The 144,179-nt window shown below is 41.4% G+C and overlaps 1 protein-coding gene across 1 annotated transcript; it reads right to left on the minus strand.

Moving 5' to 3' along the window:
* Positions 1 to 11,137: 11,137 nt before the first annotated feature.
* Positions 11,138 to 92,143, minus strand: syndig1l (synapse differentiation inducing 1-like). The gene is made up of 3 exons (XM_060915776.1): positions 91,646 to 92,143; positions 31,898 to 32,035; positions 11,138 to 11,296 (listed from the first exon to the last, which is right to left on the minus strand). Exons 1-3 carry the CDS (start codon positions 92,141 to 92,143, stop codon positions 11,138 to 11,140), a joined length of 795 nt encoding a protein of 264 aa, XP_060771759.1.
* Between the last annotated feature and the right edge of the window lie 52,036 nt (positions 92,144 to 144,179).

Raw genomic sequence — 144,179 nt, forward strand, 5'->3', positions numbered from 1 at the left:
ATATTTCTTTTTTTTGTTCAATGCTATCAACCGCTAAAAAACATTATTTAGTGCTAAATAATCAAATCAATAAACCACCCACACTCATTTGTAGATTGTAGTGCAAAAAAAAAAATGCAGTGCACAGATTACAGACAAGTTGCACAAGTTGATCAGATCAAGAACAGCTTGCACTTTATTTTAATAATAATAATAATAATAATAATAATAATAATAATAATAATAAAGTCTATTGTGTTTTTTGCATCGTTCTTAAACCCGTTGTTGAAATAACAGTGGGATAGATGGCAAAAATTTTCACTTCTCTAATCCTATTGTTTTCTTTTAATTGAGCACTTGGTGAACAGAAATGGATGTATAGACTATGATATCCACCGTAGTGTAGAAATGCATCTATTGCTGGGTTTCACGTGACGTCACATCCACTTCATTAGTTATTCAAAACTTTAGCTGGTGGTCTACCAAAGCTCAGTTGACAAAGCGTTTGTACAGAGAATGTTCATTGCTCGCATGGAAAATGCCGTACGCTTGCGTTGTTTTAGGTTGTTCGAATCGATCAGACCATGAAATTGATAAAAGTTCCTTCAGGGTTCGCCGTGAACTAATAAAACACAGGATTTCACAAAAAGACGTGGAGAAAGGCGGCTTTTCAGTGAACCTCTGACTGAAATCGAAGGGAGCCGAGTCGAAGCGTACTGGAGTTTGCAGCGATCACTTGGTGAAAGGTTTGTACAGTATTTCCCTCTCAGCTCTGTCCTTAGTGTTTTCCAAGTACTTTTCTTGCTATGTATCGTTATTTTACGGTACTTTTTTTAGTCACAAAGCGCTAAAGTCCCCAGCTGTTTCTTTGTTTACGCCTCACAAAGTCCATATGCATGAAGGTCGCGACAAAATTCTTCCCCAGCCGTACAGTTACAATGGGTCGTGATCACTTCTTCTCCATCTTGTTTAACTAAGATCCAGGTCTTTAAAGGGGTTTCTGATGATCTTTGTGAATGATTTAGCTGAGAGATAAGAGCCAAGACGAGTGAGAATCAAGCCAACTGTTGTTTGTTTGCGCTTCATTGTAAAGACACGAATGAAAAGCTTTAAAAAAACATACTTACATGGGCAAAAACAATACAGGATTCATTGGGCAGCGACTTGATAGCGAGGTCCTTTAAGCCTAGGTCACAAGCGGACGTACGATTTTTTGGCGTTTCCCAAATCGCTGCGTTTTTTTTGTTCATGGAGAAAGATGCATGTTGGCCATAAGTTTGTCTTACAACCTGAAAAAAACGTAAGCGCCCGTGGAGTTTGTTTGACATGACAAAGAACCTCTGCGGCCAGTCTACGGCTCGAAAATCAGCACGTCACACGCGCGCCCTCCGTGCGTTTCTTGAGTTTTTTGCACGTAGACCGGCCGTAAGAGCACGTACGGCCGGTTGTGACCGAGGCTTTACCCAGCCACATACAAAAAAGTCGTAAGCCTCCGTACTCTTCCACGCTTTCATCTGTTTTGCGGTGTAGAAGGACGTCTGTAACACCAGATAGTTCGAGATGTCGGGGAACTCGACTGAAGGGTAGTTTTCGAGATCGTATGACAAATCCTTCTTTCCCAGACTGTAGGGGTCGATTCCATTGCACACAGCAATCTTCTGAATATATCTACAGTGGTGCTTGAAAGTTTGTGAACCCTTTAGAATTTTCTATATTTCTGCATAAATATGACCTAAAACATCATCAGATTTTCACACAAGTCCTAAAAGTAGATAAAGAGAACCCAGTTTAACAAATGAGACAAAAATATTATACTTGGTCATTTATTTATTGAGGAAAATGATCCAATATTACACATCTGTGAGTGGCAAAAGTATGTGAACCTTTGCTTTCAGTATCTGGTGTGACCCCCTTGTGCAGCAATAACTGCAACTAAACGTTTGCGGTAACTGTTGATCAGTCCTGCACACCGGCTTGGAGGAATTTTAGCCCGTTCCTCCGTACAGAACAGCTTCAGCTCTGGGATGTTGGTGGGTTTCCTCACATGCACTGCTCGCTTCAGGTCCTTCCACAACATTTCCATTGGATTAAGGTCAGGACTTTGACTTGGCCATTCCAAAACATTAACTTTATTCTTCTTTAACCATTCTTTGGTAGAATGACTTGTGTGCTTAGGGTCGTTGTCTTGCTGCATGACCCACCTTCTCTTGAGATTCAGTTCATGGACAGATGTCCTGACATTTTCCTTTAGAATTCGCTGGTATAATTCAGAATTCATTGTTCCATCAATGATGGCAAGCCGTCCTGGCCCAGATGCAGCAAAACAGGCCCAAACCATGATACTACCACCACCATGTTTCACAGATGGGATAAGGTTCTTATGCTGGAATGCAGTGTTTTCCTTTCTCCAAACATAACCCTTCTCATTTAAACCAAAAAGTTCTATTTTGGTCTCATCTGTCCACAAAACATTTTTCCAATCGCCTTCTGGCTTGTCCACGTGATCTTTAGCAAACTGCAGATGAGCAGCAATGTTCTTTTTGGAGAGCAGTGGCTTTCTCCTTGCAACCCTGCCATGCACACCATTGTTGCTCAGTGTTCTCCTGATGGTGGACTCATGAACATTAACATTAGCCAATGTGAGAGAGGCCTTCAGTTGTTTAGAAGTTACCCTGGGGTCCTTTGTGACCTCGCCAACTATTCCACGCCTTGCTCTTGGACTGATCTTTGTTGGTCGACCACTCCTGGGGAGGGTAATGATGGTCTTGAATTTCCTCCATTTGTACACAATCTGTCTGACTGTGGATTGGTGGAGTCCAAACTCTTTAGAGATGGTTTTGTAACCTTTTCCAGCCTGATGAGCATCAACAACACTTTTTCTGAGGTCCTCAGAAATCTCCTTTGTTCATGCCATGATACACTTCCACAAACATGTGTTGTGAAGATCAGACTTTGATAGATCCCTGTTCTTTAAATAAAACAGGGTGCCCACTCACACCTGATTGTCATCCCATTGAATGAAAACACCTGACTCTAATTTCACCTTCAAATTAACTGCTAATCCTAGAGGTTCACATACTTTTGCCACTCACAGATATGTAATATTGGATCATTTTCCTCAATAAATAAATGACCAAGTATAATATTTTTGTCTCATTTGTTTAACTGGGTTCTCTTTATCTACTTTTAAGACTTGTTTGAAAATCTGATGATGTTTTAGCTCATATTTATGCAGAAATATAGAAAATTCTCAAGGGTTCACAAACTTTCAAGCACCACTGTAAAGCCAGCAGTGGCTTCTAGATTACGAGCGTATTCTGATAACTGATAATCACTAGTTGTTTGCACTACGGCAGCCGTTTAGACCACCAGCTATTTCACTGCCGGTAAAACTTTCCACTAAGAAAAGTCACGTGACTGAAACCCAGTAATAGCCATGGTCAATGCATGTGCAAGAAATGTGTTGCTGCGACGTCAAAACATCAGTTTCATGTGCCAAAGTTAACAGTTTTAATTACCTGTCGCGTCTATTACTTGTAATGCGACTTTTTTCTCATGATAAATTTCACCTTCACAAATGAAAATCAGTTTTCTCAACTTATGCAAATCTTGGAAAAGTTAATGTCTTTTTCTCTATCGTTGTTCTCTTTTCATCTTCATTATTTTCTTTCTTCCTATTTTTACACAATTTTCAGGACATTTACCGACTGGATTTTAGTGGTGTCCCCAAGCCAAATGATCTAAAACTGTTCTTGTAATAGCAATGGGATAGATGGTGAACATTTTCACTTCTGCAATCCTGTTGTTCCCTTTAAATTGAATACTCAGGTAAGTAAAAAAATCCATCAAACATCTTTAAACATGATCAGTAAGTATTCCTAATAATGATTAAGTGTTCTTGGATCTTGTGCGAAAGACCTTAGGGTTGAGCTAAAAGACTTTTGGGCTAAATTACCATAAAATGATCAATCAGACCTAACTGTTGTTGAAAAAAGTTCGATCCAGAGTTTAAACACACTTTTCAGACATGCTTCCAGGAACCGTTTCAAGAACCACTTATGCACCCTTTCTTTTGTAGTGTAATTCAAGACCCTGCTCACAAATGAACACAGTGTATGAGAAATCCATGTCTGTAACATCACCCCACTGCCTCCACCATTATGCTAATGTTCACGCTCCGTCACAGCTTTGCCTGGAGCCATGGCAGACATTATAAACTATCCAAAAACAAAACCTCATCTTTTTGTCCTGCACTACACTGAGAAATGCAATCACATTACTGTGTTTGTGCAGAAATCAGACACAAATGGGGGCTGGATATAAACAACGCCTTCGATTGCACTCCAGTGGACCTTGTCGTCGCCACACCTGAGTGTTTTTGTTTGCGCTTAGGTCTCATCCACACCTATATTTATTAAAGTGACGATTTTCTCTGTGGGGTTTTTCACAACATTTCTGGGTCATGGAAAATGACGCTTTTTGAAAATGTCCTCAAAGGTGCAAAAATTTTGGAACAATTTTTGGAAAAAATTCAGTAAAGAAAGTTCAAATTGCTTCCCGAATGCTCCCTAAAATGTTTCTACACAGCTAACATTTCCACGCTAAACTGTTTAAGAGCAAAATAGTTTTTAATTACAACCCCGATTCCAAAAAAGTTGGGACAAAGTACAAATTGTAAATAAAAACGAAATGCAATAATTTACAAATCTCAAAAACTGATATTGTATTCACAATAGAACATAGACAACATATCAAATGTCGAAAGTGAGACATTTTGAAATTTCATGCCAAATATTGGCTCATTTGAAATTTTATGACAGCAACACATCTCAAAAAAGTTGGGACAGGGGCAATAAGAGGCTGGAAAAGTTAAAGGTACAAAAAAGGAACAGCTGGAGGACCAAATTGCAGCTCATTAGGTCAATTGGCAATAGGTCATTAACATGACTGGGTATAAAAAGAGCATCTTGGAGTGGCAGCGGCTCTCAGAAGTAAAGATGGGAAGAGGATCACCAATCCCCCTAATTCTGCACCGACAAAGAGTGGAGCAACATCAGAAAGGAGTTCGACAGTGTAAAATTGCAAAGAGTTTGAACATATCATCATCTACAGTGCATAATATCATCAAAAGATTCAGAGAATCTGGAAGAATCTCTGTGCGTAAGGGTCAAGGCCGGAAAACCATACTGGGTGCCCGTGATCTTCGGGCCCTTAGACGGCACTGCATCACATACAGGCATGCTTCTGTATTGGAAATCACAAAATGGGCTTAGGAATATTTCCAGAGAACATTATCTGTGAACACAATTCACCGTGCCATCCGCCGTTGCCAGCTAAAACTCTATAGTTCAAAGAAGAAGCCGTATCTAAACACGATCCAGAAGCGCAGACGTCTTCTCTGGGCCAAGGCTCATTTAAAATGGACTGTGGCAAAGTGGAAAACTGTTCTGTGGTCAGACAAATCAAAATTTGAAGTTCTTTATGGAAATCAGGGACGCCGTGTCATTCGGACTAAAGAGGAGAAGGACGACCCAAGTTGTTATCGGCGCTCAGTTCAGATGCCTGCATCTCTGATGGTATGGGGTTACATTAGTGCGTGTGGCATGGGCAGCTTACACATCTGGAAATACACCATCAATGCTGAAAGGTATATCCAGGTTCTAGAGCAACATATGCTCCCATCCAGACGACGTCTCTTTCAGGGAAGACCTTGCATTTTCCAACATGACAATGCCAAACCACATACTGCATCAATTACAGCATCGTGGCTGTGTAGAAGAAGGGTCCGGGTACTGAACTGGCCAGCCTGCAGTCCAGATCTTTCACCCATAGAAAACATTTGGCGCATCATAAAACGGAAGATACGACAAAAAAGACCTAAGACAGTTGAGCAACTAGAATCCTACATTAGACAAGAATGGGTGAACATTCCTATCCCTAAACTTGAGCAACTTGTCTCCTCAGTCCCCAGACGTTTACAGACTGTTGTAAAGAGAAAAGGTGATGTCTCACAGTGGGAAACATGGCCTTGTCCCAACTTTTTTGAGATGTGTTGTTGTCATGAAATTTAAAATCACCTAATTTTTCTCTTTAAATGATACATTTTCTCAGTTTAAACATTTGATATGTCATCTATGTTCTATTCTGAATAAAATATGGAATTTTGAAACTTCCACATCATTGCATTCCGTTTTTATTTACAATTTGTACTTTGTCCCAACTTTTTTGGAATCGGGGTTGTATTATTAACATCCATATTATTTGTAAAATGTTTGACATGGTCACACTTTGTTGCAAGCTTAATTAATTATTTTTTTCTGAAAATCTTGATCCTTTTTTCTCTTTCAAATGAAAATGTTCAAAAAGTTTTCTTTCAGTTTCTCTTGTTATTCAGAGAAAAAAAACAAATCCTTCATTAAGAAATATATTTTCAACAACAACACGCATGTACCATGATTATTGGCACCAAAGAAATGATAGTGAACTCAATGTACCTGAAGCATATTTCCATTTAAATTGTCCATTTTTGAGTTGATTGGAGTGTGTAGGAACTTTCAAGCTGTAATCCATGACTTCCTGATTAACTGGGGGACAAATATGAGGTGACAGAGAGAACAAATTCCCTCAACATCAACATGGGAAAGATAAGAAACAAACAAACCAAATGAAGAAGTGTGTTGACCTTCATAAGTCAGGAGAGAATGGGTATAAAAAATAGCTCCTCGCCTGAAAATGTCCATTTCCCATGTCCTGTTAGGGCAATAATAAAAAAGTAGACACCAACTGGAACTAGTACAAACTCACCTGGAAGAGGAGCAAAGTTTATTTTACCCCCACGTACTGTACGGTGAGGAGGAGGGTAAGAGAGGCAAGACAAATGCCCAAGGATCACTGTTGGTGAATTACAAAAAAAAGTACATTCTTGGGGTTTCTGAGTCTCAAAATCCCCCACCAGACTCCACCTCCATGCCAACAGATTATTTAGAAAGTTCCAGAAAAAAGAAAAGAAAAAAAACCCCTTTCCTCTCAGTTAACTACAAATGTAAGCACCTGGAGTTTGCGAAATGCAACTACAACTTTGACTGGAACCATGTTCTCTGGTCTGATGGAACAAAAATGGAGCTTTTTTTTCCCCAATAAATACTCACAGTAGGTTTGGTGTAAAAAGAAAGATGGCTATAATGAAAAGAACCCGATCCCAAGTATGGTGGAGGTTCTGTGATGTTTTGGGGCTGTTTTTCCTCCAAAGGCCCTGAAAACCTTGTTAGGTTCCATGGCATCATGGACTCCATGAAACACCAGGACATCCATCAATCCATCCATTATCCATAACCGCTTATCTTCTGCAGGGTTGTGGGCAAGCTGGAGCCTAACCCAGCTGACTACGGGTGAGAGGCAGGGTACAACTTGGACAAGTCGCCAGATCATCGCAGGGCTGACACATAGAGACAAACAACCATTCACACTCACATTCACACCTACGGTCAATTTAGAGCCACCAATTAGCTGAACATGCATGTCTTTGGACTGTGGGGGAAACCGGAGGAAACCCACACAGACAATGGGGAGAACATGCAGACTCCACACAGAAAGGCCCCTGTCAGCCACTGGGCTCAAACCCAGAACCTTCTTTCTGTGAGGCAACAGTGCTAACCACTACACCACCATGCTGCCCACACCAGGACATTTTAAATCAAAATCTGGCTGCCTCTGAGAGGAAACTAAAACTTGGCCGTCATTGGATCTTCCAGCAGGACAATGATCCAGTGTCCAAATCAACACTAAAATGGTTCACTGAGCACAGAATCAAGCTTCTGCCCCAGCCATCTCAGTGCCCTGAGCTGAACCCCAGTGAAAACCTGAAGAGGAGAGAGCACAAGAGAGGGTTGAGGACCTTAGATGATCTGGAGAGATTGTGCAAAGACGAATGGGCTCAGATACCCTGCTCTGGATCTCCAATCTTATAAAATGTTACAGGAGAGACTCAGGGCTGTTTTACTCTTAAATGAGGTTGTCAAAGTCCCTCTCATGCCAGAATCTGGTCTTCCCACACAGTTTCCTGTCCCAGTACTAACCAACTCTTTAAGGTGGATGGATGCAGTGCCGATCTCCATTTTGATAGCCCTCAGCCTCTCGCCTATACAGCTAGGGTTACAGTGGGGGGTGGGTGCTCTGGTAACCATGAGAATTTGACTTCTCCACTCGTATCTGTATTGCAGTGTGCCTTACCAGACGGTAGTACGGTAGGTACTATCAGTGTGATTTGTTTGTTTGTGTGTCTGTCTGTTAACAATCTAGCGTCTAGACGGTTGCACCGATTGACTTCAAATTTTCAGGGTAGGTGGGCAATGGTCCATAGATTACCTGATTAAATTTTCAGGGTAATCGGATCAAGGTTACCAGAAAGGTCAACCTTTTGGTCAAAACAACATATTTTCCATTATAACTCAAAAAAGGTTGCCGATAGACAGATGTTTAGTATTATGAGCATATAGGAAGTCCTATATGGCCTTTCATTTAACACCATGATCTTTGACCTTGAGTGACCTTGAAAGGTCAAACTCAAGGTCACGGATTTTCAGAGGACTGTCACTTGAAAACGGTTGATGGTAGACAGATATTTACCGTTATCAACTTATAGGAAGTGCCATATGGGCTTTCATTTGGCACCATGATCTTTGACCTTGAGTGAGCTTGAAAGGTCAAACTGAAGGTCATGTGTTTTCAAAGGGCTATCACTTTAAAATGGTTCATGACAGCCAGATGTTTACCATTATCAACATATAGGAAGTCCCATATGGGCTTTCAGTTGCTGCCATGACCTTTGACCTTGAATGACTTTGAAATGTCAAACTCAAGATCATGGATTTTCACAGGACTATAACCTGACAGCTGATGATTGAGAAATATTACAATCATCAACATATAGGTATAAAATAAGTGCTGCTAGGCAAGGTTTGTTTTGCCTGGCAACACTTGTGATAATAGTCTTTGGTATGACCCGATCACAAGTAGAACTCACAACCTGTTAGTTGAGAGGCAGACACATTATCCACTAGGCCAACTTGCAGTCAAAGGAGATTGTACAAAGTATTAAATGCAGGGGTGCCAATAATAGTGTGTTTTTAATTGAAAACAGTTTTCTTGATGAAGGATTTTTTTTTTTTTATGGAAGCCACAAGAGGCCCTTCATACGGTATAATCTTTTTTATTCACCTTGCTATCCCGAGATAATGACATAATTAATTCATGATCTCGAGAAAACAACACAACTAATTTGAGATCTCGAGAAAACAAAACCATTATTTCGAGATCTCGAGAAAACAAAACAATTATTTCATGATCTCAGCTGGATCACTGTATCTCCGTCGGTAGAGACGAAGCCGGGCCAGTCTTCTGCGGAGGTGCCACAGACTAATTTTGAAATTATCCCTTATTAAAAGATTTAATGCAATCTCTCCCTGTGCCAACCCCTGATCAAAATATTGCCTTATTAGGTGATCGATTATTCCAGACATTCTAATGACCAAAGTTGCGTCTATACAGAATGAGAAATAGCCCCAAAGTCAGCATATCAAGTCTCTTGGTGCACCTGAATGAACCATTTCTCAGCTGTTTACTCGAGATCATGAAATAATTGTTTTGTTTTCTCGAGATCACGGAATAATGGTTTTGTTTTCTCGAGATCTCAAATTAGTTGTGTTGTTTTCTCGAGATCCTGAATTAATTATGTCGATATCTCAGAATAACAAGGTGAATAAAAAAAGGATTATACAGTATGAAGGGCCTCTCTCGGCTTCCGTAGTTTTTCTCTGAATAAATTTATTTCATTTAAAGGTTGGATTTTTCTCATTTTTTCAGTGTGAGATGAAGCCACTTCACCAAAAGGTGGATTTGTTCAAACCCTTGTTACTGAATCTTTACAAGGGAGACAATAATCGTGGAGGACACTAATATATATATAAACAGAGAATGGTTTAAGTTCATTAATATTTCATTATAATGAACTTAAACCATTCTCTGTTTAGTGTGACAGAAAGTGAAGACGCCTCGTCACCCCATCATTCAAGAGGACAAAAAATACTAATGTAAAGAAGACTCCTCTTTTTTATTTCTGAATGATCACTCATACCGTTGAACTCTGATGTTCGAAAGCGAAGCTCTTGTGAAACATTTGTGAAATGTGAAACATGTTGACAGGACTGGGATTGAAAACCACTCAAGTAAATTAAAAACATATATATTTTCTTAGAAACATCTGACAAATAAGAAAAGAAAAAGTTTAAACATAGACTTGTTTCTCATCACTTTTCTTCCATCCATATTTCAGCACTAACATCGAGCCGGGGCTTAAACCACACTGATACAATGTGAAGCAAATCTGAAATCAATACATTTTGTTTTTCAGACATGGGCTGTTGGAGGTGTTTTAGTTTTCTGCTTGCTAACCTCGGTCATCGAAGTGGAGAGAACATCAGAGCTTCATGTTTGGTGTTGAACAAACAACAAGAAACAAAGAACACGTAAGGCGAGCCAAGCCCTAACCAGGAATCCTGATGTGGGGTTTTAAACCTCGACATCACCCTAACCCACCCCAACCCCGTCCCTTTTTTTTTTTTTTAAATAAAGAATGTCAGTATTCATGCTGTTTGGTAAGTAAATATATCATAATAGGATTTGATTTTCTCAAATATCAGTCAGTTTTGTTCAGATGCCAAAATCCCTGTTAGCATATTAGCACACACACACAACAGTAGGAAAGGGTTTAGGGTACCAAGCAGGGATATCTTCAAACCCTGGACACCGGCGATGCATTTCACCGAGCCAATAGAAAGAAAGCCGTAGATTTAGATCTCTTCTTGTTGAAAATGGAGCTCAAGTTCAGAAAGAGGTTTTTGTGTTCCTTTAAAAAAAAAAAGGCTGCGGTTGCGGCACAATCCAAGATCACGTCCATGCAAGCCCTGCCTTCCCTCCCATCCACCTTTAATCAAGAATTCCCAAACGTCCACTTCTGAATTCATCTCTCTCGGAACAAAACGGAAATGACCAGGGGTGTGTGTTTGTGAGGAGGTCTGTGAAAATGTCAGAGGTGCTACTCCAGTTTCCAGTCCCTTATCATATTTATATATTTATTTCTTTATTTATTTATCTGTCAATGCTATATATGACCCGGTTTGGAGAGGTAGGCGATGAGAGCCACCACGACCCCCACGTACACCCCGGTGCCGATGGTGATGGAGAGAGCAGCCAGGAATAGAGCTCGTCTGGACGCGATGCTGGCCATCGGGAAGTCACCCTTTGTCACGGCTTTGCTGGTCTGGAAAAAAAAAGAGAGAGAGAGATGTGTAATGAAAGCAAGCCATGACTTTTTTAATAATTTATGTATTACTTCTCCGAAAAAGACGCCTGAGCGAGGATGGTTTTCACAGACAGTACATTCCTAAGTGATATGAAACAAAATAGCTCATGAATACCAAGCTTTGATATCTGGAAACACTGGAAAGAATCAAACCCACACATTTCTGAGAAGCAAGAAAGCTAACAGAACAGAAAATGAGAACATGAATTGATGCCCGTGTGTGAAGAAGATGAGCTTTTGAAAAGCAACATGCTGCAGTATGTCTGCATCACGGCACACTGTTCCATTGTCTTCAGATCATATTTTCAACCTTACGCTCATTGAGGAACTAAACACAGAGCACAGAAATCCATTACTTCCGTATTCGTCTTTAAAGGAAAAATCCATGCTGAAAAATGTTACTATAGGAACAGATCATTGACAGGGGCTTAGACAAGAAAACAGATTAAAACCATGTGATATCAAGTTCAAGTCAACTTTATTGTCAATAATGCCATATGTGCAGGGCATACAGAGAATTGAAATTGCGTTTCTCTCTTATCCGCAGTGAAAACAGTAATAAACATGAAATATAAAATATAGGTACAAGGTATAAACTAGAAAAAGGAAAAAAGGGGGGAGGGAAAGAAAAAAAACTGGGGGGCTTAGGGGTCATCCATAATTTCCATCATTATCATGAGTCTACAAAGAGTAGACTTTTGAGCAACCCCCCTCCCTCCCCCCAAAAGTGTACATTAGCGGACAAAAAAAATAATGATGGATCTACGTGGAATAGGAATTCAAAATAAAACCATGTCTTGTATTACTTTTTATTAAAATCGGATGACAGGACGATACAAAGATTCACAAGAGAAGAAAAGAAGACACAAGACGGGTCCAGAAGTTTTCATAGAAAGCAGGCGATTCTTTTTTCAGTCCCCCCAGGATTCCGCGGGCCTTTTTTGTGATTGTTGCGGGCTAAAATGTCTGATGTTGCGGGGGGTTTTCCAAAAAATTGTGATGAAGGTTGCGGTGTTTTTTAGGTTTTTGTTGCGATTACATTGTGGGAGGAAGTGAAAGTTGTGAGAAATTGTTGTGATTTTCTCTTTCTGTGATTAAAATTGAGTGATAAGTTATGACTGAAAAACTATTGATTAAAAAAACAAAGACACTGAGAAATGGTCCTATAAACAACTTTACCAATATAAAAGATTACCAGGACTACAAAAATGCAGAAAAATCGGCTTTACTTATCCAAATGCACCTGTTGGTTCAAAAGTTAAAGTGCAGAGAACCTCACAGCACAACATGAAGTTACCTTCAAATATAATATAAATGCCTCAGCTTTCATGTAAGAAAAAAAAACTATTAATACTAGTACTGTGTGCAGGCAGTCTCTCCTGAAGACTAAATTAAACAATAATTATAAACTAATAAAATAAATGGCTCAGGCTTCATAGAAGAAAAAAAAAACAATTTGAACAGAATCTCACAGTATGATGCTGATACGGCAGAGCAATACGGCCAGGGTTTTATATTTTATTTGGAAACTTCTGAGAAAAAAACTCAGAATTTTTTAGATTAAAGTCAAAATTTTCAAGGAAAAAAGTAAAAAGTTTCAAGAAAAAAGTCGAAATTTTCAAGAAAAAAAGTCAGAACTTTTGAGAAAAGTCAAAATTTTCGAGAAAAAAAGTCAAAATTTTCGAGAAATAAAGTTGAAATTTTCGAGAAAAAAACAAGTCAGAAATCTGTAGAAGGTGGGCTTCCATACGGAAGCGACACTCACTCGCGGCCGGTAGACATGAATGGCTGAGACCAGAGCCATGGAATTCAGAGTTGTGACAACCGGGGTACAGGAAGTCGGTTGGTGATGTGATTCACGTAAATTCGTGACTTTTTTCTCGAATGTCTGACTGATTTCGCCTCCTGAAAAGACCAAGTTCACGACACCGCCTCTTCAAAGTCCGGATAGAAATCACAATATTGTGATTCTGTGCCAAGACTGCAAGGATCTCTTTGTTATTAAACCCAATCCCGAAATAACATTTGATTAAGTCATCCATATCAGCAGCACTAAACACAGTAGTAGCAGACTAAGTCTCCGTCAGCTCTGAATGACCTGGTACTTCCTGGTAGCCTAAATTTGTGACTTTTTTCTCGAAATTTTCGAGTTTATTTTCTCAAAACTTTTGACGAAAATTGACTTTTTTCTTGAAAATTTCAATTTTTTCTCAATTTTCAACTTTTTTCCGTGAAAATTTCGACTTTTTTTCTCAAAAAATTCGACTTTTTTCTTGAAATTTTTGACTTTTTTTCTCAAAAGTTTTGAGATTGTTTCTCGAAATTTTTGACTTTTTCCTCGAAATTTCTGACTTTAATCTCGAAAATTCTGAGTTTTTTTTCTCAGAAATTTAAAAAATATATGTATTTCTTAGTGGAACTATCGCTCTTCCGTATGCTGAAGCTGCCTAAACAATGGAAAATAAAATATCATTTTGGCAAAAATGTTGGCATCCATTAATTTCTTGTATTAAGTAAAAAAATATATAAAGTGCACACAGTCCTTCACTGTAAACATAACACACTTTCAGTAACAGAATTTAAGCCTATATAAACACTGACTCGCACATGCTGCTTCTCTTGAACGTATACACGGAAGTAAGCAGTGTTGCCAGATACTGCTGACGTTTTCCAGCCCAAAATATGTTCAAAACCCGCCAAAATGCACTTGAACCCCCCCCAACTGGGTAGTAAACCACCCAATCTGGCAACACTGGAAGTAAGGCGGAAGGTAGTTTGCGACGTCACCTCAAGACGACGCCAACGATTGGTCAAATTTGCGGGAAAGTTGCGGTGATTGGATATAATTGCAACACCGCCCTGAATTCGCGGGGATTGGTTGAATTTGCATTGAAGTTGCAAATCGCAACATCGCAAAATCCTGGAGGGTCTGATTATTGAAAATTAGGAACTGTCTTTTTAAGGGGAGCTGTTGCGTTTTGGCTTTGAAACGTTCATTTTTTTATTCTTTCCAAGCAGCTTGTCCTGTCCTAACCGCCTCCTCTCAGATGAATGCAGGAAACAATAGGTGTTTAAAAACTGCTCGTACTCGTTTGAAGGAGTCCTGTGAATAGCGGTATTTCTGCTATTCACAAATTTGTAAATGCAGTCAAAATCTGGGTCAGCTATTGTTGTTGTATTGAAGAAAGAAAGCGTGTAGAGCTTGCTGGCAACACCGATGTGGAGCGAAATTTTTAACATGGCGGCCGCCGATTCGCACATTGATGGATCATCATTTTTTCATTTTTAAAAAGTGTACGCCTGGTCATTAACCCCCTCCCCCCCGCGTACGGTTTGTACAGGTACGCTCGTGATAATGATGAAAATTATGGATGACCCCTTAGCTATCTAAGAAAAGACAAGACAGTGGCAATCCAGAAAGTGCAAATGTGGCAGTGTGAACAGAATTAACGGTATAAATTTAAATGTGACGAATGACAATATAAACAGAATGAACAATGTAAACGGGAACAGCAGTCTGACAGTATAGTAATTATCAGTATAAGTATAAATATAAATAAATAAATGGCAGTATGAGCAGAATTTTCAGTGTGAGTATAAATATGGCAAATATGACAGTATAAACAGTGTAGCAGTGAAGTCTATCAAAGATTAAAGATGTATAAAGTGTAAACAGTGTTCTAAACAGTTTCTATATAGTGCAATTAACAACAACAACAAAAAAAAAACCCCGTGTAGACAGTATTGTAAACAGTTTTAACATAGTGCAATTGAATTCCGTTACAGTTCGTTAAAGTGGCTGGTGACATTTGGTTTGTGTATTAAGGGAAGGGGGTACTGGCCTCGGAGGGAGTTCAGCATCCTGATGGCTTGGTGGATGAAGCTGTCTCTCAGTCTGCTGGTTCTTGCCTGGAGGCTTCTCATTCTCCTCCCAGAAGGCAGGAGGCTGAAGAAGTGGTGGTTGGGATGGGTGGAGTCGCCCGCAATGCTGAGTGCTCTGCGGGCCAGGCGTGTGTTGTAAATATCCTGAAAGGAGGGTACCGTAGGGGGACACCGACGATCTTCTCAGCTGATCTCACTATGCGCTGCAGGGTCTTCCGGCAGGATGCAGTACAGCCGCCGTACCACACAGTGATGCAGCTGGTCAGGATGCTCTCGATGGTTCCGCAGTAGAAGGTCTGCATGATAGGGACTGGTGCTCTAGCTCTTTTCAGTCTGCGGAAGAAGTAGAGGCGCTGCTGAGCTTTCCTGGCCAGCGATGTGTTGCTGCTCCAGAAGAGATCCTTGGTGAGGTACACACCCAGGAACTTGTTGCTGCTCACTCTCTCCACAGCGGCACCATTGATGGTCAATGGAGGATGCTGGGTGGAGGCTCTCCGGAAGTCGACAACCATCTCCTTCGTCTTCTCCACATCAAGAGAGAGATTGATGTGGTGAATTTTTCAATGCTGATGTTCGTCCTTTGGGGTTGAAGATGACTATGACGTCAATTTGTTGGGTGGCGGTTGTGGGTCCAGAGGTGACTGATGAGGCCAATCTGGGCTTTGAAGGTACGCCCACAGGTTGGGCACGCGTGGGTAGGTGCTGTAGTGGAGGTAGCGATAGTTTGAACCTTCCATGCAGCTTGTTTCTTCTGGGCCTTGACTGGTGAGCTTTGCTTGCCATGCTGGACAATCCTGAGCAAGTGACTCCCAGGAGTTGAAATCGATTTCTAGGGATTTGAATTTGAAGTCATGATTTGCACGTGGGTGGCACACTGGTGTAGTGGTTAGCACTTTCACCTCACAGCAAGAAGGTTCTGGGTTTGAGCCCAGTGGCCGACGGGGGCCTTTCTGTGCGGAGTTTGCATGTTCTCCCCGTGTCCACGTGGGTTTCCTCCGGGTGCTCCGGTTTCCCCCACAGTCCAAAGACATGCAGGTTAGGTTAACTGGTGACTCTAAATTGACCATAGGTGTGAACGTGAGTGTGAATGGTTGTTTGCCTCTATGTTTCAGCTGTATGATGATGTGGTGATTTGTCCAGGGTGTACCCCGCCTCTCACCCATAGTCAGCTGCCAGCTTGTTCATGATCCTGCACAGGATAAGCGATTATGGATAATGGATGGATTTGTATGTAACTTGAATTAGAGTGAAGGAGAGCTGTGCAGCTGTCAGTCTCACTTTCTTGTCCCAACCTAACTGGGACAAGACAGAATCAAGACAGCTGGAGTGAGGTCAGGATGCAGTGGATGGCCAACAGTGGTCTGGGTGTTGCACTGTGCTTTCATCATGCTTTACAGATGCTTTGCTGGGTTCGCCTTCCTTCCTACCCATTGAACCACCAGGTGGTTGTCTCCTCCATGCAGTCTGCCAAGTCCAGTCTTTGGTCATAACCCTGACCAAGGCGAGTGAGGAGTTGCTAGTGCTTGTTCAAGGCAGCACCCCAGGCTAATGGAGGGAAGGAGACGCCTTAGTACTCCATTGCATGCTGATCAAGAATGGCACATGCTCACTGCCCTATATGAAGTTTTCAATAAGGACATATTTAGCTTATTTGGCATTTATGGAAGGAATCTCCAGTGTCAGAGGTTAAGCTGTAACCTTCTGACATCTTCTGATCAGATGAATTTATGCTTCTTTTTGCATTTTTTTCATATTAACTTCACAAGAACGAAAAAAGATGGACCAGTGAGGGAACAAGTTTATAGTTGTTAGAACATAAGTGAGAACAGGAACAGACTTGTTTCAAGGACATGCCACGATATTTAATGTAACTGTAAATGGATAAAAAGTACAGTGTCAGTATGGTTTCACTCATAAATGAAAAAAAAAGTATATGTCACAGTTGGGTGGCATGGTGGTGTAGTGGTTAGCGCTGTCGCCTCACAGCAAGAAGGTCCGGGTTCAAGCCCCATGGCCAGCGAGGGCCTTTCTGTGTGGAGTTTGCATGTTCTTCCCGTGTCCGCGTGGGTTTCCTCCGGGTGCTCCGGTTTCCCCCACAGTCCAAAGACATGCAGGTTAGGTTAACTGGTGACTCTAAATTGAGCGTAGGTGTGAATGTGAGTGTGAATGGTTGTCTGTGTCTATGTGTCAGCCCTGTGATGACCTGGCGACTTGTCCAGGGTGTACCCCGCCTTTTGCCCGTAGTCAGCTGGGATAGGCTCCAGCTCGCCTGCGACCCTGTAGAACAGGATAAAGCAGCTAGAGATAATGAGATGAGATGAGATGAGATGTCACAGTAGAGAAATCACTGTGGTACTGTATAAGAGGAATAAAACACTCAGGGAAGTGCTGTTATTGGAAAATAATCAACTTTAGGGCAGGAACTCAGGACTTCACTGAGGCTGGAGACTCCTTTCCTTTATTATATGCCTTTTAATCTGTTTATGTGTCACGTTCACTGTCCGAGTCTTTATGAGTGAACTGTTGCTATAGAAATGATAATATATCAAGGATCCACCACAGGTTTTTTGTTTGTTTGTTTGTTTTTTATTTGAGCTGGCACAAGTTCAGCATTGAAAATAGTCCAACTTTTGGAACATTGCCGAGCTCATTAACATCACTTTTCTTTCACTGACCAATCAAAAAACTGAACATGAACGCAACCTAATGGGATTGTAGACATGGCGGTTGTGTTGATGCAATTAATCATATGAACATAGGCAGATGCAGACGCAGAGGCAGAACGTTCATCAAGGCTGATGGTCTCCCTGCAATTGGTCTGCATTCAGGCGATGGATCTTCTCCAAAACAATCTCAAACTGGATCCTGTTCAGCCTGAAAGAAGCCTTCATTGCACTCAACTCTTCTTTTTGAAAGTACATCAATTCCCACGTCAAGAGCACAGCTATTATAGTTTTGAAAATTTTATTTGCTTTTATTGCTTCCGCCAGCTTTATTGGAGATGGTTTCGCCTCCATTTGTTCACTGCAAAAAAATTGGAAACTGAATTTTTAATACTAGCGAAATTATCTTGCTGCACTGACAGATATTTTTACTTGATAAAACATCCTAGAATAAATTGGTTGCAATCTAGAACTAGGTTTAATAATCTCAGAATTGGTGTCTTGTATTCTTCTAACTGTCAGCAAACCTGAGGAGAAAGAATGAACTACAAACATGGACACTCTGAACTACAGCTCCGAAAACATACAGCGCCCTCTGTCGCCAGCCTACTGAATCTCAGCTAGCTCTCATTTCCTTAATCACCTGTTCCTTTATTTAAGCTCCGCTAACAAACACACCATTGTGAAGTATTGTCCTGCTAGTTCAGTTCATACCAAGCCTTGTATCTTTCCTGACTGACTCTTGTATTTCTGACCCTTTGATATTTCTTCAACATTTTCGCTCTTTGTCTTCCCTACATTATGTTGTTCACCAATCACCTGACCCTTGCTAGTTTATCGACACCGATTCCAGTCCCGCAGCTTGGCTTTGCTGATGTTCAGCAATCTGTTCTCCTCTACGCATACATCTGTAAGTGCCTGCGTTCTAACACTAATAGGAAATTCTAGATTTTTTTAAACTATTTTCAAAATAGTTTCACTTGCTAAGATATCATTTTCTGCAGTGTTGGTTTCTTTGTTGTTGTTGTTGTTGTTGTTTTTTTTTTTCCATCATAACTCAAAAAGTAGTGAACAAATTTGGATGAAATTTGGAGAAAAGGTGAGCCATGGGCCAAGGAACAACTGATTAGATTTTGATGCAAATCCGGATCCAGGATTTTTTATCTTTTCCCAATGTAACTCAAAAAGTACTGAATGGATTTGGGTGAAATTTGGTGGACGGCTTTAGTATTATCCAAGGTACAAGTGATTTGATTTCGAGGTTGATAATATTGGTGGAGGTATGGACTCTACTCTACCGAGTGCCTTCTAGTTATTATTTTGTCTTTCAGTTTAGTTTTAGTTAGTTTTACAAGGGCATAAATAGTTTTACTTGTATTTTTATTTAGAGGAACTGACCAGTTTTAGTTTAGTTTTTATTAGGTTTTAGTTTTCCAGGTGTTCCACAGCAAGCATCTTCTTCTTTGGAGTTTTACAGTAGCCAGTATTAGATCAGGGCCCGGTCCCACAACACCAATAACTATACCTATAACTCCAACTCTGACTCTCCCTCTGCCTGAATTTAGTTCCAGTCTGGAGCAGAAACACCACAACTATAATCCCAACTATAATATCAGTTGGTTCTGACACTCAAGGAAATAAAGCATGCAGCTTAGGAATAGTCATGGAAGCTTTTTTCCAAGTAGTAGCACATTATTCCGGGTCATACTGTACATCTTGGACTTCAAAACAACCCATGTACATACCGTACTCCACTGGTTGATATACACTACCGTTCAAAAGTTTGGGGTCACCCAGACAATTTTGTGTTTTCCATGAAAAGTCACACTTTTATTTCCCACCATAAGTTGTAAAATGAATAGAAAATATAGTCAAGACATTTTTCTGGCCATTTTGAGCATTTAATCGACCCCACAAATGTGATGCTCCAGAAACTCAATCTGCTCAAAGGAAGGTCAGTTTTATAGCTTCTCTAAAGAGCTCAACTGTTTTCAGCTGTGCTAACATGATTGTACAAGGGTTTTCTAATCATCCATTAGCCTTCTGAGGCAATGAGCAAACACATTGTACCATTAGAACACTGGAGTGAGAGTTGCTGGAAATGGGCCTCTATACACCTATGGAGATATTGCACCAAAAACCAGACATTTGCAGCTAGAATAGTCATTTACCACATTAGCAATGTATAGAGTGGATTTCTGATTAGTTTAAAGTGATCTTCATTGAAAAGAACAGTGCTTTTCTTTCAAAAATAAGGACATTTCAAAGTGACCACAAACTTTTGAACGATAGTGTAATATGGATAGATCATGGACTGTCAAGTCAAAGTCCCTCTCACACCAGAATCTGGTCTTCCCAGGAAGTCTCCTGTCCCAGTACTAACCAACTCTTTATGGTGTATGGGTGCGGCGCCGATCTCCGTTTTGATAGCCCTCGGCCTCTCATCTATACAGCTAGGGTTACAGTGGGGAGTGAGTCCTCTGGTAACCGTGAGAGTTTGACTTCCATACTTGCATCTGTATTGCAGCGTGCCTTACCAGATGGTAGTAGGTACCATTTTTATGATGGTCTTTGGTATGACCCGACTGTGAGTAGAACTCACAGTCTCCTAGTTGAGAGGTGGGCACACTAACCACTAGGCCAACTTGCGGTAGGTCATGGACTACAAAAGTATGATAAAGGATACAAAATATGGAGTGGCTACAGATTTTAATATGGATGCGTCACGGATGCTAATAATTTACGGATTGGTCACAGACGTTTCAGTATATTACAGATCGGTTACAGATTTCATACAGATGATGCATGACAGATAAAAAATTAAGTCTCAAACAATAAGATATTTGGACTGCCGAAGTTCATAATTAAAATATCTTACCTGTATTTATATGTTTCATATAAATTAGTGCTGTCAAAAATGTCGCGTTATTAACGCGTTAACTTGACTCAATTTTAACGGCGATAATTTTTTTATCGCGAAATTAACGCTCTGTGACATGATGCCACGCCCCGCACAGCCAGAGTCCTCTGCCCTCCCCCGAAGAGCCACGGTGCTCGGCTTAGGTTTTGTTTTCCCATTGGCGGCTCCAGCCCCACTTTGCAGTGGCTGTGACAAGACGTGTTATGCTCTGCAATAAAAAAAATTTAAAAAAACATTGGTACAACCAGTGTTCGAACTATGCCGATATTTTCGGGGGGTCCCTTTTTTTTCCCTTGGGGGGGGTGCTTGCGCTTGTCTCAGAGCGCGGCTCTCCATCGCGCGCTCACTTCGGATATGCAAATGCTTCCTGTTACACACGATTGCTATGTCAATAAACATCATTTTGCCAATATTTTAGAGACCCCCCAACATTTCCCAAATCATGTTTTCAAGGGATCTCATGTCTGTTTCAGGGGATCTCGGATCCCCCGAGTACCCCCGTAGTTCGAACGGTGAGCAAGCCCATTCACTTTTTTATGCTGATAAGAGAATTACAATGGTTTTTCATGTGACAAAAATGTGCGATTAAATTGCGATTAATCGCGAGTTAACTATGACAGTTGCGACATTAATCGCGATTAAATATTTTAATCGCTTGACAGCACTAATATAAATACATTTTATACATACAGAGTTCATTTTCATTTTTATTAGTTATCTTTCTCTTTTTGAAAAGAGTTTTATTTTTACTCTAGTTGGTAATTACTTTTTCACTCTTAGTTTTTGTTAACTATATTAACTCTGGCTGAGAGCCAATGAATCCAAATATTTAATTTCATTCTTTTTGAAAGGCTCTGCACTTGACTTTAAGACTTTTTTGCATGAATTTCTTTCTCTGGACATATTTTTTTTCCATTTTGACCTACTTTGAGAGAACTGAAACTTTAGCAGCTGACAGATTGCATTAGTATCGGTGCACCACGGCTCTTCCTCTGCGAGATGTCTCTCGGTTCTCAGGGTTTAAGTGTAATTTTCTTTGTTCCGCTGTTCATTGGAAGCTGCTCTCCTCATGACCTGGGCTTTCTCACTGAAGCAGCTCTTTGTTTTGTATTAATGTTATGAATAACATAACAGGACAATACAACAAATTGGTGGATGAGATGTAGCGGTTAGTATCCATGGCAACATAAAGCATTGCAGGACGCCATTGTGTTCAAACTTAAGTGATGAACAAATGTGCATTATGTTTTTTTTTTTTTTTTCATTTGGATCATTTGTGTAGTCCTCATCGACATTGTGTGTGCGGGAGAGGGTGTGTGGGGGGCGGCGAGGGGGAGGAGGGCAGGCAATGAAGGCTGTGGCCCGAAGCTGCAGCCTCGTTCACGTTTCATTTCTTTTCAAGCGAAGTCTACGTTGTAATTGTTTAATCCATTTGAATCATGTCACAGGTTGACGTTCCCCAAGGACGAGGCTTTCAGGGTTGTGTGAATGGAGCTGGATGGATGGATGGAGGGAGGGATGGAGGGAAAATATGGACCATGTGCACCTGATTCATGCACATTCAAGGTCTTAAATTAGTATCGCAGAGACGCTGCGACAAAGACTGAACACATTTCAAAGTTTAACAAGAGTGTGCTGAGAGCACAATATCCCCCACTGGCAACTATGGTACGGTATGACTCTGGTAAAATGTGACTGAATTGAACAAAATAGCAATATGTACATACATGTCAACCTATACAGAATGTCCGTATTTTATACGGATTTGATTCAATAAACGTAGTATACGGGCGTATAAATAAAGTTATATGGATTCTTTAAAAAAACTTCAATATTTATTTAGAGCTATAATCAATTCCCACGATGATAAAAGAACGCATAACATTTACAAACGTACTGTACACCACAGACAGCCAGTAAAGAGTCTTATGAAATCGCGCATTATCTTGTGGTAGCGAGACTTCGTTCCACTTTTGATCATGCGCACACCACATTGCGAGAATCCCGCCAACCGGGAAGTCATAGACATATAAACATAGAATCATACGTCATCCTCGCCGCCATATTGGATGTGGCAAAGTGGAGATTCTTCAGCCGTCTCTGGTATAGCGTCTAGACAGTAGCCGAGAATAAAGATGCCTCATTCATGTGCTGCGTTTAACTGTACCAACAGGTTTACCGTCCAAACGAGATCACATGGGATTACCTTTCACAGGTGAGACTGGAAAAATACTTTTCATTGTATTTGGTCATTATAACGTAATTTTATGAACAGATTTTCCTGACTTTGTGGCTAATATGAAGTCTCGCGCATAATAGCCGCTCGGTGAAACCTGTCTCCAAACAACGAAGTATTTCCTTCGTAACTACGCTGATAACACTTTTTGTGTTTTTGTCAAACATTGCAGCTTTGTATTTATTCTGAAGGTTTATTGTTATTAATATTGAATAAAAAGTAACTGGGATATATCATTGTTAATTATCATTCAAATTTTAGGTAAATATTTTAATTTGCATCTTATACAGATTTTATAAGGGAAATACGGATTTTGGAGGTTGGTTATACAGGTTTGATTGACCAAAGGTTGACATGTATGTTTGTATGTACTACCAACATATAACAATGCATTTTACCAGGTTTCGTGAAATTCCTCCAACAATTGTGAGAGGAGTTGATTTCAGAAGGTGAGTACCCTTCCCGGGATGGATGGATGGATGGATGGATGGATAGACGGACATCGCCATGACATAATCCACCTTAAGGCCTTTCGGCCAGCAGGGGATAAAAATTGTGAGGGATGTTGATTTCAGAAAGCGAGCACACCTTGATGAAATTGCCAAAGTACAAGTTTGTTAACAATCAATTTCACAAAACTCTGGTAAAATATGCCCACATTAAATGAAATTTCAATATGCGTATAACTGTCATATACCAAAGCCTTTTACCAAGTTTGGTGAAATTCCTCCACAGATTGTGAGAGGAATTGCTTTCAGAAGGCAAGGACACCTTCATGAAATTGTCAAAGTAAAAGACTGTTAATCAAGGGTCAAAACTCTGGTAAAATGCGAATGATGAACAAAATTACAATATCCATATTGCCGACATATAACAAAGAATCCTGCCAAGTTTTGTGAAATTCCTCCACAAATTGTGTCAAAGTTGATTTCAGAAGGTGAGTACCCTTCGCAGGACACATGGATGGATGGACATTGCCATGACATAATCCCCCTTCGGGCCTTTTGGCCAGCGGGGGATAAAAATCGTGAGGGAAGTTGATTTCAGAAAGCAAGCACACCTTGATGAAATTACCAAAGTACACGTTTGTTAATAATCAAGGGCATAACTCTGGTAAAATTTGCCCGAATTGAACAAAATTTCAATATGCGTATAACTGTCATATACCAAAGCCTTTTGCCAAGTTTGGTGAAATTCCTCCAAAGATTGTCAGAGGAGTTGATTTCAGAAGAACGTACACCCTCATGAAATTGTCAAAGTGCAAGTTATTTAATCCAGGGTCAAAACTCTGGGAAAATTTTCACAAATTAAATCTCAATCTACAACCCCGATTCCAAAAAAGTTGGGACAAAATACAAATTGTAAATAAAAACGGAATGCAATGATGTGGAAGTTTCAAAATTCTATATTTTATTCAGAATAGAACATAGATGACATATCAAATGTTTAAACTGAGAAAATGTATCATTTAAAGAGAAAAATTAGGTGATTTTAAATTTCATGACAACAACACATCTCAAAAAAGTTGGGACAAGGCCATGTTTCCCACTGTGAGACATCCCCTTTTCTCTTTACAACAGTCTGTAAACGTCTGGGGACTGAGGAGACAAGTTGCTCAAGTTTAGGGATAGGAATGTTAACCCATTCTTGTCTAATGTAGGATTCTAGTTGCTCAACTGTATTAGGTCTTTTTTTGTCGTATCTTCCATTTTATGATGCGCCAAATGTTTTCTATGGGTGAAAGATCTGGACTGCAGGCTGGCCAGTTCAGTACCCGGACCCTTCTTCTACGCAGCCATGATGCTGTAATTGATGCAGTATGTGGTTTGGCATTGTCATGTTGGAAAATGCAAGGTCTTCCCTGAAAGAGACGTCGTCTGGATGGGAGCATATGTTGCTCTAGAACCTGGATATACCTTTCAGCATTGATGGTGTCTTTCCAGATGTGTAAGCTGCCCATGCCACACGCATTAATGCAACCCCATAGCATCAGAGATGCAGGCTTCTGAACTGAGCGCTGATAACAACTTGGGTCGTCCTTCTCCTCTTTAGTCCGAATGACACGGCGTCCCTGATTTCCATAAAGAACTTCAAATTTTGATTCGTCTGACCACAGAACAGTTTTCCACTTTGCCACAGTCCATTTTAAATGAGCCTTGGCCCAGAGAAGACGTCTGCGCTTCTGGATCGTGTTTAGATACGGCTTCTTCTTTGAACTATAGAGTTTTATCTGGCAACGGCGGATGGCACGGTGAATTGTGTTCACAGATAATGTTCTCTGGAAATATTCCTGAGCCCATTTTGTGATTTCCAATACAGAAGCATGCCTGTATGTGATGCAGTGCCGTCTAAGAGCCTGAAGATCACGGGCACCCAGTATGGTTTTCCGGCCTTGACCCTTACGCACAGAGATTCTTCCAGATTCTCTGAATCTTTTGATGATATTATGCACTGTAGATGATGATATGTTCAAACTCTTTGCAATTTTACACTGTCGAACTCCTTTCTGATATTGCTCCACTATTTGTCGGTGCAGAATTAGGGGGATTGGTGATCCTCTTCCCATCTTTACTTCTGAGAGCCGCTGCCACTCCAAGATGCTCTTTTTATACCCAGTCATGTTAATGACCTATTGCCAATTGACCTAATGAGTTGCAATTTGGGCCTCCAGCTGTTCCTTTTTTGTACCTTTAACTTTTCCAGCCTCTTATTGCCCCTGTCCCAACTTTTTTGAGATGTGTTGCTGTCATGAAATTTCAAATGAGCCAATATTTGGCATGAAATTTCAAAATGTCTCACTTTCGACATTTGATATGTTGTCTATGTTCTATTGTGAATACAATATCAGTTTTTGAGATTTGTAAATTATTGCATTCCGTTTTTATTTACAATTTGTACTTTGTCCCAACTTTTTTGGAATTGGGGTTGTACGTATTACCGTCATATAACAAGGCCATTTGCCAAGCTTCGAGAAATTTGTCCACAAATTGTGAGAGGAGTTGATGTCAGAAGGTGAGCACACCTTCATGAAATTGTGAAAGTACAAAGTTGTAAATCAAGGGCTGTACTGTAACTCTGGTAAAATGTGATTGAATTGAAGAAAATTACAATATGTGTATTATCAACATATAACAAAGAATCCTGCCAAGTTTTGTGAAATTCCTCCAAAAATTGTGAGAGGAGTTGATTTCAGAAGGTGAGCACCCTTCCCGGGACGGACGGACAGATGGACAGATGGATAGACATCGCCATGCCATAATCCCCCTTTGGGCCTTTCGGCCAACGGGGGGGTAAAAAGTGACATGCATGTGAAAATACTTTCTTAATACTTTCTTTACATTTGTGGAAGGAGTCTCCAGTGTCAGACATAAAGCTACTGTATAACTTTTTTTGTTTTTGTCATTAATTTCAAGAAACGCTGGTAAGCGAACTACTGTTTATACAGCAGTGACTGTTTTATATGTTGCACAACATGAAATGTAATGATGAAAAGATAAAAAAGTATGATGTGTCACTCTAATAAAAGGAACGAGACTGTCAACGACGGCGTAGCTCACTCTGGCCCCCTCCAGTCCAGAAGGAACGATCTAAAGTGGGCCAATAAATGTCGCAAGCTACACTACCGTTCAAAAGTTTGGGGTCACCCAGACAATTTTGTGTTTTCCATGAAAAGTCACACTTTTATTTCCCACCATAAGTTGTAAAATGAATAGAAAATATAGTCAAGACATTTTTCTGGCCATTTTGAGCATTTAATCGACCCCACAAATGTGATGCTCCAGAAACTCAATCTGCTCAAAGGAAGGTCAGTTTTATAGCTTCTCTAAAGAGCTCAACTGTTTTCAGCTGTGCTAACATGATTGTACAAGGGTTTTCTAATCATCCATTAGCCTTCTGAGGCAATGAGCAAACACATTGTACCATTAGAACACTGGAGTGAGAGTTGCTGGAAATGGGCCTCTATACACCTATGGAGATATTGCACCAAAAACCACACATTTGCAGCTAGAATAGTCATTTAGCACATTAGCAATGTATAGAGTGGATTTCTGATTAGTTTAAAGTGATCTTCATTGAAAAGAACAGTGCTTTTCTTTCAAAAATAAGGACATTTCAAAGTGACCCCAAACTTTTGAACGGTAGTGTATAGACAGTATATACTGTACAAGCTACATATAGAAGCGATATCCACCCTAGTAATACTGACATATTTGCCAGAAAGAATCCGAAACAGCAAGGAACTGACCTTTTTGTTGAACTGCTCATTAAGGCTTAACTAATCCATACCTTAATTAATAATTGTAATGAAGCAAATCTGATTAGGGCGGCACGGTGGTGTAGTGGTTAGCGCTGTCGCCTCACAGCAAGAAGGTCCGGGTTCGAGCCCCGTGGCCGGCGAGGGCCTTTCTGTGCGGAGTTTGCATGTTCTCCCCGTGTCCGCGTGGGTTTCCTCCGGGTGCTCCGGTTTCCCCCACAGTCCAAAGACATGCAGGTTAGGTTAACTGGTGACTCTAAATTGAGCGTAGGTGTGAATGTGAGTGTGAATGGTTGTCTGTGTCTATGTGTCAGCCCTGTGATGACCTGGCGACTTGTCCAGGGTGAACCCCGCCTTTCGCCCGTAGTCAGCTGGGATAGGCTCCAGCTCGCCTGCGACCCTGTAGAAGGATAAAGCGGCTAGAGATGATGAGATGAGATGAAATCTGATTAGAAGTTATATGCACCCTACCTTCATGCCAGAAAGAATCAAAATCGGTGAAGAACTGAGAGAGCAGAAGCGAGTTTCGTGAAATGTGGATGACGACGGATGGATGACAGACAACACACGATGACATAAACTCATCACCTGTTGGCTGGATGAGCTAATAAACACTTGCTGTTCGGAAAATAATCAATATTGTCGAGATATAGGTAACTCTGCTTCATCACATCAGCCTGTCATTGATTTATTTTCCTCTAACATCACGACACGGAGTGTTTTATTCCTTCCATGTGAAACCGTTTTATCCGCTGTGTTCGCATCCTTACTCTTTTTTGTGATTTGAATAAATGCAGATTCATATAACAGATGGCGAGAGTCAGGAAGAGCACATCAGCCTAAATGAAGCTCAAAACTCCGTCTGAGCGCCGCTGCGTGTTATTAACTCGCGGCTCACATGCTTTGTCTTCCTTCTGCAAACATATTGCAGTGAAAGTGAAGTTTATTTTGTGGCTGTGTGTTTATTTATCGTGGCCTTTCGCACTCTGATGTCTGTTTTAGCCGCCGTTTCACACACTGTGAGCTGCAAATCCTGTGTGACTGTAGTGTGTGAGAGAGAGAGAGAGAGAGAGAGAGACAGACCTCCTAATCCCAGGAAAACACTATTGATTTTTACTCCTTCTCTCTGTGACAGTCAATAACGCGATGCTCGGCCACTGGTGTGGCTCTGCTGAACTCTGAGTCCTGCAAACACATTTTTGATACTTTTTATTCATTGGACAAAATCTTTCTGTCAAAGTCACTCCTTTTCCTAATCTCTCTCTCTCTCTCTCTCTCTCTCTCTCTCATGGCTAATTGGATCAGTATTGCACTCTCGATAAAGAACAGTACCCAGATGTCCATAATGAACTCCTACATAAACACTGTCTTAATGAGTTGAAGGCGACACCCATTTTGGGTAAAAATAACCCCTTTCGGATTTAAGGCCTCCTCAGAGCGGGTTAGTTTGACATGAGCACACGTGATAATCGTTACCATGATCATCTCTGTCATTTCTGTGAAGGTGATAAAGATTACAGATTAGCCGTATTAATGGAACGAGTGACTCCTGCTCGTGACGTGTCCTGAAGGAAACTATGTGGCTCACAAAGAGCTGAACACGAGTGAGGAGGAAAAGAAGAATTAAAGACGTTAAACACATGCATTGTGTAAGGATTTCAAAACAATGCAGATACAAAGTTAAGAAAAGGGAAAAACAATGTGGAAGAGAAGAAAGAAAAAATAAACAAGCTGAGGGATGGAGGGAGGAAAAGTGGGAATGCTGAGGGAGGAGAGGGAGTGAGGGAGAAGGAGGAGTGAGGACAGTGAGGGAGAAGGAGTTGTAAGGACAATGAGGAAGAGGGGGTGAGGATGATGAGGGAGAAGGACGAGCGAGGAGGAGGAGCAAGGATGATGAGGGAGAAGGAGGATCAAGGACGATGAGGGAGAAGGCACGAGGACAATGAGGGAGTAGGAGGAGCGAGGATAATGAGGGAGGAATGAAGACAATGAAGGAGAAGGAGCTAGGACAATGAGGGAGAAGGAGGAGCGAGGACAATGGGGGAAAAGAGCAAGGGTGGAGGAGGAGCGAGGACGATGAGAGAAGGAGGAGTGAGGACGATGAGAGGGAGGAGCGAGGACAATGAGGGAGGAGCGAGGATGATGAGATAGAGGGAGGAGCAAGGATGATGAGATAGAGGGATGAGCAAGGACAATGAGGGAGGAGAGTGGACGATGAGGGAGGAGTGAGGACGATGAGGGAGAAGGAGGAGCAAGGATAATGAGGGAGGAATGAAGACAATGAAGGAGAAGGAGCAAGGACAATGAGGGAGAAGGAGGAGCAAGGACAATGGGGGAAAAGAGCAAGGATGGAGGAGGAGCGAGGACGATGAGAGAAGAAGTGAGGACAATGAGGGAGGAGCGAGGACAATGAGGGAGGAGCAAGGATGATGAGATAGAGGGAGGAGCAAGGATGATGAGATAGAGGGAGGAGCAAGGACAATGAGGGAGGAGAGTGGATGATGAGGGAGGAGTGAGGACGATGAGGGAGAAGGAGGAGCAAGGATAATGAGGGAGGAATGAAGACAATGAAGGAGAAGGAGCAAGGACAATGAGGGAGAAGGAGCGAGGACAATGAGGGAGAAAGAGCAAGGATGGAGGAGGAGTGAGGATGATGAGAGAGAAGGAGGAGCGAGGATGATGAGAGGGAGGGAGGAGTGAAGATGATGAGGGAGGAGCAAGGATGATGAGGGAGAAGGAGGAGTGAGGATTATGAGAGAGAAGGAGGAGTGAGGATGATGAGAGAGAGGGAGGAGCAAGGACAATGAGGGAGGAGTGAGGACGATGAGGGAGAAGGAGGAGCAAGGATAATGAGGGAGGAATGAAGACAATGAAGGAGAAGGAGCAAGGACAATGAGGGAGAAGGAGCGAGGACAATGAGGGAGAAAGAGCAAGGATGGAGGAGGAGTGAGGATGATGAGAGAGAAGGAGGAGCGAGGATGATGAGAGGGAGGGAGGAGTGAAGATGATGAGGGAGGAGCAAGGATGATGAGGGAGAAGGAGGAGTGAGGATTATGAGAGAGAAGGAGGAGTGAGGATGATGAGAGAGAGGGAGGAGCAAGGACAATGAGGGAGGAGTGAGGACGATGAGGGAGAAGGAGGAGCAAGGATAATGAGGGAGGAATGAAGACAATGAAGGAGAAGGAGCAAGGACAATGAGGGAGAAGGAGCGAGGACAATGAGGGAGAAAGAGCAAGGATGGAGGAGGAGTGAGGATGATGAGAGAGAAGGAGGAGCGAGGATGATGAGAGGGAGGGAGGAGTGAAGATGATGAGGGAGGAGCAAGGATGATGAGGGAGAAGGAGGAGTGAGGATTATGAGAGAGAAGGAGGAGTGAGGATGATGAGAGAGAGGGAGGAGCGAAGATGATGAGGGAGGAGCGAGGACAATGAGGGAGGAGCAAGGATGATGAGGGAGAAAGAGCAAGGATGATAAGGGTGAAGGAGGAGTGAGGATAATGAGGAAGGGGTGAGGACAATGAGGAAGGAGTGAGGACAAGGAGGGAGAAGGAGTGAGGATGACAAGGAAGCAGAAGGAACAAGGATGATGAGGGAGGAGGAGTAGGAATGCTGAGGAATGAGAGAGGGGAGGTGGGGATGCTGAAGGAGGAGAAGTCGAGATGCTGAGGGAGGAGAAGTGGGACGGAGTGGGCGTAGTGGGTGTTAACATTCTGCCGTGCTGGGACGTGGCGGTGAGACATGATTCAGTTTATTGAGTTCTCTGAGGAAGCAGCCACTAAACCCAGCTCCTGTTTCTCCACCTGCTCGCCTCCAACACTGCGCTCAGCTCCTCTATAAACACCACCGCCATCATCATCATCACTCCAGCAGAATGAAATTAGCTTCTGACAAGATCATTTAGCCCATGGCTCCGCCTACCGCGGGCTCGGCGCCACATACGGGTGAAAACGTTTAGCTCTTTGTAATTAAAAAGAACAGAGAAAAGGACAAGCTGTTAAAACTACAGCAAGCAAAATGAAAACTGAACTAAGAAGAGAAACGAGAGGAAAAGCAGGAATGCGTTAAGAAAAAAAATCGTTAAGAAAGAAGCAAAAAGGAAAACAGTGAAAAAATACTTGATAGGTGAATGGAAGAATGTAAAAGAAATAAAACCGAATAAAGGAAATGTTAAAGGAAGGAAGGAAGCTGAACTGTATGTGGACACAACTAGTAGAAGAAAGAAAAATAAGAACAAGAATAAATAAAGGAAGATAAGAAATTTAAGGATAAAGCGGCTAGAGATACTGAGATGAGATGAGATAAGAATTTGGAAACATTTTGTCCGTGTGTTTCAAAATCAAGAGAAGAAGAAGAAGGAGGAGGTTTTAATTCTTTATTTTTGACGAAGATGTTGAAGGTTGGACTGAAGGCTCCTTGAAATGAGAGATTCCCCGCAGGCATTAAAGGGAAACTGCTCTCATGCTGAAAGGAGACAGATGGAGAAATTCAGATGTTCCTCTACAGCGGCCTCGTTAATGATGGAGGCGGAGTTACACACTCCTCACCAGCTCCGCCCTCTGAGTGAGTGGAATGTGGGAGGTTAGTGAGACGTGCTCTGTACTCACCCCCTGAGAGAAGTAGAAGGCTGCGATGCCCAGAGGCCAGAAACAGCAGAGCATGGAGAAGATGGCCAGGCCCAGGTGATCACGAGGAGGAATGACGATGAAGTTGTCTTCGCTCTCGCTGTCGCTGGAGCAGTCCGTCTGTGGAGAGACACAGAACACACTGTTTCTACACCACACGGAACAACCAACCTGTTAGCGCACATTTTATCATCATCATTTCCACTGAGTCGTACAGGAGCTCAGTATTGAACAGGGACATGTGGGCGGAGCTAGAAATAAACCAGTGAGTATTAAACTTTTTCTCGGTTTTCTGTTGCTATAAAGTCAGAAAAAGGAATGATCTATCGTTCAGGAATCCCCTGCGTGTCCCAGTGTGGAGGTCGCTGCTCTGACGTTGTTTTCACATCTTTTATTTTGATGTGTAGTTTTGTTTATTTCCTGTTCCTGCTCCTGTCCCCGCCTCCATCCCACACTGGTTTCTGTCCCTCACACTCTCACCTGCTTCCTGTAAACTCAGAGGATTTACACAGGCTCAGGATCGACAGGACTGTTCGCAGTTTCAGTCGGGTTCTGAAAAGCTTTGCTTTTATTCTTCTGTCGTCACTTGCACTTGCATCCACCTGCCTCCTGCTCACGACGACGTCAAAGAAAGGAGGAATGAAAGAATGAAAAAGACAAGAGAAAAACAAACAATAAATAGACACTGGGAAAGAAATAATAAAAAGGGCATGCAAAATAAGAAGGACACAAATGAAAACAGGAAATAAATAAATACAAAATGAAAGAAAAGAGAGAGAGAGATGGTTATGAAAGGAGGAATAAAACAAAAGATTTCCAAAAGGGGAAGAATAAACACAAAGAAGGAAGGGTGAAAAAATAAAATGTGCATGAATAAGTACAATTGAAAGAAGGCACAAAGAAAGAAAGAAAGTTCAGAAAGGAGGAATAAAACAAAAGATTTAAACAAGGGAAGAAAGAAACAAAAAGAAGTAAAAAGAAAAGGTGTATAAAAAGTAAAATTGGAAAAAGGCAGAAAGAAAGAAAATATAAGAGAATAAAGAACCTAAAAGAAAAAAGAAAGGAAGAAATGCATGATAAAATAAAAAATAAATAAACAACAAAAGAAAGAAAGAAAACTAGTTCAGAAAGGAGGAATAAAACAATTTAAATAAGGGAAGAAGCAACCAAAAAGAAAAGGTGCATAAAAAAGTAAAATTAAGAAAGAAAGAAAGAAAGAAAGAAAGATGCTTATGAATATGAATAAAACAGAAATACATAAGGGGAAAGTAAAGAAAGAAAGAAGATAAATAAGAGAATAAAGAACCTAAAAGAAAGGAAGAAAGGCATAATGAAATGATATACATGGGAAGAAAGAACCAGAAAGTGAGGAAGGAAGAAAGAAAGATAGAAAGAGAGAAAACTAGTTCAGAAAGGAGGAATAAAATAAACAATTTAAATAACCAAAAAGAAAAGGTGCTTAAAAAGTAAAATTGAAAGAAAGATAAATAAGAGAATAAAGAACCTAAAAGAAAGGAAGAAAGGCAGGATAATATAGATAAAACACACACACACACACACACGCACACACGATTAGAAAGAACCCGGAAGGGAGGCTGAAAGAAAGATAGAAAGAAAGAAAACTAGTTCAGAGAGGAGGAATAAAACAATTTAAAATATAGGAAAAAAGAAGGAAAAAAGAAAGGTGCATGAAAAAGTAAAATTAAAAGAAGGCAGAAAGAAAGACTAAAATAAAGGATAAATAAGGGAAGAAAGAACCTAAAAGAAGAAAGAAAAGAAAGAAATTGATATAAAAAGGAAAACATTAAACTGGCAAAAGGAAAGAAGGAATTTAAGAAAAGGATGAATAAAAAAATGAAGGGAGAGGACATGAATTTAATGCAGATTTTATACGTCACTCAGTGAGCTGAAATCTGATGAGGAATTAAAGGAAAAGCGGAAACAAGAAAGAAAGGAAATGAAAGGAAATGTAATACAAGTAAATGAGAAGGCACGGAGGAAAAGAAAATAGGAAAGAAAGTATTTTTTCGAGTTGTATTTTATTAATCATGTCTGCCACTAATTCCACTCTGGTTCCGGCAACTAATCAGTAAAATTAATAAAAAATCAGAGTTAAAATAGTCAACAGTGTTTCAGCTCTCACTTTGGATTAAAAAGTTACAGAGAAAAACCACAGTGAAAAATCATGGATGTGCGATGTGTCTTTTATAATTATTCCTACTGACGTTCTTTAACCGGCTCCACTCGTATCACACATTTATGATCATATTATTGATCTTTCTTAACATTCAGGAAACACAGACATCCTACTTTGGCCAAAATTTAGTTTCTATGACAACTCGGTGTATCGACAATGACTGAATCCGGAATTAACACGAGACAGGTGAACACAGTCGGGTAACAAAACAACAGCGACAGGGCTAGAACGAAAACCCTGAACATCAGGACATGGGAACCTCGAGATGTAGGAGGAATCCATGGCAGTTGTTTAGATTCATACCACATCTGATTGGTCTGAAGGAGTCTCCAGTGTCAGCATTTTGTACCAGTCAGCAGTAAAGATGTCGCTTCTGACATGGAGATATGTGGAAGACACTCATGGGTGCGGAAGACAAAAAGAACCTTGAGTGTCAATTGGAACTTCATTTTCCAATGGAAAGAAATTACTGTATGATGATGATGGAGATAAGTTGACGCTAACTTGTTTCTCAGATGTTCCTCAACATTAATAATAATAATAATAATAATAATAATAATAATAATAATAATAGCTCTTCTTTTATTGTGGAAAGCAGCTAAGCTTTCAGAAAGCTGAATAACTCACTACTCCTGAAATATTTATATCCTCTTATGCAACAGCAGGAGTGTGGAAATGGGTGGAGAGAGCAGAGAAGAGCAGCAGCAGGTCAGGAAAGGAGGAGTGAACTCCCAGACATTTGTTTGACATTAATTATTGAGATGGTACTCCAGGAAAAAATAGTTGACACACGGATGCAAAAGAGGTCAGGGAGAAGAACTCGTCCATCACTGGAAGGAAAAATATCCACAAAAATTTCCACACTGTGACCTAAAATCCAGGATCATACGAGCACATTCACCCTCGCCAGCTCACCACATGACATCCAATCTACCATCCTGTCTCCGAGGGTGTTTTTTTTTTATGATGGGGATGAGTCGAGCTTATTGCTCTCTGAACACCATTTTCATCACTGCTCTTAAATCCTCACCTTCTCCTACATGACTTATTTTTATCCTGATCTCATCATCCTCTGTGAATGAATGGGAACAGAGTCTACACTTACTGATGCTGCTGTTGTTGTTTGTGTTTGTGGCTGAGAAATACGACTCCTTCATGTTCCTGTATAAATCATCCACTCCATTTCTCCCTGGAATGATACGAGGATGATATCCCAGGGATGTGTTTGAAACACCACAAACCACTCTGTATCATGATATTATTTCCGTGATGAAGCAGAGTCACTGTTCGCAGCCTGAAGTTGATGATTTTTCCCTAAATGCATGCCCTGATGTGTTTTATTCCCTTTACACATCAGCAATTTGCTCACGTTTTTAAACGTTTTCTTAATTTCACACTGTTTCATACTGTATATATTACATGAACTCTCAGTGGACGCCTCATAAGGACCACTATGAACCATCTCCGAGCATACGCCACAATCTGGTAGAAATACCCCTTTGAGGTTTGGGTACATTTCAACTCTCCTCTTCTTGGACTTCGAGTGCCTTCAATACCATCCAGCCCCTTATGCTTCAGGACAAACTGAACAGGATGCGAGTGGACCCCTGTCTGGTCACCTGGATTTCCAGCTATTTCACTGACAGGCCGCAGTACGTCAGGCTGAAGGACATCATGTCTGACACTGTGATTAGCAGCACTGGAGCACCCCAGGGCATGGTGCTGGCCCCTCTTCTCTTCACCCTGTACATCATGAACTTCTGCTACAACTCGGAGCTATGTCACATTTAGAAGTTCGCCGATGACACAGCCATAGTGGGGTGTATCAGGGATGATGGAGAGGAGGAGTATAGGAGCCTGGTGAGGGACTTTGCCATTTGGTACAATAGGAACTATCTGCAGCTCAACACCTCGAAGACCAAGGAGCTGGTCATTGACTTTGGGAGGTCCAGACCAAGGTCATGACCAGTTCTGATTGAGAGAGTGGATTCCTACAAGTACCTCGGGCTGTGGCTGGACAGCAAGCTGGACTGGACTTGTAACACCAACCACCTGTACAGGAAGGGACAGAGCAGGCTGTACTTCCTGAGGAGGCTGCAGTCTGTTAACATCTGCAGGAAACTCCTGTGGATGTTCTATCAGTCCGTGGTCGCCAGTGTCCTGTTTTACACCGTGGTGTGCTGGGGGGGCAGCACATCCAAGAAGGACACATCCAAGCTGGACAAACTGATCAGGCGGGCCGGCTCTGTGGTCGGCATGAAGCTGGACTCTCTGGTAACGGTGGCAGAGAAGAGGACTATGGACAAACTACTGAACATCATGGACGATGCCAGTCACCCTCTGCACACCGTCATCAGCAACCTGTTCAGTGACAGAATGCTCCTTCCCAAGTGCAGGACTAACAGACTTAAAAACTCCTTCGTCCCTCACGCCATCAGACTGTACAACTCCTCTCTGGGAGGGAAGAGGGGTAACAGGAGGACAGAGGATGGGAAGGAGTGGTAGCCTAGCCTGACAAGAAGCAATACTGGACAATGTACAATATAATTGTGCAATATAATGTGCAATATCTCTCCTGCTGGACTTTTTCCATATTTTTTTTTATATTTGTATATGTTAATACTTAACTTATCTAGAAGTTTTCTCTATTTATTTTCTCTGTTTATCCTGTAATGATGCTGCTGGAATTTCAATTTCCCTGAGGCAACCCTCCCAAAGGGATCAATAAAGATCTATCTATCTATCTATCTATCTATCTATCTATCTATCTATCTATCTATCTATCTATCTATCTATCTAGTTCTGAGGAGGCTTGGATCACTTATCTAAAAGAGGTTCTTTACCATTTCTGGTTCAGAGTACGCTGTGTGCATTTTGGTTGCTGCTTCTCACCAGAGCTTTGTATTTTTCTTTCTTTCTTCTTCCTTGTTTCCATTTTATGTTTGTATGGTTTGATGTTGGGCGGCACAGTGGTGTAGTGGTTAGCACTGTCGCCTCACAGCAAGAAGGTTCTGAGTTTGAGCCCAGCAGCCGACGGGGGCCTTTCTGTGTGGAGTTTGCATGTTCTCCCCGTGTCCGCGTGGGTTTCCTCCGGGTGCTCCGGTTTCCCCCACAGTCCAAAGACATGCAGGTTAGGTTAACTGGTGACTCTAAATTGAGCGTAGATGTGAGTGTGAGTGTGAATGGTTGTTTGTCTATGTGTCAGCCCTGTGATGACCTGGCGACTTGTCCAGGGTGTACCCCGCCTCTCGCCCATAGTCAGCTGGGATAGGCTCCAGCTTGTCTGCGGCCCTGTAGAACAGGATAAAGCGCCTACAGATAATGGATGGTTTGATGTTTGATCTTTGTTTGAATGTTTTGTCTGCCGCTTGTTGTGTAGCTCCAGACCCAGTTTTGGGTGTTGGTTTCCTTCCGGCCTTGGTTCGCCATGAGTGATGCCTGTGCTGCTCACTATGGACTGTAGTGAGCTCATTGATCTCTTTAAAGCTCTACTTACTTTCAGATTTTTCAAGTGTACACTACGGTTCAAAAGTTTGGGGTCACCCAGACAATTTTGTGTTTTCCATGAAAAGTCACACTTTTATTTACCACCATAAGTTGTAAAATGAATAGAAAATATAGTCAAGACATTTTTCTGGCCATTTTGAGCATTTAATCGACCCCACAAATGTGATGCTCCAGAAACTCAATCTGCTCAAAGGAAGGTCAGTTTTATAGCTTCTCTAAAGAGCTCAACTGTTTTCAGCTGTGCTAACATGATTGTACAAGGGTTTTCTAATCATCCATTAGCCTTCTGAGGCAATGAGCAAACACATTGTACCATTAGAACACTGGAGTGAGAGTTGCTGGAAATGGGCCTCTATACACCTATGGAGATATTGCACCAAAAACCAGACATTTGCAGCTAGAATAGTCATTTACCACATTAGCAATGTATAGAGTGTATTTCTGATTAGTTTAAAGTGATCTTCATTGAAAAGAACAGTGCTTTTCTTTCAAAAATAAGGACATTTCAAAGTGACCCCAAACTTTTGAACGGTAATGTAGGTCATAAAAAGAATTTTCCAACACCCAATTATTTTGCTTAGTGGACCAAAAGCTACTGAATTCAAATCACAGTCTTCCAATTGTATTACTTAAAAAAAAAAAAGAACAATTAATGAATTTATCTCCACATGGCCCTAAATTCTCCGCTATTTTTTCCTGCTTCACCATGACCCAATTCAAGATACTACATCATGCATCACATCACGTGGTGGGCTTTCCCCATTCATGCAAGGCATTGTGGGATATAAATTTGAAACAGAAGAGAAAAATGGAGGGCGTGAGTGTGCGAATGAAACGTGAAAGACCGACTACAGTAACGGAAAGTGAGAAGAAAAGACGTTATGTTATATACGAAGGAAAGGAAATGCAGGAAATATCAAACTAATAAATATCGGCGCTCAGTGAGCACCTCGGTGTGATCAGCTGTTCGTTTAGTGACAGAATGATGGAACTGTCAGTGCATGTTCAAAGGGAAACCTGTAGATGGCAGTAATGTGACACTGTGGATGCCAGCTGCTGTAAAACCCAAAAGAAGAAGGTAAACCTGCGCATGCGCACACGGACTTCCTCTGTCTGCTTGACTGCATGAAGTGAGCGACTTCATGCACATTATTTGCTTTAAACCTCTCAAATTAAATAACTTCCCAGCCACAGAATGGCCTGATATTTTGTGAGATCTTACAGAAATAAACGTATATCACAATCACCACATTTCAGAGGGAACTAAACTTCACTGATTTTATGAAATCAGAAGGCCGTCTAGCTTTAACATTAGGGTTGAGAGGCTGCTTGGCTGTCGCAAATTAGCTTCCTTCCTGTTTGGAACTTGGGTTCTGTCTAGACTTCTGGACTTCCTGTTGGCTAAGGCTGTTCACTTCCTGTTCAAGCTGCAGGTGGACATGCTGCCAGCTGGACTACTGGGTCCAGTCTTTGCCCTCTTTATGCCTTTCTTCTTCTTGGCCAAGGCTCTGTGTGGTGGTGCTTCTGTGCTCACTTTGTGGATCCATGGCGTGGTGTTCCGAGCAATGTTGCCTGGTGGTGTCATGGCTGTGCAGACGGTGTGGGACATACAGTACCTTCATGCAGCTTTTGATGGGATTGTGGGCAGCTATGCCACTGGAATTATATCCTGACCCTCTTTTGGTGGACTTTTTTGTAATTATAAAGCGACCTTGGGTATGAGGAAGGCGCTATAGAAGTTAAACTTGTTATGCAGCACCAGCAACCACCATTTTTTAAAAATCCATGTATAACATTAGCCATGTAGCTAATAGCTCCTAACATTAGCATTAAAGACAAATGGACCAACAGTGAAGTCCAGTGTAGGGATGGACTGCCATGCCGTACCCATAGTAACCATCTTCCCCCTTTCACTGTACAGCATTGAAGACACCAATCCCTGTACTCAATGCCATGTTCTACCGGTATCTCTGCCCATTCTTCTGACTGCCTGTAATGGTATTGGATACAGAGATGATACCAGATACCAAATACAGTGACGTCACGACTGTGCTTTAAACCCGCAGCAGAATCAAAATTCTTTCTCTCTGGCAGTGGATTCCACGCATGAAAGAAATACATTGTTGCATCTGTGCTACAGAAGAACAAAGGACAAAGAACGAGCTATTGATACCGGACCTTTAGCCAAAGTTCAATGTATTTGATCTTCACATAGTTGTAATAATAACTGAACTACAAACAAGATTCCTTCCAGATCATCGGACAACCAATGGGGCACTGAAGATCTTCAGCTGACAAGCTATAAAAGTGAAAGGAACAGAACTGTTTTCTCCCTGGACCTGCGCTCTGCACTGTCTTCGGATAACAGACGGCACACTTTCAGTCGCCAAGCAAGCGAGATCTGAAGTAAGGCTGGCATCTGGGCAATTGTTAGTCTTAGTTGTGGCTAGTTAATGTGAAGAGTGTTGTTAATTTAAATTAATTTATGGTTTAAATGTACGCATTTTGATTCACATGAAAGTCCGTCTTAGACCACGTGTTGATTGATTTACTTTGTTTACTATCTGTATTTAGTTAGATCGTGCATGCGTTCTCTCTCTCTTTTTAACTCCCTCTGTTGCACTACACCCCTCTACATTGGGATTTCAGGAGTAGCTAAGGGTTGAGTAGAAGTTTGGGGTTTAAGGCCTAGCTGGACTAGCTTAAGCTACAGATTCCTTTGTTACTCTCCCGTGTGCGCCACCTCGTTCCCTCACTCCCCCCCTCCTTGTCGTGCGCCTGCACACGCTCTCTCTCTCCCTAGCTCCTCCTCATCCCGTTAGTGCGCAGCCGTGCACACACACACATACTCGTACACACACTCTCACACAGACACACATAAACATGTGATTTCCCTCTCACATTTTAACATCCACTCGCCCCTACACTGTAAACTTGCATATAGCCCATTACTTCTGACCACCATTAGTGCCTTAGTTATCATCATATACACTACTGATTCTTATTTGTATACATTGTATCACCATTTATATTGAATTATTCATTGGCTGCTATTGTTGCTATATCTGATCAGTATTAGTTTTCTAATTCATGTCAGCTATTTCAATAAATGGTACCTTTGGAGTAAACTGTGTCCTGTCTATTGCTACAACATTCACTGAGTGCCAACCTCTGCCAAACAAGTATTCTAACTGCCTTCGCCCATTTGGTTGTTATATGAATGTTATAGATCTAGAGTAAACATATTACATTAGAGCTACAATACTTACTAAAACTATAGCAACATCACCACTAAGTTATTCCATTGATTTTAATAGTTTAGCTATAAACTATTAGACACTTGAATTAATGATTAATGAATTTATGAAACTGATCCCTTTTTACATGAGACTGATTTGATAAGCCTATTGCACCTACACCAGGCTTTATTGAGCATAGATGTCATGAAGGAACTACAGCACGATTTTTGACACATCTAAGCGAAATGTAAAAGCCTTCACTTGCATTTCCTGCCAACGTTACACTACCAAACTGTCTTACATCACTTCAATGTTCCTACTGGTGGTCCGAATGCAAGCAGAAAAAAAGCCCTGAAGGTCTGTAGTTCTTGATGGAGATCCCCAGGGAGTAGTTCCTCTCAAAAAGTTCCAGGAACTGTTTACTGTTTGGTCCAAAAGTACCTAAAGTTCTCCTTCGTTCCTAAGTGATGCAATGCAGTAAAGTTCCATACACCATCGACAACAAAAACAAACAAAGACTTGGAAAAAGGGATACCAGTAATAGAGTTCTGCTTTTGTTAGCTTGACACTGGATGGTGAGGAAAATTTAAAAACGAAAAGCTTGTTCAATTTGTTTCCAGGAGACACTACTTTTATGAACATCTCCAAGCCATTTCAGGCATCCCACCCCATAAGAATCTTACTGCTTTGATTGGTCAAAATGCCTGAAATGTTCCATAGATAAACTGTCACTAAAGTGGCATTTGTGAGCATTGTGATACATTCAGGAAGTTGAATCAAGTTCAACATGAGCTAATGCTCTGCTCCTACATCACTAGTGTAATGATGTAACCGTTCCTCTGCTGAACCACAGCAAACCATAAAAAATCTGCCTAAGTGTGCCAAGAAAACATTCCCCACAACATCACACCACCACCACCACCAGGCTGAAATGTTGACACAAGGCAGCTTGGGGTCATGGCTTCATGTTGTTGCCAAAATCTGACTCCACCATCCAAAATCAAGATTCATCACAGCAGGCTACATTTTTTCATACTCCATCATCAGTCCAGTTTGCTTGAGCCTGTACTCAGTGTAGCCTCCAATTCCTGTTCTTGGCTGACAGGACTGGAACCCAATGTGGACAAGTTCCTGTAGCTCATCCACCTTCAGGTTGTGTACTCGTGCCTGTCTATCAATTCTTCTCTCACATCACTCATCTCTCATCAACAAGACATTTCAGCTTGCAGAACTGCCACTCACTGGAGCTGTTTTTGCTTTTTAACATCATTCTGGTTCAGACTGGTGTGTGTGTTTGTGTGTGTGGAAAATCCCAGGAGAGTAGCACTTTCTGAAAATACTCAAACCAGCCTGTCTGGCGCCATCACCAAAGCCACAGTAAAAGTCACTGAGCTCTCATATTTCCTGGTTCTGATTTATGACATAAGCAGTAATTTGAGCTCTTGACCTCTATCTGTAGGAGTTTATGCATTGTGCTGCTGCCACATGATCCGCTGATTAGATGAAATGAAATGAGCAAGTGTACAGGTGTGCAAATTTGCAATACAAACTAACATTATTTACAGTTACCTACAGTGTTTACCATGAGCTGGCTTAGTAGTTAGCGTGTCCTCCTCTTGACCAGGAGATTGCGAGTTCTACTTGCGGTCGGGTCATACCAAAGACCATCAAAAAAAAAAAATGGTACCAACTGTCATCTGGCAAGACACGCTGCAATACAGATGCAAATGGAGAGTCAAACTCTTGCGGTTACCAGAGGAACAGCCCCCCACTGTAATGCTAGCTATATAGGAACGAGGCCGAGGGCTACGGAAACGGAGGTCGGTGCCACCCAATGCACCTTAATGGCCTGGTTAGTACTGCCTGGGAAGACCAGGGCATGGCGTAGGAAGAGGACTTTTAGACAGTGTTTTTACTGCGAGCTGGCCTAGTGGTTAGCATGTCTGCCTCTCAACTAGAAAATCTCAAGTTCTACTTTCAGTTGGATCATACTAAAGACCATCATAAAAACGGTACCTACTGCCATCTGGTGGGGCACAACACAATATAGATGTGAGTCGGGAGTCAAACTCTCATGGTTACCAGAGGAACAGCTCCCCACTGTAACCCTAGCTGTATAATAGGTGAGAGTCCGAGGGCTATAGAAACGGAAATCAGTGCCACCCAACACACCTTAAGGGCCTGGTTAGTACTGGGATGGGAGACTGCCTGGGAAGACCAGGTCCCATCACTGGAGGGACTTTTGGCAGTTTTTTTAGTGATATTTATTGAATTATCATGTTATGTTAGAAACATATTATATTAGAAACAGCTTCACTAAAGTCTATAACTGTTTTTATGCTGCATAAAAGTAATGGCACCCTTCTCTTTGCTTGGCCACTGTTAAACCAACCTCCCCGTGTCTTCACTGTGTACATTTAAACATTAATTCATATCCAAAACAATCTGTGAATCATATCCATCACAAATACCCAGCTCACAAACTTCTCCTACTTTCAGAGCCAATGGATTTATTTATTAAGGATTGTTACTGCCGCCATCTTTGTTGGAGGAGGTTATGTTTTCACCTCTGTTTGTTTGGTTGTTCCCAACGTAACTCAAAAAGTAGTGAACGGATTTTGATGGAATTCTGAGGAAAGGTGGGCTATGGATCAAGAAACAATCGATTAGATTTTGAATATGTGAAATCTGAATATGTGGCTTGATGGAGGTATGGACTCTACAGGGTGCCCTTCTGGTTTATTGAGTAAGGAACTGATCACTTGAAGATGTGCTGTTACAGAAAAACAACCAACGACAAGGTGATGGTGATGGACAACAAGCGGAGTTGGTGTTACTTCTCGAGCATGTCCTGAAGTGATTTGTCCCACTTATACAATGAATTAGTTTGACATGTCATATTTTTTTTATCCCTTTATAGTTACATTGAATGTTCTGAAAAGTTCAAGAAACAATCTCCTGTTCTCCCTTACGTTATAGCAGCTATAAACAGTCCATCACAAGCAGGGGCGCAGATACGTTTTTTGAACTGGGGGGGACAAAGCTGCCAGCAAACCAACCCCAACCCCGATATGGCTGTCAAACTTGTTGTGGGTTACCATAGCAACCAAGCTCGAGCTCGCAACCTGTGCAGTCTGTGCAGCTCAACCAACCGAATATCAGTCTTTGTTTTGTTTTATGTGAGTTGTTGCAACTATGTATACGCTGCTGTGCACCTCAATAAACTGAATGGTAATTAGTCTTTTGATTTTTCCGTGAGGTTTGCCTTATGCAAAGAAAGACAGCATAGACGTTTTTTCCTCCCTATAAGTGGGGGGGACCGAACGAAGTGAATTTAAATCTGGGTGGGACGAATCCCACCCGTCCCACCCTCTATCTGCGCCCGTGATCACAAGCCTTTCTATTTTCTCTCTTAACCTCAACAATAAGAGAGGTTTCGTTACCAAGAAACCATCAACAGATGAGACACTTCACCCTCCTCCTTTCAGCCTATTCCACTAACCTGCCCTGATCTCCTCACTTTCCATCCAGTCAAACTGGACAGTTGCAGAATTTTACATTATGGTTTCCAGTGACAATGCAGAGCCTTAGCATCATTGCTCTGCATCACCATGACAACCAACAGGTCATTAATGCGACCGTATACTGTATCCTTATTTTTTCTTTTTCTAGAAATTGCATTTTCACTCAAACCCCACAGCCTTGGTTCACAATCTTAGCCTAATTATATCTTAGGCTACACTCTGTTCACGTATCCTGTCTTTTTTTTTTCTGAGTGGCTTGTCACTTCCCCAGAGTCCATGACACATCTGAGCAGATTAATGAATGGTTTCGTCGGATCAGTGTGACCGGAGTCACGGGAGAGCAAGCGAGTAATTTTATGTTGCCAAATTGCCTCCCGAGTACTCGCAAATCCGTCTCTGTGCAATTCCTTCTTCTTCTTCTTCTTCTTCTTCTTCTTCTTCTTCTTTTGTCCTGGATTTCTAATTTCTTCTCTTTGGTACTTTATTTAATTTCAAGGTGATCGATTCTGGCTCTTTCACACCGATTACGTGTGTGTCATATAGAAAAGGTTTGGCCCGATTGTCATCTCATGCTGAGAAAATTGAATCTCTACGATGCTGGTAATTAGCCGCTTCATCAAAATCACTTCGGTCAGAAGTACATCCTGGACACTTTTTTGCAATTTTTTTTGTATTTTCCTTCAGCTTTGGGCAAACACAGCAAGGTGAATTTATTCAGACCCCACTCTCTGTAGAAGAGTCTCTGTCTCCACTGGGAGAAAATGAATGAAAATGAATGTTTTGGTCAGAAAGCGAATGAGGTGGTCTAAGAGGAGATTGACAGGGGGATCGAGGGGACAGGTGAGAGCCAATTATATTCCAAGAAAGGGGCAAGTGACCGCATCGGCAGCAGTGTTAGGAGCTGAGCGCCACACTGGGGATTGGTGGCTGCAGAAAACTGCTGCCATACATTTTTAATGTCTTCGATTCAGGGTTAGTGAGAGCTCACTTACGGGGGAAAAGGAAGGAGGTTGTGCTAAGTTATGCCACACTAGGCCCTTTGAAGCAAGCCATGGCTGTGTGATTCCTCAGAGGGTTGATTAATGCTCAGCGCACACCAAACGGATATAAAAACACCCACTCACTGAGCTTTAATAAGCCTGTCTGAGGTACACTCTCGATCTCCAGACCTGCGTTTAAGAGGCACGTTGGGAGTCTCAGTCACGGAGGGGATAATCAAGATGCCAGACGGGCATAGCGCCGATGCACTAACACCAGCGCCGGGGAAAGTCCAGATGAGACGTAGGCAAATGTATTTATATTTGTGACCCCTCACCGAATCCAGGGACACATGTCGGCCGAAACGAATCCGAGATAATCGCAAAAGAAGCTTTTTTTTTTTTAAATTTGTGATTTTTGTTTTTTTCCATCATGTGCAAGTTGAGATCTTGAAGAATGCAATCAGTATTTCAGATAATAGATTGTTTTGTTGGAAAAGCATACATTTTTTGTTGCAAATTGTCTCGTTTTTGTCAGGACTGTAGCCTGCTGGGGGGTGTGGGTAAATTACCATATGGGCCATTCACATGATGAGTTAAGTCTTTTGTTTGTTTTTTTCGTGAATCAGCTGTATGATACGAGCTGAGCTCGTGGCTACTTAACTGCATACAGGCATGTAATTTCACTATGGAATGAGTTACTAAACAGAGCGCAGAGGAGCTGAAACACCGCGAAGCAAACAGACACACGGTATTTACATCGGAGATCACCATTTCTAGCAAAAAAAAATGCAACCTCGTTTTCCAGATTGAATGGAATACTTGAATGATCGGATGATACACGGACCGTTCTAGGATTACATTCCATTGGAGGCATTGGTGTGTGCAAGGCGCCGTTTCTCTTTCTGATGGGGTGAGTTTATTAATCTAAGGCTGTGTGGTTATTTTTGCATGTAACGGAGAGTGTTGTGGTTTGGTTAAGCCTAGGTCACAACCGGACGTACGATTTTTTGGCCGTGTGATTTTTGGCGTTTCCCAAATCGCTGCGTTTTTTCACGGAGAAAGACGCGCGTTGGCCGCAAGTTTGTCTTGCAACCTGAAAAAAACGTAAGCGCCCGTAGAGTTTGTTTGACATGACAAAGAACCTCTGCGGCTCGAAAATCAGCACATCACGCGCGCTCTCGTGCTTTTCACACGCGCGCTTTCGTGAGTTTCATGTGCGCTCTCCGTGCGTTTCTTGCATGTAGACCGTCCGTAGGAGCACGTACTGTACGGCCGGTTGTGACCGAGGCTTTACATGAAACTAGTGTTGTGTTAGTTGTGTCATCATCGTGCTATCTTTCTTTCTTACGGTGTGAGTAATTTTTCAACCACAAAACGTTGAAGTATACTTTAGGACTTATTTTTGTACTTCATAATTGTGTTGGGCATACTTTGCATGGAAGGAAAATTGACGTGGTGATCTTTGTTTACATGAAATAAGTATCGTGCTAGCTCGTAGGGGGTAGGGCTTTCCTTAATGTCATGCAAATGAGCACCATTATGTGCCGCCCTACACCCAGAGTAGCTGAGATGGAAAACTTTGAGGGCGATTTTCTCCCTTTCCTGTTTTAAGAAGTATACACTTTCAAAAGGCCACACATTCTTCAAATATTGTCAGATCTCCACATGGAAGGCATCATTGGAAAGCTTAGAAACTGTACTTTCTGAATCTGTCAATAACTCAAAATGCCCCCATGCAGACATGTGTCCCTGGATTCTGTGATCTGCCACATTTATGGATTTCCTCATCTATTCATAGGGTCAGCACCTCGTACAGCTGAAGGATCTTTCAAGGTGTAACCTTAAAAGCTGACCTGAGCACAGCAAAACATTCAAAGGATATCAGCTTCCGATGACAGCATTCCGGTTACCATCCTGAAGATTATTTTAGATGTATGCTGTAACTCTAAAAAGACAAAAAAAAAGCTTATCATGTTACCAAGAAACAATGAAATGTAAAACCTTAAACCTATAACAAAGAACTGACACTGGAGACTCCTTCCAATATCTGTACTACTAAAGGAAGACTGTGTGTCTCTGTCTTTGTCTGTTCCCCTCTGCAAATCGACACAGCTGGACACACATACTCAATACTTTGTACATGGATTGGTGATACCCTCTAGGGGTCCAAGACAACATTTTCGATTTTTCAAAACATGGGATTAGTGCAAATTCAATGCACTATTCTTTTCCCACAGGCTACATGCTCATACTTGTCAGCTATTTATCACTAGCGATGATGATTGCTTCATTGGGATATGCAGAAACGCAGATGGGCCGCGAGCCCCACACCAGAGTGACAGAGTCGCCTGCAGTGGTGTGGTGGCACGAACGGCCCAGCCGAGCTGCCATGAAATGTCTGGCCTCCTCAGCTCTCGCATACTATTCTCCTCTCCTAACGAAGCACCTTGCACAGTAAGGTAAGACAAACAATTTCATGTCCCCATTGCGTTGTCTCTCTGGATGTTCAGACCTGATGCCAAGTGGTGCACAAAAGTGCCACAGACCTGATAGGTATTGAAGTTGCCCTGCAGTGACAACTGACTTGCTGAGTGACACCATCCATTGGCCATTTGAGTGGCCCTTCTGCATGCCATTTGGTGGTGCGCCATTGACCCAGTTGGGTTCATCTACCACACTACACCAAAAAGTGCCCTGCTGCCAGTGCCTTATTGATGATGGACTATTTAACCCATAGCTGGAACCCAAGCAGGTGCTACCACTCCAGGTCAGAGCAGACCTGGGAGCAGTGGTGATTAAGGGGTAACTCCATTTTCCCCAGTACTCAAGTCCTCCCAGACCTGAGACGCCCCACCAGTTGCAGTTTAAAGTCATACCCAGGATGCTCACACTAACACACTGCTCGCAGCTTCGGTGGGGAACCCCCTCCCTCACTCACCTGAGAGTTTCGATTGTACGGGATCTCACAATCAGTGGTCCTTTCCGGAGACTTCCACTAGGGCCGAGTCTACGTCACTGAGGAGACGCAGGGATCGATTTAACCCATATGAAGAGCACCATTCAGAGGAAATCAGGTTTGCAGGCAATATCTACTAGTCTTTTTAAAAAACATCACCGTATCCATGCTTTCTTTAATTTGTTTACAAGAAGCGTCTGCAGTACAGGTGAGCTGTTACTATAGAAACCATGACATATTAGAATATTAGAACGCATTAATATACATGAAGCCAGTAAGCCTTGACCACGTCTCCACCCTAAAAATGCCCCGCAACCTTATCCCAAAGCTACCTGGAACACCCACAACCCTCTCTCAGGTCACTTCGTTGAGGCCATTCGACCAGAAAAGCTCGTTATCTTCATCCAGATGAATTCACAGAATTGATTTTCTGATCTATGACGTGGTCATAAATTGAATTTGGCGAGAGATGAATTTGCTCCAGCAGTGTTTGTTGCTGCTAACATATCTATCACATTAGGGGAAATGAATTTCTAAATCCACAGTAGCCACCTTTCGTTTAGCGTTTGTGTGTGTGTGTGTGTGTGTGTGTGTGTGTGTGTGTGTAAGTAAACAGCGCTCGATCACCTGAGTGCTGCGCTTGCAATAAAGCAGTAATGAGATTAAGAGTGAGTTAGCTTTGCACTGATGGATTTCTACAGGCTGTAAATGTTTAGAAACTAATTGATCGCTTGGTGCTGGAGTTTATTTATTTATTTATTTATTTATTTATTTGAGCAGGGACATCAATCTTCATGTAGCTGATTTTAGATTATGACTGTTTGTATTGTTTCCTAGACAGAAAATCGGACTGTATGAGCTACTGATTTTTTTTTTCATTATTACTGACGCAGCTCTATTTTTTTATTCTCATCCGAGAATACGTTCATGTACAGTAGTATGTTCATGTACTGCTGTACATGAACATACTAAATGAGTGCTAAAGTAGACTCCGAGAGCTTTCTCATGGTAGGTTATGCTAATGTGGATATTTTATTTTATTATTTATTTTTATCCTTTATGGGCGGCACGGTGGTGTAGTGGTTAGCGCTGTCGCCTCACAGCAAGAAGGTCCGGGTTCGAGCCCAGTAGCCGGCGAGGGCCTTTCTGTGCGGAGTTTGCATGTTCTCCCCGTGTCCGCGTGGGTTTCCTCCGGGTGCTCCGGTTTCCCCCACAGTCCAAAGACATGCAGGTTAGGTTAACTGGTGACTCTAAATTGAGCGTAGGTGTGAATGTGAGTGTGAATGGTTGTCTGTGTCTATGTGTCAGCCCTGTGATGACCTGGCGACTTGTCCAGGGTGTACCCCGCCTTTCGCCCGTAGTCAGCTGGGATAGGCTCAACAGGACAAAGCGGCTAGAGATGATGAGATTTTTATCCTTTATTGTAATTATACCAACTGTACAGTTTCACAAAACAAAAGACAATAGACAAAGACGATAGTGCATCGATGGTGAATACAAGATATGTGTCATGAACAAAGAGAACAGGTAGATTTTTAAAGTGCAAACTATATTTAAGCAATAAATAATAAATCCTTCAGTGATTTATACAGCATTATTTGTAGTTTATTACAATACCAGTCAAAAGTTTGTACATCCTTACTATACTCATTCATAGTTTTGTCTGTGTTGTGACTCTTTTCGACATTGTAGAACTGAAGCTACTGAAGACATCAAAACTATTAAATAACATCTGAAATATCTGGGTCTGTCTCAGAAACTGGGTACTGTGGGGGTCCCCCACTAAATATACTCACAGTCAATAAACTATACGGTTTTGAATGGTGATGTTGGTTTTAATTTGAAATAAAATGATGAAAGAAATAATACAGATAAAACTAAATCTTTGATGTGAATACTCTATTCAGAATTTGGCAACAATTCTGCAAATGTGTGGAAAAATGGCGGCTTGATCTGGGACATGATAAACGGTCGACTACATCGCATTCCCTTAAAAAGGTTGCAGTCCACTGAAAAGTCTACAGTTATCACTGATTGTATTTTAAGTTGTAACTTTATCCACCTAAGGATTGGTGCGCTCACAGAATAATCATAACCGTAATAAAACATCATGCAGAATACTTGATCACCGTCGTAACGCCATTTTCCGCAAACCCAAAACCAATACAATCGTGTGTTTTGATCTAAACGGAAAGCCTCAGGGTCGAGGTCACGACTTCACCAAAAGTAGTAACTTAAAATCACTACGCCGTATAAACATTTAGTTATAAATCTGCAATTTTGTTTTTTAAACGAAAGCTGAAAGTTAGGTATAGAATATGTTTCTTACAGAATATGTTCCGATGGTAGCTGGTCTTGTATGAATTTCTGAGCTATAAAGTGAGTTGTGGTCTATTTTTTACCGTAGCATGTTATTTGTGTGCGGGGAAGGACACACATTAACAATTTGCATGTGTAGAATGGAATTTTCCACTCCAGCAGTTAGAAGTTGATCGTGCTTCCATTTGCGGTCTCTCTGTTACGCGAGTGATCTGTTCGGACGTTATCGCTGAAAAGGTGAGTTTTGACGGTTTTATTTTGTTTTAGTCTTGCAGTATAAGGCAACAGAATGTTTCTTTTTCATCTTACTTTCATATTTCGTCGTGTTTGCGTATTTTTGGCCAATATTTTGCAACCATGGTCAATTTAGATCAAACGTTTGATAGAATCTACGGCCAGTCATTTTGCCCCGCCCCGTCCGGTGTGGTAGTGATGTCCCGTTGCTCACGCGCCGCAGCAAAGACCCGCGCGACCTTCAGCCGGTACAGTCGCTGTTCTTTTACCACCGCCGTTATTCTCATCTTTCCGGTGTGTTCTTGATTTTTCCATTGTGTCCTATTTCGCCATATCAAACACCCAAACTGTATCATATTATTCATATTTAAGTGAATAATCAATTCAGTCATCATAACTTGGCATTTTTAACCCAAGCAATCAAAAAGAGGAAATGTATTCAATATTTTCACTCCCCTGTGAAGGAGGGGCTTTAATTCTTCATGATGGAGTTATTTTATATGGAAATCAATTTTACAAAAGCATTTGAATTGTAATAAAAAAAAATTCCCACAGTGGAGGCCAGATAAAGCAAGATGCTATCTTTATTCTTATTAAACATGACAAAAGAAACATTGAGTGTTGGGTAAATGCAAAAAAAACCCCCAGCAAAATTAGAAAATGTATTTTTTGACCATAATGCCCCAAATGAGAGACCAGTTTCTGAGACGGACCCATATACAGAATTATGTCATCTCATCTCATTATCTCTAGCCGCTTTATCCTTCTACAGGGTCGCAGGCAAGCTGGAGCCTATCCCAGCTGACTACGGGCGAAAGGCGGGGTTCACCCTGGACAAGTCGCCAGGTCATCACAGGGCTGACACATAGACACAGACAACCATTCACACTCACATTCACACCTACGCTCAATTTAGAGTCACCAGTTAACCTAACCTGCATGTCTTTGGACTGTGGGGGAAACCAGAGCACCTGGAGGAAACCCACGCGGACACGGGGAGAACATGCAAACTCCACACAGAAAGGCCCTCGCCGGCCACGGGGCTCGAACCCGGACCTTCTTGCTGTGAGGCGACAGCGCTAACCACTACACCACCGTGCCGCCCCTACAGAATTATGTGTTAAAAAAAAAAGAGTTAAACAAGTTTCATATATTGGATTCATTAAAGTAGCCACTGTTTACCCTATTTTTTCGTTTCCCTTTTACTTTTTCTCTTTCTGTTTTTTTTTTTTTTTCACTTATAGGCTACAGGAATGGAAGTCAAGACAAGAAAAAAAGGATATAAAAGTTTGAAGGACAACAGAGATTAGATTGATACTAGATCACAGTAATTTGCACTCGCTGTTACAAACCTGGATGTCTGGTCACCGTACCCTATAGATCTGAAACGGTAAGAGATAGAGAATGATGCTTCGTGAGGAAAAAAGCCCATGTTTTATGGATCATTCCAGTTTGGTGATCCAGATCAACACCAAAAGTCATAGCAACTTAATTCAGCCCAAAGATATTCTTCATGTGAAATTTGGTGATGGTTGGTTGAAAACTGAGGGAGAAATAGCGTCCGAAAAAATGTTAGGATAATAATAATAATAATAATAATAATAATAATAATAATAAAGATCCTGCCTGAGAGTAACAGTTTGTGCCAGTGCTGCTAGCACAAATTAATAATAGAAATCAAAAAGCAATGACAAAAAAGACAAAAAGCAGGAAAGATAAACCAAAAACAGACAAAAAAAGAAACCTGCAATACGGATACAATGATCATATACGGTAATGCAAAGAGAGAGCAAAGCCTCATCATACCCCAGCAAATGCAAATATTTTAATTCCTGATCAAAAATTTCACTTTGGTTTCAGAGCAGCTTGTTAAAAGAAAAAAAAACACGGGGAGAACATGCAAACTCCGCACAGAAAGGCCCTCGCCGGCCACGGGGCTCGAACCCGGACCTTCTTGCTGTGAGGCGACAGCGCTAACCACTACACCACCGTGCCGCCTAAGATATTTATATCTACATTAATTTTTATACTAATTTTGTGCAAGAGAATACACATTCACCTGTTCATACATCATGTTCAGAAACAAACTAACGTTAACGGCGCTAAAACGCCTGGAGCCACTAGGATTGTCTGCTTTGCTTATACAGACTTTTCGTGCAGTGGGAAAAAATGCACTGCTATGTGTTCCATATGTAGAAGAACTATCGAGGAGACGACGGGGACGACCTCGAACTTCAATCGTCATTTGGTAAGACTCCACCCAGAGAAAGAAGTGACATGCTATCTCCATTGCTCTGTTGATAGTAGGTGGGGTTTGCTTGCTGAGTGATGAACTAGCTAGTGTTAACCCTCTCTCATGTTATTTGCCCTGTTGATAGTGGGCGGGGCTTGCTGAGTGATGAGCAAGCTTTTTATCTGTAGCCTGTTAACTAAAATGGGGCAGTCGAGCAGGAACGTTAGTCCAACACAGTAGCAGAAATGCTTTCACATAAAGGCAGCGACAGCCACCATCACATGGTGCGGGTGGAGTCTTGTTCTCGGACTCAACTCAGATCAATAGTGGACTCTGACTCGACTTGAAATGTTCATTAATGACTTGGACTTGAACACTGGGGATTGGAGACTGGACTTAGACCTGAGGTTTAGTGACTCAACTACAACACTGGTGTGTGTGTGTGTATAGTGTACAACCCCGATTCCAAAAAAGTTGGGACAAAGTACAAATTGTAAATAAAAATGGAATGCAATAATTTACAAATCTCAAAAACTGATATTGTATTCACAATAGAACATAGACAACATATCAAATGTCGAAAGTGAGACATTTTGAAATTTCATGCCAAATATTGGCTCATTTGAAATTTCATGACAGCAACACATCTCAAAAAAGTTGGGACAGGGGCAATAAGAGGCTGGAAAAGTTAAAGGTCCAAAAAAGGAACAGCTGGAGGACCAAATTGCAACTCATTAGGTCAATTGGCAATAGGTCATTAACATGACTGGGTATAAAAAGAGCATCTTGGAGTGGCAGCGGCTCTCAGAAGTAAAGAAGGGAAGAGGATCACCAATCCCCCTAATTCTGCGCCGACAAATAGTGGAGCAATATCAGAAAGGAGTTCGACAGTGTAAAATTGCAAAGAGTTTGAACATATCATCATCTACAGTGCATAATATCATCAAAAGATTCAGAGAATCTGGAAGAATCTCTGTGCGTAAGGGTCAAGGCCGGAAAACCATACTGGGTGCCCGTGATCTTCGGGCCCTTAGACGGCACTGCATCACATACAGGCATGCTTCTGTATTGGAAATCACAAAATGGGCTCAGGAATATTTCCAGAGAACATTATCTGTGAACACAATTCACCGTGCCATCCGCCATTGCCAGCTAAAACTCTATAGTTCAAAGAAGAAGCCATACCTAAACATGATCCAGAAGCGCAGACGTCTTCTCTGGGCCAAGGCTCATTTAAAATGGACTGTGGCAAAGTGGAAAACTGTTCTGTGGTCAGACGAATCAAAATTTGAAGTTCTTTATGGAAATCAGGGACGCCGTGTCATTCGGACTAAAGAGGAGAAGGACGACCCAAGTTGTTATCAGCGCTCAGTTCAGAAGCCTGCATCTCTGATGGTATGGGGTTGCATTAGTGCATGTGGCATGGGCAGCTTACACATCTGGAAAGACACCATCAATGCTGAAAGGTATATCCAGGTTCTAGAGCAACATGTGCTCCCATCCAGATGACGTCTCTTTCAGGGAAGACCTTGCATTTTCCAACATGACAATGCCAAACCACATACTGTACTGCATCAATGACAGCATCATGGCTGCGTAGAAGAAGGGTCCGGGTACTGAACTGGCCAGCCTGCAGTCCAGATCTTTCACCCATAGAAAACATTTGGCGCATCATAAAACGGAAGATACGACAAAAAAGACCTAAGACAGTTGAGCAACTAGAATCCTACATTAGACAAGAATGGGTTAACATTCCTATCCCTAAACTTGAGCAACTTGTCTCCTCAGTCCCCAGACGTTTACAGACTGTTGTAAAGAGAAAAGGGGATGTCTCACAGTGGGAAACATGGCCTTGTCCCAACTTTTTTGAGCTGTGTTGTTGTCATGAAATTTAAAATCACCTAATTTTTCTTTTTAAATGATACATTTTCTCAGTTTAAATGTTTATGTCATCTATGTTCTATTCTGAATAAAATATGGAATTTTGAAACTTCCACATCATTGCATTCCATTTTAATTTACAATTTGCACTTTGTCCCAACTTTTTTGGAATCTGGGTTGTATATTTTACCTCGTCATTTGTATGATCGGTTACCGAATGTAGACTAACGCTGGTCCAACAACCAATAGTGTTTCACTTCTTTCCAATCACTTTATTATTTCCAGGTTATTTTCATCATAATCGTTTTCATTTTCCTTTTCTTTGACTCAGCACCAGAACTCAAATCAGATTTACACTTTGGAGGCGTGGCTACAAGAGTAAAAAAGAGAAAAATTTAAACAGTTACACACTCAACACAATGTTAACTTTAATGTGATACGACTTCGAATGGCCAACGATGTTCTCCTTCCTCGAGTCGACGAACTGCTGAAGCCTTGCGATGTTTTCATGAACGTCACAAAGTCATGTAGTGTGTGTGCGCGTTCATTATTATGAATCTTTGTATTTCAATCAAACGTTTAATATAATAGGATTTATGCCAATCTTCATCTTAAGCTAACCTGGCAACTTGTCCAAGGTGTACCCTGCATCTCGCCCATAGTCAGCTGGGATAGGCTCCAGCTTGCCTTCGACCCTGTGGAACAGGATAAGTGGCTACAAATAATGGATGGATGGATGGATTCATCTTAAGCATGAGTTGACGGTTAAGTCGGGGCATTCCAAAAGTCATTCTACATCATGTGATTTTCTTTTATCATCAAAAAAAGTTGTGTGGTTTCAAAATTATTGGCACTCTCTCTTCCTTTCTATAATGTCTAGTGAGACTGAAGACACATCTACACTTAAGGAGGTTCTTCAACTCTCCCTCCTTCAGGACCCTAAAGGGCTTGACCATCAGGGTTTTTTGTTTTTTTTTTGCAAGCTAAGAATCCAGTGAAACCTTAAACAAATGCTTTGTTGAAAAGTTTACAAAAAACCTTGAACTTTACTCCATGCATGACATTTGAATATATTTTATATTTGGGGGAAGCCATGGCCAAATGGTTAGAGAGGCAGCTTTGGGACCAAAAGGTCGCTGATTCGATTCCATGAACCAGCAGGACTGGGCACCTAACCCCCAACTGCTCTGGCAAGTGTGGTGGCGTACCTTGTGTCTGATTAGCAAAAGAAAAGCTGATGATGCAATTATCAGTTTGGGCAAGAACCCGGCCATAATAAATAGAATTATATTCCATGTGCGCTTTTAGGTACGTAGACAATCTCTTGATTTCAGATCGCAGACTTTCATCAAGGTTCAAATCTGGCAACCGAGCTGTTCATCACAACATGAATTTTTCGTGTTTATTTTTTTGCATTTGATTGAAGGATGCTAATAATTTTGCAGTGTATTAAAAACGCATGTTTTGCATCTTGACATGACACGGACAAAGAAAAAAATATCAGCCTGTATTATTTTCGCAAAAAGGCAAATCTTTCAATGATGATCAGAGCAGTCAATAAAATTGCATTGTTTGTGACTTGCATTTCGCAGGTTCAGCATTTCCACACTGTAAAAAATGTAACTTGCAAAATTGTTGAGTGAAAAAAGGATTCGAAGTTGAATGAACAAATTTCCCTTCTAATTGTTCAAGTAACTAAAAAAAAATAGTTGAGACGCCTTTCCTTCGCCACAAGTTCATAGGAATTAAGTTAAGTGAACTTATATATTCAAGTGCTGATTGATGCCCCTTCACCGATGCCACTGCGCACACGCACTTCACAAGTTCGAAAGTTTCAACAGTCGGGTGGAGTGAGAAGTCCGTGGAAACTGACATGAGACGTTGTATAGGAGTCTAGACTAAGCTTTCCTCAACAGACGCCAGGGAATTCCCTCCTTGTATGTCGGTATTTGTTTCTGTTTGTGTAATAATAGGCAAAGTGAAATAGAACTTAAGCGTTGAGAGGTTTGTGCTAACTAAAAAATGTAATGCACACTAAATCATTGTAAAAAAAAAAAAAATAGTCAAGCCAACTTAAAAATGTAACGCAACCAGCTGCCAAAGGATTTTGAGTAAACTCAACTTAGAACCATGATGTGCCAACTTGCTCTTCTAAGTTAATTGGCATTATTATTTCAATTTATTTCAACTAAACAATTTGTTGGACGGGCAGCACGGTAGTGTAGTGGTTAGCGCTGTCGCCTCACAGCAAGAAGGTCCGGGTTCGAGCCCCGGGGCCGGCGAGGGCCTTTCTGTGCGGAGTTTGCATGTTCTCCCCGTGTCCGCGTGGGTTTCCTCTGGGTGCTCTGGTTTCCCCCACAGTCCAAAGACATGCAGGTTAGGTTAACTGGTGACTCTAAATTGACCGTAGGTGTGAATGTGAAGGTGTGTGAATGGTTGTCTGTGTCTATGTGCCAGCCCTGTGATGACCTGGCGACTTGTCCAGGGTGTACCCCGCCTTTCGCCCGTAGTCAGCTGGGATAGGCTCCAGCTTGCCTGCGACCCTGTAGAACAGGATAAAGCGGCTACAGATAATGAGATGAATTTGTTGGACTGAAATTCTAAAGGCAAGTCAACTCAACATAAAATACTCTTCTATGTGAACTTAAAAGAGCATTTTGGGGTGTCATGGTTCAGGTGGATAAGGTGCCATACCATAAATCCAGGGACCTGGGTTCGATTCTGACCTAAGGTCATTTCCCAATCCCTCCCTGTCTCTCTCTCCTGCTCATTTCCTGTCCTATCTGGAAAAGGCCCCCCCCAAAAAAAGAATAATTTAGGCTAACTTAATGTTTTTTGTGCCAACTTGCTTTTCCAAGTTAATTGGAATGATCATTTCAATTTATTTCAACATTACAATTTGAATGCACTGAACTTGCTAAATAAAGTAAGGTCAATATGAAATACTCATCTGTGTCGACTTAAAAGAGAAAGTCAGCACAACTATTTGGCCCGGAGTTGAGTTTACTCAAAATCCTTTGGCAGCAGGTTGCGGTACATTTTTAAGTTGGCTTGACTAATTTTTTTTTTTTTACAGTGCACAGCCAGCACTGAGATGATTGAGGACACATGATGCATTGCGTGAGCATCACTCAGACACAGATGCAGAGTGTCACTCATTCACTCACTCGTCCGCAGTCTGATTTCAGAAATCCAGTTTCTTTCAGACTCGACTCAGGGTCAGAAATGTAATGTGTTTTTTTTTTTTTTTTTCCCACCCCCCCCAACTTTGGTTCAATACTCTATTTCTCAGGAACATTCTGTTACACTAACACCACTTCCAGATCTGATCATTGGTGCCTTTCTGTTCTCTGTGGAGAACTGGTGCTAATATGGATGAATGGCTCTGAAATTAATGTAATGATTACACGCTTGTGGGCAATAAATCTTGCACTGACGGTCTGTTGGATGGAGTGGCAAAAGAAATGGTTTAGTCATGTACTATTTAGAGGTATCAATTACAGGGCTTTGATTAAATGTGTTTTTTTTTTGCCTTCATGCCCCTGTGTGAATCAATGAGCCTTCGACACTCAGGACCATGTCGCCGGTTCACCGGTTGTTCTTTTGATCCTTGGACCATTTTTGTTTGGTACTAACCACTGCATACCAGGAACACCCCACAAGGTGTGCCATTGTGGAGATGCTCAGACCCAGTCATCTCGCCATCACGATTTCTCCAAGTCACTCCAATCCTTACGCTTGCCCATTTTTCTTGCTTCCAACACATCAACTTCAAGAACTGACTGTTCTCTTTGTTGTTGCCATCCATGAGAAAGATAATTTAAAAAAATACAGTGAAATTAAAAAAAGACAAAAAGTTGATGTTTTATTTACAAAAAAAAACACTTCAAACATTATGTACGTACGGTATGTCTACACGTGCCCAATTCATGATCACATGTCAATGTGGTGACTGGTTCTTTGAAAGATTGTAACGATCACAATTGAGTCGAATTGCTTTTAGTTTAATCAAATAATAGTTTCTTTTACTCCTGGTTTTGCAGCTTCCACTGCCAAAGGCAGCCATTTGGAGTATGTTTTGCCCATCAGTCTGACTGAGGCGGGGGTGTTCTGACTACCAACCTTCCAATATAACCATGTTGCTTCCAGAGAGACGCAGAAAAAACTCAGCCAGCCATCTGGAAAATGCGCAAAAATGTAGCCTGCATAGAAAGTGTGTATTTTTACAACCCCAATTCCAAAAAAGTTGGGACAGAAGCACCAAAAGACTGAAAAAGTTGTGTAATGCTAAAAAAAAAAAACCCTAATTTGGTTAATTGGCAACAGGTCAGTAAGATGATTGGGTGTAAAAAGAGCATTCCAGAGAGGCGGAGTCTCTCAGAAGTAAAGATGGGGCGGGGTTCACCGCTCTGTGAAAGACTGCATGGGCAAACAGTGCAACAATTAAAAAATAATGTTCCTCAATGTAAAACTGCAAAGAATTTGTGGATCACATCATCTATGGTGGGGCGGCACGATGGTGTAGTGGTTAGCGCTGTTGCCTCACAGCAAGAAGGTCCTGGGTTCGAGCCCTGGGGCCAGCAAGGGCCTTTCTGTGCGGAGTTTGCATGTTCTCCCCGTGTCCGCGTGGGTTTCCTCCGGGTGCTCCGGTTTCCCCCACAGTCCAAAGACATGCAGGTTAGGTTAACTGGTGACTCTAAATTGAGCGTAGGTGTGAGTGTGAATGGTTGTCTGTGTCTATGTGTCAGCCCTGTGATGACCTGGCGACTTGTCCAGGGTGTACCCCGCCTTTCGCCCGTAGTCAGCTGGGATAGGCTCCAGCTTGCCTGCGACCCTGTAGAACAGGATAAAGCGGCTAGAGATAATGAGATGAGATGATATGAGATCATCTATGCTCCATAATATCATGAAAAGATTCAGAGAATCTGGAGAAATCTCTGTATGCAAGAGACAAGGCTGAATGCCTGTGATCTTCAGGCCCTCAGGAGACACTGCATTAAAAGCAGACATGATTCTGGAGTGGAAATCACTGTATGGGCTCAGGAACACTTCAGAAAACCATCGTCTGTGAAAACGCTTCATTACTGCATCCACAAAAGCACGTTAAAACCAGATATAAACAATATCCAGAAACATCACCACCTTCTCTGAGCCCGAGCTCTTTTACGATGGACAGGCGAAGTGGAAAACTGTCCCGAGGTCTGATGAATCAAAAGTAGAAATTCCTTTGAGAAATCATAGACGCTACGTCCTCCAGGCTAAAGAGGAGAGGGACCATCCGGCTTATTATCAGTGCACAGCTCAAAAGCATTCAGCATCTGTGATGGTATCAGGGGGTCTTAGTGCACATGACATGGGTAGCTTGTACATCTGGGATGGCATGAATGATATATACACTTTTCAGAGCAACATGCTGCCATCCAGACAAAATATTTTTCATGGAAGGCCTTCCTTCTTTCAGCAAGACAATGCCAAACCGCTTTCTGCACATATTAAAACTGCATGGCTCCATGGTTAAAGAGTCTGGGTGCTAAACTGACCTGCTGTAATCCAGACCTGTCTCCCATTTAAAACATTTGGTGCATTATGAAGCGCAAAATAAGACAAAGATGTGAGACCGTCAACTGTTGAGCAACTGAAATTGCATATCAGGTAAGAACAGATAACGACATTTCTCTTTCAAAACGACAACAATTGGTCTCCTCAGTTCCCAAACGTTTACAGTGTTCTTAAAAGTAGAGGTGATGCAACACAGCGGTAAACACGCCCCTGTCCCAACTTTTTTGAAATGTGTTGCTGGTATCAAATTCAAAATGAGCATATATTTTTCAAAAAACAATAAAATTTCTCTGTTTCAACATTTGATTTGTTGTCTTTGCACTGCTTATAATGAAATATAGGGGTTCCATGATTTGCAAATTATTGCTTCTGTCTACACAGCATCCCAACTTTTTTTTTCAATTGGAGTTGTATTATCTGAATTGTGTATTTTGTTAATGATTCAATGTGTGTGGGATTTTTTTTTAAGCTAACGGTAGTCAGTAGGCACTTCGTTCAAGCTAGCTTGACTACCAATTAACATGCACTAGCTAGCTAAAGCACAGAGTGTAGAGGATGTAGAGCAAAATCTTTACGTGTGTGTGTTTTTTTTTGTTTTTGTTTTTTATAATCTGATCTGTGTATATTGTTGTCCAATATGATTTGTGTTCAGACTTTTTTTTTTTAGCCATAAATAAGCTGGTTAACAGAATGTCTCATCTCATCTCATTATCTCTAGCCGCTTTATCCTTCTACAGGGTCGCAGGCAAGCTGGATCCTATCCCAGCTGACTACGGGCGAAAGGCGGGGTACACCCTGGACAAGTCGCCAGGTCATCACAGGGCTGACACATAGACACAGACAACCATTCACACTCACATTCACACCTACGCTCAATTTAGAGTCACCAGTTAACCTAACCTGCATGTCTTTGGACTGTGGGGGAAACCGGAGCACCCGGAGGAAACCCACACGGACACGGGGAGAACATGCAAACTCCACACAGAAAGGCCCTCGCCGGCCCCGGGGCTCGAACCCAGGACCTTCTTGCTGTGAGGCGACAGCGCTAACCACTACACCACCGTGCCGCCCGTTAACAGAATGTGCGAAAGCTAATTAACTCAGGTGAGCCAGTTAGCTGAGTAGTAATAGCTGGAGCACAGAGTCGAGCACATTGTCAAGCAAAGTGCCTGCTTCTGTTTGTTTGTGTACATGTATTTGTGTTATCTCATGTATTTGCGTATCTTGTTTTGTAACCTGATTAATAAATTTGCATTGTGGCTGTTTCTCAGGGACTTGGCGAACGCTCGTGGCTTGCATTAACAGAGAGGGCTTTTAACATGCACAAATACGACTTCGCTGTTCTAGACATCAATACACATTACGTGATGTGTGAGATCAAAGCCTCTGAAACATCTGACAGAGAAAGCTTTCCAGTGATCGTGTGATCAAGGTTACTGTGTGATCATGATCGCACAAAATAACCTGGAAAAAAAAATTCTCCATCAGTGAAAAAGCTGAAATAACAGCCTTTTCCTCCTCAGGATGAGTGATGAATACGATAATCACCACCACCATCATCATCGTCGTCATCATCTTAGCATTAAAACAGCTTGGTGCAGGGTCTAAAAGGTGTCGTAGATCAATGAGGTTCTCAGAGCTGCACAATTTAGCTCAGGCTAATAAACTATTGGGGTTGAAAGAGCATTTTTTTCCCCTTTTCCATTTCCTTTCCTGGAGAATTCATTTTCAGCTCGCTTTCTGGGAAAAACGTGAGATTTTAGCAAAGGGTAGAAAGCTTTAAATTGGGTGAAAAGGGGCTTTGGAGACAGCGAAAAACCTCGCAAGAAGAGAACACAAGGCCCATTAGCATCTTCTTCCTGTTTGACTGAGCATGATATCAGGAAAAAAAAAGGAAGGAGAATGGCTCAAAGCTCTGACTCAGTCATGATCCATGGAGATACACGGAGGTGGGAATTACAGAATCGGAGCATCAGGAAGAGCTTCAGTGAGGATGATTTAAAGCTTGTTTTTATCACAGATACAGCAGGTGGACTGCAGTGCTTTTAAACCGAAAGCACACACACACACACTTAGGATTTGAAGATGGGAAATGTTTGCTTGAAGTTTTAGAACCTGGCAATGGTTGTGTTTACACGGTCCAAAATCTCAGGTGTCATAAACTAACTAATTACAAACTTAACTCTTATCAGATCTACATAATAAACCAGGAAGCAACGATCTATGAGTCATTCACTACTTAAAAAGATCGGATTTCTGTATTCGACAGGAGACTACAGACAGTACTGTTCACGTTTCTCCGCATGTGTGCGAGATGGAGCTACGATTTCAGCAACAAGCAAGATTTCAGTTCAGATTGTCTCAGTAAAGCAACAAATCCAGATGAACCGTTCTACCGAATGGGTGCCATTTGCTTGTTGCTACTCTTCTAGCCTGGGCCCGCCCATCCTAAGCGTGACGCAACACGAGGGCCTGTTGCGAGCTTAGTCTGGCCAGGCAAGCTATCTACAGCTCTTCCAAGCTCCCGAAAAATCGGGAACCAATCAACTTTGAGCATCTCCAACGGCCCTGGGTAGAGGCATGTTCAAGGCACTGACGTAGTAGAACTGTGACCGGAAGCCATAAATTGTTTACAGAATCTATTCCGGAAGCGCTTCATTCACGCTTCCGCATCTATTACGCATAGATGCTGTATTGAAAGCATTCAACGGGAAGTTCTCATTGAAAACAGAGCAAAGAGCAGCCCTGGAGGTATTTATTGAAAGGAAGGACGTTTTCACCTTGCTCCCGACCGGCTTCGGTAAGAGTTTAATCTACCAGTTAGCCCCATCGCGTCGCATACGTCAGAGAAAAGAGTGATGTGATTGGTTTAAGCTTCGTCACAGCCTTTTCTGGCTTCGACCAGTAGCAAACTGAGGCATTTCAGGGAGGCGGGTCAACCACGGGCTCTGGGAAATGGTTGGGCTTAATATCTTGGCCAGACCAATAGCTCGTAGAGCTTTGAAGTCGCTACTCTTCAACTTTAACACTGAATATAATAACACATATTTAACTATTCAAGATGTGTACTGGTCAATCTTAGAGTATTTTATTTAATTTTTTTACAAGAGTTCTAAAAGCAAGATGATTGCTTTGTCCTCAGTCCTGTTACCAAAATTCATCCCTGTGTCCAAAATCGCTCACTCGTTCACTACTCCCTATATAGGGAATTACTATATAGATACTTTGAGTGCACTATATAGGGTGTAAATAATCCTCACTAAGGTTTCGGATAGCACTACAAAATGGCGTCCTCAATATGTTATGATACAAACATCTTTTGCGCCGGGGACAATGTACAGCAGCTTATGGAAACAATCACAACCGACATGAATAAATTAAAAAGGTGGTTTAACGTAAACAAATTGTCATTGAATTTGAGTAAAACAAATTGTTATTTGGAAAATATAAGTCGAACCCTCAAGTTGAATTGAAAATTGACAACATAACCATAGAAAGAGTTTATGAAATAAAATTTCTGGGTGTGATTGTTGATCATAAAATCTGCTGGAAACCACATATTAATCATGTTAAAGCAAAAAATAGCAAAGATTACTGCAATTTTGGGGAAATCAAGACACATTCTGGACTATAAATCACTACATACTCTGTATAATGCACTCATACTTCCATATCTGAGCTACTGTGTGGAGATATGGGGTAATACCTACAAATCTAACCTGCAGCCGTTATGCACATTACAAAAAAGAGCAATAAGAATTGTCAATAATACGGGATATCTTGAGCATACAAACACATTATTCGTAAAAGCACACACTCTGAAATTCACTGATCTGGTTAAACACAAGACTGCACAAATTATGTATAAAGCAAGACATAACCTTCTTCCGGGTGAGGTACAAAATACGTTTATGGAAAGGCAGGGTGGGTATAACCTGAGAGGGGAAATGAATTTTAAGAGAGTAAATGTTAGAACAACTCTGAAAAGTATGTGCACAACAGTCTGTGGGGTGAAACTGTGGAATGGTCTGGATAATGAACTCAAAAATAGCACCAACATAAAACTGTTTAAAAAATTATATAAAAATATGTTAATAACTAGACATGGACACTCTAACGAGTGCAAACCCCGCCTTTTCCCTATTAAAATACATTGAGCGAAAATTTCGAAGTTCTGCCATGACCTTGACCTTTGACCTTTGACCTCCAAAATTTAATGGTTTCCTTCCTGGGTGATTGGCAACACATGTACAAAATTTGGTCCAAATCGATCCATTGGTTCTTGAGATATCTTGCAGACACACAGACAGACAGACAGACAGACAGATACACACAGACTGACGCAGGTGAAAATAATAACCCCTCCGACTACTGTCGGCGGGGTTAAAAATATATGAGAATGAGGACAGGCAGACTATATAGGTGATGATGAAATTGAGAGTAAGTCTGTGACTGGTCTTGTATTTAGTGTATAGCTATAGGTATGTGTATATGTATGTACTGTATAGATGTATTGTATGTGTGTATACAGTGGTGCTTGAAAGTTTGTGAACCCTTTAGAATTTTCTATATTTCTGCATCAATATGACCTAAAACATCATCAGATTTTCACACAAGTCCGAAAAGTAGATAAAGAGAACTCAGTTAAACAAATGAGACAAAAATATTATACTTGGTCATTTATTTATTGAGGAAAATGATCCAATATTACATATCTGTGAGTGGCAAAAGTATGTGAACCTCTGGGATTAGCAGTTAATTTGAAGGTGAAATTAGAGTCAGGTGTTTTCAATCAATGGGATGACAATCAGGTGTGAGCGGGCACCCTGTTTTATTTAAAGAACAGGGATCTATCAAAGTCTGATCTTCACAACACATGTTTGTGGAAGTGTATCATGGCATGAACAAAGGAGATTTCTGAGGACCTCAGAAAAAGCGTTGTTGATGCTCATCAGGCTGGAAAAGGTTACAAAACCATCTCTAAAGAGTTTGGACTCCACCAATCCACAGTCAGACAGATTGTGTACAAATTGAGGAGATTCAAGACCATAGTTACCCTCCCCAGGAGTGGTCGACCAACAAAGATCACTCCAAGAGCAAGGCGTGTAATAGTCGGCGAGGTCACAAAGGACCCCAGGGTAACTTCTAAGCAACTGAAGGCCTCTCTCACATTGGCTAATGTTAATGTTCATGAGTCCACCATTAGGAGAACACTGAACAACAATGGTGTGCATGGCAGGGTTGCAAGGAGAAAGCCACTGCTCTCCAAAAAGAACATTGCTGCTCATCTGCAGTTTGCTAAAGATCATGTGGACAAGCCAGAAGCCTATTGGAAAAATTTTGTGGACGGATGAGACCAAAATAGAACTTTTTGGTTTAAATGAGAAGCGTTATGTTTGGAGAAAGGAAAACACTACATTCCAGCATAAGAACCTTATCCCATCTGTGAAACATGGTGGTGGTAGTATCATGGTTTGGGCCTGTTTTGCTGCATCTGGGCCAGGACGGCTTGCCATCATTGATGGAACAATGAATTCTGAATTATACCAGTGAATTCTAAAGGAAAATGTCAGGACGTCTGTCCATGAACTGAATCTCAAGAGAAGGTGGGTCATGCAGCAAGACAACGACCCTAAGCACATAAGTCATTCTACCAAAGAATGGTTAAAGAAGAATAAAGTTAATGTTTTGGAATGGCCAAGTCAAAGTCCTGACCTTAATCCAATGGAAATGTTGTGGAAGGACCTGAAGCAAGTAGTTCATGTGAGGAAACCCACCAACATCCCAGAGTTGAAGCTGTTCTGTACGGAGGAACGGGCTAAAATTCCTCCAAGCCGGTGTGCAGGACTGATCAACAGTTACCGCAAACGTTTAGTTGCAGTTATTGCTGCACAAGGGGGTCACACCAGATACTGAAAGCAAAGGTTCACATACTTTTGCCACTCACAGATATGTAATATTGGATCATTTTCCTCAATAAATAAATGAGCAAGTATAATATTTTTGTCTCATTTGTTTAACTGGGTTCTCTTTATCTACTTTTAGGACTTGTGTGAAAATCTGATGATGTTTTAGGTCATATTTATGCAGAAATATAGAAAATTCTAAAGGGTTCACAAACTTTCAAGCACCACTGTATATGCAGGGTGCGATTTGTCAAAAAACCAGAAGGGGGGATGTTTTTTTTTTTTTTTTTAATCATGAAACGTCACAAAATTAAGGTAACAATAGGCTAACAGCTCAATAACATCCGATGATATCAAATGAATAACACTAAATGAAAATGAACACTAAACCATAAATTCATCTTCCTATCTCTCTGACTAAATACACGAACACTAACACACAACAAAGTTCGCATTGCTTGTCGCGTTGCTGTGATGTTTCTCTCCCTCCGGATTAAATGGACAGTGACTCGAAAATCACTAAAATACATGAATACTAAATGAACAGTTTGCTCTGATGGCGCAGTTCACATTGTGCGCAGCTTTCCGATTTAAACTGTTTTTTTTTCTCATCCTTATACTTCCTGTTTCATGGACTGTAACGGATTTGCTTATTTAGTAATTTTAATACAGAATTTACTTTGAAATTATAATCAGACATTCCAACGCCCCCCCTAAAAAAAAAAAATCGGCCGTGAAAAAGGCGGCATCCGCCAAAAGGCGCGCTGTTTGCATCCCTGCATAGAACGCAAAGATATTGTTATTATCTACAATGTATCGATTTGCTGGGGACGTTCGTGAACATCAAAGCTGCCACTTCGGGTCATTTTGAAAGTGAGTGCAATGTAGACCATAGAAAACTGTGTCACAACATGCCTGTCATGTCAACTTTTTTTTTGGTTTGTTTGTTTTATTGACGGGGTTGTCCCTGAGGATTTTTTTTCAGCAGAGATAAAAACCAGAGGGGGGGATGATCCCCACCATCCCCCCAGCAAATCGCACCCAGTATATATGCATAACATAAGTATCTGTATATATGATTTGATTTGGTCGATATTATACCATGTCGGTATGTCTTGGTATGTTGGTATGTTTTCTTTTTGTTTGTTGCTTTTGTTTTCTTTTGTGTATATATAGTTTATTATGGCGGAAAGTGACGTTTGATTAGCGGTGGTATAGAGGGTTAGGATTGGATAAGTTATTACTTCTTCCTAATCCTTTCTGAACATTATTATGTTACTGCCTTGTGGCTACGCTATTCTGTTTGTTTATGACGATGTTTTGATTATTGCATTTTTTATTTAAATTTTTTTATTTTTATATCTTTCTTCTTTATTGTTCAGAATAAAGTAATCAATCAATCACTCAATCAATCAATCAATCAATCAATCTCTAGTGCCCTATATAGTGAGTAGGGAGCGATTTCGGACACAGGGCATGTGTCATTTTGAAAGCATGTTTAAAATTTTGTTAACTATTTCCCTTGTTTTCCCATCAAGAAAAATGTTTATTTTAAAGAAATGGTTGGTGACTTGTTTAAATAACTAATATCTCATCTCATCTCATTATCTCTAGCCGCTTTATCCTTCTACAGGGTCGCAGGCAAGCTGGAGCCTATCCCAGCTGACTACGGGCGAAAGGCGGGGTACACCCTGGACAAGTCGCCAGGTCATCACAGGGCTGACACACAGACACAGACAACCATTCACACTCACATTCACACCTACGGTCAATTTAGAGTCACCAGTTAACCTGACCTGCATGTCTTTGGACTGTGGGGGAAACCGGAGCACCCGGAGGAAACCCACGCGGACACGGGGAGAACATGCAAACTCCACACAGAAAGGCCCTCGCCGGCCCCGGGGCTCGAACCCAGGACCTTCTTGCTGTGAGGCGACAGCGCTAACCACTACACCACCGTGCCGCCCTAAATAACTAATATTTGTGACAAAAACATCACTTTATATGCACGCGAGTTGTACTTTTCTAAAACTGCAAAGCCCCTTTTCTCTTTTAAAGGAGACTTTTTTTAATCATGTGATTTTTTTTTTTTAAACGATTAGATAAATGATGGACCAGACATGATTGAAGAAAAAAAAAGTGATTTTTCTTTATTTTTGACCCCCAAAAAAAAGATCCGGTAAAAGGAATTAGCACTGGGTAACAGGGATGCGTTTGCACGCGCATGTGCACAGCTGTGCATGTGTATGTGAGATGGCCAAGAGAAAAGGATATGCGCTATGTGTTTGTACTTCATAATGGTCAAGAAGGTGGAAAGAGAGAGAGGGAGAGATGGAGAGGAGATGGAGATGGTGACAGGTGTGCCTTGCTTCTCCTAAAGCATGCCATGGGTGGGTGTTTCTGGCCCCCATGCAGTACGAGTTCTGTCCATCCTCTTCGACAAAGGGTAAGAAATACAAAGACAAAAGATATTTCATAAGACCTTAGAGCTCTGCGTGGACTACCAGTGCAGAGAATGTACTGTACTTCACAATATTCTTGCTTATCTACAAAAAAAAACAAAATGGTTCAGTTGCAAAACCTACATCCAGTAGTATTCAAGATAGACTTGCAGATGAAAACTTGCCTGACCTTTTGACCTATAAGGCCTTCTCTAGTTTGGCCCACACTTCTTTCTCAATTTCAATTCTCAACGTAGTCATGCGGGCGGCACGGTGGTGTAGTGGTTAGCGCTGTCGCTTCACAGCAAGAAGGTCCGGGTTCGAGCCCCGTGGCCGGCGAGGGCCTTTCTGTGTGGAGTTTGCATGTTCTCCCCGTGTCCGCGTGGGTTTCCTCCGGGTGCTCCGGTTTCCCCCACAGTCCAAAGACATGCAGGTTAGGTTAACTGGTGACTCTAAATTGAGCGTAGGTGTGAATGTGAGTGTGAATGGTTGTCTGTGTCTATGTGTCAGCCCTGTGATGACCTGGCGACTTGTCCAGGGTGTACCCCGCCTTTCGCCCATAGTCAGCTGGGATAGGCTCCAGCTCGCCTGCGACCCTGTAGAACAGGATAAAGTGGCTAGAGATAATGAGGTGAGATGAGACTTCATAAGTACACTGGAACATGTGATTATTACATAGCACTATGTTATTATATTTTAACAAAACACACATATGCCCTATTCCCCCCCCCACACACACACTTTCTGCGACGTCTGTGCTTCTCTGTCTCACTGAGATCATTTCTGGTTTTCTTCCTGCCTAATACTAGGTCCTTCCTGTATTTCTCTTGTTCCTGCTCTAAATATTTCGCTCTCCTCGCTGGCTCAGCATCACGCCGCTGAGTACGATAGCGCCGCTGCTTTTCTGTAGCACTGCGTGGTGGATTGGCTCCATGTAAGTATGGAATTTGCATTGAAAAACTGATCTTAAATATCGACAACTTCAGTAATTTCAAATGTAAAACTTGAAAATCAGCTAAATAGTATTGTATTGACTGATATCCATACTAATAAATCAATAAACCAGAGGAGTCTCCTCATTCCTGTTACTATTACTCACTCTTCATTTAAGTAACATGGTAGGTTTTAGCATAGAATTAGCAAAAACCTGTGGCTATATTTCATGGCATCCATGCTAATAGCATAAGGATATTCTAGTGATTTACCAAAATTAACATTTTTAAAATAAACAAACATAATTTAGGTTACTGGACAATATGTTAGATTGTCCATCCCAGTTATGGTTACAATACTATTGACTATATCAAAAAATTAATCCGAGAACTGACTTTTGGTCTTCCCATGAGCTTCAGATGACCCCAAAGATGTAACTTCCTGTTGGATATGTGACTTGAGGAATGTTCCAAAATTTTCAGAGGGAGGAATGCATTACAGTAACAGGACTGAGGGAAAACTTCAGGACAACTAAAATGTATATTTGAAGGGTTTGGTTCCAAAACGCGATAAATGCCAAATTTGAAAAATTGAAACTCCTGCCACCAAACCATTAGCAATTATCATATCTTACTCGTACCATATTCAGTTTTCGCCAAAACACGATATCTGCCATTGATTTACACACTGCATTACGGCCTTTCATTCCAAAACGCAACAAGCACCATCACTGATTTTTCTCAAAACCAGACATATCCATTTGGCCAATCAGAGGCCACGACTGGCGTGAAGTCTTCTAAGATGGCTGTGCTCATGAAGTAGGAAATCGCTTCGTCACTTCTCAAATTTATTGGACAATTTCACGCTGAATGATGAATAATTTCAATAGAATAATCTAAAAAAATAAAATAATCTGTCATGAAAGAACACAGTTGAATGCACTTTAAATAGAAAGGGATTTGTAGCATTTTGGGGGAAAATGCCGTGACGTGGATATGTAGCAACTTGACAAAAAAAATTATTACTTGGTTCAGTTAAAAGCTGTTAATTAGTTTTGGATTTCATTTTTGAAGTTGATTATCATTAAGGAGTTAGTCAATAAATTTTAAAACAGGTTTTCCTTTTATCACTTCCCGTAATCAGAAAAAGTGATTTTTCTCTAAGCAGTGGAATTGGATATATAGCGTTTTGGAACCAAGCTCTTCATTTTAACTTCAATATTGTGCATTTCTTATTTTAAAAATATCTTTAAAGAATAGATGGGATATGGAGTTATACAAATATATGCAAAAAAATTCCTTAAAGTGCCATTCCACCATTGGATGTATTCTTTGGCATAAAATACAATATATTTTGACAATATATATAAATGGTATCACTAGATAGAGAAATCTTTTAGCTTCAAAATGATATATCAAACATAATTTTTTGACAACGACAAGTATATTAATTTTGCGACCAAAGTCACCTACCCTTTTAATTTCCGCGCGTGATGTCATCGGCAGGTTCCCCTTCTTGTGTACCACGTGACGTGTGACGTAGCACAGATTATCAGCAATGGCGGATAGAACGCGATAAAAATAATACCAATAAATCTAGCTAATACCAATAAATCTAGCTAACTGAAAGATTAACTCAACATTTTTTGCAATTTTTTTGGCCCCCATATACGAGGAGAAATGACTCTCTCACTTTGGGGGTTTCCTGGTCTAAAAATAGACCGACACGTGGTACACAAGAAGGGGAACCTGCCGATGACATCACGTTTCACTACCGCGCGGAAATTAAAAGGGTAGGTGACTTTGGTCGCAAAATTAATATACTTGTCGTTGTCAAAAAATTATGTTTGATATATCATTTTGAAGCTAAAATTTCTCTGTCTAGTCATGTTGTCATAAAATATATTGTATTTTATTCCAAAGAATACATCCAATGGTGGAATGGCACTTTAAGGATTTAATTCATTGTATTTAAAGGTCATAGGCAATGGTTGGAGGTGAAATGTAGAATATCAACTTTGTCTAGAAGAACAACCCAAAAAGTGAATTAAATTTTCCTAGTGTCTAATTTGCAGCCTAAAATTGAATAAAATGGTTAAAATATACTGTTTTGCCCAATTTCTGATGGTTTGTTTACATCTCACTTATGCGCACTTTCACCGCCAGGGGACCGTCGTTGTGACGTCATTTAAGCCAAACAGACCGAGAGCAGCTCTGTGTTTACCTGCGAACTGAGCACACGTGTACGGACTTTGGTTGTGAGAGGTTGTGTAAAATGTCTGAAAGCGATAGCGATTTTGAAGTAGGAACTCTCCAAATTGAATATCGAGAGGTGAAACCATATATGTATGACCCTATGGCCGTTACGAAGCAATCGGTGAACGTGGCTCACTGGTTTGACCGTGCGGCCTCAGAATCGGACAGCGACTCGGCCGACTCTGATCGCGGTGACCCCGGACCTCAACAAGACTCGCGCCCAAACGATTTATCCTGCTAGTTATGATAAATTCCTACTTTCGTCGTAATACTAAATAAAAGCCCTTTTGAAGAATAATTAAACCGCCCTCCCTAGTGGATACAGGGAACGATTACCGGACAGCGCGCCGGTAGGCCACATTAGCCTGCCATCCGCGGCATTATACTATTTATAGCCGACTCTAAGCGAGGAAATATCCCTTTGTCTCATTTCCACAATGATTGTACAGGATCCCTCAGGATTCTTGACTTGTCAATTGCAAGCAAAAGTAAAAATGTTTACCTCCAATCTTCTCCTTTTTGCTTGAGCGTTGCTGCTCCGTTTCTTCTTTGACTGCTTGATTTTGTTTCACGCGCACAATCCACTCTCTCCGCCTCATCTCCTTTTTTGGTGAAAGCCAATCCACTCTCTCTGCCTCTTCTCCTCTATCAGAAAAAGGTAAAAACTTCTTCCTGAACCGGCCCCGTTGTTACAGTTCACTGCACAGCAATAAGGCATGTTTTTTCTTTGGAAATTCCTGAACGCACGTCTGCACTCGAGCCGAACGGCAATGTAAGTAAACGGGAGTGGACTCAACTCAAGCGGTTTGTTTGTCTTAAATGACGTCACATGCCGAGTGGTCACGAAAATAACCGAACAGAAATTCGCCGCGATCCGCGCTAACTTATTTTAATTATTACTTATTAACAATACTTCTTGGGACCAGAAGAAAATTACAGGGGGTTTAATATATAAAGTTTCAAATGTGTATAAAATTAAAACCATTGCCTATGAGCTTTAATGGTAAAGTAAGGTGTTTGAAAGCAGGGACAGGTAACAAATGCAATGTTTCAGTGTTCTGGGCAGCTTTCATCAATGTTTTTAATTATATATCATAAATTTTCAATTAGATCAATATGTAGGACACTTTAATAATAAAATTAATTTCATGGCTATTTTTATGCATATTTATAGATATAATGTCCTGGGGACGGAAATGGCACCCATTCGGTCCAATGATGCCTCAGACCAATCTTATGGCACAAATGGTCTGATGTTTCTTCTCAGGTCCCCTATCATGGGTATAAATGGGTATAAAAGCATTAGGAAGAAAAATAGAAGGAGCAGCAGTGGGCAGCTATGCTACAGCACCTGGGGAGCAGTTGGGGGTTTGGTGCCTTGCTCAAGGGCACTTCAGCCATGATACAGAGGGAGGTGAAAGGGCTGTGCATTCACTCAACTCCCCTCATGTTTTTCCTGCCGGTCCCAGAAATCAAACCAGTGACCCTTTGGGCCCAAGGCTGCTTCTCTAACCTTCAGGCTATGGCTGCCCCCGAACAGAGATTGTTTGTGTTCCTTTTCATACTTCCATACTATTAATATGGGGAAAAAAAAGTATGTAGGGTGTCTGAATAATCAGTAGATATTTAATAGTAGTCGAACGCTACCTGAATGATCTAGTATGCAAATGTACCACACTACACGATACCAAGCTATCCCATAATTCAGCTGGAGCCTCCGAATAACCAAAGAACTACCATCTTGAGATATGGTTTGCAGCTATCCTACAAGAAGATGGAGACGATGGTGTTCAGAAGAGCTTACTGTTAATGAAATTGCAGTCAAAAAAGGTAAGGCAGAAGTGATACCTTAGGCATCTGATATCTAATTCTAACAAACCATCAGCATTCCTCTATTAAAGGATATCCTTGGCTTTGGAAAAATGGAATTGAGTAAAACACATCCTTACAGATCGTGAAATCTACTTGAGATGTCACATCAAGATTTTGAACACGTGTCCGCTCCCGTCTGTTGTACAGCATCCAAGCATGGGAATTATCAAGTACAGAGTGACAGAAGATGGATCCATCTATCCATCCATTATCCATAACCACTTATCCTGTGCAGGGTCACAGGCAAGCTGGAGCCTACCCCAGCTGACTATGGGTGAGAGGCAGGGTACACCCTGGACAAGTCACCAGGTCATCACAGAGTTGACACACAGAGACAAGCAACCATTCACACACACACACACACACACACACGGTCAATTTAGAGCCACCAATTACAACCCCGATTCCAAAAAAGTTGGGACAAAGTACAAATTGTAAATAAAAACGGAATGCAATGATGTGGAAGTTTCAAAATTCCATGTTTTATTCAAAATAGAACATAGATGACATATCAAATGTTTAAACTGAGAAAATGTATCATTTAAAGAGAAAAATTAGGTGATTTTAAATTTCGTGACAACAAAACATCTCAAAATAGTTGGGACAAGGCCATGCTTCCCACTGTGAGACATCCCCTTTTCTCTTTACAACAGTCTATAAACGTCTGGGGACTGAGGAGACAAGTTGCTCAAGTTTAGGGATAGGAATGTTAACCCATTCTTGTCTAATGTAGGATTCTAGTCGCTCAACTGTCTTAGGTCTTTTTTGTCGTATCTTCCGTTTTATGATGCGCCAAATGTTTTCTATGGGTGAAAGATCTGGACTGCAGGCTGGCCAGTTCAGTACCCGGACCCTTCTTCTACGCAGCCATGATGCTGTAATTGATGCAGTATGTGGTTTGGCATTGTCATGTTGGAAAATGCAAGGTCTTCCCTGAAAGAGACGTCGTCTGGATGGGAGCATATGTTGCTCTAGAACCTGGATATACCTTTCAGCATTGATGGTGTCTTCCCAGATGTGTAAGCTGTCCATGCCACACGCACTAATGCAACCCCATACCATCAGAGATGCAGGCTTCTGAACTGAGCGCTGATAACAACTTGGGTCGTCCTTCTCCTCTTTAGTCCGAATGACACGGCGTCCCTGATTTCCATAAAGAACTTCAAATTTTGATTCGTCTGACCACAGAACAGTTTTCCACTTTGCCACAGTCCATTTTAAATGAGCCTTGGCCCAGAGAAGACGTCTGCGCTTCTGGATCGTGTTTAGATACGGCTTCTTCTTTGAACTATAGAGTTTTAGCTGGCAACGGCGGATGGCACGGTGAATTGTGTTCACAGATAATGTTCTCTGGAAATATTCCTGAGCCCATTTTGTGATTTCCAATACAGAAGCATGCCTGTATGTGATGCAGTGCCGTCTAAGGGCCCGAAGATCACGGGCACCCAGTATGGTTTTCCGGCCTTGACCCTTACGCACAGATTCTTCCAGATTCTCTCAATCTTTTGATGATATTATGCACTGCAGATGATGATATGTTCAAACTCTTTGCAATTTTACACTGTCGAACTCCTTTCTGATATTGCTCCACTATTTGTCAGCGCAGAATTAGGGGGATTGGTGATCCTCTTCCCATCTTTACTTCTGAGAGCCGCTGCCACTCCAAGATGCTCTTTTTATACCCAGTCATGTTAATGACCTATTGCCAATTGCCCTAATGAGCTGCAATTTGGTCCTCCAGCTGTTCCTTTTTTGTACCTTTAACTTTTCCAGCCTCTTATTGCCCCTGTCCCAACTTTTTTGAGATGTGTTGCTGTCATAAAATTTCAAATGAGCCAATATTTTGCATGAAATTTCAAAATGTCTCACTTTCGACATTTGATATGTTGTCTATGTTCTATTGTGAATACAATATCAGTTTTTGTGATTGGTAAATTATTGCATTCCATTTTTATTTACAATTTTTACTTTGTCCCAACTTTTTTGGAATCGGGGTTGTAACCTAACCTGCACGTCTTTGGACTGTGGGGGAAACCAGAGCACCCGGAGGAAACCCACACAGAGAACATGCAAACTCCACAAAGAAAGGCCCTGGCCAGCCACTGAGCTCAAACCCAGAACCTTCTTGCTATGAAGCAACAGTGCTAACCACTACACCAATGTGCCACCCGAGAAGATGGATGTGGTATGGATTTTTTTAAGGAAAATGATTGCCAGGGATATGCATGGAAAATTGTTCCAAATTTTTCTTGTGTTCGCCAGAAGGGTGTCAACCTAACACCTCAAATGGAAAGAGAGCTTGATTAGGCCTTTGAAATTTCAAATACAAAACTGTATCAAATAACCAAATCTGATTCGATTCAAGAATTTTGCCATATTCAATATTTGAAATACACTGTGCATGTATGCAGGATGGAAAAGCATGCTGTACAAAAGCAAATTATGTTCAATAAAAGACATAACTGGAAGATGATGGAAGACCTCCTTGGAGTGGACAGGCAGCAGGTCCTCAAAACCATGCTAATCAAAAAGGACTTCCTACACTTGTTGTATATATGATTTCTATCAGCCAAGGAAGCGCACCCCAAGGCCGAGTGCATGTCATGTGGGGAAATTCGATGATGATGATGATGATGATGATGATGAACCAAAGAAGAATTCCCCTAGGGAAAAATAGAAAGAAGACAGCTTTCTGAAGTGAAGCAGTGTTGTACAAATCTATCAGAATTTATTTAAACATTTTTTTTTTATTTCTCAGCATGCATAGGTTTACATCATCTATGGAACATCTGGGTCAGAGGATGGGTAAATTAGCGGTGGTAAATTGTACATCCAAAATGTGTCCTTATACTGTAACTCGCACACATACTCATAGAAGGTACTACAGTAACAGTCAGGTAGTAAGTTGTTAATAACCGTCATTAGTACATACAGTACTGAGTATTCCAATGCAGCCTGTGTGGCTAATACACAGATTAGCTTGCTTTGCGAATCTAATCTGAGAAGAAACAGAGCACGTAAATAGCATATAAATCAAACGACCAATTTTCACGCTGATAATGCGATAAATAACTTGAGTTCTATTAGCTAGCTTTAGTTGATATATGGCTTCTAGCATTTGTCACCAGAACAACAACAAGTAGCACAAATCACATCATATGTCAACAAATGTCTCGGTTTTTCTGCAGCGTGGGATTTTTTTCAGTAGGTCTGGATTATTTATTTTTCAGCTTGCTCTCTCGAGGAGAAAGATGAGATCCTGGCTGGGAGTAGAAAGCTATAAACTGAGGTTTAAAAAGATGAAGCAGCAGCTTCATCTTATATAAATATGTGCGCTCTGTTAGCTAAGCATGACTCAGGTTCAGGTTAATAATGTATCTAGATTGCATGCAGTTAACTAACGTCTGTAATGTTTGACGCTTATGTTATCTGATGTTCCCTGCAATATTAACTTGCAACTCATTAGACTAAAGGCCTCTGCATGCTCTTGCGACAAGGCTTTCGCAGACAGCTTTTCGCAGACAGTTGTAATTTATCGTTGAGCGGGGAGTAATAGGCATGCGCGATGTTATTCACCGCTACAACGCAAGGGGGCGCGAAGTCATGAAATCGCTAGGAGTAGTTGGTGGGTGTGGTTAGTGGAGTGTTTATCCTCTGGTTACTTATAATGACTAGAACTGGAGTCGTATAGATGTCCGTACTTCCTCACTTTCTCGATCAACCGCTCTTCGTGCTGCTCCATCTTCGCTCGTGTTTTTAAAAATGGCGGTCGTGAAAACAAACCAAACCAGGAAAGTAGGGAAGTGGAAGTGCGTGTACAGCGGATGTAGAGTGGACCAATCAGAGCCCTCTTGTCTGCGACGCTGTCTGCGAGGCTTCTGCGGTGGTCACAATTTTTGGGAGGTGCGCGCAGAGCGTCTGCGAAGGTGGGGGGGCTACGCAGACGCTATCTGCGACACCGTCTGCGAGGACTGCGTTGTCAGCATAAATTGGCCTTAAGGTGTTGAGTCCTGTCTTTTCAGCCAGAATGGAAATAATACATCCATCTATCCATAACTGATTATCCTGTGCAGGGTCACAAGCAACCTGGTGCCTATCCCAGCTGACTATGGGCGAGAGGCAGGGTACACCCTGGACAAGTCACCAGATCATCACAGAAAATGGAAATAATCCATCTATCCAGTGCAGGGTCATGGGCAAAGCTGAAGCCTATCTCAGCTGACTATGGGTGAGAGGCAGAGTACACCTTGGAGAAGTCACCAGATGATCACAGGGCTGACACAGAGACAACCATTTACACTCACGCCTACAGTGAATTTAGAGCCACCAATTAACCTAACCTGCATGTCTTGGGACTGTGGGGGAAACCGGAGCACCCGGAAGAAACCCACACAGACACAGGGAGAACATGCAAACTCCACACAGAAAGGCCCCTGTCAGCCACTGGGCTCAAACCCAGAACCTTCTTGCTGTGAGGCAACAGTGCTCACCACTACATCACCATGCCACCAGAATGGAAATAATGGTACATGGAGTTCGAACAGCCACAACTGCGTTGTCAGGACTACATTACCCATCAGCCTCTGCACCTCACGAGAGCTCAGATATTTGAGTTCTGTCTCAAACCCTGTTCAGATACAAAGCCTGTTAATGCATGAGGTAAAAACAACACTGGATCGATCACAAATTTTCATTCTCACTCAAGTATTTCAAACATACCAAACCAGATATGACGTATAAATCACGAGGCAGCAAGTCATTATTGTTGGTCCAAGCTGAGATATTAGAGACTTAGAAACACCACAGCATCGTGAGCAATACCAGATCTCTGATGAGCAATTTGGTCTTCATCATAGGCAGCATGGAGAAGCCATGGCCAAATGGTTAGAGAAACAGCTTTGGGACCAAAAAGTTGCTGGTTTGATTCCCTGAACCAGCAGGGTTGGCTCAAATACCCTTGAGCAAGGTACCTAACCCCCAACTGCTCTGGCAAGTGTAGTGGCATACCTTGTGCCTGATTGGCCAAAGAAAAGCTGATGATGCAATTATCAGTTCAGGCAAGAACCTGGCCATAATAATAATAATAAGCGAGCGGCACGGTGGTGTAGTGATTAGCGCTGTCACTTCACAGCAAGAAGGTCTGGGTTTGAGCCCCGTGGCCGGTGAGGGCCTTTTCTGTGTGGAGTTTGCATGTTCTCCCCGTGTCCGCGTGGGTTTCCTTCGGGTGCTCCGGTTTCCCCCACAGTCCAAAGACATGCAGGTTAGGTTAACTGGTGACTCTAAATTGAGCGTAGGTGTGAATGTGAGTGTGAATGGTTGTCTGTGTCTATGTGTCAGCCCTGTGATGACCTGGCGACTTGTCCAGGGTGAACCCCGCCTTTCGCCCGTAGTCAGCTGGGATAGGCTCCAGCTTGCCTGCGACCCTGTAGAACAGGATAAAGCGGCTAGAGATAATGAGATGAGATGAGATAATAATAAGCAGCGAGCAGTTCTTAGATTTCCATATCGTTCCAATCTCCAGCCATGTCTGCCGATGTTGTTTTGAGTTTACAACTAGTTGCTTTACATTGAGGCAATATGAATAGTTCAAATGTAATATCACAACATCATCGTTTACATCACCTCCAGCAACATCATGACTGCCCCAACATGGAAATCTGATACTTCCGATTCCCACCAGAGCCATAAGAACAGTTTTCCATAAATGTTACCAAGTCACCAGAGGAGATATTAATATTTTGACGTCACCATTTTGCTCCCTTTCCCACATGACCCCATTACAGCATGATAGTAGAAAATATAAAGTTTTCAGCATAAGATGGAATGGAGGATCAGATAGAACTTTGTGTGTTTTTATGTTCCTCCATTGACTGAGTTCTTGTACCTAGCATGTTTTGTATTGCACTGGTTAATTAAACGTTATCTGCACTTGAATCTGGGCAGCATGGTGGTGTAGTGGTTAGCACTGTCGCCTTAAGCCTCGGTCACAACCGGCCGTACGTGCTCCTACGGCCGGTCTACGTGCAGAAAACGCAAGAAATGCACGGAGGGCGCACGTGTGACGTGCTGATTTTCGAACCGCAAACCGGCTGCAGAGGTTCTTTGTCATGTCAAACAAACTCTACGGGCGCTTACGTTTTTTCAGGTTGCAAGACAAACTTACGGCCAACGTGCGTCTTTCTCCATGAACAAAAAAAATGCAGCGATTTGGGAAACGCCAAAAATTGCATGGCCAAAAAATCGTACATCTGGTTGTGACCTAGGCTTTACAGCAAGAGGGTTCTGGGTTCGAGCCCCGTGGCCGGCGAGGGCCTTTCTGTGTGGAGTTTGCATGTTCTCCCCGTGTCCGCGTGGGTTTCCTCCGGGTGCTCCGGTTTCCCCCACAGTCCAAAGACATGCAGGTTAGGTTAACTGGTGACTCTAAATTGACCGTAGGTGTGAATGTGAGTGTGAATGGTTGTTTGTCTCTATGGGTCAGCCCTGTGATGATCTGGTGACTTGTTCAGGGTGTACCCCACCTCTCGCCCATAGTCAGCTGGGATAGGCTCCAGCTTGCCCGCCACCCTGCACAGGATAAGCGTTTACAGATAATGGATGCACTTGAATCCACCCTGGAGTCCAATCTTTGGCATGTGTGTGTTACATACTGTGTTTAGGTCATGTATCCATAGAACCTTATACCATACGATTTTATCTGTGAACGTGGAGAGAGCACTTTTCTAAACAAACAAGCAAACAAAAAACACATTTCTGTGGTTGAGTAATTTTTCCAATATACTACTATAACCATCATGATTTGCAGCAGTGATTAGCCCATCAGACCAGATACCAAGCTAGAGCCGACAGCATTTATACCCTGGTTGAAGTGTATATCACGAAGTGAAGTCACGAAGCTTGTGCATGGAGCCTGACTTTCCTAAGACAAATGTTGCTGCTCAGGCTGGAGTGATAAATCTATGACTCTTCGGTGTCCTGATATTCCAAGACACAACATGAAATAATGTCTCATGCACCTTCTGAGAGACACGCAGGGACACATCGTTCTCATTAGATGCTGCATTTAATCACCTGGTCATCGTACAGTGGAGGAGACTGAAGCTGAAGCATCTTGTTAATGAGGAAATCTCACACTCGGGTAAGCATCAGCTTAGATAGCAAGGTTTAGCGGTACCGTAAATCCTTTAATGTTTGAATCTTTTCATGTGTGACCTCAATGTTGGGTCTGGAGTTTTAGTCGAAAATTAGTCAGAAACATAACGTTCATCAGTGGGAACATTTTATTCTCCTATGGTCTTGTGATTTATTTTGCAAACATTTTAATGTCATATTTTAAATAAATAAATAAATAAAATTAATTTTCAAGCTCACACAAAAACATTCTGGTGCATTAGAAAGTGTTCCGAAAGTGAATACTGTAGCTAATGTCATATAACATTAGCGTGAAATATTACAGACATTAGCTAGCTACATGCAGTGTGATTAATAAACTGAACCTTCCAGAAACATCTATTATAGTTTTATAGTAGGCTAATATATTTTTTACAGTGGAATGTTAAGAGAAAAATATATTGAGAAAGAAACCCTTGGTAAAATTTTCTATAGATTTCTATAGAAAAAAAATCTATAAAAATTCTATAAAATTTCTAAATTAAATTTTATAGAATTTTTATAGACTTTTTGTAGAAATTTTATAGAGTTTAAATAGAAATTTTATAGAGTTTTAATAGAAACTTTATAGAGTTTTAATAGAAATGTTATAGAGATTATACATAGAAATCTTATAGAATTCCTATAGAAAGTCAACAGAACGACTGGTTCTTGAGAATGGTTTATATTTCGTATCTGAACATTTAAAGCATAAGAAACAAGAAAGAAATAATTCCTGCTTTCACTTAAGAGATGGTCGGATCGGGACCCTGCAGTTAGTGGTTGCAGTGTGTAAAAATGAATCTCATCTCATTATCTGTAGCCGCTTTATCCTTCTACAGGGTCGCAGGCAAGCTGGAGCCTATCCCAGCTGACTACGGGCGAAAGGCGGGGTTCACCCTGGACAAGTCGCCAGGTCATCACAGGACTGACACATAGACACAGACAACCATTCACACTCACATTCACACCTACGCTCAATTTAGAGTCACCAGTTAACCTAACCTGCATGTCTTTGGACTGTGGGGGAAACCGGAGCACCCGGAGGAAACCCACGCGGACACGGGGAGAACATGCAAACTCCACACAGAAAGGCCCTCGCCGGCCACGGGGCTCGAACCCAGACCTTCTTGCTGTGAGGCAACAGCGCTAACAACTACACCACCGTGCCGCCCGTAAAAATGAATGTGAAGATGATATATGTAACTGTAAAAAAGAATTATACTGTCTATTTCGACGTTTAACATCTACTCGAATAATGTTTCAATTAAATACAGGTATATATAAAGTTAAGGGGCATCAAATTAGAGAGGTTGAAATCACTAATGAATTGATAGCATGTAATTTATCTGATATAGCAAATAAGTATATTTACATGAAAATACAAAGAAAGACGTTTGTTTCACTTCTTCCAAATGTCATTGAGCTTGACTGAAAATTAATGTATAGCGTATATCAGTGTTTATTTTGGAAGTATATTTATTAAATTATGTCTTAAACTGTAATTTACATTTGGATTAATTGAGTTGTTGATCAGAAGTGTTATTATGTGAGATAAAGTAAATGAAATAAAGAACATTTTTATTGGATATAAGTACTAAAGTTGTTCTTTGGATGCAAGGCCTTTTGTCTCAGACTGAAATTTCTGTAGGGTCTTTAAAATCCACCAAGTTGTGTTTTTATGGAAATAACCATTATGAAATTTATAAAATTATGTTGGCCCTAATAAAGTAGAGCTTCTATAGAACTCTGTATCAATTCTATAGAAATCATTTTCTATAGACTACTATTTATATAGAATTCTGTTGAGATTCTATAGAAGCTGTTTTCTATAGAGTACAACTTCTATAGAATTTATACTATTTCTATACAACTTCTATAGAAACTATTTTCTATAGAGTATTAGTTCTATAGCGTTCTATAGAGATTGTATAGAAAGAGGGGTTTCTATAGGATTTTCTATAGAGTTTCTATAGAATTCTAAAAAAAACATTTTGACAAGGGAAGAAAGAAAGAAAATCGCATTTTTAGACCTTAGAAAATAAATTCAAGAAAATTAAAACAAATACTTATATTATGGTAATGTGGCCTTGAACTAGTTCACCATGCTGTGTTGTACATTATATCTATTTATCTATTTAATGAGATTTTTAAAAAGAGTAATTAAAAAACAGCTCTGTAGAAACTTAAAAGCAATATTTTACCAAATACTGTACTAAGATCAGAGGTGGAAAGAGTACTAAAATATTATACTCAAGTACAAGTACTGTTACTCTGATGAAATTTTACTTAAGTACAAGTAAAGTTACCAGACAAAAAATCTACTCAAGTAAAAGTAAAAAGTAGATCATTTAAAATGTACTTTGAGTAAAAGTAAAACGTTACTTTTAACAATGGGTGTTTTCTGCCTCCATTGTGTTGTGCAAAAATGAAAAAGAAGAGGAAACAAGCATTGTACACGAAATATGAAAGTGAAATGTTGCGCCGAAATCTCGTAGCTTGCCTGTGTGCACTGTGTGTTATTGAACAAATGAAAAGGATTAATAAACCATGCTAGGGGTAACGAAAGGTTGGTTTCAGCACCAAAAACCATTGCAACCGTTTCAATTCAAACATTATTTGTTTTGCTTAGTATTCCTTTCTGGCCTGTTGGATGTAGAATGGTAGGAGGACTGATCACGTCAGGTTGGCGAGCTAACTTGCTTGCATGATTAGCCAACCGAATAACAGACTAGTTACCGTTATGTTACAGTACCAACAGGTTGCTACTTCAACATTAGCAATGCCATCCACTATTTTTGGAATATAACCAGCCTATTGTCGGTTTTACTATGGGAAGGAAACATTATGATGCCAATGACAATACTTACCTCAACATGCTTGCGCAGATTAGACGTCGAATTTTTGTATGCCGCAATGGTTGTCTTCTTGGGCACACATAATCTACATTGCATAATGAAACTGTCACCCCTTTTCTCTACGAAGCTGAAGTGATCACGTATGTAGGGCCAGGGGTGCACTTCATTACTGGAAGAAATTGCGTTTTCTGCAGGGTCGTCCACCACAGGTTCCTCGGTCTCCTCCATGTCCGCCATCGTCTGTGTGAGACTCGCGCGTGCGACAACTGTCCTTCCCGTGATTCATTTCCAGAACGCATTTCCCCTTCTCCGTTTTAGCCTTTTTTTTATTTATTTATTTTTTTACTCAGTAACGGTTGCGATGTAAAATGTACCGGAGTACACTACTTAAAAGAAAACATACTTAAGTAAAAGTAAAAGTGCACTTTTTAAAAATTACTTGAAAAAGTATAAGTACACAAAAAAGCTACTCAAGTACAGTAACGTAAGTAATGTAATTCGTTACTTTCCACCTCTGACTAAGATTCAATCTATTTGACAGAACCTTATAATGCCAAAGTTACAGTGTGCATCATATCACAAATATCCTTTAAAAACAAAGGCAACAGTTTTCATTCCAGCAAATTCGCATTACATTACATTACATTAACGGCATTTAGCAGATGCCAGGCTTGTAGTACTCGAGTCCGACTCATGCCCTAATTTTAAGGACTCGTGACTTGACTTGGACTTGAGCACTGATGACTCGGACCCATGCATTAACTACATTCAGACTCGTAAATTGGAGACAAGGATGCGGATTTTTTTCTTTATTTTTTTGTAACATGCCATAATTTGGCATATTTATATCTAAATTAATTTTTATACTAGTTTTGTGCAAGAGAAGCACATTCACCTGTTCATACATCATGTTCAGGAACAAACTAACATTAACGCTGCTAAAGTACCTGGAGAGACGCCCCAGGATTGTCCGCTTTGCTTATAGACCCTTTTCACATGATGTCACGACAAACGCGGCCGCCATTTTGGACATGAACTACCAGTAGTCTACCACAGCCAACAACGAGGAACAACGGCGAAGCATCAAAAGGAATATAGCCATCAAAGAAAGTTTTTACTTTCAGCAAGACTTCCATCATGCCATTATATTGTTGTGCACCTGGATGTAGTAACCATCAACACACAAGGCAAGATTTATCATTTTATCGGATACCGACAGATGCTGACCGACGGAGAAGATGGATGGTCTCTAAAATATTGGCAAAATGATGATTATTGACATAGCAATCGTGTGTAACGGGAAGCATTTGCATATCCAAAGTGTTGTGTTTACATCAAAGATAAAATAAACCAATATGACAATGACTGCTGCTGCCAGGTTGGGGACACAAACTAGTAGAAAGGAAGTGTGCCAACACACTTCCTTTGTGGTCGATTCTGCTTTAAGGTAAGATGCATTTAATTATTCGTCTGCTGTGGGTTTGGAATCGGTAGCCTGACCGATTCGTTCATGTTTGTGGTGCCATGTTTGTTGGCGCGTGTTGAAATGGAAGATTGGTTGTTGACATGATTTCCAGTGATGCTTTGGTGCTGCTGTGGATCAGATGTGTTGAGTAGCCTGACTGTTTTTTTTTTCTTGCGTGTGGTATCATTGTTGACGTGAGGTTGTTTTTTGAACATGCCAATGCGGACACGATTTCCCCTGATGAGTTATGACTTCAGACGCGATGCGTGTGTGGAGGTGTGGAGTCCGCGTGATATGTGCATAAGATAGGCTTCTCGTGTGTTTGGAGATCCGCACTCTGAGACAAGCGCAAGCACCCCCCCCAAAGGGAAAAAAAGGGACCCCCCGAAAATATCGGCATAGTTCGAACACTGGGTTGGAGAAAGTAATGGCAAATAGTGAGTGCACAAACCATAGAAGGTAAACTGTACACAGCGCCAGGGCAGTGTGATGGTATGTCTACTTTTAGATTGTGTTAGCTTATCAATGAACACACTCGTCACTCGACGAGTTTCACGTCTTTACGACGGATACTTAAATGTGTGTTAGGTATTATTGTTGCAGTCTAAGCAGTCATTGTAGCAGCTAGATAAGCGAGAACCAAAAGGGTCTGTGCCATAAACCGTTATTTCTTCTTGTCCAAAATGGCGGTCGTGTTTACGAAGGTTACGTGAGTGAAAAGGGTCTATACAGACTTTTCGTGCAGTGGGAAAAAATGCACTGCTAGGTGTTCCATATGTAGAAGAACTAATGAGGACACGACGGGGACAACCTCGAACTTCAATCGTCATTTGGCGAGACTCCACCCAGAGAAGGAAGTGACATGCTATGTTCATTGTTTTGTTGATAGTGGGTGGGGCTTGCTTGCTGAGCGATGAACTAGTTAGTGTTAACCCTCTCTCATGTTATTTGCCCTGCTGATAGTGGGCGGGGCTTGCTGAGCGATGAACAAGCTTTTTATCTGTAGCCTGTGAACTACAGTCGAGCAGTAACGTTAGTCCAACACAGTAGCAGAGATGCTTTCACATAAAGGTAGCAACAGACGCCGTCAAATGGTGTGGATGGAGTCTTGTTCTCAGACTCGACTCAAAATTTTCTTTAATGACTCGGACTTGAACACTGAGGACTTGAGGTTTAGTGACTCGACTACATCACTGGCAGACGCTCTTATCCAGAGTGACATACAACATACCCAGAGAAGCCTGGGAAGCAGTTGGGGCTTAGGCGCCTTGTTCAAGGGCCAGGGAATCAAACTAGCAACCTTTTAATCACAAAGCTGCTTCTCTAACCATGAGGCCATGACTTACCAGGCTGAAGTGAGTCAAATTTGATTTTTTGGCTTGATGTGACACAGAGCTGATGTTTTCAGGGCTGTATGGATACAGAAATCCAATCTTTTCAAATCAGATTTGAGCCACTTTTGTCAAAAGTCAAAGTCCTTCCCATGCCTTACAGTACCTGGTATTCCTAGGCAGTCTCCCACTCAAGTACTAACCAGGCCCAACCTGTATGTGGCGCATCAGGTGGCGCCGATCTCCATTTCCATAGCCCTCGGCCTCTCGCCTATTACATAGCTAGGGTTACAGTGGGGGGCTAGTCCTCTGGTAACCACAAGAGTTTAACTCCCATGCACATCTGTATTGCAGCGTGCCTTGCCAGAAGGTACCATTTTTATGATGGTCTTTTGGTATGACCCGACCGTGAATAGAACTCACGATCTCCTGATCGAGAGGCGGACACGCTACCACTAGGCCGTGAGCCACTTTTGTATGTGGTCCTAAACAGGGGTTAAATTGGGCCGGGGCTGTCCGGGGCTGAGCCCCGGCACATAAGCTCGGAGCGGATGGCATATGATCACGCACACATCAAAAGCAACAAACCCTTTTCACGATTTTCAGTTCTGAATAATTAAATATCGTTTTATTAATCAATAAACCCATGACTTTTATGAAATAGATCATAGTTTTCCTGATAACAAGACGACCTGTCAAAGCTATTTAGAACAGAACTTGCGATCAGAGATTCTGGTTTCTGGAACACTGCGTGGGTTGCCAATTCCGCTTTTTATAAGCGACTTTGGGGTTTCTTTTTTTGTGAGCTCACTTTAAAAAAAAATCAGAAGTCGTGGTTTGCGGGTTTTTGGGCTTGTGTTTCAGTGTTGTGACTTGTTTATAATTTTCTCCGTACACCGTCTCCCCTTTTACCTGCATACGATCCAATCATTATCACATTTTTTATTATTAAAAACAAAATATCAAATAATACTGAAGAGGGGAAAAAATAATACTGATCTAAATATGTTGTGTTTTTATTTTTAGACAGTATGTGTTTAGCAAAACACATACTGTCTAAAAATAAAAACACAACATATTTAGATCAGTATTATTTTTTCCCCTCTTCAGTATTATTTGATATTTTGTTTTTAATAATAAAAAATATGATAATGATTATGTTCACTGTATTGTTAATATTATTAGTGTTTTATTATTTATTGTTAATATTTAATTTAATGTTAATTTATTATTATGTATTGTTAATATTATTAGTGTATTATTAGTGTAATTATTATTGTTATTATTATGTATTCAATTATTTATTTGGCATGTGGTGCTTTTTGTATTGTCTAGAACATACATAAGATGAGCATATTATAGCAGCAAAATAGAAGCACAATCATTTGAATGCAGCCAAACTTTTGCTGCATTCAAATGATTGTGCTTCTATTTTGCTGCTATAATATGCTCATCTTATGTATGTTCTAGACAATACAAAAAGCACCACATGCCAAATAAATAATTGAATACATAATAATAACAATAATAATAAATGCTTCCAATGTTATAGTGTTGTTTGTATTTGGTTGCATTCACTGCATGAATATATTTGATTGACAATTTGACTGACAGTGTTTTGGCATATTTAACATTTATCCTCCAAAATAAATCAACTGTTTTGGTTTAAGATTGTGCAAGCCTTCAAATTTTCTCACTGAACATTTCTCCTTCACATATTTCACCTGTAGGCATGTGACAAGATTTAACATGATATTGCTCAACCTACCTCTGTAAAGTCAGCTAACAACTTATTAAAATGCACCAGAATTCAGCAAATAACATGTATGATAATAAAAAACTTCTGGGGGAGGACCCCCAGACCCCCCACTAATCATTTCCTTCAAACCAATGTACAACAACCTGTACAATCTGTTACATTGGCCAACCAATCTACATTCAAACTGACATAATGTGTAGGGGGGCACTACAAGACACACATAGGCCTACAACACACAGATAAGGTGTATATCTCTGTGCAATATGATATGGTTATCAAATTAGAGGGTTATTGTCCAAAAAGTATATTGGGGCAGGGCGGCGGGGGCAGGGGCGGGTACGAGGCAGAGCCCCCCCACATAACCAATCCCAATTTAACCCCTGGTCCTAAATATCTGATTCAGGGAATAAGAATGATCAGCGCTAGGTTTCCCAAAAGCCTCTTAACACTACGAACATCTTAACTAGGAGAGAGAACATTCATTGTGCTGCTCGGTCTACCATTTAACAATGACTTTTGTGCTGCAATGCTTTTGAGAAGCTTAGTGCAGATTGGTCGGAAGCCCTGCCCTCTCCTTCCCACCTCATATTCATTAGTAACGTTCAGGCAGGTGCTCTTGTCTCCATGAAGTTTTCCAACTTGAAAGATTCACTGGCCCAGAAGCCTTGCGATGGAGAATCTTTTTCAGGTTTAGTAACGTGAAATAAAGTCTATCAGTATGTTCACCATGACAAATATATACTTAACTTGAATTAACTAAATTTATTCTGGAGGCAAAAAGTTTGGAGCCGGAATGAGGAAAAAAATGCTTTTTGAATAAATTAAATTTGAATGATAATCATAAAGTGATTAAAATACTATGTCTCTTTATGTCTGTTTACTCTCATGCACCAAGTTAGCGAAGACACATTCAAAAATGTTTTCAACACTTCAGTTTCTATGAGCTACGTACTGTATATTACATAAGCATTTAGATCACGGAGAAGTTAGCAGATCTGCTGAATAAATTGCACTTCCTGCTCTCTCAGACCATGTAGTTGCTTCCAACCACATGGTTTTCAGGGCATAAAGTAACAGTGAACATATTTTCTTTTTTTCTGCTGTTATATTTCCAACAAACAAGCCTGAATCTGCAATCTGTTCATTTGAATGTTCTCACATTCTAATTAAAGCAGACAGTAAGTCAGAACGAATGCTACCCTTGAGAAATCAGCAGGAGGTATTTGAAATGCTGACAGGCTGCACTTCATTTTTATTATTCAACCCAATCCAGAAGCAGGAAGAACATACCGTATATGACAAAAATAGAGCATCATGCTGCCTAAAATAGCTTGTGTATGTAGGCTATTCTTGAGCACTTCCTCATTCCCAGTGCAGAATGAAGATGCTGCTGTGTGTGGAGGTATGCAAATGAAAATTAGCATAATTTTATTTCATTTATACTTTAAAGATTTACCACTAGAAACACAGCGACAGGTCATCCACATAGCAAGGATATGTAGATGAGGGGCAAACTACCTCTGATACATGGTTGTTCAACATGTAGCTAATTAGCAGTGGGTGTGTACCAATGTTATACATGGCCCTAACCTCAGACTACATCCACACCCTGGAGAACCCACGGGGTCAAATAGTTCATAATTTTCCAAAGAAGAAAAGGGTGCTTGGGTTCTACAGGGTTAATACATTTTAGTTTTAAAATTAAATCCATTTCCATCCAAACAAGCATTTTAGCTCTGAATCAGAAATCATCTCCATCCACACTAACATGCTTGGAAACGCATATCACATAACCAGTCATGTACACTGGACATATGCATGCTGGTATAAACAGCTGATGATGTTTGTATTTTTCTGGAAAAAGGTCACGTGATAGGAGTGTGACAAATCAGAGGAGGATACGTTGTGACTGATGAGACGGACATGAACGTGGCTGTCTGCGTCATAGTTTCCGAATGTCTCAGTTTCTGCACGTCCAGACTAAAACACAACCCCAGAGGTTTTAAACTAAAAGAGGCTTTCCAAAAGTCTCCATTTCAGGGACTAGAGAATTCTGGAGTAATGTGGACACCAGCTGTAAACTTAGCATTTTAAAACCAAAACCTGTTAATGTGGACATAGCAAGGGAGTAACTTTGATTTTGACATTGGTGGGGACACAAAAGTGATCCAAGGCAGTTACCAATATTCGTCTGTAGGTGGCAGTAAAGGACCATGGATTTGTTGTATCTAGCCTAGCCTAGTAGTAGTAGAAAGAGGTCTCTGTAAAATGGTGAACGCAGCAGACTCAGCGGCTGTCACGCTGTTGATTCTGAAATGCAAGTCGCACATCTGCATGGCCTTGCAGTAGCCTACATCTGACTACTTGCATTCTGTAAAACTATTAGGTCTATAAATTTAATATTCATTCATCGAGCAGGTTATCTAACACCAAGTTACATTGCTCCAGCATTCCTTTTCTCTGCAGCTATGCAGTAGCCTAGCTCTGATGCATCCTGTCACATTGCTAAACCTGCTCAAGGAGCCGCAGCAATACTTTTATGAAGGGTTTCCATACATCAAAAGGATTTTGTTGAGTTTTTAAAGCTCGACGGAAACCCTGCACTTACACTCTTGACTTTGAAGAAGAATGAACGAATGTCTTGTTTCTTGGGAGGGGGGCCGTCATCCATGATACTCAAGTCAGCATGCGAGTCGTAGGGCAAGCATGCATGGACATCGAAGTCCAGCTCAATTTGTAGGCTGACGGAGAGTGGGGGGTGCGTGGGGTAGGTCAGGTGTGTACGTGTGAGATACGGGGGGTTGATGGGTGGGTAGTCACGGCTGCTGTGGGAAGTGTGCTGCTTTTACAGCAGATGGAGTGACAGCTGGGATAGCCAACCATGTAAGTTAGCGAGAAACAGGTAGCTAATCAGAGAATGATATCTACATTAGGGGGGGATTATTAGCAGTGTCATACATTTAACCCTTTATGTGCTATATAATCATTGCTCAGGTTAGGACATTGGTTTTATTGATTGTGATTACACAGTAGCGGCTGAATATTGGTAGGGACACGTCCCTAGCGTCCCTACCCAAAATTATGCCCTAGGGACATAGCCTCCTTCTACACAACTTAAACGCTTTGCATTTTTACCTCATACTCGACATATTCCTCCTCCTCCACTTCATAGGACACTGTCTGGATCTTCGCCTCATTTTCATCCAGGAGTTTCGCCTGTGGATCTTCAGCACTGGGTGTCTCTATGCACACCTCCTTCTCTTTCTTTTCAGTGAAGGTGGTCTCACAGCATTCGTTTTTGTAGTCCTTGCCCTTGACGGTGACATCGTCCTTGTAGAGGATGAAGTTGGGCTTGTAAAAAGCCTCCACTGCCAGATGGAGCGAAGTGGCATCCAGGAGCTGAGCTTTAGCCTTTCCGTTTGTGGATGTGACCCCAACTTGACCTCCAACTCCTCCACCACCTCCTCCTCCGACTCCTCCACTTCTGCCTCCGCTGCTGGTCACGAAGTAGTTGATGATGTTTTCCTGGTACTGGCTGCTGGGGAAGTCACTCCTGTAGCCGTAGTCAGCTTTGACCACTTGCTTGCTGTTCTTGTCCAGCAGAGGGTTCTGAAGCTCGCTCAGGCTTTCCATGGTACACCTTTCCTCAAGGAAGTATGTAACTGCCTTAGGCTTTTAAGATTTATGGAGGTGATGGGGACCAGGGGGATTGGGAGAGTGAAGGAAATGATGACCTTGCCTGGACAGGTGTGACGAGGGCTAGTGGTGTTCAACAGGCCATGAGCTGAAGGAAGCAGAGAGCAGGAGGAAGAAATGGGTTATTGAACGTATGCAGTAGAGATTTTTAATAAGAGCAGGCTGCCAGGACAGCTGAGGGAGATAAAGTACGGTACACCCTGCTATAGTATCTACATAACAATGCAAAGAGAAAGTTCTAATCTAAAGGCAGATGAACACACCAGAGTCCATACTGACTTCCTGATGGGAAATTCAAATATTTTTACATGGGGATAATTAGACAACTTTGTGTAAATATCATTAGACCATAGTGTTGGATGGGTTATGATACCTCAAAGTGTTATCCAATACAGTACCTACCAATACCAAGCTTCTGTTCTGTCCAATGCACAAGGTGATGTGCTTTCAAGCAATTCTTGTTCTTTCATTATTATTTTTTTCTTGCTTTTTTATACCACAGCACTGTTGAGTTCTGGATTCTGATTGGTCAGAAGGTGTTGATTAATTCTCTCTGACAGTAGTGCAGCTGCAAATCACAGGTTAATATTAAATTAACACGCTTGTTCTAATACGTCATCGCTACTCTAGTAACAGACATTTATTTTGTGGACGCTTCACAGAAATGGATTTAAAAAGCGTGTTGAATTGTTAATCACATTTACTTAACATTTATGAAAGGGTCTCCAGTTTCAGCACGTTAATTCGGTTAAAGATGCTACTGTAGGTTTTCCAACATTTCTCAAGACAGAGGAGTTTGCATTTTTAAAAATGGCTACATTTATAGCTGCTATAACGGAAGTGAGAACAGGAACCAGGCTTGTTGTACTCGAGTCCAGGACTCAGACTTGAGTCCGAATCGTGCCCTAACTTAAAGGATTTGTGACTCGACTTGGACTTGAGCACTGATGACTCAGACTTGGACTCGTGCGTTAACTGCATTAGGACTCATAAATTGGAGACCAGGACTTGTATTTTCTCTTTATTTTTTTGTAGCAGGCCATAATAATTTGGCATAAGCTATTTATATTTCTCATCTCATCTCATTATCTCTAGCCGCTTTATCCTGTTCTACAGGGTCGCAGGCAAGCTGGAGCCTATCCCAGCTGACTACGGGCAAAAGGCGGGGTACACCCTGGACAAGTCGCCAGGTCATCACAGGGCTGACACATAGACACAGACAACCATTCACACTCAATTTAGAGTCATCAGTTAACCTAACCTGCATGTCTTTTGACTGTGGGGGAAACCAGAGCACCCGGACATGGGGAGAACATGCAAACTCCACACAGAAAGGCCCTCGCCGGCCCCGGGGCTCGAACCCAGGACCTTCTTGCTGTGAGGCGACAGCGCTAACCACTACAGCGCTAACCACTACACCACCGTGCCGCCCTATTTATATTTGTATCTACATTAATTTTTGTACTAATTCCATGCAAGAGAATGCACATTCACCTGTTCGTGTGTCATATTCAGGAACAAATTAACGTTAATGGTGCTAAAATGTATGTAGAAGAACTATCAAGGAGACGATGGGGACAACCTCGAACTTCAATCGTCATTTCGTAAGACTCCACCCAGAGAAGGAAGTGACATGCTATGTTCATTTCCCTGTTGATAGTGGGCAGGTCTTGCTTGCTAAGTGATGAACTAGCTAGTGTTAACCCTCTCTCGTGTTATTTACCCTGTTGATCGTGGGCGGGGCTTGTTGAGCAATGAACAAGCTTTTTATCTGTAGCCTGTTAACTAAAACGGGGCAGTCAAGCAGTAACGTTAGTCCGACACAGTAACAGAGACGCTTTCACATAAAGGCAGCAACAGCCACCGTCAAATGGTACGGGTAGAGTCTTGGACTTGACTTGAAATTTTCTTTAATGACTCGGACTTGAACACTGGGGACTTGAGACGGGACTCGGACTCGAGTTTTAGTGACTGGACTACAAAACTGACAGGAACTGCTAACTTGTTTCTCTGATGGGCCACAACATTAAATATATGGATAAAAAGCATGACATGCCGTTCTTTGTTCTTTAGTAAAGAAAAAAAAAAACTTGTTTGCAAATTGTAATATCTCATCTCATTATCTCTAGCCGCTTTATCCTGTTCTACAGGGTCGCAGGCAAGCTGGATCCTATCCCAGCTGACTACAGGCGAAAGGCGGGGTACACCCTGGACAAGTCGCCAGGTCATCACAGGGCTGACACATAGACACAGACAACCATTCACACTCACATTCACACCTACGGTAGCCTGGGCCCTCCCATCCTAAGCGTGACGCAACACGAGGGCCTGTTCTGAGCTTAGTCTGGCCAGGCAGGCTATCTACAGCATTTCCAAGCTCCCGAAAAATCGGGAACCAATCAGCTTTGAGCATCTCCAACGGCCCTGGGTAGAGGCATGTTCAAGGCAGTGACGTAGTAGAACTGCGACTGAAAGCCATAGATTGTTTACAGAATCTATGCCGGAAGCGCTTCATTCACATCACGAACATGGAGCAGCGGCAAGCCTGAAACACAGCGGTAGATGCTATATTGAAAGCATTCAACGGGAAGTTCTCATTGAAAACGGAGCAAAGAGCAGCCCTGGAGGTATTTATTGAAAGGAAGGATGTTTTCGCCTTGCTCCCGACCAGCTTCGGTAAGAATTAAATCTACCAGTTAGCCTCGTCGCGTCACATACGTCAGAGGAAAGAGTGATGTGATTGGTTTAAGCTTCGTCACAGCCTTTTCTGGCTTCGACCAGTAGCAAACTGAGGCATTTCAGGGAGGCGGGTCAACCACGGGCTCTGGGAAACGGTTGGGCTGAATATCTTGGCCAGACCAAATGCTCGGAGAGCTTTGAAGTCGCGTTAGCCAGGCTACACCTACGGTCAATTTAGAGTCACCAGTTAACCTAAGGCCCCGGTCACACCGCCTGAACTTTGCTGGAGCGTTCCTGGAGCGGTGAAAAAAATTCATCACCGCTCGTAACCGTTCACCACCGTTTAACAAAAGTTGGCTCCCGTTAAAGCAACGCCGTATACGCTCGGCCACCGCTGATGTTTCTCGAGGGGCTCTGCTACCGCTCCGAAAGTTTTGAGCTGCACAAAATATTGCGAGCGGTGAGGAGGGGGCAATTTTCCGCCCCGGCAAAGTTCACCCCCGCTCCACCAACGCCCAGTCAAAGTTTGGCACCGCTAGACGCAAGTTCGTGGACGCTTGGGTCCGCTAGGCCAACGCAGAAATCTTGAACGCTGGACCACCGCTGCTTCGCCAGCGTTGCCCGGGCGGCGATTAAACGTTGCACAAACTTCGGTGGAGCAGTTGTAAGCGTTTTACGAGCGGACACGGGGTTGCTAGAACGGTGTCGGGCGTTGAAGCAGCTATCCATGGTGGCGATGAACTTTGGTTTGGCGTTGGTATAGAGGTGTCGGAGCGGGACCAGAATTTGGCTATAAATACGGGGAGAAATGGACCAGGAGCTCATTTGGAATCGAGCTGCCGTTGAGTTCAGACCTCATCTATATCGAATTTGCTCAAAGTTACAGTAAAACTGTATCACCATGGATGCTGAGAGACTTGCTATGATTGGTGCACTAGTCCAGCAGCACAATCAGAACCTCCTCAGATTGCAACAAGCTGTTGACAGATTTTTTGATTTGATTTGATTTTATTCGATCATAATGTAAAATGAAGTACAAAATACATTAAAATCAGGATTACACAAGAAAGCGCAAGCACTTATTTCCATTGTGGTCCCATTAAAACACGTAAAACAGCAATGGCAACGTTATGATTTGACTTAATATTGACTCACTGTACTATGTAAATGGTGAAAATAATAATAATAATAATAATAATAACCACAATAATAATAATAATAATAATAATAATAATAATAATAATAATAAATTGACTTAAATTGACTAGACTAGTAGACAATGAAAATGCATTGTATAGACTAGACTGGAATTTGATTATAAAATTTGATTTCAAAAAGTATGACTAGTACCTATGGATAACAATTATAAAGTAAAATGTTGTATATATTAATAGTAAATATTAAATGATTAAATAATGATAAAGATAATATAATAGCAAATAATAATAACATTAAGGAAAAGACAGCAAAAACAATGAAAATAGAAATAATCTGACTGACAGCAAACAATAAACAAAAAATAAAGTAATATGAATGATAATAAAAAAGTATAAAGTAATATAAATAATAATATTAATAACAAACGTTTTTATAGATAAAAATATGATAAGATCAACTAAACAACAGTGAAAAAAGGGGAAAAGCTATACAGACAACAGAACAGTAATAAGAATTTTAACTAGAAAAAAAAAGGAGAAGAGAGAGAAGAAGGAGAGACAGAGTTGTGTGGGTCAGACAGTGGATACTGAGAAGGCCTGAACATGGACTGTATGACAAGCTGATGGTGGAGCTTCTATCAAAATTCTATCAGAACTTGTATCAAAACGATCCGTTCAGCTCCGTAGTCACAAGCGGTATGCCGCTATAGCGGCATATAAACCAACTTTATACCCCCGCCGAGCCAAAGCCCGCATGCGCAGAACGCCGCTATACCAACGCTCGCGTCACCGCTAAACCAACGCTAAAGCAACGCCGGCTTCAGCGGTGCACCGCTAAGCCAACGCCCGTGTTTTCGATTTTTTTCCCATTTTGTGCGCGGTGACGAGCGTTGTCGAAATTCGGCCCCCCCTCCCTACCGTTCAAGGAACGCTCCAGCAAAGTTCGGGCGGTGTGACCGGGGCCTAACCTGCATGTCTTTGGACTGTGGGGGAAACCAGAGCACCCGGAGGAAACCCACGTGGACACGGGGAGAACATGCAAACTCCGCACAGAAAGGCCCTCGCCGGCCATGGGGCTCGAACCCGGACCTTCTTGCTGTGAGGTGACAGCGCTAACCACTACACCACCGTGCCGCCTTGTTCTAATATAAGAGGAATACAACATACTGCAACATTACTGTATGTTATCAGATAATCATCGCATTTAGAGTGTTTTATTCTTTCCTTGGTGTCATCATGTTAGCGATCAGATAAGAGGCTCCTGTCACCGCCGTCTTATTACACAATACACATCAAGCCCTTTTATGTCAGTTATCAAGAATAATTAATCACCTTTCAAACCTCACTTCAGAACTAAAGCATATTTTATCATCTGTACAAACCCTAACAGCCTAAAAACTGTTTTCACATTACATAATCGCCACAGTTTCACTCCAGATGTCTCCACATGTCAGGAATACTGCGATAATCAGGCAGATTTCGATAAATCACTTCTTCCGCCCCGAACAAAAATCACTGATAACCTTCCCGTATATTAGGAGAAATGGTGAGGGAGGACATCTTAATTAAACACCAGAGCCAACTGTTAAATATTCATCTCGGCGCTTTTAACTGATCTTGAAAGTTTGTTCAGCGTTGCACAATTCAAACAAGAACAAAGTCAAATAAAAATGACAGATAATTACTGACTGCGCCGCCGTTCATCACTCATTCAGCAGGCTGCCACTGTTCTCACAGTGTTTATCTGTAACTTGATTTCTGTACACAGACTTTTTTATATTTAGCCCCAGATTCAATCCTCTACTCATCCTCCTTTATTAATCTTCACTAAATAAACAACCAAAAATGTTTTTCATTATTTATGTTTAAAATAAAGATGGCACCAGAATTATTGTCATCCTTTAAGAAAATGGGCAAAAATTATCCTATAAACTAACAATACCACCAATTATTGAGGTTTATTTTTTAAATAAAATTATTTTTTTAAATATTAATGCGTTTTCTTTAAAACATACAATATACAATACGTGGTACAAATGTATTCATAAAATGCAATACTTTTGCATGAAATTCAAAGCTTTAAAATATTTATTATTCATCCATTTTTCCCCTTTATTTATTGAAACATTATCATAGCAGCCATGCTTTTTTTTCATAACTGTTTAGCGTTAGCTTAGTTAGCTAGCTGCCTGTCTTAGCACGCAGCTGAAAATTTCCAGGTGCCATCATTGGGGCACCACCATTGGGGCATGTTAGGACTGGGACTGTTTTGGCCTCTAGAGGCCGCTGTTATTTCCTTTTCTTGTCATGTTTGTTTTGGCCTCTAGAGGCCGCCACTGTTTCTGTGTTTTATGTTTGTTGTTTTCCATGTGTCTTGTGCCCCGCCTAGTCCTCATTAGTGTCACCTGTGTCCTATTTTAGTTTGTGTATTTATACCCCTGAGTTCAGTCCTCTTGTCACGGAGTCTTTGTGCTGTTATGTTTAGCTCCAGTTACCTCTGTTCTGTGGTCCTTGCCTTTGTCTTTTTGGTTTTGCACTTTGCTTTTCTTTTTGGACTTTGTATTTACTGTTTTTTGGATCTTCTGAGTGTTGGTATTTTGCCTTTTCTTTTCTAGTTTTTTGGCTTTTGTATTTGACTTTGACCTTCTGGATATTTTATTTTTCCCTTCATCTTCTGAGCATTTTTTGGATTATATATTTTTTGGACTGTAAATATTGTAAATAAACTTTTTGATACTTTTCTACTTCCGCCTCACGCCTCTGCAATTGAGTCATCCCCCTGGTGGCCTAGTGGGGGTTTGCTGGATTATCACACCAGCGAGCCAGGTTTGAATCCCAGCAAAACCCTAACAGGGCACCACCATTGGGGCATTGGTTCCTGCCCTGGCTGCTCCTCCCCCAAGTGGCAGCTGCATATCATGTGAGTATTTTCTGTCTAATTAATGCAATGAAGCGAACAATCCAAACTGCTGGCTGTTTCAGTGGCACGTGAGAGCCGACCTCAAGCAAAGCAATGATGACAAATATGATTATTACAGCAAATGGAGCTGTTGAATTCAGTGTTATATGGATTATCTTATATCAACTATCCATCCATCATCAGTATTGCTTATCCATCAGGGTCATGGAGGAAGCTGGAGCCAAACTCCATTGATGTCACGTGAGAGGCAGGGTTTATCCTGTGCAGGTCACCAATCTATCACAGGGCAAGACCGAGATGAACATCCATCACTCTCACACATATGGGGGATCTAGAGTAGCCAATTGATCTTATCCACATCTCTTTGGACTGTATGAGGAAACTGGAGAACCCTGAGGAAACCCACACAGGCACGAGGAGAACGTGCAAACAAACTGCACACACAAAGGCCCCAGCAGACCATGAGGTTCAAATCCAGAACCTTCTTGCTGTGAGGTGACAGTGATCACCACTGCACCACCGTGTCCTAGCGAGAAATATCCAGAAATGATCTGAACTTGAAAAGTCCTGTGACGTACATGGCGTATGTGTGGCGTTACTGTGGCATACAGTATCTGGGGTTTGTACGGGGTTCAAGGGACGTAAAGTCATGGCATACTGAGGTGTATGATGCGTTGCCGTGGCATAACCATTTCGTTGGTGTGGCATTTCGTTCTTGCGTGTGACAATGTTGCTGCGTACCTGCAGCGTTCAAAGGTGGGTATAAAAGGAGGCCTCACGCTGTGTTCGTTGTCATTCATCACAGTCAAGAAAGCATCAGGCCAGCGAAGAAGTCAGGACCCAAAAAGGGCAAAGGAAGAGGGAAGACATCAGCCGCATCCACCCAGCCAGCCCCGGAGCCACCTTCATCAGACACGTCAACTAAAGCATTCGCACGGCGTAATAGGTATTCGAGCAACATTCCCGCTGCCTCACTGCTGCGTAGCTTTCGTTTTTATGGCGTACACATGACATATGTGTGAGGTATCAAAGCTGCTATGTATGTGCATGTATGTGCTACAGATTTTTAAGTGCGGACTTAAAAATATGCCGCACCCTGCCGTACAAGGAGATCATGTTACGTATCCTAGAATATTAGCTATGTAAGCTGGCAATGCTGTGATGTTCCTTTCTTACTGTCACGTATCCTGATACGCCGTACATACGCAAGGCTGAAATGCCAATATGTAACACAAGCATTAAAGGGGAACTGAAGTCATTTTTAAACTTGCTTTATTTCTTAATTAGCGTGTTATTCAATTACGTTTTCGGTTTTAGTAACCTTACTGGTATATCGTGACTCATATTGGCAACTAATTGCAATTAAATATTATACTTATCAGCCTATTCGGTTTTTAGCCATGTTGAATTTAGTTCGTTTGGTCCACGGCAGGCGTCGCTTATCCGCGCGATCTTCACGAGACTTGTGAGAGACTTCGAAACGTGAAGTGTCAGCCAGGTGTCCGTGCCGTCATTTTGAAAACCGTTTTCCAAATGAAGTATTGCACAAAAACGAGTTTAAATGACGATTACTGATGACTTTTTTTCAAATTTTCCTGATTGCTATCAAAACAAACAAAACTTCCAGCTTGATTACGTCAGCGTTTGAAAGAGGGCGCGTGCGTCTTTTGACAACGTTGGCAGATGTCGGTGACTTTGACTTCTGCTGTACGTTTTACTTCCATCCTACGATGTCTCGCACAGGTCTCAACGAATCTCGTTTACGGCCATTGCTTTGACATATGGACTGATATATATATATATATTACAGAGCATATTTCAAACACTCATAACTTGCTATAGCAGTGACAAAATAGCGATCAAAAATGCGTTCCGATATTTCATGAAATGAGAGAAATAGAATTTTGATTTAAAAAATTGCCTTCAGTTCTCATTTAACTGCTTCTTACTGAAGGTAGTTTACAGATATAGAAGTGAGATCTATTCATTATGTATCCTGTACAAAGCGTGTAACATGTATTTTGGACAATAAATTAGCTGCACAATAAAATAGTTTTATTTATACACACACACACACACACACACACACACACACACACAGAGTACCGTGCAAAACTCTTAGGCACCTTTTTCCAGCACAAATGTTACAGGAAAAAAATGTTGGCGATTATATCTGAGCAGCATATTCCATAAGAGAGCATGTTTCTGATGAAAAAAGAACATAATGAAGGCTACTTTTTTTGTGCAAAATGAAGAAGCGAGTACCGTATGACAGTGTCCAGAAGAACTGTGGCTGGTTCTGCAAGATGCCCAGTAAAACCTACAGCTCATTTCTGCATAAAACTGCACTCACTGGACCTGAGACTAAAGCAAAGGGAATTTTGTCTCGCACCAAATATTGACTTGGTTTCATTTATTATGGCTTACTGCTTCTTGTTTATAGTATTTAACGTTGAAACATTTCATTTCATTATTTTTACACCATTTTTGGTGAACAGCATTTCTTTACATGTGCCTAAGACTTTTGCACAGGACTATATACAGTGGGGCAAAAAAGTATTTAGTCAGCCACCAATTGTGCAAGTTCTCCCACTTAAAAAGATGAGAGGCCTGTAATTTTCATCATAGGTACACCTTAACTATGAGAGACAAAATGGGGGGAAAGAATCCAGGAAATCACATTGTAGGATTTTTAATGAATTAATTGGTAAATTCCTCGGTAAAATAAGTATTTGGTCACCTACAAACAAGCAAGATTTCTGGCTCTCACAGACCTGTAACTTCTTCTTTAAGAGGCTCCTCTGTCCTCCACTCGTTACCTGTATTAATGGCACCTGTTTGAACTCGTTATCAGTATAAAAGACACCTGTCCACAACCTCAAACAGTCACACTCCAAACTCCACTATGGCCAAGACCAAAGAGCTGTCAAAGGACACCAGAAACAAAATTGTAGACCTGCACCAGGCTGGGAAGACTGAATCTGCAATAGGTAAGCAGCTTGGTGTGAAGAAATCAACTGTGGGAGCAATTATTAGAAAATGGAAGACATACAAGACCACTGATAATCTCCCTCGATCTGGGGCTCCACGCAAGATCTCACCCCGTGGGGTCAAAATGATCACAAGAACAGTGAGCAAAAATCCCAGAACCACACGGGGGGGCCTAGTGAATGACCTGCAGAGAGCTGGGACCAAAGTAACAAAGGCTACCATGAGTAACACACTACGCTGCCAGGGACTCAAATCCTGCAGTGCCAGACGTGTCCCCCTGCTTAGGCCAGTACATGTCCAGGCCCGTCTGAAGTTTGCTAGAGAGCATTTGGATGATCCAGAAGAGGATTGGGAGAATGTCATAATCAGATGAAACCAAAATAGAACTTTTTGGTAAAAACTCAACTTGTCATGTTCGGAGGAGAAAGAATGCTGAGTTGCATCCAAAGAACACCATACCTACTGTGAAGCATGGGGGTGGAAACATCATGCTTTGGGGCTGTTTTTCTGCAAAGGGACCAGGACGACTGATCCGTGTAAAGGAAAGAATGAATAGGGCCATGTATCGTGAGATTTTGAGTGAAAACCTCCTTCCATCAGCAAGGGCATTGAAGATGAAACGTGGCTGGGTCTTTCAGCATGACAATGATCCCAAACACACCGCCCGGGCAATGAAGGAGTGGCTTCGTAAGAAGCATTTCAAGGTCCTGGAGTGGCCTAGCCAGTCTCCAGATCTCAACCCCATAGAAAATCTTTGGAGGGAGTTGAAAGTCCGTGTTGCCCAGCGACAGCCCCAAAACATCACTGCTCTAGAGGAGATCTGCATGGAGGAATGGGCCAAAATACCAGCAACAGTGTGTGAAAACCTTGTGAAGACTTACAGAAAACGTTTGACCTCTGTCATTGCCAACAAAGGGTATATAACAAAGTATTGAGATGAACTTTTGTTATTGACCAAATACTTATTTTCCACCATAATTTGCAAATAAATTCTTTAAAAATCAGACTGTGATTTTTCTGGATTTTTTTTTTTTTCTCATTTTGTCTCTCATAGTTGAGGTATACCTATGATGGAAATTACAGGCCTCTCATCTTTTTAAGAGCAAGAACTTGGACAATTGGTGACTGACTAAATACTTTTTTGCCCCACTGTATCAAGGGTAGGTATCTGCCACTTGGCTATTTTATTTCATGAGTAGTTTGTATCTTAAGTTAGAATTACAAAATCGCGTCCTCAAAACAAGCCTCTTCCACTGTCCCATCAATCTCACTCCTCAGAATCAATAATAGTGCGTTTCATTTGGTGCACCTAGCCTCTGCATTGTGAAGCAGAACGATGAGTTTGGATTGAACTCTCAGTGTGAGTCATAGCCCTTTGTAAAGAACTGAGTGCGTCCATGTTTTCCTCTGCTTCTTTTCATCATCTCATTTTTTTTTTCACCGCATTGAATCCTGTAGAGTATTGACCTGAATTCTGTATTTAGCATCTACTGCGGATCCATCATTTCCTCTCATTTGTTTCCTCTTGCTGCCAGTCCTGCTCTCCTCAGAAATAAAAAGTTAAACATTGTGAACATTTTGTTTGTGGCCTCCGGTGCATGTGAGACAAGAAAAAAAATCCTGCTGCAAAAAAAAAACAACAATGCATTTGCTCCTGATATTCATTATATCCTTGGACAAGAGCAGAATAAAGATTTAATCCCCATGCCTTGCTACTCCTGTTATGGTGATTTCAGAATGTTTAGCTTCTCCTAAGCTTGTTTGTATTCTGTACTGTCAGTTAAATAGTGCACATGTGTCTCGGAGGCAGAACTGAAGCCACCCCGGAAAAACACATCAACTCTGTGTGGCGCTGTGTATTATGCAGGTCGCAACAGAACTCATTTACTTTTTCAACACTTTCAGTCTCTTTTGGTGCTTTGTCCTTAATTAAAATGAGACCTGCCAAGTTTGAGCCCCAGAAATGAAGAAATCTGCTGTCTGTTTCTCCCGCTGTTGGTGGGTGTAAGAGTCATACGATTCATAGTAGAAATCTCACCCAAGTGTTTACTTTTAATACTCAGGCCTGCAGTTGTGCTGCAACTTCCTTTCACTTGAGTCATCTGCGAAAATCCTATTTTGTTAGAAAATGTAGAAAGGTGCATCAACACTATTCTGTTCGGACTGAGTGTAAGTACGTGTACACTCTGAATCTGAAACTGAAATGACCACTGTCGCCTTACAGGAAGAAAGTTCTGGGTTTGAAACTCTCTAAATTGCCCAGAGGTATGAATGTGAGTGTGAATGGTTGTTCATCTCTGTGTAGCCCTGCAACAGATTGGTGACCTGCTCAGGGTGAATCCCACCTTTCACCTGAAGTCAGCTGGGATTGGATTTAGCTTCCCTCAAAGCTTGACAGATAATTAGTATGGATGGGTGGAAGTATGGGTGGATGGTTGGATTAGATGGATAGGTGTGTGGATGAATAGATGGATGGATTGGTGGGTGGATGGATGTATGGGTGTATATACAGTGGGGCAAAAAAGTATTTAGTCAGTCACCAATTGTGCAAGTTCTCCCACTTAAAAAGATGAGAGAGGCCTGTAATTTCCATCATAGGTATACCTCAACTATGAGAGACAAAATGGGGGGAAAGAATCCAGGAAATCACATTGTCTGTCTGATTTTTAAAGAATTTATTTGCAAATTATGGTGGAAAATAAGTATTTGGTCAATAGCAAAAGTTCATCTCAATACTTTGTTATATACCATTTGTTGGCAATGACAGAGGTCAAACGTTTTCTGTAAGTCTTCACAAGGTTTTCACACACTGTTGCTGGTATTTTGGCCCATTCCTCCATGCAGATCTCCTCTAGAGCAGTGATGTTTTGGGGCTGTCGCTGGGCAACACGGACTTTCAACTCCCTCCAAAGATTTTCTATGGGGTTGAGATCTGGAGACTGGCTAGGCCACTCCAGGACCTTGAAATGCTTCTTACGAAGCCACTCCTTCATTGCCCGGGCGGTGTGTTTGGGATCATTGTCATGCTGAAAGACCCAGCCACGTTTCATCTTCAATGCCCTTGCTGATGGAAGGAGGTTTTCACTCAATCTCACGATACATGGCCCCATTCATTCTTTCCTTTACACGGATCAGTCGTCCTGGTCCCTTTGCAGAAAAACAGCCCCAAAGCATGATGTTTCCACCCCCATGCTTCACAGTAGGTATGGTGTTGTTTGGATGCAACTCAGCATTCTTTCTCCTCCGAACACAAGTTGAGTTTTTACCAAAAAGTTCTATTTTGGTTTCATCTGACCATATAACATTCTCCTAATCCTCTTCTGGATCATCCAAATGCTCTCTAGCAAACTTCAGACGGGCCTGGACATGTACTGGCTTAAGCAGGGGGACACGTCTGGCACTGCAGGATTTGAGTCCCTGGCGGCGTAGTGTGTTACTCATGGTAGCCTTTGTTACTTTGGTCCCAGCTCTCTGCAGGTCATTCACTAGGTCCCCCCATGTGGTTCTGGGATTTTTGCTCACCGTTCATGTGATCATTTTGACCCCACGGGGTGAGATCTTGCGTGGAGCCCCAGCTCGAGGGAGATTATCAGTGGTCTTGTATGTCTTCCATTTTCTAATAATTGCTCCCACAGTTGATTTCTTCACACCAAGCTGCTTACCTATTGCAGATTCAGTCTTCCCAGCCTGGTGCAGGTCTACAATTTTGTTTCTGGTGTCCTTTGACAGCTCTTTGGTCTTGGCCATAGTGGAGTTTGGAGTGTGACTGTTTGAGGTTGTGGACAGGTGTCTTTTATACTGATAATGAGTTCAAACAGGTGCCATTAATACAGGTAACGAGTGGAGGACAGAGGAGCCTCTTAAAGAAGTTGTTACAGGTCTGTGAGAGCCAGAAATCTTGCTTGTTTGTAGGTGACCAAATACTTATTTTACCGAGGAATTTACCAATTAATTAAAAATCCTACAGTGTGATTTCCTGGATTCTTTCCCCCCATTCTGTCTCATAGTTGAGGTATACCTATGATGAAAATTACAGGCCTCTCTCATCTTTTTAAGTGGGAGAACTTGCACAATTGGTGACTGACTAAATACTTTTTTGCCCCTCTGTATGGGGATGGATTGATGGGTGAGTGGATGGATGGATTGGTGGGTGGAATGATGTATGAGTGAGTGGATGGTCTGTTCGATGGATGGATGGATGTTTGCTCCTAGGTGCTGCTAGTACTGAACTCCTCGTGCTATGTCTTATGTTTAAGATGTACTCCATGTGATATGACACCATTTTGCACTGATTTTCATGTCCAGATAGCGGTCATTTCCTGCCGTCTGTTCATTAACCTGACATCTTGCATCATACAGTATCATGTTGGTATCACAGCATGGTTTACAAGTATGATATTAGCATGATACTGGACCTGTACTTATACCAGTATTGATACGTCCCTAATCATAACCACATATAATCCGCAGTCTAGGATCCAGTGATGGAAAAACATCCAAATGCACCATTTATTTTCCATTTCTTCATTTCTCAGATGCTTTTATTCCAAGCAAGCTACTAGCAAGGCAGTTTCAGATTAAGCATCTGTCTCCAGGTCCCAACTGTGCCTCAGTGCTGGGATTTGAACAAGTGCAAAACCTTAACAATACTGGGTTAATTATAAAATATATAAAAAACATTTCTTTCACTGCTTCTTATCATTAATTTAGTTCTGTGATGCTTCTGGGAACCAGATATTGACCACTGTGGTACCATTAGATGTGTTTTGCATATAAAGCCATTTCTTAACCTGTCTAAGAGAGCCATGTGTGCATTAATTAATAATGACCACTCTGTAACTGGGTGTGCTGAGAGCTTTTATACTACCACTGATGAAGATTTATATAGTGGTTAAAGCCCTTAATGCCAATCAGGACATTTGCGTCTTCACCCAGTGATCAATTTGTTATGTAATGGTTTTATTGCTCGTAGAACTGTCCAGAATACTAGGAGAATATGGAGTGTGTATAGAGATGTGTCTGGAGGATAAAGAATATAAATTGTGGACTTTTTTTTCCCTCATTCTCTTCTCAGTTTCATAACTTATAGAGAGAGTCTCGTCACGGCATGAACAGTGGGAAGATCGCTGATCAGAAGCAGTGATCATGACTTTGAATGCCAGTAAACATGAGCTGAATTTTCCATGCGTTTGGAAAACTCAGTTCTGAAAGTGTCTCCTTTCAACATGCTTCATTTTTGGGCGAATTAACAAAATCTGTATTTGAAGAGTTTGGGTCCAAAATGCGATAAGCGCCATATTAAAAAAAAAAATCAAGTTCCTGCTAAAAGGAGTTTGCCATTTGATTGCTATTCAAAGTTATAAAATCAATTTTACGCAAAAAGACGATATCTGCCATGTTTCTTTGCATGGTAACGTACATCCCCTTTCTTTCCAAATCGTGACAAACACCACTATTGATTTTCCACAAAATGTGTGATCTCCCAGTCGACCAATCACAGTGCATCATTCAAATACAGAAACAGTAATAGCCCCTCCAACTGACTGTCAACATCATGGAGAATCACCATCTTTCAGTGAGGGTGAGATTTTGACTGAAATAAATGAATAAGTTGATGTATGTGTGGACGGACACTTTCTTATCTTCATGTTTGAGATTATTATTCCAGTAGAGGATGTGGGCCAATGTTATTTTCCACTTTCCTCCTGAGATCTAAATATGACACAGGGTTCTAACTAGGCCTTTTCAACATATCAGGCCGATACGCAATGTTTCCTTACCACTACACCCACAATATTGCCGACACGCCTGTAAAGGTTGCCGCTACGCCAGTAAAAAGACTTGTCAGTCTTGAAAATGCGGTCTTTTTTTAACTTTTCTCCTATTATCCCCACACGGGGGCAGCGCAGTGGTGTAGTGGTTAGCACTGTCGCCTCACATCAAGAAGGTCCTGGGTTCGAGCCCAGTGGCCAACAGGGGCCTTTCTGTGCGGAGTTTGCATGTTCTCCCCGTGTCCGTGTGGGTTTCCTCCGGGTGCTCCAGTTTCCCCCACAGTCCAAAGACATGCAGGTTAGGTTAACTGGTGACTCTAAATTGACCATAGGTGTGAATGTGAGTGTGAATGGTTGTCTGTGTCAGCCCTGTGATGACCTGGCGACTTGTCCAGGGTGTACCCCGCCTCTCGCCCGTAGTCAGCTGGGATAGGCTCCAGCTTGCCTGCGAACCTGTAGAACAGGATAAAGCGGCTAGAGATAATGAGATGAGATGAGATCCCCACGTGGCAGCGATGGCGCACCACCATGCAAATGTTCTACATTTGGACATACTCCACTCCCAATCCACGTAAACGCCCAGGGAGTAGCTACCTGAGTAGTTCCGTGTGGAGACCGTCACTGATCATACTAGTCCACTTTACCTCCTTCCTTATGCTGTGTTCATGGTAAAATGCCATCCATGCTAAGAGGTGCTTATGCTCCATGCATGTCCAGTAATACGCGCTGGTCCCCGGCAATATTTTTCATGATGCAACAAGGTGCATTGAAACCATCAGAGTAGCAACAGATTGGTGACATGCTCAGGGTGAATCCTGCCTTTCACCTGAAGTCAGCTGGGATTGTATCTAGCTTCCCTCACAAGCTTGACAGATAAGCAGGATGGATGGGTGGAAGTATGGGTGGATAGTTGGATTGGATGGTGTGTGGATGGATAGATGGATGGATTGGTGGGTGGATGGATGGATGGGGGACGGATTGATGGGTGAGAGGATGGATAGTTGGATGGATGGATAGATGAATAGTTGGATGGGTGAGTGGATGGATAGTTGGATGGATAGGGGATGGATTGGTCATCACTGATCATGCTAGTCTGTTTTATCTCCTTCCTTATGCGGTGTTCATGGTAAAGTGCCATCCGTGTTAAGAGGCACTTGCGCTCCATGCACATAATACGTACTGGTCCCCGGCAATTTTTTTTAGGATGCAACATGGTGCATTGAAACTGTCAGAGTAGCGATCAGTAGGGGAAGGTATGATACGAGTTAGATCTGGATAGTCATGTGTTGTACAACCCAGATTCCAAAAAAGTTGGGACAAACTACAAATTGTAAATAAAAACGGAATGCAATGATGTGGAAGTTTCAAAATTCCATATTTTATTCAGAAAAGAACATAGATGACATATCAAATGTTTAAACTGAGAAAATGTATCATTTAAAGAGAAAAATTAGGTGATTTTAAATTTCATGACAACACATCTCAAAGTTGGGACAAGGCCATGTTTCCCACTGTGAGACATCCCCTTTTCTCTTTACAACAGTCTGTAAACGTCTGGGGACTGAGGAGACAAGTTGCTCAAGTTTAGGGATAGGAATGTTAACCCATTCTTGTCTAATGTAGGATTCTAGTTGCTCAACTGTCTTAGGTCTTTTTTGTCGTATCTTCCATTTTATGATGCGCCAAATGTTTTCTATGAGTGAAAGATCTGGACTGCAGCCTGGCCAGTTCAGTACCCGGACCCTTCTTCTACGCAGCCATGATGCTGTAATTGATGCAGTATGTGGTTTGGCATTGTCATGTTGGAAAATGCAAGGTCTTCCCTGAAAGAGACGTCGTCTGGATGGGAGCATATGTTGCTCTAGAACCTGGATATACCTTTCAGCATTGATGGTGTCTTTCCAGATGTGTAAGCTGCCCATGCCACACGCACTAATGCAACCCCATACCATCAGAGATGCAGGCTTCTGAACTGAGCGCTGATAACAACTTGGGTCGTCCTTCTCCTCTTTAGTCCGAATGACACGGCGTCCCTGATTTCCATAAAGAACTTCACATTTTGATTCGTCTGACCACAGAACAGTTTTCCACTTTGCCACAGTCCATTTTAAATGAGCCTTGGCCCAGAGAAGACATCTGCGCTTCTGGATCATGTTTAGATACGGCTTCTTCTTTGAACTATAGAGTTTTAGCTGGCAACGGCGGATGGCACGGTGAATTGTGTTCACAGATAATGTTCTCTGGAAATATTCCTGAGCCCATTTTGTGATTTCCAATACAGAAGCATGCCTGTATGTGATGCAGTGCCGTCTAAGGGCCCGAAGATCACGGGCACCCAGTATGGTTTTCCGGCCTTGACCCTTACGCACAGATTCTTCCAGATTATCTGAATCTTTTGATGATATTATGCACTGTAGATGATGATATGTTCAAACTCTTTGCAATTTTACACTGTCGAACTCCTTTCTGATATTGCTCCACTATTTGTCGGCGCAGAATTAGGGGGATTGGTGATCCTCTTCCCATCTTTACTTCTGAGAGCCGCTGCCACTCCAAGATGCTCTTTTTATACCCAGTCATGTTAATGACCTATTGCCAATTGACCTAATGAGTTGCAATTTGGTCCTCCAGCTGTTCCTTTTTCGTACCTTTAACTTTTCCAGCCTTTTATTGCCCCTGTCCCAACTTTTTTGAGATGTGTTGCTGTCATGAAATTTCAAATGAGCCAATATGTGGCATGAAATTTCAAAATGTCTTATTTTCGACATTTGATATGTTGTCTATGTTCTATTCTGAATACAATATCAGTTTTTGAGGTTTTTAAATTATTGCAGTCCGTTTTTATTTACAATTTGTACTTTGTCCCAACTTTTTTGGAATTGGGGTTGTAATAGCCCCCAAGCATAACTATGCCATCATTTGTTTATTGCAATGCATTATGGGGGATAGTCGGCGTCAGTAGACATGCAATATAGCGGGTGTTAGATTAATTTTACGTCAGAGGAAATGTGAGAGGAGCGATTTTGCCATGCTCCGTCATAGATGATGAAATTGGTGATTTAAAAGAGGTGGATAACATTTCAAAGGTTTACAGCAGGAAAATCAGAATCCAAATCAAGCTTGGTGAGAAGGTAAGAGTCTAGACCAAGTCTACCACATTGTACAACAACAACTCTCAGAATGTCTTATCAAAACATTTATAAATGAGTGATTTGTTAAATAAATCTTGATATCAGGAAACATGGGGCAGCACGGTGGTGTAGTGGTTAGCACTGTCACCTCACAGCAAGAAGGTTCTGGGTTCGAGCCCCGTGGCCGGCGAGGGCCTTTCTGTGTGGAGTTTGCATGTTCTCCCCGTGTCCGCATGGGTTTCCTCCAGGTGCTCCGGTTTCCCCCACAGTCCAAAGACATGCAGGTTAGGTTAACTGGTGACTCTAAATTGACCGTAGGTGTGAATGTGAGTGTGAATGGTTGTCTGTGTCTATGTGTCAGCCCTGTGATGACCTGGCGACTTGTCCAGGGTGTACCCCGCCTTTCGCCTGTAGTCAGCTGGGATAGGCTCCAGCTTGCCTGCGACCCTGTAGAAGGATAAAGCGGCTAGAGATAATGAGATGAGAAATGCCACTAGTGAGGTACACTGCACATTGTGCATTCCCGAAAGAGAGCCCTTGGTGGTTTGGGAGTTTTATCGGTCCAACAGGCTCATTCAGCTGCTGAGTGCTTTCGTACATCGAGATGCAAAGGCCAAAGAATGCTTCTTTGGAATATCGCTAGTTTCAGATGATGAACCGTGTCGATTGTTATAAATCATCTATAACCGAAGGTTGTTCCACAGACCATGGAAATATTGCTGGGTCACAGTTTAAGTGCGTCTTTTTCCCACCAGAGAAATGTAAGCTACAAACACTTGTCCATTTCAATTCAGTTCGAAGGTTTTCACTGTGGATTAAACTTATCCATTTCTTCTTGACTGGCAGCAGATAAAAGCTCAAATTCGGTGTTCTCTTTGTTGTGGAGACACAGTAAGGCACACAGCAATTCACCTTAGGCACAGTTAAAACTGGTTAGACACAACGCAGTGTTTCACAAAGGCGAAAGTAAACAATACAGCGGAGCTGACCCTGGGTATCGCCCATAATGCATTGCGGTAAACAAGCAATGACATAGTCAGGGGTTAGGGTCATTGAATGGCTGAAGCTGAAAATAAAGCAGACGCTTGGTGAACATCAACTGGTTGTTTTATTCTTATTCTATAAACATGTCATTAATATAGTTGAATATTAATTATTATAAGTCTTCAATCAAAAACAATCACGAACTTTTGGCAAAAAAAAAAATCTAATTAATATTACCAAAAATGAGTGACTTTCAGGGAGGCCTGCAAGTGCCAGGAACTGCACTAGAATACATTTCCGAGCCGAGCATTAGAACCTGTGAGCTTTCAGGGGCCTAAGGCAACCCCCAAACCCCCAGCCGTTCAAAATATCAGCCTGGTGCCACTAATATAAAGATATAAATTTCATTGTCTGGTGGTCGTGTTTATGACATTCGTTGCCTTGCGCTAATGATCTGGTTCTCTGTGGGTTGCAAAAGCCATCAAAAGTCAGGTACCATATATTCTCTTCAGTATGGAGCTGTGCTATGAACTAAACTGTACCTGCTGTACTCTGTGTCCAAACTTTGAAATTATTGTTCAGAATAAAAAGTTTGTCCTTTTCTTATAAAAAAAAAGTTTCCATGTAAACATCTGACTCAGTCTATGAACGTTCCTCAGAGCTTTGTGTGTAAGATAGATTGGACCTTTTAGACGACAAGATGAGTGTAATTTCAGAAAATCTGTGGTCTGGTATAAGAGATGGTCCAAGTTCAGAGGCTGTGATGTATAGATCAACTTTAATTCTTATTTCTAGTCATATTTCACACCAGGGCGGCACGGAGGTGTAGTGGTTGGCGCTGTCGCCTCACAGCAAGAAGGTCTGGGTTCGAGCCCCGTGGCCGGCGAGGGCCTTTCTGTGCGGAGTTTGCATGTTCTCCCCGTGTCCGCGTGGGTTTCCTCCGGGTGCTCCGGTTTCCCCCACAGTCCAAAGACATGCAGGTTAGGTTAACTGGTGACTCTAAATTGAGCGTAGGTGTGAATGTGAGTGTGAATGGTTGTCTGTGTCTATGTGTCAGCCCTGTGATGACCTGGCGACTTGTCCAGGGTGAACCCCGCCTTTCACCCGTAGTCAGCTGGGATAGGCTCCAGCTCGCCTGCGACCCTGTAGAACAGGATAAAGCGGCTACAGATAATGAGATGAGATATTTCACACTAAAAAAAAAGTGTTTACTGATGTAAAAATAGTTTTTTAAAATAAAATTTTAAAAATCAAACCCTATATTTGCATTTTTAATGTTATTATAACCTCAAAGTGTTAGATTACAGTTTCAAACAAACAAAAAATAGTGGTTTTCATGCTAGCAAATAAATAAGTAAAATTTAAAAAATTATAAATAAATAAAAAGAAAATATTTTTTTTTCTCAAGTTTTTCACAGTGGATTTATCATATTTTGGAACCAGATTCTTCTTTTTATATATATATATATATATATATATATATATATATTATATATATAATATTTTTTATTTTTTTTTTTATTGAGATTTGTATTATTGCACTCTTTAAATCTCAAAAAAGTAACCTATAACTTCGAATTATGTGTTTTCAAAGGCAGATATTATGCTTGTCAGGTCAGGATTGACAACCCTGCTACTGGTATCAGTGTAACCCAGTACAACCTGCCACACAGACTGGTAGTCAGTGTCTAAACCAACTCCCCCACCAGTGTACACTGTTAAGGAGGGTGGCATGTCACCCTGTCAGGACTAAAAACAAGACCTGCCAAAGGGCAGAAGAGCTTCTCACGAGCCAACAGTCAACATGTAAACCTGGTATCTGCTGGTAGCCATACCACCAAAGGGCTCTTTCCCATTATGGACTAAGAAGAACCAACCAGCTGCGCTCTTACTGGTGGTGCAGCACGTATTTACCACCCTGGGACCCGTTGACCAAGCTGGTAGGAGGAGGGCCAGCACAATCCACCCCTGCTTTTTTTTTTTTGGGGGGGGGGGGTAGGCTGTTCTGTAGCCAAAATTGTCTCAAGTCTTACGGCAACAGGGGCAGGCGAAGGATGTCACTGGAAGCGCCTAGTCAAGTAACTGCACATTAGGTGACTTCAGCATGATGGCCATTTGTTGTGGACCCTGGACAACCACACTTTTCATGTCCTGTTGAAGTGAAGGAGCAGCCATTTTTATAGGTAGCCTGCTCCCTCTTTTCCAGGGAAGGGTCTAAAGACCTGCTTAAGGGTTCACTTATTAAATGCAGCATATCAGACTTTGAGAATATAGAGAAGAGGAAGATCAGTCACCTTGTCCTACCTTGAACCCAGGTCCATAAGGTACCAAACCTGCACAAGCCAGGCTCATTGGTATGGCAGTCAGAGAACATACTCAACTGTACTGATGGGCACTATGTGCACTTCACACATACAGACATCCCTCATGCATTCACTAGCCATACTTCTGCCCATACCAGAGTGCCCTACACACTCATGCTTCACCCATCTCTGGGGTCCCTCACACAGGGGCCACCTACCCTGCAGGTCCCTCATATGGCTTACACACAGGCTACACCTCCAATGGCCTCCCAGCAAGCCATCCCACTTCCAACACCATCTGTAGTGAAGTGAGAGATCAGTCACCTTGTCCTGCCTTGAAACCAGGTTTACAGGGTGCCAAACCTGCACCCTGACCACAACACCAAAGAGCCAGGCTCATTGGTATGGCAGTCAGAGCACATACTCAACTGTAGTGATGAGCACTCCATCATAGAGAACCTTGCCAAAAACAGAGCTCAGTGTATGGCAGTTGTAAAGGATGGTGTGGCAAAGTTTGAGGAAAGGTGGATTACGGAACTTCAGGAGAAGCAACGTTGCCAGAAGGAAAGGATATCAGCACCTGGAAGTTATCCTTGTGATACGTGTACTAAAGTCTGTGGGTTGGCAATTGGATTGTTAAGCCATCAAAGAGCTCATGACCGCAAACAAGACAGTTGATACAGAACTTGGATCTGTCGTGCGCGACAGCCAAACCAAACAACAAATATTACACAGAGCAAGTTCAACACATAGATAAAACGTCCATCCATTATCTGTAGCTGCTTATCCTGTGTAGGGTCATAGGCAAGCTGGAGCCTATCTCATCTGACTATGGGTGAGAGACAGGGTACACCCTGGACAAGTCACCAGATTCTCACAGGGCTGACAGAGACAAACAACCATTCACACCTATGGTCAATTTGGAGCCACCAATTAGCCTAATCTGCATGTCTTTGGGGGAAACCGGAGCACCCGGAGGAAACCCACACAGACACGGGGAGAACATACAAACTCCACACAGAAAGGCCCCATCAGCCACTGGGCTCAAACCCAGAACCTTCTTGCTGTGAGGCAACAGTGCTGACCACTACACCACCGTGCTGCCACAGATAAAAAAAAAAGGCAAAAATATTAATCTATTAAAGGTGCCCTTCCACCAAAAACGTTTAATCCTGGCTCTTTTGAAATACCATAGTTCACTCCGAGTTGCATATGCATGCTGCATGTGAAAATGTAATTCTACTCCTATTCCCTGTATTAGCTTATGAAAGAAAATAGTCAGAAAAACGAGCGAATCTGAAAAAGCCCTACGAACTTATGTCACTTCGACAATTAGTATTCATGGCCTCGCCCACCTTGGCTTGCGACCGCCCACGGGAAGAAAGTTCAGATTTAAGCGCGAGGAGAGATAGCAGAGCCCATCTCGTCAGTAGCTAACGAAGAGGACCTAACAGCAAGTTGAAAACATGTCTGAACAAGTTCGTGCCTGTGTTATTTGTGGCAGTAACACATCAACGTTGCATTTCTTGCCCAAGATAGAAGAGGTGAAGAAGAAATGGTTGGAATTTATCTTTGGAACACCACCAGCGAAGTGTAATGCAGCGTTAGTACTGTGTTCTGATCATTTCAACCACAGGGACTTTTCAAACTTCGGTGCCTTCAGTAGTGGTTTTGCTTCGAGGTTGTTTTTAATCCCTGGATCTGTACCGTCAAGACGATCGACCACCAGCTCACAAGCTGTAAGTAAAACATGAACTTTTTGTTCGAAGGTTTTTGTTACAAAATAGCATGTTCATATTCTCCACATTAGCATACATGACGTGGTCACAAGCTCGGCAGGGATTAGAGTTTTCTGCTTTTCGGCGGATTTCAGCTTTTTCTGAGTAAAAAAACGACCTTTTTATATTCTGCCAAATCCGTTGAGAATTTTGTTTAATTTCGGGGGGTTGGGGTGTGTTCCTTCATGCTGTTCAAACTTTATTAACTCCAACGATGTTTACACATGGTGGTGTAGTGGTTAGCGGTGTCGCCTCACAGCAAGAAGGTCCGGGTTCGAGCCCCGTGGCCGGCGAGGGCCTTTCTGTGCGGAGTTTGCATGTTCTCCCCGTGTCCGCGTGGGTTTCCTCCCGGTGCTCCGGTTTCCCCCACAGTCCAAAGACATGCAGGTTAGGTTAACTGGTGACTCTAAATTGAGCGTAGGTGTGAATGTGATTGTGAATGGTTGTCTGTGTCTATGTGTCAGCCCTGTGATGACCTGGCGACTTGTCCAGGGTGTACCCCGCCTTTCGCCCGTAGTCAGCTGGGCTAGGCTCCAGCTTGCCTGCAACCCTGTAGAACAGGATAAAGCGGCTAGAGATAATGAGATGAGATGTTTACACCTTATTTGAAAGTCGCCATCTTTAGTCTCGTTTAAATCTCGTTGAATGTGATGTAAAATTCGTGTTATCTACATTGTTATTGGTCAAAACATTGATGTCGAGACCATAAAAGCCAGTCAAAACAGTTTTTACAAAGACACCCACATCCGCTTGTTCTGACCCACTGGAGGTAGCGTCACAGTGCTGTTAGCCAATCAGAGGTAACACGTTTACATGTCATGAATATTAATGAGTAAGAGCTGAAATCCTGTCATTCTCCCGCCACCCACTCCTCCACCAAACTAGAACAGCCTGAAACAGGAGAACCACAGCATTTTTTTTTCACCAAAACCGGCTCACAGGCCATTCATTCATACTAGAGACCACCGCACAATTAATGAAAAAAAAACGATGCAATGAGACCTTTAAACCCACCACAGGGAAAAAAAAAAACCTCCACATTTCGTCCGTTCTTCTTTTTTTTTTTTTTTTGCAATTATAACGTGACCTTGAGTGTGAGAAAGGTGCTATAAACATAGTAAGCACAGTTGTCACAGTAGTTCTGAGAGGAACAACAGACTGTTCAATCCATTTGTGGACTTCCAGGAGGAGGTGGTGAAAAAGCCTTTATCTCTGAAACATCCGCTACGTCTCTGAGCATCAAGGCCCCATGTAGTCGTGACAAACCAGGATCATGACTCATCCGAATCCATCATTCTGTGGCCAATCAGCCGTCGCATTTTATCAGGTTTTCCTGTTTGAACTAATCATTGAGACACCTGTGCTTCGGATGAAGACAATGAATAATTTAACGTCGTTCTGTCGATACCTCTCCTGTCTCTCCGTCTGACGCTGCAGAACACTAGAGCAGGAAAAAAAAAAGGTGTCAAGAAACGCTTTCACTACTCATTGATTATTACGCTTCGTTTGCGCTGCTGAGAGGAAAGCACAGCTCACAGCTCAACAGCCTGCATAATTCCACCGCAACTGTCCCAAATGCCTGAGGAAGCTCTTCTGGGAGCAAGAGCTCAAATTCTTGGGCTGCACAGTGGTGTAGTGGTTAGCGCTGTCGCCTCACAGCAAGAAGGTCCTGGGTTCGAGCCCAGGGGCCAACAGGGGCCTTTCTGTGCGGAGTTTGCATGTTCTCCCCGTGTCCGCGTGGGTTTCCTCCGGGTGCTCCGGTTTCCCCCACAGTCCAAAGACATGCAGGTTAGGTTAACTGGTGACTCTAAATTGAGCGTAGGTGTGAATGTGAGTGTGAATGGTTGTCTGTGTCTATGTGTCAGCCCTGTGATGACCTGGCGACTTGTCCAGGGTGTACCCCGCCTTTCGCCCATAGTCAGCTGGGATAGGCTCCAGCTTGCCTGCGACCCTGTAGAACAGGATAAAGCGGCTAGAGATAATGAGATGAGAGGAGATAAACCTTCTTTAAGGGCTACACAGAATCATGGACATTATTGAATGTCTGATCTCAGGTAATATAACCTGGTATCCAATCATGTATCGAGCCTCCTCTCAGACTCAGACTAAAAAAAAGGTCACAAGAAGTGTCACACACTGAGTTACAGGAAATTAATCAACCAGAGTTAATACAGCTCCTGTTATCACCCTAATTGATCATATTCCCATGACATCTCCCAGAGTGGTTTGTTCCTCGAATAACACAGCAGTGTACCAGTGTAGTACTTTCTATCCATTTATAGATACAACCCCGATTCCAAAAAAGTTGGGACAAAGTACAAATTGTAAATAAAAACGGAATCCAATGATGTGGAAGTTTCAAAATTCCATATTTTATTCCGAATAGAACATAGATGACATATCAAATGTTTAAACTGAGAAAATGTATCATTTAAAGAGAAAAATTAGGTGATTTTAAATTTCATGACAACAACACATCTCAAAAAAGTTGGGACAAGGCCATGTTTCCCACTGTGAGACATCCCCTTTTCTCTTTACAACAGTCTGTAAACGTCTGGGGACTGAGGAGACAAGTTGCTCAAGTTTAGGGATAGGAATGTTAACCCATTCTTGTCTAATGTAGGATTCTAGTTGCTCAACTGTCTTAGGTCTTTTTTGTCGTATCTTCCGTTTTATGATGCGCCAAATGTTTTCTATGGGTGAAAGATCTGGACTGCAGGCTGGCCAGTTCAGTACCCGGACCCTTCTTCTACGCAGCCATGATGCTGTCATTGATGCAGTACAGTATGTGGTTTGGCATTGTCATGTTGGAAAATGCAAGGTCTTCCCTGAAAGAGACGTCGTCTGGATGGGAGCATATGTTGCTCTAGAACCTGGATATACCTTTCAGCATTGATGGTGTCTTTCCAGATGTGTACGCTGCCCATGCCACATGCACTAATGCAACCCCATACCATCAGAGATGCAGGCTTCTGAACTGAGCGCGGATAACAACTTGGGTCGTCCTTCTCCTCTTTAGTCCGAATGACACGGCGTCCCTGATTTCCATAAAGAACTTCAAATTTTGATTCGTCTGACCACAGAACAGTTTTCCACTTTGCCACAGTCCATTTTAAATGAGCCTTGGCCCAGAGAAGACGTCTGCGCTTCTGGATCGTGTTTAGATACGGCTTCTTCTTTGAACTATAGAGTTTTAGCTGGCAACGGCGGATGGCACGGTGAATTGTGTTCACAGATAATGTTCTCTGGAAATATTCCTGAGCCCATTTTGTGATTTCCAATACAGAAGCATGCCTGTATGTGATGCAGTGCCGTCTAAGGGCCCGAAGATCACGGGCACCCAGTATGGTTTTCCGGCCTTGACCCTTACGCACAGAGATTCTTCCAGATTCTTTGAATCTTTTGATGATATTATGCACTGTAGATGATATGTTCAAACTCTTTGCAATTTTACACTGTCGAACTCCTTTCTGATATTGCTCCACTATTTGTCGGCGCAGAATTAGGGGGATTGGTGATCCTCTTCCCATCTTTACTTCTGAGAGCCGCTGCCACTCCAAGATGCTCTTTTTATACCCAGTCATGTTAATGACCTATTGCCAATTGACCTAATGAGCTGCAATTTGGTCCTCCAGCTGTTCCTTTTTTGTACCTTTAACTTTTCCAGCCTCTTATTGCCCCTGTCCCAACTTTTTTGAGATGTGTTGCTGTCATGAAATTTCAAATGAGCCAATATTTGGCATGAAACTTCAAAATGTCTCACTTTCGACATTTGATATGTTGTCTATGTTCTATTGTGAATACAATATCAGTTTTTGAGATTTGTAAATTATTGCATTCCATTTTTATTTACAATTTGTACTTTGTCCCAACTTTTTTGGAATTGGGGTTGTACATCCAGAGCATGTTTACGGTTTGTTTTCATTTCATCATTGCAGCTGTAAACAGTCATTCTATCCACAGCCTCACTTGTTTCTCTGTATCGAAGTCACATCTTTTGTCCATACATAAAATAAAGCATGGTGGTGGGAGCATCGTGATACTGTATGGTGCTCCTTCTGTGCAACCAGTACTGGGGCGTTACTGTACATGTCATGAAGGATACATGAATGGAGCAAAAATACCAGGATATAATAATTAAAAAAAAAGGTTAAAGAATTTAAAACATTATCTGCCAGGAAATTCAATCTGGACAGATAATGGATGACATTCAACAAAGCAGCAACAGCAGTCATGGCCTAATGGTTGGAGAAGCAACTTTGGAACCTAAAGGTTGCTGGTTTGATTCCCTGAACCAGCAGGAATGACTGAAGTGCCCTTGAGCAAGGCAGCTACGGTAACCCCCAACTTTTGTGGGTATGTTGTATGTCACTCTGGATACGATTGTATTGGATCAAGTCTTAAAGTTTCAGCAGCTTTAACTCTGAGACTCCTTCCAACAAGTTGGATGAAAGATATGGATGTTAGGATTTGTATCTCTTTTTTTTTTTTTTTTTCTACAACATCTTTCATGAGAAATTAAGTAAAACTCAAATCACATCACACTGGCATTTTTAAATAAAATCTAATGATGCTATCAAAGTGAGAAGTTTCTGGGGCTTAATCATCACCCTGTGGAACCTCATACATGTTGACCCCTATGGTTTATCCGTATTTTAGATGTTTGAAATTAATACGGGCGTATTGGTAAAATACCACGGAAATTATGCTTTTATGCTACATTCGGAATTACTTGATCTGCATTTCTGGAATAACACGGATCAATCTGAATGTCCACACATGCGCAATTGCACCTTCTAGCTGAGCGTGAATTTTTCAAGCACACGAGGAGAGTCATGGCAGAGTTCCACCAAAAAAACGACTGAAGACAAAATCAGGGTGTGGTTTTCTTCCAGAATGGATGGAAATGTTTGATGGCATTATTCTTCCATCGAAACTAGGAAGTGATCACGCCAATTGTTCACTTTGTAATAGGGACATTAAGGTTGTGGCATCGGGGCTGTATGACCTAAAAAAGCATATGAAAATCGAAGCATCAGCGAAATGTAACCAAGAGAAAGAATCAGTGGCCAATTTTTTTTTTTTTTTTTTTTGCTCAGAAACAACCAAGTAAAGTTAGTGATTACAATGTAGTGAAATCCAAAGTTGTGTTCTGCAATTTTATCACATCATTTTGGATTAAATGCAGTGTGCAACATATAGAGGAAACAAATGGAGGTAAGATTACCTTATTTCATGATGGCTATGTTAGTAGTTACTATGGATTTTTTATTTTGGATTTTGAGGCACTGTAGTGGAGGTGATGCCTATTTGGGGTTGACATGTATGAAACCTGCGTACTGAATTTTGTATGAATTAAGTCAAGGAAAAGTTAGAGGTGAAGGTTCTGGCTCATAAGGGCTGATTAGTTCCGAAGTTTATCAAGAAGTAGAACGGGGAATCGAAGTGGATCAGGATGAGTGCTGATTGGTTACAAAGTTTCACTATTGTTACACTCATTCTTACATTCTTATCCTCATTCTTGTGTACCTTTTGATAATGCGAAATCAACTGTTTGTATCGCGAGATCACGATTCATCGTTCTGGTGATTGTAATGCTTATGCGTATGCACAGTGTGCTATTGTTACACTCATTCTTACAACATGATGACGTAGTGGCTCCTGCCTCGCTTCAACCGCTGCGTGAAGTGCCATCTAGGGGGCTGCATTTATTTTATTTATTTATTTATTTTTTTTTTAAGTTTGAAGCCAAATAGTAAATAGTTCAGGATGTCAGTGTCCCAAATTCGGTAGCTGGTTTGCAGAACACTAAGTGGAATAAATACATTTGTTGGTAAGTTAAGAAGAACAAGCCTTTACTTTTGTCACATTCCTCCTCCACATTCCTCCTCCAGGCTTGCTCATTGGGGATAGATTAGGGATAAAATTAGCTCATGTTTTAAGTCGTTCAAATTGTGTAAAGCTGCTTTGCTACAATGTTTATTGTTAAAAGTGCTATACAAATAAACTTGACTTGCCTCCTCTACATTTAACCCACATTCTGCAGTGGGTAAATTTATATGGATCTGTGATGCCTTCTGGAAGAGAAGAACAGGGAGGATTGAGAATCGAACAGCTGTGGTTTGTTTACACCTGATACTAAAACTTGTAGTGTCCTAGCAACCTTCTCAAAGATGCATACAAAAAGCCCAGAAAGTCCTCCTTACCTGGGCAAAAACAATACAGGATTTATCTTGTAGTGCCCTGATCCCCAGATCTTTAACCCAGCCACATATAAAAAGTTGTTCTCCTGCATGTTTTCATCTGTGTGTCTGTGCAGAATGATGTCTGCAGCACCAGGTAGTTTGAGATGTCGGGGAACTCAACAGATGGATAATTTTCCAACTCATAATGAATGACTTTCAACTTATTTAAACATAAGTTGAACAGCAAATACAAGAGACTAAAAATATACACGATAAAAAAAATAATAATTAATCCCTTCTGACTGAGAATGCCCTGCATGCATGGTTTGGCTTTTGGCACATCCATACAGTTCTAAATACAATACCTACCATTAAAAAATGTGTTTTTATTGCATTTATTTAATTCCTGGACTCAGATCTGTAACAGGGAGTGATGTTGTGTTCCATTAATACATCGTACAGTAGATTATTAGATTCTAATATAATAGATGAGCCAAAATAATTGGGGATCTTTTTTTTTTTTTTTTTAAATGGGCCCTGACTCATTACAAGGATGAATAGGTTGGCCATAAAATAAAAAAGATTGAGAACCCATGTTCTATTTTATGAATTCTATACTGGAGTCAAAACATTACAAAAACATTTTAGAGTTCCAAACATTCTTTTTTTCCAGCACAAAATTAAATGATAAAGAACATTTTTATATCCGAGCAGCATATTATACATATCAAGAGCATTTTCTTTTCAGATTATAAAAGAAAAACAATGAAGGTTACTGGAAAATTTTTGGTGCAAAATGAAGAAGCGAGTGTGACAAAGTGTCCAGAAGAACTGTGGCTGGTTCTGTAAGACGCTCAATAAAACCTGCAGCCCATTTCCTTATCAAACTGCACTCACTGAACCTGAGACTACTTTTTTTTTTTTTTAAGCAAAGGAAATTTCATCTCCCACCAAATATTGACTTTGCATTTATTCATTTATTATGGCTTACTGATTACTGTTTATAGTATGTTTTAAAATGTTAAAACATCTTTCATCATTTCAAGCCATTTTTGGCCTACAGCATTTCTTCACACGTGCCTAAGACATTTATACAGTACTGTATATTTATATATTCATTTATATCAATTCATATATTCAGTACATGATCTTTTTTTTTTCTCCATTATTGTGTTTTTCCCACTGAAGCTGGCTGAAAGGTTTCTAAATTTGAACCCTCATCATTTTAATGGCATTCTCAGGTTTACGCTTGAACACCATGAACATTTCAAAGAAATGTCATATCACATGCAACACTGATTTCGGCTATTATTCAAAATCAAACTCTGAATAACTCACCCCCCCCTTTCTCTTCTCATCTCTCTCTCTCTCTCTCTCTCACACACACACACACACACAGTGTCTCATCAAGCAAAAAAAAAAAACCTTCGTCAGGTCTGATATATGACCAGAATCACTCCAGAATTGAAAGCTATTGTGTGATCTTGCAATGATCTTGTGAATCAGTCAAGTGTTGGGTTTTAATCATCTGGTCACATGACTAACATCCCAAACCCCTTACCAATCCAAGTGAATGGAACAGAGGAATTCACTAATCTTGGGAGCACAGTTAGACATGACGGTGGTGCACATGACGACATCAAGAATCAAATCAACAAGGTTGGAATGCTTTTCAAAATGCTCAGTGTATGAATGTCTCAACATTACAGCACCAAGACCAATGTTAAGCTGCATCAGAGCTGCGTCCTGTCCGCTCTTCTATATGGATCAGAATGCTGAGGATGACAGTCAATGACAACCACCGACTGTCAGTCTTCCAAACAAAAAAAAAACTGAGGAAAATATGATGAGTTTGGTTCCAAAATGCTATATATCCAATTCTATTGTTTTGAGAAAATCACTTTTTCTGATTGCGGGAAGTGATAAAAGGAAAACCACTGTATTCGGTTTTAAAATTTATTGACTAACTCCTTAATGATAATAAACTTCAAAAATGAAATCCAGAACTAATTAACAGCTTTTAACTGAACCAAGTAATTTTTTTTTGTCAAGTTGCTACATATCCACGCCACAGCATTTCCCCCAAAAATGCTACATATCGCTATCTATTTAAAGTGCATTTAACCATGTTCTTTTATGGCAGATTTTTTTTTTTAGATTTTATTGAAATTATTCATAATTCAGTATGAAATTGTCCAATAAATTCGAGAAGTGACAAAGCGATTTCCTACTTCATGGGCGCAGCCATCTTAGAAGACTTCACACCAATGGTGGCCTCTGATTGGCCAAATGGATATGTCTGGTTTTGAGAAAAAAATTTGTTACGGCGCTTGTTGCATTTTGAAATGAAAGGCCATGATGCAATGGCAGATATCATGTTTTGGCAAAAACTGAATATGGTACGAGTAAGATATGATAATTGCTGATGGTTTAGTGGCGGGAGTTTCAATTTTTCAAATTTGCCATTTATTGAGTTTGGCTCCAAAATGCTTCATATGCAGGATTTGTTTTGGCCTAAAACCATATTTAATCAAGAGCTACTCAATAGATGCCAGATAGAGAGCATGGAGAATATCATAATGAGACGGCACTGAAACTGTCATGAGAAGAGAGCCAAACAGCATCCCTAGAGTAGCTCTGCATTGGACACCAGAAAGTAGAAGAAAAAGAGGAAGACCCAAAAGCACCTGGCATCAGACTGTAGAGGAGATGTGAACCATGAATCGGACCTGGGGAAGTGTCCAAAAGACGGCCCAAAATCACCAGGAGTGGAGATCCTTCGTTGCTGCCCTAAATGCCAGGAGGCATAAGGGGCAGTAAGTAAGTCATATGAATTGTCCGACAGTCCACATAAATAACATCACATCCTATCATTTCTGTCCTCTCTTTACTGATCGCGCTTCTCTGCTGATTATTTTATTTGCTGCGTGTCTGATTGTTTCCTTTTCTGTCAGACTTTTTTTTTTTTTAGATTAAATCTAAATCAGACTTACAGGAGAGGCGAGAACTTATGTACCTACAGTATCCCAACACACACACAGAGTTCTATATAAAATCTCGAACAGCGACAGTGCTGAACTGAACTGATGCTCAGGAGTGAAATGATGAACAGTTCCCGGTGCTGAAACCCTGCAGAAGTGATTCATGATTAATCTCTGAAGGTGAAATTTCCACCCAGGTCTAACCGACCCTTCAGCAGATTTTTTTTTCTTCTTTCAGGCACCTGGGCAGTCTTGTGTAAATATCTGCACCATCATGTGTGTGTTTCAGTGATGTTGAGTGAAATGTTTCCAGCCCGCGCCTCTCCAGGAAATAATCAGGCAGTCATGAAAGCAACAGATTACCATTAACCAATAAATTAGTCAATAAACAAAGGAATAAACAGTGGTCCAAAGTGTAAAACAGCTCACCTCGGGACTCGACTCATCCCCAGTGCGGATGGATGGCGGAATCTTTACAGCTCCATCACATCCACTGAACATTTCTGTCGCTCACACATCCGAGTATTTCCTCTCCGGGTCACAACAGAGCAAGCTCGAGATAAGATACACCAACATATGGAGGCAAAAGGTGTGTGTGTGTGAGTCCAGTCTTCTGCAGGAAACACTCGGGATGATCTGCTCTCCTCTCAGTGCGGTGTGTGTGTGTGTGTGTGGTACACACGCACCCAGCAGCTCGGTTAATAGCCCATGATCAGACAGCGCGCTCGGCTGTACACGCCTCATTGGAGGATCGGACCTCATCAGAATGTAAGATTCCGCCTGTTCCACACTCAGGGAAGAGGAGATGAGATCAGAGCGGAGAGATTGACCCTATGTCCTCACTGCACCCTGGCAAGATGAAGACCGACATGTCCAGAGCGGCGAGATTAAAAGTTCTGAATGATTACAGTAAGTGCGAGGGGCGTGGCCATAACGTGTGTGTGTGTGTGTGTGTGTGTGTGTGTGAGAGAGAGAGAGTTTGCAATCCAAACAAACAATTAATTATGAAACTTCGGCGAATTTTACAATTAAAAAAAGAACCTCTTCTTCTTAGCCAGAGTTGAAGCACAGTTTGTTTGTTTCTGAAGAAAACACAGAAAAAAGTTCAGGTGATGAAAAATAAAGTATGAAGAAGAGGAAAAAACTAGATTAAGAAGGAATGAGAGTCGAGTAGAGAAAAGAACAACATACCAAGTATAGGGAAGGAAGGAAAGAAAGAAAGAAAGAAAGAAAGAAAGAAAGAAAGAAAGAAAGAAAGAGATAAATAGATAAATAAATAAATAAATTAAATAAATGAGTGTAATGGAGAAAAAAGAAAGACGTGGAGAAATAAAAGAGAAATAAATAAATGCATAGATACATAAAGAGTAATGGAGAAAGAAAGAAAGAAAGAAAGAAAGAAAGAAAGAAAGAAAGAAAGAGGAGAAATAAAAGAAAGAAGAGTGTAATGGAGAAAAAAAATAAAGAGTAGAGTAACGGAGAAAGTAAGAAATGGAGAAAAAAAGAAAGCTGTGGAGAAATAAAAGAGAAAGAAATGGATAAATGAATAAATAGATAAAAGAGTAATTAGATTAGATTAGATTAGATTAGATAAAATTTTATTGATCCCTTTGGGAGGGTTCCCTCAGGGAAATTAAGATTCCAGCAGCATCATTACAGATAAACAGAGAAAAGAAATAGAGAAAACTTCTAGATAAATTAAAATAAATTAAGTATTTACATTTACAAATATAAAAGAATAAGATATGGGGAGGCAGCACAAAGGTGTAGTGGTTAGCGCTGTCGCCTCACAGCAAGAAGGTCTGGGTTCGAGCCCCGTGGCCGGCGAGGGCCTTTCTGTGCGGAGTTTGCATGTTCTCCCCGTGTCCGTGTGGGTTTCCTCCGGGTGCTCCGGTTTCCCCCACAGTCCAAAGACATGCAGGTTAGGTTAACTGGTGACTCTAAATTGAGCGTAGGTGTGAATGTGAGTGTGAATGGTTGTCTGTGTCTATGTGTCGCCCTGTGATGACCTGGCGACTTGTCCAGGGTGTACCCCGCCTTTCACCCGTAGTCAGCTGGGATAGGCTCCAGCTCGCCTGCAACCCTGTAGAACAGGATAAAGCGGCTACAGATAATGAGATGAGAAAGAAAAGAAAGTGCAATGGAGAAAGAAATGGATAAATAAATAAAGAGTGAGTAATGGAGAAAGAAAGAAATGGATAGATAAATAAGAGAGAGAGAGCATGAGAAAGAGTAATGGAGAAAGAAAAGAAGTACAGGTGTTGTATAATTTTTTGCTCATTGGGCCGTATGCCAGGCTGGATGAGCTGATGCGATCATGTGTCTTCTGGCCATAATTTAGAAAAATCGTTACTCCTACAGGATTGATCGGATTTCATTCAAACTCATATGGAATGTCCCCCAGGTTGGTTTGTATAAAAGTTCTCCAAATGGTGGCGCCACTTCTCATATTTAGAATTTTATGGGCGTTTGAAAATTTTGGGTGACTTGTCACACCAAACGCTACTCTTCGTAATCTGCTGGGATGTTTTCACTGACACTCATCCAGAAGACTCTAAAGACATATTCCAACAAGAGTTGGTCACTAGGATGCGCCACCTGCCATGGATGCAGCTACACAGGGGTCATATGCAATTTCACAAAAATCGTTACTCCTCCCACAGGATTGATCAGATTTCAAACTCAAATCTGAAATATTCTTTAAAATGTGTTGTATCTAGTCATATCTGATTTTGCTCTTGAAGGGTGCCAATAATTGTGGAGTCCACTGTATTTTCACAGCACTTGGATGGTGATTGGACAGGACTCTGGATAACTGCAGAAGCAAAAGCAGAAGTGTGAGAATGCTGTACAGTTAAGAAGGTAAAATTCTGTGTCTATGTTGTGAATGAACTGATTGATGAAATGAAGGCGTGTCCTGGTGCTGTACAGTCCAGGTGATGTTTGCGTGTGTTGTAAATGAAGGCGTGTCCTGGTGCTGTACGGTCCAGGTGATGTTTGCGTGTGTTGTAAATGAAGGCGTGTCCTGGTGCTGTACGGTCCGAGTGATGTGCTCCAGTGGGGCTGTGCATGAACATATTTGTGAGTCAGTGGTGTGTGAATTATTAATTGATTTTATTTTAGTTTCTGGGAAGAGGCTGCCGCTTGACATCGTTGTCTCGGCGACTCGGCTGCTGGGCTGTGACTCATGCTGTAACATCAACCCTGAGGAGCACTTCACGCATATTAAACTTTTCTAAACAGAGATCAGACCTTTTGTCAGACTCCATTCCTCACAGAAAACTCTCTCATTGTCTAAAGTGAGCTTTAAATCTGGTGTAGTGAGCGATGGGTCAGTTCCTGCTCTCCCTCTACTGTACAGGAAATGACCAACTGACATAAAGACTGCAGTCTGAAAGCCGTCACAGCTCTCTGACTCATCTTTCATCATGAGCAGACAATGGGAAAAGAAAAACGTGTCTGTATCAGAGTGCATAAGAACCTGGAACAGGAAGATATTACGAGGTGAACGGTTACTTTTTTAGTGGGGTCTCAGGATCAGTGGCTGAAATGATAGGAGTCACAGCATAAATGACCTGTGGGACACCAAATATTACACAGACAGAAATTAGAAAAACAAATAACAAAGAAATAAAGGCACACAATAAGAAAGTGTAATATCAAAGATAGAAAGAAAAACAAAGAACCAGCTATAAAACAAACAAATAAGACTGAATTAGAAAAGAAAGAAAGAAAGAAAGAAAACTACAAAGAATAAATAAAGAAATACAAAACTACAAAGAATAAATGAAAGAAAGAAAGAAAAATACAAAACTACAAAGAATAAATAAATAAATAAATAAATAAATGAAAGAAAGAAAACTAGAAAGAAAGAAAGAGACAACTACAAAGAATAAATAAATAAAAGAAAAGAAAGAAAGAAAAGTAAAAAGAAGAAAGAAAATTACAAAACTACAACCCCGATTCCAAAAAAGTTGGGACAAAGTACAAACTGTAAATAAAAACGGAATGCGATGATGTGGAAGTTTCAAAATTCCATATTTTATTCAGAATAGAACATAGATGACATATCAAATGTTTAAACTGAGAAAATGTATCATTTAAAGAGAAAAATTAGGTGATTTTAAATTTCATGACAACACATCTCAAAAAAGTTGGGACAAAGCCATGTTTCCCACTGTGAGACATCCCCTTTTCTCTTTACAACAGTCTGTAAACGTCTGGGGACTGAGGAGACAAGTTGCTCAAGTTTAGGGATAGGAATGTTAACCCATTCTTGTCTAATGTAGGATTCTAGTTGCTCAACTGTCTTAGGTCTTTTTTGTCGTATCTTCCGTTTTATGATGCACCAAATGTTTTCTATGGGTGAAAGATCTGGACTGCAGGCTGGCCAGTTCAGTACCCGGACCCTTCTTCTATGCAGCCATGATGCTGTAATTGATGCAGTATGTGGTTTGGCATTGTCATGTTGGAAAATGCAAGGTCTTCCCTGAAAGAGACGTCATCTGGATGGGAGCATATGTTGCTCTAGAACCTGGATATACCTTTCAGCATTGATGGTGTCTTTCCAGATGTGTAAGCTGCCCATGCCACACGCACTAATGCAACCCCATACCATCAGAGATGCAGGCTTCTGAACTGAGCGCTGATAACAACTTGGGTCGTCCTTCTCCTCTTTAGTCCGAATGACACGGCGTCCCTGATTTCCATAAAGAACTTCAAATTTTGATTCGTCTGACCACAGAACAGTTTTCCACTTTGCCACAGTCCATTTTAAATGAGCCTTGGCCCAGAGAAGACGTCTGCGCTTCTGGATCATGTTTAGATATGGCTTCTTCTTTGAACTATAGAGTTTTAGCTGGCGACAGCGGATGGCACGGTGAATTGTGTTCACAGATAATGTTCTCTGGAAATATTCCTGAGCCCATTTTGTGATTTCCAATACAGAAGCATGCCTGTATGTGATGCAGTGCCGTCTAAGGGCCCGAAGATCACGGGCACCCAGTATGGTTTTCCGGCCTTGACCCTTACGCACAGAGATTCTTCCAGATTCTCTGAATCTTTTGATGATATTATGCACTGGAGATGATGATATGTTCAAACTCTTTGCAATTTTACACTGTCGAACTCCTTTCTGATATTGCTCCACTATTTGTCGGCGCAGAATTAGGGGGATTGGTGATCCTCTTCCCTTCTTTACTTCTGAGAGCCGCTGCCACTCCAAGATGCTCTTTTTATGCCCAGTCATGTTAATGACCTATTGCCAATTGACCTAATGAGTTGCAATTTGGTCCTCCAGCTGTTCCTTTTTTGTACCTTTAACTTTTCCAGCCTCTTATTGCCCCTGTCCCAACTTTTTTGAGATGTGCTGCTGTCATGAAATTTCAAATGAGCCAATATTTGGCATGAAATTTCAAAATGTCTCACTTTCGATATTTGATATTTTGTAAATTATTGAATTCCGTTTTTATTTACAATTTGTACTTTGTCCCAACTTTTTTGGAATCGGGGTTGTACAAAGAAAGAAAGAAAGAAAGAAAGAAAGAAAGAAAGAAGACAAAACTACAAAGAATAAATAAATAAAAGAAAAAAGAATAGAAAGAAAGAATTAGAAAAGTAAAAAGAAGAAAGAAAATTACAAAACTACAAAGAATAAATAAATAAAAGAAAAAAGAATAGAAAGAAAGAATTAGAAAAGTAAAAAGAAGAAAGAAAATTACAAAACTACAAAGAAAGAAAGAAAGAAAGAAAGAAAAATACAAAACTACAACGAATAAGAAAAAAGAAAAAGAAAGGAGACATACTTAGAAAAGTAAAATAACAAAGAAAAATACAAAACTACAAATACATAAATAAAAGAAAGAAACAATTACAAAACTACAATGAATGAATAAATAAAATAAATAGACAGAATTAGAAAAGTAAAAAGAAGAAAGAAAGATGAGGATTAAAGCAGAGGACCTCCAGCATGTGGTTAAACTCCTCTGACTAAATGTGAATAAAGCAGTGAGCTATTTGCCTGGATAAAGAGGGGATTAGCCACAGAACCAACCAAGGGCCGAAGGATAACTCTCACCGTGACGCTTCACAGGTTCCTTCTGCACACCATGAGTACCGCTACAGTGATGAAATTCACACAACACCGGGTCGGAGTTAAAACACTTGAAATCGAGCAGCATCAATGACATTGCTGTGTTACTCTGGGATCAGACTGATGATATGTTTATCTTTTGCCATGGTCACCGTGTCAGATCAATCATAGTGCCATAAATTCTTCCATGTCTTGGTCAGGAGACTGAGAGCACAACGTTTAACCCTGAATGATCATTGTTCATGTCCTTACATGTTGTTGGGGAAGAGGATCAAGAAATTCTCAATCATGTCTGCAGAAAGAACGTTCAAGAGCACTTGTTGGAGGAGTTGTCAAGCTCTGTGAGAAAATTTGTCCTGATGCTGGAAATTTATTGACCACGACAAAATCGTGTCAAAATTGGACTGAATCCCAACATAGAGATGTCGGTCTTATAAGTGAAGTTAAAAAGCTTGTCCTTTTTCTTAACCATCCTCCAGCTGGACACACTCTTTCAAATCCAGCCATTCAGAACATCTCAAAGGTGCTGTTCTCAGACTAAGCAGCAATTCACATTCAGGTGTTGCCTTTTTATAAACTCTTTAAATATAGCTGCACTTACAGCATTTGGCCCTTCTGAGATAGGGGGGCCAATGATACCTTCAGGCTCAACTCAAGCTTTTGATGAGATCCACGATCCAATTTGTGCTAAAATGACTTGACTCTGTTTTTGCTGGAGAACATTAAGGCTGTAAATGAATATCTTCTAGGCGTATTTCTTTCCTGTTTATCTGGGAATACGGATCAGCCTCTTAATGCTAATTTCATGAGGCAAGCAAAGTTATTTGCGCTCGCCAACCTTATCAGAGGAGGCCAAAATGAATATAGCACTGATAAAAGTCCTGTGATGGAAACACTGGTGTGATGAATAAAAATGTCTAACATTCAAAATGGCTGTGATTAAATAAGAACCGAATAAAAAAAAAAAGTCTGATATCTTAAGGCTTGTGTTTATAATATACACAAATGATATTAACTGGCTTCAAGTCATCTAAAGCCAAAAAAACATCATGTAGGCAAATATATTAACATCATGGTGACTGTTTACTGAGGGGTGGTGTTTGTACAGTATCTTTATAAAAAGAAAGGCAGAAGAAAAGAGATTGATCTTTAGATGTGATTTTAGTTGTAAAAAGTCAACAGAAGGAGAAGACCTAATATAGAGAGGGAGATCATTTTAAAGCCTAGGAGCAACAACTGAGAATACCCTGTAACCCTGAGACTTCAACTACGATCTTGGAACTACAAGGAGTAGTTGCCTGGATGACCTCAGTGATCTCAGTGCTGAGTGGGGATGAAGGAGGTCACAAATATACTGTGGAGCGAGGCCATGCAAAGCTTCAAAAACAAACAGCAGGATTTTAAACTCGATTCTGAAACTCAGTGGTGACCAGTGGAGAGAAGCTTGGACAGGTGAAATATGGTCACTACACCAAACCTACATATAAGAAATCGCAATCGTCAAGCTGAGCTGTGATAAACGCATGAATAACTGTTTCCAATTCCTTCTGGAAGATAAATTTTGCAGCTGACCTCACTTCACAGAAAGTGGCATTGACTACTGTGGAAATGTGTAAGTCAAAGCTTAATGGCAACTGGAAAATGATCCCAAGGATCCTGACATTATTAGGGATCGTTGCCTAACTAAATGTAGATTTCAGTAGAGGAGCTTACTTGCGGGCGGCACGGTGGTGTAGTGGTTAGCGCTGTCGCCTCACAGCAAGAAGGTCCTGGGTTCGAGCCCCGGGGGTGGCGAGGGCCTTTCTGTGTGGAGTTTGCATGTTCTCCCCGTGTCCGCATGGGTTTCCTCCGGGTGCTCCGGTTTCCCCCACAGTCCAAAGACATGCAGGTTAGGTTAACTGGTGACTCTAAATTGAGCGTAGGTGTGAATGTGAGTGTGAATGGTTGTCTGTGTCTATGTGTCAGCCCTGTGATGACCTGGCGACTTGTCCAGGGTGTACCCCGCCTTTCGCCCGTAGTCAGCTGGGATAGGCTCCAGCTTGCCTGCGACCCTGTAGAAGGATAAAGCGGCTAGAGATAATGAGATGAATGAGCTTACTTGCTTGCTTATGGCTGTCCGTCGATATCCTACTCTTCGTTGTCTTCTTTGCCTTCCCAGGTCTTGCTGTTGGGTTTTTTGCCATCTGTTGTCCCTGGCGGATTCCCGTTTCCCGGCGTTTCCCGGTGTTTTAATGTGAACGGACAGTGCATCCGCAAAGAAAACGAGACAGATACGGTCTAATGTAAACTTGGCCAAAGAGGCCAAGTGTTTGAATTACATCCAACCATGCGACCTCTTATGTGTGGGGCTTGAGACTAACTGAGATGTTAAAAGAGTCCACAAGACACACAAAGTCTTTAACCAGAGGTTTTGATGGACAGTGAACAGGAATGTTCATATCTCCTAAAGTCTATCAGACCATGACATCATGAAAGATAAAAGCTCAGAGAACTCGGACAAAATCCAGGAGCTATATATAAAGCCAAGGCACACAATACAGAGTTGGTGAGCTCAATTTTAAAAAGCTGAACCTCAAAGCTAGAGAAATTTTCTCCAGGCATGATTCTACATTTAACCTAATTCTGAAAGACAGTACGGTACCTGCCTTTCACCATGACTAGAGGCTCTTTGTAAATTGAAAAATTAAAAAAAAAAAAATACAGCCCGAGTTCACAGAGAGAAGCCGTGACACTAGCATTTAGCCAAGTCTCTGACAGGAGCAAAAAGTCCAAGTTACAAGACATAAAGAAGTCATTTAAGATAAAGGATTTGTTAGCCACAGACCAAACATTTATTAAGGCCATCCTTGCAGAACATTGTGTTGGTAAGTCATGATCTATTAGAGTAGACCTATTCATGGGTGAGTATTTCAATGAAAGAAGTTTGTCAGAGTTAATTCCACCAACCCTCATGCTTGGTTGAGCAGGAAGGTAGCCAGGAGCAGACCAGATGGCTGGAATATGGCTATCAGTCACAGGAGTAGAGGACATACTTGAATACAGCCTCTGACTTGATCCACAGTAGACATAGTGGGAGCATCATGCAATTCTCAGAATGACACAATGATTATATACTCCAGCAGACAGACGAGGCATAGAGTTCCGGATCAACAGCCTAGAGCATGAGAAAACAAAAGCCATCGATAAACCAAAGCTCAGTTCAGGAGATGAACAGAGGTTAATGTGCAATATCCAGCAAAGTTTAAAATTGAAATAAACAAAACAAGCTACTACCGCCAAGGCCATCTAATCCCCAGTCAGCACCCAGCCACATAAAATTTTAAACATTAGCCAACTAGTCAAATGACACGATGGGACTGAAACTATGTAGGAAAGAGTAGCATAAGTAAGACTATTCTGCCCACAAAATCTGCAAACTGGCCAACAAAGCAAAAGAAAGTGGAGACTTATTCACAAGCTCCTGGGCCAGACTGAGGTGTCAGGAGTTAGAGAGGGTTTGTGTAAAAACTTGTGGCAGGTAGTGATTTATTAAAAGAGACAATAATGCACCATTGATCAGATCTCCAAAAAGTAGGTCTCCAAGAGAAAAGGTAGAAATCAAGGGAATAAATCAGACAAAAATCCCAAAAGAAAAGTTTCAAACCATGAAATTACAAGAGAAAAACTTCAGAAAAACAGTGTTTGCTCAACTGGAAGTGAGTGAAGCTGCAGGATGAAGGGTACATTAACCGTTTTATCCTGCATTTGATTTATTGGCGGGTGGCACGGTGGTGTAGTGGTTAGCGCTGTCGCCTCACAGCAAGAAGGTCCGGGTGCCAGCGAGGGCCTTTCTGTGTGGAGTTTGCATGTTCTCCCCGTGTCCGCATGGGTTTCCTCCGGGTGCTCCGGTTTCCCCCACAGTCCAAAGACATGCAGGTTAGGTTAACTGGTGACTCTAAATTGACCGTAGGTGTGAATGTGAGTGTGAATGGTTGTCTGTGTCTATGTGTCAGCCCTGTGATGACCTGGCGACTTGTCCAGGGTGTACCCTGCCTTTTGCCCGTAGTCTGCTGGGATAGGCTCCAGCTTGCCTGCGACCCTGTAGAACAGGATAAAGTGGCTAGAGATAATGAGATGAGATGAGATGAGATGAGATGAGATGAGATGAGATGAGATGATTTATTGGCACACAGATATATGATGGAGAATTTGGCTTGAGGTTTGAAAGCAGCTATGTCGACTGTGAAGAATGGCTTATGTAGGCCTTGTCTAATCCTGGGTATGACTAAACTGCAACCAGTGGTGAGTCTCAGGTCTGGGAGGACTTGAGTATTGGGGAAAGTGGAGTTACCCCTTAATGACCATTGCTCCCAGGTCTGCTCTGACCTGGAGTGGTAGCACTTGCCTGGGTTCCAGCTATGGGTTAAATAGTACATCACTAATAAGGCACTGGCAGCAGGGCACTTTTCAGTGCTATGTGACAGATGAACCCAACAGGGTCAATGGCACACCACCAGATTGCATGCGGAAGAGCCACTCAAATGGCCAACGGATGGCATCACTTGGCAAGTCAGTTGTCACTGCAGGACAACTTCCATACCCATCAGGTCTGTGGCACTTCTGTGCACCACTTACAGTGCCTTGAAAAAGTATTCATACCCCTTGAACTTTTTCACATTTTTCCACCTTACAACCATGAACTTAAAAGTTTTTTATTGAGATTTTATGTGATAGACCAACACAGAGTAGCACATAATTGTGAAGTGAAACGAAAATGATAAATGGTCTTCAAAATTTTAAACAAATAAACATCTGAAAAATGTGGTGTGCATTAGTATTCAGCCCCCCTGCATCAATACTTTGTAGAGCCACCTTTTGCTGCAATTACAGCTGCAAGTCTTTTGTGGTATGTCTCTACCAGCTTTGCACATCTAGACACTGAAATTTTTGCCCATTCTTCTTTGCAAAATAGCTCAAGCTCAGCCAGATCGGATGGAGAGCGTCTGTGAACAGCAATTTTCAAGTCTTGCCACAGATGCTCAATGGGATTTAGGTCTGGACTTTGACTGGGCCATTCTAACACATGAATATTCTTTGATCTAAACCATTCCATTGTAGCTCTGGCTGTATGTTTAGGGTCATTGTCTTGCTGGAAGGCGAATCTCCTTCCCAGTCTCAAGTCTTTTGCAGCCTCCAACAGGTTTTCTTCCAGGATTGCCCTGTATTTAGCTCCATCCATCTTCCCATCAACTCTGACCAGCTTCCCTGTCCATGCTGAAGAAAAGCATCCCCATAGCATGATGCTGCCACCACCATGTTTCACAGTGGGGATGGTGTGTGCAGGGTGATGAGCAGTGTTAGTTTTCTGCCACACATAGCGCTTTGCATTTAGGCCAAAAAGTTCAACTTTGGTCTCATCTGACCAAAGCACCTTCTTCCACATGTTTGCTGTGTCCCCTACATGGCTTCTGGCAAACTGCAAATGGGACTTCTAATGCCTGTCTTTCAACAATGGCTTTCTGATTTGTGGAGTGTACGACTTATAGTTGTCCTGTGCACAGATTCTCCCACCTGAGCTGTGGATTTCTGCAGCTCCTCCAGAGTGATCATGGGCCTCTTGGCTGTTTCTCTGACCAGTGCTCTCCTTGCTCGCTCTGTCAGTTTAGGTGGACGGCCATGTCTTGGTAGGTTTGCAGTTGTGCCATACTTTTTCCATTTTTGAATGATGGATTGAACAGTGCTTCTTGAGATGTTCAGAGCTTGGGATATTTTTTTATAACCTAACCCTGCTTTAAACTTCTCCAGAAATTTATCCCTGACCTGTCTGGTGAGTTCTTTGGTCTACATGATGCTGTTTGTTCTTCAGTGTTCTCTAACAAACCACTGAGGCCTTCACAGAATAAGTGTATTTATGCTGAGAGTAAATTACACACAGTAGGACTCTTAACTAATTAGGTGACTTCTGAAGGCAATTGATTGCACTGGATTGTATTTAGAGGTATCAGAGTACAGGGGGCTGAATACTAATGCACACCACATTTTTCAGATTTTTATTTGTTTAAAATTTTGAAGACCATTTATCATTTTCATTTCACTTCACAATTATGTGCTACTCTGTGTTGGTCTATCACAAAATCTCAATAAAAAAAACTTTTAAGTTCGAGGTTGTAAGGTGGAAAAATGTGAAAAAGTTCAAGGGGTATGAACACTTTTTCAAGGCACTGTAACATCAGGTCTGGAGGTCTAGAGAGACAACATGATGGGGGCACAACATTGTTTGTCTTACCTTACTGTGCAAGGAGAGGAGAATAGTATGCAAGAGCTCACGAGGCCAGATATTTCCATGGTGGCTCGGCTGAGCCATTGGTGCCACCACTGCAGGTGACTCTGTTGCTCTGGTGAGGGCCTCATGCCCCATCTGCATTTCTGCGCATCCTAATGAAGTAGTCATCATTGCTAGCAATGGACAGCCGACGACAATGTAGGCCTTGTCACCTTATAAACTAAACACCACTATAAAGTAGTGTTTTCCTGATGTTATGTTGGCACATACAAATACATGGAGTATTTGGCTTTGAGATGGAAGCAGTGGAACAGAAACAGCTGGTTGAACATTACAAAGGGAAAATGTTGGTCATAAATGTTTCCACTACAGATCAGCAAACATGAAAAGAGCAAACCAATTTGTTTGGGGTCAACCCTACTGCATGTATCATTAGCTCAGAGCCTCCAGAGTGCACAGCAAAGACAAATATGCATTTTACTCAGAACTCAATGGACACCATTTGCGTTCAATCCCTATGGTAAACAAAATGTTCTCTGGGTGTTAGTTAAAGTTTTGTGCTTAGAAAGAAGAATAAAAGCCAGGTATATCCATCCAGAGCCAATTCTACTTCCATCCATCCATCCATCCATCCATCCATCCATCCATCCATCCATCCATCCATCCATCCATCCATCCATCCATCATCTGTAGCCACTTCTACAGGGTCACAGGCAAGCTGGAGCCTATCCCAGATGACTATGGGCGAGAGGCAGGGTACACCCTGGACAAGTCACCAGGTTATCACAGGGCTGACACAGAGACAAACAACCATTCACACTCATACCCCTTTTCCACCGAATCAGTTCCAGGGCTGGTTCGGGGCCAGTGCTGGTGCTGGTTCACAACTCGTTCAACCTGCGAGCCAGCTGAGAACCAGTTTGCTTTTCCATAGCTCGCGGTGCTAAGGGAAGTCACGTCATTACATCGCTGTATACGTCATTATGTTGTTGTATACGTCAGTTACATCACTACGTTTGCATAAACCTTGGTGCGAATATCGAAGCAAAAACAACATGGAAGAAGCAGCAGCAGCAACAATAATAATGGATGACTTTGCGTTTGTACAGCTGCTGCTTCTCGTCGCTTAAAAATGGCGATCTTTCGCGGTCTTGTTATTGTTGTTGGTCTTAACAACTCCGCCCCCCCGCTGACGTAAGTGGTTCTTTCCTCTGGCCCAGCAAAGAGTTGGTGCTAGCCTGGAACCATTTTTTCTGGCCCCAGAACCAGTTCTTTGTCAGTGGAAACAGAAAACCTGGTTCCAAACTAAGCACTGGCCCCGAACCAGCCCTGGTGGAAAAGGGGCATCAGTCAATTTAGAGCCACCAATTAGCCTAACCTGCCCTGCCTGTTTTGGGGGGAAACCAGAGCAAACCCACCATGCAAACTCCACACAGAAAGGCCCTAGCCGGCCACTGGGCTTGAACCCAGGATCTTTTTGCTGTGAGGTGACAGTGCTAACCACTACACCACCATGCCACCCCAATTCTACTTCCACCTTTCAAAAATATTTCATTGAAAGAGAAGCAAGCAATATGTCCACGAAGTCTGAGTATTTAACTTGAGTAAACACCATAAATATCCATAAACAGCATCCCATGGATTAAGGAAGTGTTTTGAACCTGTCATGCCACAAAGCATTTTTTTTTCCCTTCATATCTCTCATTTCCAGCTGTCTGTTTCTTTCAGTCCTCTGGCCATAATGCGCTCTGATTTACTCACAAAACTGCAATGCAGTCAGAAATGCAACTTCAGTGCCTCAATAACTCACAAAAAAAACTCTTTGTGAAATTTTAGTCTGTTTGTGAAAACAATGTTATCATAATACTTTCATTATGGTCTTGTTTATATGAAAAACAAAACACCTGCTGAATTTCTCATCACGTATCATACAGACTCGACTTCAGAAGTAATCTGACCAGATTTGATGGACAAAAAGAATGGTCATTTTCATTATAGACATCTTTTGGAACAAGGATTAGACTGAGACCTGGATAAAGGTAAATGTGAAAGGATTTATTTACAATACTGAAACAAGAATACAAGGTCTAAAACTGTGGAACGTTCTAAGAGATCCCTTGGAGAACACCTTTTGAAAGAGGTAAGAGTCTATCACTACATGTATAGAACACAGTGTACATTGCTACTCTTTTTGGTCTTCCCTTGGTGGGAACCTTTAGAGGTTCTATGTAGAACCATAAAAGACAGTATTCTTAATCATGAAATGTTTTAAGTAGAACCCTTTTTGGAGGCTTAAAAGGGCCTCATTATCATTTGAACTACCCTAAAATATCCAAAGAACCCTTGCAGAGCATTTTCTTTCCTGGAAGTTTTCACCAGTGATATCTATTACTATTGAAAGGTTCTTCAACTATCACTGAACCATTACAGGGTCTACAACAGAGTGCTTCCTGATTGGAATGGGTTCCAAGTAGAACCCTTTTGGAGGCTAAGAACTGAAAACTATCCAAAGAACCCTTGGAGAACACCTGCAGAATGTCTTTATTTCAGATGCTATGCTATGACTAAATACAGTATATATATTGTATAATACTACAGTATTTTGGTCCTCACACTGGGGGATCTTTTAAAGGCTCTATGAAGAACCTTACAACAAGTTTTTCAATATCAGAAAGGGTTCCAAGTAGAATCATTTTTGGATGCTAAAACCCCTAAACTATCAAAGGAACCCTTGGAGGCTATCACCATCTATATATTATACAGTACTACCAAAGGGTTCTTCAACTGTCACTTATGAGGGAAACTTTAAAAAAAAGTTCTATGTACCCATACAAAAGCATGTTTCTCGATCTGAAAAAGTTCAAAATAGAAGACTTTTTGGAAGCTAAGATCCACAAACAATCCAAAAATAAACCAGTGGTGAAACCACATATGACTACGTATATGTCATAGTGTGGAAGGGCTCTTCACTTGTGCATCATGGAGGAACCTTTAAAAGGTCTATGTTAAACCCTACAACAGAATGTTTCCTAATCAGCAAGGGTTCTAAATAGATACTTCATTTCGATAGAACCCTTCCTTATCCAAAGAACCTTCCAAGACCCTGATTTTATTTATTCTAACATTAATATGAAACTAATGCTCCTTATTAAAAACACATCAAGCAAGAACATTTAAATCAAGAACCTTGGTCAGGATCCTTTGTGGCTTATCCATGACTGCACATGATGATGTTAATACTAATGATGGAGAGGTTGATACTAATGATGATGGAGATGCTGATACTAATGTTGATACTAATGAAGATGATTATGATGGAGATACTGATACTAATGATGATGATGATGATGATTATTATGCAGATGTTGGTACTGATGATGATGCAGATGTTGATACTAATGATACTAATGATGATGCAGATGTTGGTACTAATGATGATTATGATGGAGATACTGATACTAATGATGATGATTATTATGCAGATGTTGGTACTGATGATGATGCAGATGTTGATACTAATGATACTAATGATGATGCAGATGTTGGTACTAATGATGATTATGATGGAGATACTGATACTAATGATGATGATTATTATGCAGATGTTGGTACTAATGATGATTATGATGGAGATACTGATACTAATGATGATGATGATGATGATTATGCAGATGTTGGTACTGATGATGATGCAGATGTTGATACTAATGATACTAATGATGATGCAGATGTTGGTACTAATGATGATTATGATGGAGATACTGATACTAATGATGATGATTATTATGCAGATTTTGGTACTGATGATGATGCAGATGTTGATACTAATGATACTAATGATGCAGATGTTGGTACTAATGATGATTATGATGGAGATACTGATACTAATGATGATGATGATGATGATTATTATGCAGATGTTGGTACTGATGATGCAGATGTTGATACTAATGATACTAATGATGATGCAGATGTTGGTACTAATGATGATTATGATGGAGATACTGATACTAATGATGATGATGATGATGATGATGATTATTATGCAGATGTTGGTACTGATGATGATGCAGATGTTGATACTAATGATACTAATGATGATGCAGATGTTGGTACTAATGATGATTATGATGGAGATACTGATACTAATGATGATGATGATGATTATTATGCAGATGTTGGTACTGATGATGATGCAGATGTTGATACTAATGATACTAATGATGATGCAGATGTTGGTACTAATGATGATTATGATGGAGATATTGATACTAATGATGATGATGATGATGATTATTATGCAGATGTTGGTACTGATGATGATGCAGATGTTGATACTAATGATACTAATGATGATGCAGATGTTGATACTAATGATGATGTTGGTACTAATGATGATATTGGTACTAATGATGTTGGTACTAATGATGGTGAGGATGATGATGTTGATACTAATGATGACCGTGAGAGGAACATGACATTCTCCAGCTGCACCAAAGTGAATCCTGTGTGTGAGAGAGAGAGAGAGAGAGAGAGAGAGAGAGAGAGAGAGAGAGATGATGCATCATAGACACTTGAAGGCAGACAGTGTCCCGGAGGTTCCTGTAAAAGATCCACTTTGCTCCTGCACACTCACCCCATTAAGCATTACATCGCCTTTATACACTGCAGGGACACAGCGGCACCGAATCTCACACACTTGTCTCCCAGCAGGGTGCCAACAGTTCTTTGTGTGCTGTACTAATGAAAAGCACTTCGAGTTTGTCCTGACAGTCTTTTTTTTTGTGTTTGTGTGTGAGAGAGAGAGAGAGAGAGAGAGAGTCAGTCAGTCAGTCAGTGGTGCATGTTCACAATCTGGAAGAAAAACAAGTTTGCCTGCTTGAAATTCGTCCCATGTAAGAATTTACACGAGGTCAGAAGAAATCAAGTTAGAACAATTCTCATGTATAAAATCCAATAAATGCAAAACAGTTCAAAAGTACTAAACTGAACTGTTGTAATCAATCATTCAGTTTTTAAATGAATGTGTTCATCATGTGGTTAATTGTGATTTTGAAGTGTTAATTCTGAAGCAATGAGAAAACCGTAATTGTAAACATGCTCCGATTTATTTTTCTAGCAACAGGGAAAGGGGTGTGGTCAAGTATCACCTGTGGGCGGAGAGGAGGTAGGTTGAACTGGCAGATAGAGTATTAATTTTCATATGTGGCCAATCTTTGTGGGGTTATTTATGTTGTTTGTTTGCTAGGCATGAAAACACGACTGGAAAAATGAGGAGCACAATGATTTATTTTATTATTGTTTTAGCTTTGCCTAAGGGTAAACAAATTTTAAATAATTTTACAAAATGACAACACTAAGGCAGGGAAATTGCAACAGCTGAAGCCGAAGACTACAGAAAACTAAGATTATAGTGTCTTGCAAAAGTTTTCATCCCCCTAGGTGTTTGTCCTGTTTTGTCGCATTACAAGCTGGAATTAAAATGGATGTTTGGAGGGTTAGCACCATTTGATTTACACAACATGACTACAGCTTTAAAGGTGCACATTGTTGTTTTATTGTGACACAAACAATAACTAAGATGAAAAACCAGAAATCTGGAGTATGCATAGGTATTCACCCCCTTTCATATGAAACCCCTAAATAAGAGCTGCTCCAACCAATTCACTTCATAAGTCCCATAATTAGTTGATTAAGATCCACCTGTGTGCAATCAAAGTGTCACATGACGTCTGTATAAAGTCAGCCTGTTCTGGAAGGACCCTGACTCTGCAACACGACTAAAACCAAGGAGCCTCCAAACAGGTCAGAGACAAAGTTGTGGAGAAGTATAGATCAGGGTTGGGTTCTAAAAAATATCCCAAACTTTGAATATCCCACAGAGCTCCATTAAATCCATTATAGCCAAATGGAAAGAATATGGCACCACTACAAACCTGACAAGAGAAGGCCCCGCCCACCAAAACTCACAGACCGGGCAAGGAGGGCATTAATCAGAGATGCAACAAAGACACCAAAGAGAACACTGAAGGAGCTGCAAAGATCCACAGCAGAGATGGGAGTATCTGTCCATAGGACCACTTTAAGCCGTACACTCCACAAAGTGGGCAGGGCTTTATGGAAGAGTGGCCAAAAAAAAGCCATTGCTTAAGAAAACATATTTGGAGTTTGCCCAACAGCATATGGCAGACTCCCCAAACACATGGAAGATTCTCTGGTCAAATGAGACTAAATTGATCTTTTTGGCCATCATGGGAAACGCCATGTGTGGCGCAAACCCAACACCCTGAGAACACCATTCCTACAGTGAAGCATGGTGGTGGCAGCATCATGCTGTGGGGATGTTTTTCACCTGCAGGGACAGGAAAGCTGGTCAGGACTGAAGGAAAGATGGATGGCACTAAATACAGGGCAATTCTGGAGGAAAACCTGTTTGAGTCGGCCAGAGGTTTGAGACTGGGACGAAGGTTCACAGTCCAGCAGGACAATGACCCTAAACATACTGCTAAAGCTACACTGGAGTGGTTTAAAGGGAAACATTTAAATGTCTTGGAATGGCCTAATCAAAGCCCAGACCTCAATCCAATTGAGAATCTGTGGCATAACTTGAAGATTGCTGTACACCAACGCAACCCATCTAACTTGAAGGAGTTGGAGCAGTTTTGCCTGCACCAGTTTTGCCATAACTTTTCTGTTATGGAGAACTGAGTGGGAATAAAAATTTGCTATCTATTCCATAT

The sequence above is a fragment of the Neoarius graeffei genome, chromosome 3, assembly GCF_027579695.1.
Source record: "Neoarius graeffei isolate fNeoGra1 chromosome 3, fNeoGra1.pri, whole genome shotgun sequence".
Lineage (NCBI taxonomy): Eukaryota > Metazoa > Chordata > Actinopteri > Siluriformes > Ariidae > Neoarius > Neoarius graeffei.

What these genes read in the sequence shown, in the direction of transcription:
- syndig1l (XM_060915776.1), bottom strand. Translation starts at nt 92,143, where the DNA reads ATGGAAAGCCTGAGCGAGCTTCAGAACCCTCTGCTGGACAAGAACAGC. An exon ending in AGGAATATGTCGAGTATGAG is followed by an intron (nt 32,036 to 91,645) that starts GTAAAAATGCAA and finishes GTCTCTCCACAG; the next exon opens with ACGGACTGCTCCAGCGACAG. An exon ending in CCTTCTACTTCTCTCAGGGG is followed by an intron (nt 11,297 to 31,897) that starts GTGAGTACAGAG and finishes TTTTTTTTCCAG; the next exon opens with ACCAGCAAAGCCGTGACAAA.